This window comes from Teleopsis dalmanni, chromosome 2 (assembly GCF_002237135.1).
Source record: "Teleopsis dalmanni isolate 2A chromosome 2, ASM223713v2, whole genome shotgun sequence".
Lineage (NCBI taxonomy): Eukaryota > Metazoa > Arthropoda > Insecta > Diptera > Diopsidae > Teleopsis > Teleopsis dalmanni.
In genome coordinates, this window is record NC_051847.1 from 26,592,223 (window position 1) to 26,736,401 (window position 144,179).

Genomic DNA, 144,179 nt, shown 5'->3' on the forward strand with positions numbered 1-144,179 from the left:
AAGACTCCGTTAACTAGACATATGTTGTACATGTCCAATAATATTCTTGATCGGTCTTTTGCTAAAATTTTTAGAACTTCAAAAGGAATCCCATCCGGCCCTGGAGCTCTATTATTTTTTAATGAGTTCACTGCTTTTATTAATTCTTGCTCTGTAAATTGCGGTGAGCTTTCCTCTATATGCAACTCTTCATTGTCCTGTAGTGGAACATGTGTCGGAAAGAGTGAATCAACTATATTTTTCATTCTATGTGATTCGAAAATAGGGGGCGGTTGTCTAGACCCCAACTTTTTTAACACGATTTGGTACCCCAGCCCCCAAGGATTATTGTTTATATCATTTCGGAGCTCTTCCCACTTTCGTTTTTTGCTTTTAGCTATTTCCAATTTTAATGTCTTCCTGGCGAGTTTATATTCAGCTGTTTCTGCTTCTGCCAAATTTCTTCTTCGAGTCCTGGAAAGTCTTCGCCTACATTGAAGGCAATTTCTTCTTAATTGAGCAATGTCCTCTGTCCACCAATAGGTAGCTTTTCTGTGAGTTCTCGTTCCAATTTTTGGCATTGATGCGTTGCAAGCTTTTGTTATGATTTGCATAGTTTGCGTTACTCGTGTTCTTGCATCATTTGCGAATTGAGTTTCTAAGGTGCTTCTGTCGAGAGTGGTGAGAAAATTTGTGATATTTAGCTGCTCGAGCTTCCATTTTCGTGTTCCTCGTCGTATATCACTCGATACTTGCGTATTACTAATCTCAAAATCGTATTTTATATATTGATGATCGCTGCCGGTGTATTCTTCAAGTACTTTCCAGTTCTTGATTGCACCTGCAAATCTGTCTGAAACTAAAGTAATATCGGGAATTGTGCCTTCACATCCGGGTCTTCTGAAAGTTGCGGTGTTGCCAGTGTTTGCTATTGCCAGTCCTAATCTAGCTGCCATGTCCAGAACGCGTCTACCTCGAGAGTTTGTCGAAGATGAACCCCATTCTATTGCCCTTGCGTTGAAGTCGCCTGCAATAATTACTGGTCCTTCAAACTCTTTGGCTGTATCCTCAATATTATTGAGTTTTAATTGAAATTCGTCTATGAGGTCGTTTGGCGACAAGTAGCAACTCATTATTGTGCAGTCTTGAGTTTTAATCCACACGTAACTATTTTCGGCACCACTGTTTGTTGTAATAATAGAACCGTTCGGCGGTAGCCAGAGGGCTGCTGTACCAGTGGTATCTTCGAACCAGTTTCCTGTGGGTATTTTTCTGTATTGCTCACTGATAATCACTACTTTTGTATTTTTTTCAAGTACTATTTGCGATAGAAGACCATCTGCCGTTTTACTTCGATGCATGTTTCCTTGAAGAATTGTCATCTTTTATTAATAAGCGATTTCCTAGATTTAACGCATCTTCCTGTTCCTGGTAAGTGATCGAATGTTGTAAGTCCTTCCTTCAAACATAGGCAGCACTTTGGCGGGTTGGTACAATCTCGCATTTTGTGGCCATTTTCTCCGCATCGGATGCAAAGTCCTTTTCTGTCGGGCCCTTTGCAGTTATGCTGAAGGTGTCCAATATCAAAGCATTTGAAACATCTCTTCGTTTCCTCGAGTGGTTTCATTCTACACCTGACAAGACCTACTCGAATACGGTCTTCTTTGAGCAACTTTTTCGCTGATTCCGCAGAGATGGATATGTATGCTCTTCGTTGTTCTCTGGAATTTGCGCCAGATATTCTAACGTTTATTTCCTCCAGAGGACTTTGAAGCTGGTTTCTTACTGCTGTTATGACTTCGTCCTCGCTTGTAAGACTATCCAAGTCACGAATCTCTATTTTCATATATGCTTTTAGTTCAGTAACTGTTACTGCTTCTCCCATTTTCACTTTGATCTCTGTGCAGAAGTCGTCTCTCTTTCCTCCTTTTTCGAGCTCCAGGAGTACCGCTCCACTGTTTGTTTTCCGAACCGATCGAATTGCTATATCGGCGGTTTCCGGCTTAACTTTTGTTCGCAATTCCTTTAAAATATCTGCGTAGGTGTGACCTTCTGTGGGCCGAACAAGAACGGCTTCTCGTTTTAAACGAGGTCTATTTCTGTCTCGCTTTTGTTTCTCCTTATCCATTTGTTTGTTCCCGTTGGAGTCCTGCGTTTTTGCTTTTCTTCTTGAGACTGTCTGCCACTTTTCCGCTTCTATTCTTTTAGAGGCCTCTGGGGTTGGGACCTCCTTTTCTAATAGAAGTTTCTTGCCACTTCTTTTAGCAGCTGGGCTTGTCGCAGTTCGCTTTGGTCGAACTGCAACAAGTGCAGCCGGTTGTATTGTTTCAGCTGTAAGAGCGCCTTGGCTTGTTTTTTCAGCAGTCATGCGTTTTTCCTCTGCGCTCCAGTTGTGACGATAGCTGTCTGCTATCTCTAGTAATTCCCAAAGTTCAGATATGCCGTCTCTGATCTCTAGCGAAATGTTTCGTTGTCTCTGCGCAACTTGTTTCATCCTGTCTATAATGGTTTTGCATTTATTTAACGTCACTGTTTCTTCTGCTCTCATTTTCTGAATGTATTCACACCTAGGTGAGCTGGATGCTATCGCTGGTGCTCTAGATATATCTGGTGTGCCTAAAGTTTTTGAATTGCTCGAGCTTGTGGCAATCTTTTGTATAGGCTTTTCGCAGTTTTGCGAGGTCGCGGGTGATCGCTGTATTTTATTACTCCTCTTAAAACCTGTCGGAGTATCACTTTGTTTCCTTTCTTCTTCGTTTGTTTGTTTATTATTCATTTTATTTTATGGGTCCCCACTTAGAACCGCTATCTTAATGAGTTGTGCAGTTACCTTTTTAATGATTCCATGGTTATCTATGCTATGCAGGGAGGCCATGCGAGGGTTGACTATTGCACCTTATGAATGCAAAAGCCAGAGCCAAATCAGGAGCTGAACAGAGCGTTGCTAGCTGCCCCTGCACGCCAATTTAATGGGACTCAACTAAGAACGTATTCTAAGGCCTGCCAAGGTTTTAACGGGACGGAGGTGACTACGGCATTAGCCTGGAAGCCATTTCCACAAGGTGTCACCCTTGTGTAATCAGGTAACAGAATACCGTAGTCGCCAGCCCATGGCAAAACTTTTCCAACTATAATTTAAAATCATAGTCCATTATTCATTGCGTAGTCCATTTTAACTGTGAATTTTCCGGCAGCCGCCCCTGACATGGGGTACAGACGCTGCCAACTTCTTTCTCCCACGTTGGTGCTGCAGCCGCTCCTAACATGGAGATCAGACGCTAACACTTCTTTGTCCCTCGATGGCGCGTCAGCCGCTACAGCGAAGAAGCACACTGCGCGCTTGTGTCTCCCTCGTTGCCATCCCGGGATGGTGGACGCTTACTTTGAGCCGGCGCCTACTCGGCTCAGCTCAGGGGCTTCATAGGGTTTCTGTGACCTTTTAAGCCACACCCTCCGACGCCTGGCTGGATTTTAGTCGCCTCGTACGACAGGCATGCCTTACCGCGAGAATATTCTAACCCCTATCCCGCAGGGGGGGGATTGTTAACAGATACTTTTCACTAAGACCTTTACCTCTTTCTGTACATATAAGTTGTTCTTATTCTTGTTGTTAGTAACAAACCATAGACCTCTAAGAATTTGACTTTACCTCATTGTTATATTCCGAAAATCCATATAGTACGCAATTTCGTTTTATATAACTTGACTTTATTTACTATACTGAGCTGTAGTTTAGACCTCACTAATGTTTTTTATTCAATGTGTCTGTTTTGCTTTTACATCTTCTTAAATTCCTAAATACATTTTATAAAACATTAATCTTAAGTAATACAATTGCTGGACCTGATTTTCGACATTTCAAACTACAGAACAGAATCAAACATTGAGCATGACGTTGTGTTTTAATTCGATCTGTCAATTAGTGTGTTTTTTGCTAACAGTAAAAATTTTACATTACAAATCATTTTTCAAAAAAATACATATTAGAGTTGGCTGTAGTGTATATATTGGGTCTTCACTTCGAGTACCGAACCATTGCAGTGACTTTCAGGCACAAGTAATGGCAATGCATTGCGCAACAAAATGTGTCCTATACATCAAGATCCCCGATATAAATACCGTAATCTTCTCAGACTGATAAGCTGCTTTCAAATTTCTCGTAAACGCTACAGTTATCCTAAATTGTTCGAGAATGCCGGGTTTCACTTAACGAGCTAGCTAAGCGTGTTATTGTACAACCCACAGGGGTACTTAGATATAGGGACATCTTGAGCAACAGCACCGCAGTTTACCTTTCCAAGGCAGGCAGTCTACTTATAAGAATTAATTTTTCGTATATTGATATTCCGTTTGTAACGAACAATTAATCATATATGTATAAAATGTGTAAGCAGATATTTAAAAGCTTCAAAAAAGCAATATTATATTATTTGTATATTAAAAATAATTTGCTACTTAAATGGCGTTAGGCGACATTGTTCTTTACAGTATCACTAGAAAGATTTTATAGATACAATAAATGGCTATTAAAATTATTAGTAATTATTGAAATTAAAAAAAAAATTTTAAAAAATAATAAATCGATCACCTTTAACCGTAATTATTGAACACATTTCAGTATGAAGTTTATTGTGTATTATGGATTTATTTTCTGCTTTGCTTAATTGAGCATTAAATTTCTTAAAATTACTGTAGTTTGTCATTGGCACGACTGGTTTATTCGCTCATAAGTTTTTTTCAGCTTCATAATTTTTAAAAATGACATCAAACCAGAAAAGATATTGTATGACTTTTACCTTCACCCTGAAAGCAATCAATCATGCTTAACGTGTGCAAAAAAGTGTGTCTGGCAAATATCATTATTAATATTATATATAATATATAGTTGGGATAACTGTTAGTCGATTAAGATAATTAGGTCATTACTTCGCAAAAATTATTCCCTTTATTGATGCATACGAAACTTAAGACTCTGGGAGCTTATATGTATATTTGTTTAGAATTTAACAGTTACTTATTAATTAATTTTTAAAAATTTAATTAATAAAATTATATATGTTATAAAATTTATAGTATTTAAAATTATTAAATATTTTATTTATATTTATTTTAAATATTTTAAAAAATATTAAAACTTATTTAATTTTACTTATTTAACATAAATGATTATTAAAATTTTAGAGATATAAGACTTAAATATTAAAATTAATTCCAAAGATAATAACAGAAATTTTATTTTAATCGAAACGATATATGTATATAAATTATGAAAAATTAATTTAATATGTTTACACATAATATATAAATTATATGTATGTTATAAAATATATATCAACGTTTTTTTAAATCCAAGGACTTTTGACAAGTACCAATTAATGAATTTTTAAATTTTATCTCCACCTTCCCACAGAGACTATATATGGTATAATTTAATTTGACTTTTCCTCCCTTCAATTTATATTTATTTTACATGCAATTCCATTTGCATATCATAACTGAAAGCAAATATATTTCCCTGCCCGCCCTCACAGTCTTGCCTGGTATGAGCTGTCCAGCCTCTTAGCGCGCATTTCGCACTTTCTTTACCGTCGCGCTTGAAGACGCAACTCCGTTATGCATTGCCTTAAACCTGCATTCAACACCGCCGCATTTGCATATGCAACAGACTGCATTCGTTTGAAGCGCCTACGCTTAGTTATTTTCGCTGCGCGACGAAACGAAAGAAACTTTTCACGGAACCCAGCTTTAACTACAAAAGGTGATATATGACCGCTAAGCGCTTTTATGTAAATTAGAAAAATCTATAGAAAATAAATTAAAACATTTGTTTTTCGGTTTTCTGTTTTCTGTTTTTGTGTCGTTAGCGGCGCATTTGAACATTCCTCAGAGCTCGAATGTTTTCATATGAAAACCTAAAAAAGATATTTAAAATTCCGCGAAATACTTTAAATTAAAAATTATAATCAAGTTTAATCAGAAAACAGATCTTACATTAAAAACAAGTGTTCTGTTTTAAAAGATTTATAATTATTTAATATTAAAAACTATATATAAAGAAAGAATTTAGATGATGTAATCAACAGAACTCGCAAGTAGTTACTATCATCAAGTTGTAAGCCTTACAACCTAAAACGCTTCAAAGATTGCATAGCACAATCATAAAATAACCTAATAATTCTTACGGGATTATTGATCGGTCACTGTAGATTAAATAATCACCTATCGAAGTTAGGAATTCAATCCAACTCAGTCTGCAGATACTGTAGAGAAGAGAAAGAAACTGCATACCATGTGCTTGGAGAGTGCTCAGCACTGATGCACAAGCGGAAGAAACACCTAGAAGGATATTTCATGGGTCATAAAGATTCAAGACTAGGAAAGATAAGCCCTATACTGTCTTTCATTAAAGAAATCGGGCTTGGAGAAACACTCTAACTCGAGTAAGGCGCACAATCGATCTTTTAGGTCGCAGTGCACAATCGCTTCTTTTAATAATAATAATAATACTATCATCAAAGATAAGCGGAAGAAACACCTAGGAGAGTATTACATGAATCATAAAGTTTCAAGTCTAGGAAAGGTAGGCTCTATATTGTCTTTCATTAAAGAAATCAGACTTGAAGAAACACTAACCCGAGTAAGGGGCACAATATATCTTTTAGGTCGCACTGCACAATCGCTTCTTTTAATAATAATAATAATAATACTATCATCAAAGATGATTTTTAAACTACTATACTGTAGAACTAACAATGAACTTCACACTAAATCTCTTTATTACTTACTACATCCGTTATTATATTATAATAATAGTAAATTGTCGAACATATTCCAACATTCTGTTCTCTGGGCTTAGAAGAATGGATTCAAAAATTGGTGTGACTTCAATTTTTTACATAATCGACTAGGAGCTTGAAGTAAAATATCTTGGATTAATGATTTTTATGAAACGAGCATATAAGGGAGCAGAGGATTACATGCGATTAATCTTCTCCATAAGTGAGTAAAAACAATTTCGAAGCATTGGTGCTGTAATAACTAAGAACAATATACAATCCGAATGCTTGCTGTCACATCATAACAGTTGCTTTCAAGGGCATGGTAATATAAAACAGATGCGCTATTTGCAACAAAAACATTGCACTCTGCACTTTATTCAAAGCATGTTAATAAAGCTGATTAAATCATGCTCTTAACTGCTGTACGCATACCAAACAAAACATATGTCTATTAAAAATAGATTTAATTGTCATTTAAAAAATAACTTCAAATAAATAAATTTTAATTGAATAAATGTGCATTAATAACTAAATTAAGTTATCTTTTATATCGAAAGATGATTCATATAAATAAATAATTCTTTAATAATCTTATTAAGAATATTGTTTAATACCTTAATATCATATTTGAATTGGGAGTTTTAAAAGTGATAAAAATGATTTATTTGTATTATTACATATATTTTCTTATTAGTATCAGTTTCCTCTAGTGTGGCATAGGACCGCAACGATTCTTACATCTAGAAGCGACGAACTTCACTTTCTGTTAATTAAGATGTGGTGTATTTGGTTTTTCACAGATCCTTTTGGAGAGTTATCTTATGAACTGATTTATGAATAAATAATCTTCCGCCTACAAGAGCATAGCTCAAGAAGTCTCTGCCCATTGTCATTTTGGGTAACAGTTCCAAACTTTCCCATTACTTTTTCAGAACCAACATTATTCACTCCGACTTTGGCGTTCATATCTCTAAGTACAATGACAATATCTTCTTCTTTGGTATCTTTATTTATGGATGCATCGAGTTGACTATAAAATTCATCTTTAACGTCATCTGTTTGCGTTTCAGTTGACTCATAACAGTTAGTAATAATCATTCATCGAGCTCGAGTTTTTAGTTATAGTATTATTAGTCTGTCGCTGATAGGATGCCATTCCAGTATGCACTTGGCAATATTTGACGACATACATATATATATATAATATAATAAATATTAGCTTTTGATAATGTAAATATAAAAGGAAGTTTATAACTGTGTTGTGAATATAATAAACAGTAGAACTTCTACGAATATACATGCATATATATAGCATGAATATTTTTTACTGATGATGTCTGTTTTGACATTGAAGCCGTCTTCTGTGTATCACTGCTTATAATAATTTTATTTAATTTTTTTTTTTTCATAACTTGCATTTTTTAAATACTTCTTTCTTTTGAATTTATCTCAAGATAAAATTCAATATAAATAATTTTTTTTTTAGATTATAATCACCTTTAAAACTCACAACTCAATATGCTATTAAGGTCATGAACCAATACAAAAAAAAAATGCATTCAATTGCATAATAAAAGGGTTCCAAAAATTCGATGAATCAATTCTTGGAAAAAAGTTTTATTTACACAAATAAACTAATTTGTTTAAGTAAACTTTCGCTTTCTCCACACATCATTTACACAATTCATGTGACATTTGTGTAATGCTTGAATAATAAGCTCGAATGTATTAATCATTTACATATGTGTAAACATAAAATTATTAATGTACTTAACACAAAATGAACAATGCATTTATGACAGTTTATAGAATTTTAATTAAACAAAAAAAAAAAACTTGCAGCAGATTAGCAACAGCATAGTTGAAAAAAAAAAAAGAAAAAAAATATATATTCATTCACGCAATCACGTCAGCCGTGGTAAATGTCAACTGTCAAGATATTCACAGAAACAAGATCTTGCGCTGAAGCACTAATCAGTGCCATTGTCATAAAGCTTGAAAAGTAGAAATTCCATGCAGAAATTGGCTTGCATACATTATAACCACAAACGCTTAACATAGTGTGTATTAATTTTTGTTTTCAAGAAAACTGAGGTGAATATCTCGTTCAAATGTTAAGAAAGGTGAATTACTTTGAATGTGAACATAAGAAATATTTATGTTATGATTTCAGCTGAATTGTGAATTGTGTGTCATGCATAAGGGAACATACGTACGTGCAGTATTTTGCGTTTAAATGTTTTGCATCATTTGCGTTGTGCATTTGTTGCACGTAGACAATTTTTTTTTATTCATTTTTTAATTATATATTATATGCATTCTGCTGATATATATGGTTAAAATAATGTTAAAAATGTTAAATATTTTGACCATTACTAAATGGATAACGTCGAGTTATAATTTATGGACATACACCTTGGCTCTAAAACGGTCAGTGTAGCTCGGAGAGATCATTTCACATACCAGATGTAGGTTTAACATATATTAATTTTAATGTGCTGTTTAGTATTACAGTATTTATGATGATTTTAATATCTTAAACTAAAAAAAAACTTAAGTTAATGAGGAATGGTAGGCTATCAATGAACTTGATCAATGTTATTATGCCAACAACTCGCACACGTCATACTAAATTCTTTGAATTGTATTGAGATCGCATTCTCGTAGAGATCGCATTTACGACAGCTTAAAATACCGCAAATGTTAAATATCCAATATTATTTAAACCTGTTCTTTAACTTTTTACCATTTAAACTATTTAAACTTACAGTTTTAAATTACATATGCTAATAATAATTTAAAAAAAAACACTATGAAGTGACTGTTGATCTTAAAAAGTGCAAATATTATGTTTCTAACACGCGATATATCTTATTTAAATTAAACAGAAAATTATATAGTTAAGCAGATGTTCAATTCAAAAAAAAATTAGTTCTATTAGAAATAAGTTCTTTACGGTGTTTAGACAATACTGTTAAGTACTTATCAATAAACTTAAAATTCTAAAATCTTTTAATAAGAAGTTTAAGAATTAATTATACTTTATAAACAAATAAAATAAATTTAAGCTTCTTACATTAATCCACATTAATGTGAATTTATTTAAACGTAAGCTAATAATACATTTTAATATTATAAATAATACTTCATGTATTACGGCAAAAATTATGTGTCGTTAATATATATATTTCTGTACGAGTATATCATATACATAAAGCCATTGTGTGTATTGTTTATTTTTATATGTTAATTAAACAAGTTAATTAAGAATTTGTTAACAAAAACGTTGTGACTGCTTCTGCTTTGGTGACAAGAACGGCCGTTCATTTGTTTGGGACATGATAAGCCACTAAACACGAATGAGCCGCATGAGCTCTTAATTGATTTTCAATTTATTTATGCAAAATTATTTTAAAATAAAAAATTATTGTAATTCATTTTTTTTGTACTCACAAACCAGCTGTTTTATTATAAAATGCGTCTCTGTATTTATTTTAAATAAAATTATTTTAATGGCAGTTTTATGTAATTTAAATATAAGAAATTTGTGCAAGAATATAAAAATAAATTACTTAGAATACCAAATTTTAAAATAATTAAAATTAAAATAATTTTCTGCAGGAAATTGAAAAATATGTCTCAAATTACAAAACTTGTTGCCTATTAAAAAATGTAGTTAATAATAAATACTTTTGAAATATCTTATGTAAAATTGTAAAGTGAAGGCGTATATAAATTAAACTAATAAATATTAGCTGTTAGTAAAATAATTAAAGAGAACTCAATAGCGTAAACCCTATTCATTAACTTCTTCTACACGTTTAGAACAACAGGTCAAATATATCGAAACTAATTGTCTACATAATGAAGTAATATGGCCTTTTGAATGTTGTTTCCATTAATTGCATATGGAGCAACCAGTGTTTAATGTTATTCACTTTAGTTAAACTAATAAAATACTTGATATTCTATATTTTGTCGAAAACTAACAGAAAAAATGAAAGTCCAAGGCTTTAAATTAGTATTTCGCATTTAAAATGACCAGCAAATTACTAGATATGCATGCGGTATAGACGCAGCTCTAAAAAATCCTAATAAATAGTGGCCAATACATGAAATCACAAATGTTTTGTATAGTATAAATACTAGATATGGGTTCTCATTTATATTAAAAAATAATTATCACAGTTTTCTTATATAAAAGTATACTTTTTTGTTACTTATAATGTCAAAAATCGAAAATACACTGTAACTAATAGCGATAGCGAGTACTGAACATCTACACTACTCACTTAAGTGTTGAACGTACTGAAGAGCTTTATATTTTTTAAATTACAATTCATTAGTAATTGTCATACTTATATAGAATGTTTTCTGTATCCAACTTCTATCTAGTTTTATACCGAAATCCACCTTGATCTCGTTTTTACAAGCCTATTAATCTCTACTTCAAGATTGTTATCAATATCGTTAAACATATTTATTAACATTATTTCTATTTATCTCTCAATTGCCTAGATACTCTTTTAATAAGTTTTTGTTCTCTTTTAGACCTAACAAAAGAAGAAGCAAAAGAAAACATTTTATATAACATGTGCATTTTTTAAAATTATTACGATATTCCAATACGGTGCAATGCAAGATCTTCTGGCCCTCAGCATAGACCCACTATTGTTGTAGTATATCCGTGCGTTCTATATAAGTTTTATTTCTGACTAAGAGACAAGGAATTAATGTAGTTATATTTAATATAAAAATATAACACTTTCTATTGAAAACATAATAAGAAATGTATAATATCATGTTTAGTAAATCAAGAAAAAAAAAACATTAATACAAATATATACAAAAAACACCATTTTCGTCATTCATTTGCTGAAATATCCAATTTTAGTCCATAAAACAATGTCTAAATTTGTGGTTTTTCTAAATGGGTTTTAAGTAATTTTGTTTAAATCAAATTTATTTTTATATGATTTATTTTTATTTCGCAGAATTTTCATTATTAAATACCTTAAAAATTTGAATAAATTTAAACAAAAAGTTTTTATAAATCTTTTTATATTTAATAATTAATAATACTTATTAATATAAAAGAAAAAATTTGCTATTGCTATTTTTAAAATTTTAAATCTCCCCTTTTTTAATCTTTCAAAAAACCTTATAAATATATATTTGTTGTTTTATTACATCATATGTCTTATATGTCTATCGTATGTCTTATTATATATATTTTATTTAGCTTTTAACTAAAGTGAAATTTATTTGTTTTTATTCTCGTGTTGTCGATTATTATCAGTTAATAATAATATTTAATTAATGTTTTATTTGTTATAAAAAAAATTCTAATGAATATTCAATTATTTAAGCTTTTATAGTTATTTAAATATTTTCTTCAAAATCAAATACAAGCGTCTAACCCTCGTGCTAATTGTTGTTTACTATTTTATTAGATTTCAAAATTCTATAAGTTGTTGATAATATAAATAAATTTTGGAAATACTTTATTTAATACAATTTCTTAAATCTTTAGTCAGGTGCGTTTTTTTAAACATATATTTATGTGTTTAAAGTTCCTTTTGACGAAAGAAACTAAGTTCTTAATATAAACTATTGTTTCCAATAGACAGCTTCTTATCGAAAAGTAGTGAATTACAACAACAAAAAATTTTTTATTATTTTTAATTAATTGTCATGCATTATATTGTATTTATATTGTAAAGATATAAGCCTAAAGTGTAAACACTATGGATATTAAAGCAAGTCTGAAGATGTTCTTTAATCAAGCTAAAGTAGATTTCAAATAAGTTTTAACTGTTGCTTTGATTTCACAATCCTATAATATGGCCCTTTATTGCTAAATAAACTTTTAAAAGCTAAATTCGTAACAAGATAATATATATTATGTATATATATATCTATATATACCTCCAGCTCAAAAAGTACCCGGATTTTGTAAATAAAACACAAATTTAAATTTTATTCCAAATTTATTTTATCTCCTTCAAAATATGGTTTTTCTGAAGCGATACACATATGCCAACGCTTAACCCAATCTTCCATACACTTTTCGTAGGCCCGTGCAGGTATGGCTTTTAGTTCCTTCGGCGATTTCTCTTATATTATTATATTATATATATCTAATAATATATTATCTTAAATTATATATAAGATATTATATATATATTATTATTATATATTATAACTACAGTTTTTTATTTCCGTCACGAATTAAGAATGAAATGTAATTGTCGTACAAAATTAAATATTTTGTTCTTAAAACTTTTGTGGTAATTCAAAATCACGTAAATTCTATATACATTACTACGTATAATTACGTATAATTTATTATATTACAAGCGTGTGTTTATGAATTAATTTATATACACCTGTAATCATAAATATTGCATCTTTCAAAAGTAGAGTCTTCAACTAAATTGCATCAGAAAAATATTAAGCTTCTGATTATTCAAATAGCTCAGAAATAATATTAGATTTCCATAAATGTTTATAAACAAATATGCATAAATCACCTAATAAAAATTCAATATAAGACTAAACTGTTTTACAATAATAATATTAATTGCAATATTAAAACTATCGCATGCGCCATGAAACAAAAAAAAACTTAAATAAAAAAATAAACACATTTGCATAAATAAATTATTAAATCCCTATTAAAAGCAATTAGCAATAATTTGAGTGTAAACACTTACGGAAAGGAGACTAACTACACTCAGCTGAACAATATTTTTCAAGAATTAGCATTTATTAAATTGAAAGCACTTAAAGATACTTTTGCACTTCAGAAATTCTGTATAGCCAAATTTTAATATAACTTTGTTGAAAAGGTTTTAATTTGCAACAAAGTAGAAATCTTCGTCACTTCACAACAATAAAACAATTATTGAATTTTCGCACGTAATTTTTATCTATAAGTATTCTAAATATTTTTATAATACTTTTCTTTTCTTTACTTTACTGCAATTAAAGCGTTGAATTAAAATTGACATATAAATTTATGAAGTTCCAGCTTTCATTTTATGGTTATTGACGTTTCTGTTATCAGTTTCTTTAATAATTTTAATTAAACGGCTCATTTGATGTCCGCCACTTGCATTGATTTCTTCTTTGCATATGAAATTGTGAATTATCATTTGAAAATTTAGGAGTAGAGACAATGACCGGTACAAATTTGTTAGATAGCTACGTCACTTTTTCTTTCACTCTACTATTTTTTTCTCTCTGTCTCTCTCCCTCTCTCTCTTTGTTCTCAGGTTAATACCCAGTACAGTATTACTTAAGTCAATGTTATTGACTCCTCGGCAAAAAACTTGTCTATAATTGCAATTTTTGTATGTAGGTTGATCATGTGCTGTGATAAGATATCTGTTAAAGATGTCAATAAGTGACTTTGTATTGTTAAACAAATTTGTTGATATATTAATGCCCTGTCTTTAGAAAGATTTTCCTCGTGTCGAAGTAATTGTTACATGTTCTTTGTCACTTCATTATTTAGTGGCAGAGAATTTAATCCTCGCCTGGATTGTAGTATTTACATATAAGAAAACAGTCTCCACCTGTTTTTTTTTAGTTATCTTGCGATTCTTAGATAATGTTTTAATATGTCCCAATGTTATCATTTGGTTAATATTAATATTTTCAATGGCCACACTGTATTTAGAAGTAGTTACTAACTGTCTTTGGTTACTAAATAATGTGCTTTAATATTATTTTGTAAGTTTAAATTTAAAAAAATTTATTTTTTTTATTAAATTAAACTATTTTATTTTACAGATATCATCTCAATAAGCCACAGGTATGTATAAAAATCAATCACATTGTTCTACAATTCGTTTATATACTAATACTATAGTGATGAAATATTCTATAAAAAAAATCATATAATCTTAACACAGTCACAATATATGGTTTTTACAATAGTTTTTCTAAGAAAAGAGTTAGCATTTAACTATATTAGTTTTGGGGTCATATAATATTGGTATTGTATATATGTATATATGATATGATATTGTTTTATGTTTTAAAGCGTTTCTCTCAACTGATAAAAATTGTCCAGATATTATAAATCTGTTTCAGTATATATAATTCCGACTGATCGACTTGTTTTGGACGAACTATTAGCAGTCACAATCATATCACAAGAAACATTGATTTTATTTTCACATATACTATTGGGTGTAAAAAATCTATCAAATGATTAGAAATATACTGAAACATAATCTGTGACATGTAATGATGTTCAAGCAATATTTGAAGATATTTGAACATCATCTAACTAAATTTCTGCATAGTCGCATTGTTGTAGTCCAAATATGAGTTCCTAATTAAATATACAAGACAATAAATTTAATCGATTGAACTATTTCATAGAAGGTGTAGATATTAAACTTAGCTAAAAAATCAATAACAACGATTTTTTAATATAGTGTTTTGAATTTTGATAGTGTTAAAAATAATTTTATTTATTTATTTCACAATATTTTATTGTATCCATATTGGAACTTTAGTCTAAATTCATAATCAAGATTTTTTGAGATCAACGCTATATAGTTTAACAAGGGGTATATTTAATTAAACAAGGGGTCTATAACACAACATATTAATTGTTTCAAAAATATTCCAAAATAATCAAAAATATTGTCGACTGCAATTAAAAAAAAAAAAAAAAGAAAACCATACCTAAATTAGAGATTTAGCCAAGCGGAAATATTCCTATTTTTAAATCTGAGGTAATGATTGTGAAGAAACTTATTTGAAAGGTTGGAGAATACATTATATCTGATTAAGTAAGTGGTTGTTGAAGTTTTAAATCAAATATATCAAAGACAATACAAAAATTAGGGCTGTTTTCGCAACCTTATAAGATTCATATGAGAAATTTGAAGAAATCAATCTGAAAAATTACTTTATATCAGACTTATTAAATTTTCAAAATCTTATTATTTGTTAATTTTCAACATTGTTTTTAATAATGTCATTTTTTTTTTTAGTTCAATTGAACGATTGTCAATATTGGAGACAGCGATTGTCTCTATTAGTGATTACCATTTTCTTGGACACGTATTAAGTATGTGGAAAGCAGTTGTCAAAAACATTGTATCTGAGTTATCAATATATCGTTTCACGAATATATTGAATATATTTAAATTTTTACAAACTATAACTATAATTATTTACTTTAAGTATCGTTAAAATACCATTATAAAATGGTCCATTATTGTACCTGCGCTATGCCCATGCTTTCTGGCTTACATAAGTCTAGTCATATTGGTATTAAGTCCCTCATTCACATCCTGATTCATACCCTAATTACTGGAGTGAAGTTTCCACATTGCTGTGGAAATCGCCATTCATTCCTAAGAGTTAGTTTTAGTGGGTTCAAGTCACACGCTGTGGCTTTCAATCGAAGCCATGTTGCTTTGTGTGCATTTCTGTGAACATTATAGATTTTAGTACTTACTTTAAATCAATAATACTATAAGAAAACGGATCATTGGTGGAGAAATGCTGTTCCAAGTGGTGCATTTTTGGAAACTCTAATTTTTAATATTTATTTCAAGTCATTTAAAAACACTAGAAGAAACCAGGCCGCTAAAAAAAAAAGAAATCAAACCGCAATATTAAATTATTGTTCAATATTGTTTTCTTTTCTCAGCATATCTAACATATATTATGTTATAAATTTTTTATAAGATGTTGTACCAGTTTTTCATATGATATCATAAAACTGCAGATGTGCACAATTTCGTCAGTTAATTTCAGTAATAAAAGCTTTAAGTATATTTAACCACTTTATTTACTTGAAAATTTATTGCTTAATTAATTTTTATTCTTTCTTGAAAAGATGTACTTCACTAAACTGACTCTTACTTCACTAAAAAAAGAGCTATTTCAGTTAATATGCAATCAATTTCGGCAACTCCATGTTCTTTTCTGCAACTATAGCTCAATATCTTATAAACTGCAATAAAAATATAATTTTTTTGTAATTAGGTTGCTTACTCGTATTCAAAAAAAAGGAAAACTGCAAAATTAGCATTTGTGATTGGTAAAGTGATGATAAAACTTCATGTTTTTGCAATAATAAACGAATTATAGTGGATTAAAGTATCGTGCCGGTAACATACGATTGTTGTATCTTTACAAAACACGCTGGTTTTGTATATTTCATATACTACGTACGAGTATCTGACCATATCATATCTTGAACACAAAACTAAAAATACTCATAAAAGCATAAAAACTAAATTGAGGGTATCTACACTTTATCAGTTTACATAGGCTATAGCAGTTGAAAAGTTGTCAACAAATACTAAGGGAAAATCAGAAATTTTAAACCATATTAATCACAAGGGGATCATTTGATGATAAGGCAAGCGGTCAAAAAAAAAAAACAACAAATAAAAACGTGTTAATAATATTATTTAGTCAACATTTTCTTAATAATTGAATAAAACAATAAATAAATATTACAAAAAGTTCATGAATTTTTTTGTTTCTTAACAAAAACTGTTATGAAATAAAATTTTTAAAAATGATTTAATGACCAACAAAAAAGGAATGAATAAGATACAAAAAATGACAAATTGCTGAATAAAGATAAAAATATTTAAAAAAATAATAATCGAAAAAAATAACAACTGCTTGAATTGCAACAAAATAAACAAGTAAAATAAATTTAAACAAAAAATAAAAATATTTACATAAAAAATGCTTTTCCAATTGGCGTCACGGCAACAAATACATCTATGTGCTTTAAGATTAAGTCCAAGCATATAAATCAGCGCACGGATAGATTGTATCCTCAGAGATAATGTAGCGTAAAGCAAATATGTTAGTTTAATACTCGTATAGATAGTATATTAATAACACATAACGGCTTAAGCTGAATTCTGGTTTCGGTGCAAGTCCCTTTCTACTCCTGCTTCTCCTTTTTGCAGACAGACTATCGTTCTTGTAGTGCTAAATACAGTTGCTACCTTAAATTGTGTTTTATGTTGGCTCGTCTTAAGGCTGTTGTGCAGACTGTGGCCACTTTTTCCACTCAACTAACCCTGATAAATTAAATAAAATTGCAGCTGTTGTTCCTTTTCTGCTTTTTTTTTTGTTTTTTTGCAATTTCTTCTCTTACCAAGTCTTCAAACCAGTTAAAAAGTTTTTGTTATTATTTTTTAAATTTACCTTGCGGTCAAAAGTCGGTTAATAACAACTTTTCAAAGAAGAATAATGCATAAAATGTGACTCACATTTATGCTATACAGAACCTAACAATCTTCCACATCTTCCACATAGAATGTTTGCTTTAATTAAAAAATGGTTTGAAAAATATTTTAGAATTTGTTAAGCAAAGCATATGTTTCAAAAACAAAAAATAAATGAAATTGTAAATAAAAAATAATTACAAAAATCCTTATTAGTATCTTCCTAATAATACAAAAACCTCATTTTAAAATTTTAATGACTTTAGTTGGCCTCTTTTCAAGAAAATTAAAATTTGTTGAAATTAACAAAACAGATTAGATTTAATAGCTAATTTTTAAATTATATTTAAGGAACATCTCCATGAATTAATGGGTTCTGGTATTAGTTCCTTAAATAATATAAGCTTTTAACTTAGAATAGTAAAATTAGTTGTGAAGTTAATAAATACAGCACAAAATTAATGCAAGATGGCAACATAAAATACAGAAATATTAAAAACAAGAAAGTTATTTATTTCTTTATTCCTAATCTATTTCATTACCCTTAAAGTACTCCCCTCCCCTTACAATACATTTACCTATATTTGTTTTCTAGAAACAACTATTAAAGTAAGTTTCGAAATAACCTTCAAAACACATAGCTATTCGGCTCGTATCCTTTCAGTCATGTCAAAAGATTACCCAGAGCGACCTCTAGAAGTCTTTAAAGGTTTTAAAAAATAAATTTTTAATTTTTATACAAATAAATCTTTATAGTATTTATAATATATATACTTCAAATGAACAGTTTAAAATCACATTAGGAAATATAAAAACTCAAAGATATTACTTTAGAATACCAAACATGTTAATACTCTTAGAGAAATCAAAAAAATTATATACCTACCCAATAGCACACGTACGTGAGTAAACCTGAATTATGAAATTGACTTGTCCAAAAGTATGTAGTACTGGTACTTAATCCATAATCGTTTAACATATGAATAATGCATTAAGTTGTCGTACCCGGTGTTATTTATCGATCCACTAAAAATCCCATGGTGCTAAGTGAGATGGTTGCAGAATGATATGACTTGAAATTTTAGTAAAATTGTGTGAAAGAACCAATCGTTTCGCAACGGTGTTCACTTTGACACTCCTTGAACGTAAGGAATAGCCAGAAATCACACGTTGCTAAATCAGACGAATACAATGGTTGCGGAGGGTTATAAATTTAATTTTTAGGGAAATGGTCACGAAGAAGCAATCGTGTCCAAACAGTGTTCCCTGTAAAGCCTCTTGAATGTAGGATATAGCCAGAAATCCTACGCTGCGAAATCAGGTGAAATACAATGATTGTGAAAATATATGAGTTGAATGTTTGACGAAATGGTATCGAAGTATGAGTATGGAGTATGAGTATGAAGTATTATCGTGGTGCAAAGAGTCATAATCTTCTACCTATAATTGTTATCATCTTTTGCAAATAATTTCACTTAAACTTTGCTTAACGTTCAAGTAGTATTCGTTGTTAACAATTTAGCTAAATTTTCCACGATCATCAAAGCAAGTTGTAAACATAACCTTAAATTTTAAACGACTTTTACACGATCCTTTTTATCTGAGGCTACCTTTTGCACTATGCTTGGTTGATTAGTCGGTTGTTTTTAGAGAAAATGAACTCAAACCAATCAAGTATTAAAAAGAAATCTATTTTAATAGTTTAAGAAGAGTTTGAGAATTACTAAAACTTGGTCTGATTTGCATTTCTCACAAAATCCATAATTCATATTAAGAATAAGTCGGTGTATGAATAGCATTTTTAAGTTTATGTGAATCATCTTGAAATTATAAAAAATATAATTTAATTTAATTAAATTAATTTATAATAAGTTACATTTTGTAGTATATAAATTAATTTTTTTTTTATGACTTTATTTTATTTATAATTATGGAATTTGAAACTAAATATGGTAAATTTGATAAGAAACAATTTTCATATTTTTATTTTGTTTTCTTTTTTTGTGACTTTGCAAAAATAAATAATTTATTAATACTGCGAGTACTCATATGACAGGAAAAAAATTGAATACATGTGTATTAATGGCTTGGTAAAGGGTCACGTTCGAAGACAAAGTATTTTTTTTTATTTATTTTTTTTTAAATATTTGTATTTTATATATATATTTCGACAAAAGAAAATAATTATTTGAAATTTGATTCATACAGAATAAAATCGATACCAATTATCACGCACATATGGATTGTTTGTAATAATGTATAAAAAAAAAGGAAAAGATTTTCTTAAAAATGAAATAAATATTTGGATTCAGTCTATTAGAATTCCAGCATTTCTATCAATTAAATTTAATTAAAATGTAAATAAAAATTCTTTCAAGATTTGATTCAATAAATGAGGTAGGCAAGTTTAAGCAATTAAAATAAAAATTTTCATTTCTTCAGTATTTCTGTCTTAGAATTGCATATTGCAATTTTGTGCAATTACATTGGAAATGTGCACTTTACCTCTCTTTCTAGAGTATTCGTTTTAACTACTTTATATATAAAATTGTATTGAAATCTGTCGAAAGTCATTATTTTTGCCTCAGTTCTTATACAAACATATATAATCAATTTATAAATAACAAAAAATATTTGTTGTTTTATATTATATGTTATTCTATACTATATGAAGAGCAATTTTCGTTTTGTTGAGACATAAATATAGTAAATTAATGTAAATATCTTAAAAAAATCTTACTCGTCTTATTATATTATAAGATATCAAAAAAGAAAAAGTAGATTTAAATCTGATGATTAAAATTTAATAAAAAAAAGTTTTTTATTAAAAGGAGATATATGTAAATTTAATCCACAAACTGCTAGACAAGCGATCTGATTTCATACAGACAAAACAAACCGTATTATTTCCAATTTCGAGCTAATGGAAAATGACACTCAACTTCAAATCAGTTAATAAATAACAAATTGGTGAACACAAATAAACACATTCATCTGTTTCGTACGTAGGTAGTCAATTGACTTGCATCCAACCAATTTCTCAATATTTCCTTAATTACCGGCAACGTTCGGATATACCGAAAATGGCATGAATGCCTTTATCCGCTACTACCTACGCCCATGAACACATACTGAGCGATACGAGTATATTTCTTTCGAACAATAATTTGCAATAACAAAAAAGGAAGATGAAAGAAACAGATATTATACTTAAGTGAGTGCACTTCCTGTTGACAACAGTATTAAGGATATTTTTATTTGTTCTCGAAATAGCATGAAGTGCTAAAAAATTTTCCATGCTGTTATGACAAATACATAAACATAAGCATCACAAAAATGTGCTTATATAAATATGTTTATATATATATAAGTATATATGAACCATTACACTTATAATCTTGCTTTAGTAAGGAAATTATTAACAACTTAGTTATACATAATTATCTTATTAAATAATTTAGTTTTCTGAAGGTAAGAAGAATTTTTTAATAACTTGATTAAGTTATAAAACACCCACATCGCATCGCAAACAGTAAGATCAAATCATAATCTGTCTTACAACTCACATAACTTTGTTATATATTTAGTGATGAATACCCAATCATCGACATATTCTTTGAATTTTGCATCTCAACACATTTTGTGGTATTCCATTATTATCGTAAGAATATATTAATAATTTCGTCGGAAGTGCTGTTACTTTCCTCAAGATTCCAATGAGTGAAATATAAGCCTTATGTAAAAAGCTTTAAAAAAAAAAATTTTCTAACTTAGAAAAATATAGTCTTTACAGTTCTTATATATTTACTTAGTTAGCCATAACAGATGTGAGTTAACTTTAGCCACGTCGGTTAACCTCCGCTAGCCAGTCGCCTCAATGACTTCCTCTGATCTTTTCTGTAGCTAAATCTTTACAGTATTTATAATAAATTCGTCTTAAATTATATACTTTATATCATTAGTTTAAAGTTACAATTCTAAACATGTTAACTCCCTTAGAAATCAAATAAATAATATACCTACCCATTAGCATATGTGAGTATTTCTGAATTATCAAATTGACCAGCCTAAAAATCTATAATACTTGTTATTCTATAATCTATTTTAAATACCGTCAACTTCTTATTATACATTAAGTTGCCATTGCTGATGCTAGTTGTCGAGACATAGTATATTTAGTAATTCATCATTATAGCCGTTTAATACATGAATAGTCAAGTACAACCTCTTGGACATAGAGCGTAACAACTTAAACCAATCAACCAATGACCTTTTTTTGGTGATTCAATTTTGATTCTTTTTTGCCTATAAAAATATTTATTTCTAACATAAAAAGTGGCTTTTAAACATTTTTTCGCCTATATTACCCAAGTATGGAGTTTGCCATTAGAAATAATGATGATTCCTGTTGATTGCTCATCTTTATTTTAAATAACTCTGAAACCGAAATTTTATTACTCTGATACAGTTTACGATTTCATCGTATAAAAGTCTAAGTAAGTGATTTCGAAGACCGATCACAGAAAAGCAATGGATGATTGAAGGAAACTATCCATAAAATATTATTGCAAGATTCAATAATGTTGAAATACATGATTCAATATAATTACGAAGAGATTTACAAAAAATTAAATTCGGAGCGAGAAGTATATAAGACATCAAATAAAAGCATATTTATTGAACTATAAAATAGTAGATTCCATGCCTATATATATTTTCCCTTTGATACACTATAACTAAATAAAGATTGGGAGGAATCCACGCCAATACCATTTCAAAACTATTAATGTAGCTTAAAATAAAACAATTTATATATAATACTTATATGTACGTATATATCATAATTATTGTAGATATATGATTATAGATATATTATGTTTATATTTAATATGTTATATATATTCTGTAAAAGTAATATATTAAATATAAATAGCTATGAAAATGAGAAGAGAGGAAATCAATGCAGGAACCAAAACAATACTGTATAACTTTATTTCAATTCGTCAAGTAATCTTTTGGATCTTTGTGGTTTTCAATTGGTTATCAGTCTGCTGGATATCTTTACTATAATATACAATTTCAGAGCTTTCTCCCTAACCATCCCGACTATAAATTACAGTTATTTTTATATTGTAAAGAAATTATAATGAAAATATGTATTTTATATTATAGTCCAATCAAAAAATTTAAAGAATCATATGACAAATTATACTCATACCTATTTTTCAAACCGATCTACGAATCTTAAAATCTCTTAACATCTTATTTAAAAATTACGTAGTATATTTAGCTATTTAAAATGTATAGTCAAAAATTAAAATTTTTTTAACGAACTTTTAAAAAAAAAAAACTGATGATAATATGACAATTTCATATAAAAAAATTCGATTTAAATACAATATTAAGCAAATGCATTTGCATGTACACGTAAAAAAACTTAAATTACGATCTCTAAATAACAACACATCGGGAGACATTTGCAGCCGCACCTCAATTGTGGGTGATTTAGAGATACTTATGAACGCTAATTTCCATATGTGTGATCTTGTGACGTTGTGTGTGTTAAGCCCTCAAACTCAAGCATCAAGCTTGGCGGTCCAATCATCTATTAAATTAAAAAACCAATAACATTTCATTAGTGCATACTCAGATACATTTTTTTTTTGTTTTTGATTTTTGATTTTATAACTAAAGTGAAACTGATCTTCAGCTCATGACATTTTCACTGTTGTGCGATCGAAACTCAATACGAAATAAAAGAAAAATGTGACAGCAAAGAAATGAAAATTCGAATATCACCTCAGCACTCTCCTCAGCACCGAAGCAATTCAATATATCATCCATGGCCCAAACGTTGAATTTTCACTGTTCATTAAATTTTAGGAAAGGCGTTGGCTTAAAATTTCCAAGTTTTTGGTACAGAAATAATGATCACTTTTCTGGTTGTGCTTTCTTAACTTAATTCTTAACAGCTACAATTTCGCCTTAGGTTAAGATATTATAGAGAAAACATAATAAAAGAAAAGAAATGAGAATAAAAGACACAAAAAAATTTTACAATGTAATTTTAAACTTTAACTATAAAATAAACACTTATTCCATTATATATAAAATATAATAAAATTGAAGTGGACTCACTGAAACGCGAAACTTAAGGTTTAATTACTACATTCTACAAACAACAATTTTTTTTAAGAATCTATTAACAGTTTAATTAACTAGTTATTCTATGGGACCTTTCCTTTTTTTTTGCGATAAAAATTTTAATGGTCTCTGAACTTAACAGGAAATGCATTCTTTCGTAACAATTGACTCATCCTAATTAAGTTTTAAAAAAATTAGTCTAGGTATCATTTTTATATATACATACAGTTTGACAATTTTAATGGTTCTGACTTTAAAACACCAATTATGCAACAATCTGATATCCAAAATGAAGATCCCAAAGGACATCCACTTTTACGACCAACTATTGCGTATTTGATTGCTTTAATTGATTTTCCTCAATTGCAGTCCAGTAACCTGATAAACAAATTTTTTTATCCATAAAGACAACTTTATTCTTATTTTGAACTCATAAGAAACAGCGGTCCAAATAATCGATGGACTGTTACTAGCAATCGACTGTGAGCAAGCAAATATTTGGCGCTTCATGATCAAGTATTTAAGTGAAATATAACCCACAGTTATTTTGATATTATTCAAATGTTAATGAACTAATATTACCGAACATTATCCAGCTTGAGCATGTGTGTTATAAAAACTGATAGGTTGTATTCTCAATAGAATGTTTCTTCCATATGCAATATCTATATATGAAATGAAGAAGATTTAGCACCTATGTATTTATATTCTTCTAATAGTTCTTCTAATAATTCATACATTTTTATCAAAAATCAAAACCGGAAAGTTAACACAGAGAATAAGATTAGAGGTCTCGTCCATACCCAAGCAATATCGACATTCTATTTCCCTAACAGACTAATCCACTTCTTAAAATTAATAACCCAGACCATGATAATTCGTCAATTCATATATTTTTATCTGAGATTAAAGGCGGAAAATCATCACAGAGAATAAGACTAGAATTCTCGTCCATCCATAAACAGTATCAACATTCTTTTTACCTAAGAGGATCCACTTCTTAAAATTGAACTTCTTCTGATTGCAAACCATCGGCTCGTCAAGTAACCAACCAATAATTTCACCTCTGTTCTTATAAGAATATACACCCTATCGTAATGGTATGGCCGTAAAAGCTTTTTACTCCAGCGGTTACCTGATGTATATGAATGATAACGACAATAACGCCATCTATCGATTTAAAAGCATTTGTATAGTATAGGCGACGTTGTAAATTAACTTATTCCACAATAAGACTTCAGTCTACAAAACTGTAAGCTAGTTATAGTACTTCTGAGATTGTCTGCAGATTCTTTACCATTGGTTCCTATATGATCAACCATTTACCACAGCACTACCCTTCTTTTGCTTGCCAGCAGTGTTCGGTAAAAAAAAGTTGTTAAGATATTGTTTAATTAAAAGCGAATATTAAAAATCGTTTTAAAGTGAATGAGGTTTTGCAAAATATAATTAAAAACAAATATTGAGGTTGAGCTTGATCTCAATATTTATCTAACAAAATAGAAACAGCGGATTAAACAACAAGTTAAAGGAGACTAAAAGCCTTTTTCGCAGTCGTAACCTGAGTCTCAATACTTATATAAATTATCTTAAAGTCATCAACTTTGCAGACTTAATTAAAACTGTATTCAGTTTTGACACTCAAGTTACGACTATGGCCCTTAATGGATTAAGAATCGGTATAATTTTAGCTATTCAAACAAGTTATATTTATTAAATTGATATTTTAAGAATAACTTTTTTATGAGCAAATACTCTTAAATATCCAATATGTTGCTTAAAATAAAAAATAGATATCCTCCGCTTACGATTATTCCTAACTTGAACAAAGTCACCGTAGCTTCAAAATATGGGACACCCTGTATATGTAAAAGAATACAATCTACTGGAACCATTAAATGGTGATACTTTTAACTCCCAAAGATCGTATTAACATTTTTCGCCAGTCGCTTTGAGTATTCATGCGATAAACAAATTTAACTTTAGGAACGCAAATGCTGAAAACGCAAATATCTTCTTATATAAACAGAGCACATAAAAATCTACTTAAAAAAATGACATAAAAATGTATTTAAACTTTTTAACCATTTTTTAGCTCAGTCAATTTGAGTTTTTTACTTTGAAAATGCAAATAAAATTACTATTATTTTTGTCTGTGTTTAGATTCCATCTAAATATGGTTACAAATATAAACAAATACCGATCGCTATTAACAATTCACTTAACGATTTCTATTTAGAAAAAAATTATGTCATTTTTATTAATACGCAGTCTTCATTCACTTCAATCTTTATTTGATTATCCACAAATACTGGGTTTTCTTCTTGAGAAACTGAATTTTGAAAGAAACGCCTCGAAGTACATAATATATCTAATTAAGTAAGCACGTATTGCATGCAAAAATGAACTCAATTATCAATAAAAATGTAGAGCACACAAAAGTCTGATAGTGTCAATAAATTTTTAAATACTATATATATTAATTTACATAAGAAAATCCAAATATTAAATTTAATATTGCAAATACAAACCATATCCAGTGAAAAATAAAAAAGTATATATATATATAATACTCTTGTATATACTTTTTCTGCAGTTATCTTACCGATGCAGTAAAAATATCGAATAGAAAAAGATAAATTAGCAAACAAACTGAATGCGGTCTTTTAATAATATTATTCATTATATATATATACATATAACACATAGGTATAAAGAACAAAAGAATTTAGTTTAATATATTTCAATTGTGTGTTTTGTGGAAATTTTGAATCAATTATATATTCCAAATGACTAATGTGATCGTATCTTCATTAGTCTGGCAATGATAACGAAAATGAACTTATTGAATATCCTTAGTTTTATGTGAAAGCCCACAAGCTTTAAAAAGGTCAATATACGGCCTAGACAATCTTGCGGATATCACAGTAAACAATAGATTTTTCCGATTGAAAGTGTTGATAGCTGTATCAGCAAAAGCCCTCTCAGCCTAATCTTACCTGAAATTTATACTTAAGCTAATATTTCTCTGCAAAAGATTTTTGCCAAAAGACATTTTAATTATTTTATTAAAATTAAATTTTATTAAAAACTAATTTTATTAAAATATTAACAGTAAAAATATCTAAGTTTTGATACACCACAACTCAGCAAAGTTTCCCCATAAGTATCCATAAATAAACTCATTTATTATCATCTTAGCAAAGATTTGGATAAAAAAGCATGCATTGATACAACTATCAACAATTCCACTCAGAAGTATTCACTACCTACCAAAGAAGATACAATAATATACTAGAGAATACTTTTTTTTGTAATATTTTTGAAGTTCACTCAATTATATTTTCAAATGAAGGATATATTCCCTAAAGATCACCACAAAATTAATCGGAAAAACATGTTTCATTAACCGTCGATATCTCGATGTATAAAGTTAGTTAAACTATTTGATCTTTCAGGTCATCAAGCCATTAAGCCGGATAAGAAATTATCTCCAAGACATTAAAATTGCTTTATCTGTAGCTCTGGACGAAAACCTGGAAAGCTCTTATTTTGAATTTAAGTATTATTTGTTAATAGCATCCCATAGACAAGCAACAAAATCCAAATAGATATTATTTTAGATATTTTAGGAATATAAGAAATATAAGGAATATAAGGATAAATAGTAAAGAAAAGTTTACAATTATTTATAGCCGAAATCCTTTTTGTTTCCCATATGCACCTTAAAAACGGAAATACTTTTAAGTAGTCCAGGAATTTTAAACAACACAATATATAAAAATAAATAAAATGAAACCAAGTTATTTATATATATATATAAATATAATTATACTTAATTATCTTTTTTTGGTTACAAAAAAAATTAGCTTACTTAAATAAGTTAAAACTAATTTATTACGGAAACTTGTTAAATAAAATTTTGTCACCTGTTCACATTTATGTAAATATTTAAGTTTATTTATACATATTATATATTTATAAATTATAATAAATTATATCGTTTTGTTTAAATTATAAAAAAAATTTTAAAAATATATTTATTTTATATATTTCAGATTGGAAGCCATATCCAAACACAACAACATTATTTTAGATAAATTTAAGTGAAGGTAAGTCTAAATAACTACGTAGAAATTTTAATAATATAATTATTAACTAGTACTTAAATGTAAACAATTATCATAAATTGCTATTAGAGTTTTTCATTAATGATTAAAACATAATCATAATCATTTCATAAAGTTAATTTTTTTTTTTGCTGAAAGTGACGCGTCTTATGATGAAAAGAAACTATATAAAAGTTAGAAGGGTTCAAATATAAATGAAGAGACAATAACAATCAATCAATCATAAGACCACTAGTACTTGGTAATACAAGAAACAGCATTGTTATGGCAGCTAAATTTCAATAAATTAAGTATAATTTTTGTTATTGTCGTTTTATTTCTACTCGAACCCTTCAAAAACTATTTCATTATTTTAATTTAATTAATTAAAATAGATTATTTTCTTTTTTAACTGAATTATAACGTCTATATTAACTACAACTGCCTTGAGATAACTTGATAACTTGAGATAAATAGAAATCTTATTATTAATTTTATTTTATAATTATTTGTTATTTATTATTTGTTTAGATACTTTTACCAATTTACTTGGATACTTTTACCAAAAGTTAGTTATATTTATAATTTTTACATTAGTGTTAGAACACAGCATTCTTGTTTTAAATTTTTAATCAAATTGTATAGCTAAAATGAAAAAAAAATAATAATAACTTAAGCAGGGAGGGTGCAAAGTATACAGTTTCGCCCTTGTAATAATAAATATAATTAAATTTATTTATTCAAAAATTATTAATAAATATTTATGAACTGCTTTCGGAACATTTTCTATAATAATGCTGATGCAAAATAATAAATTTTCTTCTAATAAAATAGTTAAAATAATTTTAATTACATGTAATTTCTTAGAAATTTATTGCAATGTTTTCATATTTCTTTCTGTTCTAGAAAACCATTTAATAAGCAATATTGCATAGGAAATGAAGTTTTATTTAAAAAAAAAACTAAAGTTCAGTGTATCAAATTGTACATATACTCATTAGTAAACAATAATAATTAATATTTATTAATAAACACGTTCTTTAAGAAATTAATCCGAGCAAGTATTTTCACAAAACATGCCTTGAGCTTACCTCATCGCAGCGAATAGCCGTACTTTACTCCCCACCTAAATTACCATAAGTTCAATAAAGTTTTTCATATCAAACACGCTACAATAAGTAAATATAAATATATACATATGATTATATACGTATGACTTACATACATATAGATTTATATATTAAGAAATAATTGCTCTCCATTTTAATAAATCATCTATGTATCTATCAATCATTGTATATTAAAAATTAATTAAATAATTAATTAATTAATTAATTGATTTAATATTAATATTCTAGTCATATAAAATGTTCTATTCTTAGCTTTGAATCTATGAACATTTTCTATGGTCTTTAAGTTCCTACATTCTGTGCTTTATTATCTGATATTCTAACCTGATCAATACTGACAACTTCATTGACTATAAAAGAATTTAATTTTTCAAAATGTATAAATTTATACAATTTCAATTAATATTTTTAATATTAATTATATTAATTATTTTATTTAATTATATTATTTAAAAGCTTTATGTTTTTTATAATCTAAGATTTATAATCTTTTTTATGATCCACTAAAACCGCTAAGTACTTTTTTATTTAGTTTTTACCCATATTTAATAGACAATAATAAATAATAATATAATTTATTCATTCAGACAATAATAAATTATTTATTGTCTATTGAATATTAATTATAATATAATATAACATTAATTTATTTAATAGATAATAATAAATTGTATTATTGTTCATTCATTCAGACAATATTAAATGATATGTTATATTGTCTATTGAATATTATTTTAAATATTTCTATATAAAATTAATTGTTTTATTCAATAGACAAGAATATATTTTAATATTGTCTGAATGAATGAGCAAATAATACATATAATTTATTATTTTCTGAATAGGAGTTCTGTAATAAATAATCTCTAAAGTATTTGAATATCCTCAATTTTATTCAACTAATCAGTTTATGTGGTTACTCAATCTGTAAAAATATTTAGAACTATAATTTCAAATTTCGTCACCAGTCTATCCAGTTCTTTATTGATATAATTCTTAGTTACAAACATTTTGGATTGAAATCGTTACAATATATCTACATTAGAGTTACTAACTATGCCCTTTAAATATATTCCATAACATACATTCAGTTTATAGTATCTTTGTATAAAAGAACTTTATCATGAAAGCTTAATTTGGATCTTGAACCCACTATCTAGCACATTTTATTTGTTTTAAGATTAAGTTGCTTTTTTAATTGTATTTCTTCTTACCACATTAATCTTCCATTTAAATGCCTGCCGGGTTATTTAGCATTGAAATTCATTGGAGTAATATATGGTATCTGGCAAGACTTACTCTGGAGTTTCTCTCTCACCTTATAGTTAATGTGATATGACTTTAACTGATTACCAATTATATCAAATTTATATAAAATAAAATTCTACTTAAACTAACAAGGAAACAAGAAACAGATGATTGAGCTAGAGAAATGAGTACGGTATCGTCTACGTATGTAGGAACCAAAACGTGTTTGAAGACGAGTATATTGTATATAAGTATAGTGTACACAGCAGCCAATTTTTAGTTACCGATTCAGTTTTAAATAATATATATAAGTTTAATATATTATAAATATAAGTTTTAATATTTTATTTATAAAATTTTAACGAATATAGAATTATTCTTATAAAAGCATGTCGTTTACATGGCAGTTATATACAAAATTGAAACCATCCAAATGTAATTCAACATATCAATCCTCATATCAATTTAATATTTATCTAAATATTGTTGTAAAGGACGGTTTTATTAAAAGTTGGTGTGAATCACCACCTCTAACCGGTTTTATGTGTGGACCTGTGATAAAAATATTTTGATTTCCACAACTCTGTTCGTCATTCCTGTAAATATATGTATTACACATGAAACTAGGCACAAATTTCCATTTTAACGCACCCAGTTGTAGAACCAAGTATGATGTGTAATACCCTCTTAACGGACACCTTAATACCAGTTAATTGAGTTGCAAACATATCATCGCACTTAATATACCCGTTTTGCATTAAATGTGTTGAGGGTACAAAAATATATGAACACATAATCAAGCATTGCAAAAATGATAAATAAAGAATATAATTTTATTATGATAATTTGTTTATTGCATTTTTATATTAAAATCGAATGTAAGCAACTATTGCATATACCGTACACCTACGTAAAATATGCAAATCCGAGACGCCATATCCATTAACGTTCACCGCTTTTGCTTTACACTCAACGCAAATAGTTTTATGGCCTATGCTTATCTTGGTTTGAGTGTTGCGGTATGTCTTCTATCAATGAAAACAGGCTTGAATCTTGCAAGGATTATCAGTTTAATTGAATGAAGCTGACATATTTATATGTTCACTGATAGGTGTATCTGCAGTAGATAGCGCTTTAGGTTTCTCAATTTCGTCCATAGCTGAATTGTGATAGCTACGGCATAGCCAATAAAATAGCAGCGTATATTCATGACAAATAAAAGCAGTTAATTTCATATTGTAATTTTTTTTAATATACGGAAAAATTCTATATATTGGTGACATCCGAGTTCAAACATTCGCAATTTACACTCAATGTTTCTTTGTTAAAATTTTAATGTGATTTACGGTAGTGCAGTAATTTAATTTGCGATATCAAATGTATTAAACAAATATTTAATATAGATTTGCTTGTGCATATAATTTTTTTGCAATATATTTAATAGCATTCCGTCATCACAGATAAATACAAAAATATTAATAATAAAATTTTTTCATAATAATTTGAAATATTTTTTTACCACAAGCAAGTAAATTAGTTGAGTCAATGGTATTTATTACTTGTTAAAAAATTAATAGGCATATATTTTCTAGGAAAATATTGATATTAAATGATACTGGGAAATGCACATAAATGAATGCAATTCTTTACATTTATTTTAAATTTTACTATATCAGGTTACTATATCATTTCTTTGCATTTTAAATATATCAATATTGAATGTTATATGCTTCTCCCACAACAAACTAAAAGCTTCTTGCGGAAGAAGTCTTAAGTGTATATTCACACAGCATTTTTGCTTTCAGTGCTGCTACAATTGCAATGGAAAACGAAATTCAATTATTGGAATTATTTATGGAGCAATGGAATAGTGGAATTATTCGTTGCTTCTCAAACGTATAACGAGAGACAACTAAAGCAATTTCTAATATTGCTGCAATACTACAATATAATTACTGCACAAAATATAAAAGAATGTATATTTACATCAATTCACACTACAAACTTAAATTTCTTGAGAAAAGAGACTAAAATGTCTATCATATGACGTATTGGCCCTCAGATCAAGAAATGAATATGAATAATATAAGGTTTATGTACGGATTTCTTAAAGCTAACGTCTTCAAAATGAAGGGTACAACAAATTGTCACAACATTTTTAATTTGTTGACGTCGGCTCAAGAGAACTTCGAAGGATATTAAAAATTAATATGAATAATATAAGGTTTATGTACCGAATTCTAAAGGCTAACGTCTTCAAAGTGAAGAGAACGATGAATTGTGATGGTTTAAAGAATTTTCGATTTATAGCCATTTGAATTATAGAAGTTCTATTGTAGTTCTCAAATTGAAGAAGGTAGTTCTATTATACCAAGATTTATTTTCTTCTTGTTTGCTATTAACCAAATTCTGCATAATTAACTTAATTATGTTAAAATAATTTCATTAAAGTTAATTATAGTAAATTGAATGGAAGGGTAGAACCGTATGCAAATGTCATAAGAAAACTGCATAATATTGACAACGATATCTGATATTGTTTTTCGTACGTCAACGTTCTACTGAAATAACAGTCACCTCACCCTTTTTATTGAAATGTGGGAGTGTTAGTCAATTTTATTGCAATAAAATGATTTCAGTTGAAATTACTATATTTTTTCGAATTCCAAATAAAGAATTTGTTAGTTTAAATTATGCGTACGACAGCACTATTTAACATATTGTAAATGATACGAGACTACAGAATTGTTACATGTTTAACTTCAAAATTTGCATATGAAAATGTAATTTCAGACTCTCTAGATATTTATATATGTAGGTATCTGTATTGTGTCAGTTGTTAACATTGTTTATGTAGCATATATCCAAAGTTAGTATTGAGCAAAAGATAAACGACGATGACAAATTGCAGTGTTTTTGAAGCGACATAATTATATTGCAGTATTCTTTTTAAAGCTTTTAAAAGGGAAAACTTAGATATTATAAAAAAATATTTTTAAATCACAGAAATTAAAATTTTTTCGATAAATAACATTATACAATGAAATATCTAATTGAATATATATATAGAAACTCGCACATATGAAATATAAAAATGATGAAATGAACAAAATTTCGAAATAATTCATTAAATTTTCTGGAATCGTGTTAAAAAAACTTGGAATTTTATAAATGATATATAATTTTAGTCTTCCATATCTTATCAGTCCAACAATAAAAAGATAGCATAGTAAGCATATAATTTATCTTAGATAAGTGATAGAATTTTATGTTCCTTAAATAACTTGGGGCAGCTAAAATTCGTATACAATGTATTTTGTTTATATTCGTAAATAGAAATAGTACACCTATGTTAATATGAATTAAATAGAACACAACAGTAGTGGCATATACTCATATTTTCTTAATATGGAATATAACGTCAAACCTATAAGATTAGTTTTCTTTGACGCTGGTGATGTCATTTCTGAGATAAGTCCCTCCAATTTCATTACGTTTGCAATTCACGTGAAATCTCTATTGATCTTTCAAATTAACAATATAGATCGAAAAAGCTGAAAATCGTTATATTTGTTAGTGGAGTGAGTAACATGTGTACCTACATATGATTTCAACTGTAAAAATAATTTGAAAGCAAACGCGATTTATATTTTTCCATATAGCGGGGATTTTTATTATAAATTATTTAAAACATTCATTAAATTTAGTATCACCTTTATTCTTAAATAATTACTAAATTATTTTAATTTTAATTGAAATCACGCTATAACTGTCCGTATGTGTAAAGTTGTTAATACTTAATGCTTTAACTTTATCAGTTTAATATAGAGATATATTATAAAATGGAAATCCCTTTTATTAATTAAAAACAAAAATAATGCTAGTTATTTCCTAAATTAATCAGACCCAGTACGTCAATTAAAATTGTCTTTTTAGTCTAACTAAAATTATTAGTTAATTGTTGACTATATTATTTTTTTTTTTTTTGTTTTGAACTTTCAATATGTTACGCCCAGCAAAATCTTTGACCCCTATTAACACTGCCTTTTAATACTTAGCATTATCCCTAAGTTATATTTAAGCTTGCAGCGTGCCTGTCATCAATGGATTTTTGATTTGGTTTTGGTAGATTAGCAATAATTCTTGGTCGATTTCTGAATCTTATTTCGTAGCCTCTTTCGTGACTTTTTCATCTTTTTGACCGATTTCTGAACGCAACCTATTTCGTAGCTGTATAACGAACTACTCATGCTTGTCCTCATTTTTTTATTCAACCCAAAAAACTGACTCTTTTATCTTCTTGATCGATTTCTGAACGCAATCAATTTCGTAGCCACATAACGAACTACTCTTGCTTGTCCTCAATTTTTTATGCAACCCAAAAAACTGACTCTTTTATCTTCTTGACCGATTTCTGGACACAACCTAATTTCGTAGCCACATAACTAACTACTCTTGCCTGTCCTCAGTAGGTTCAATTATATTTGAAGGTAGTTGCTTTACTGGTTTCGAAGTAAACTGGATTCATCAGCTATCATGATGATAAGCCTCTGCCTATACTCAATGGATTTAAATATAATTAGAATTACTGGTTTTACTGAATTAAATGTAAAACATTAAAAAATACCTTTTACATCCCAAAAACTACATCCATCAATTTCTTAGCCCATTTCTATCCACACTACTAGATTCACCGGACTCATTGATCATCATAATAAACCCTTGCACTTTTATTATATCTATCATCAATTGCTGCAATTATAAGCGGTGTCAATTGTTTTATTGGTCTACAATTACATTTTTAGCCGATTTGTGGGCAGAAAGTGATATTACAGCCGAACTCACACTACTCATTAAACATGATTATTCATGCCTGTTATTAGTGGTTGCAATTAAAATTGAAATTAGTTGTTATATAGATTTTGATTACTTTAAAATAGATCATCTGAAGACAAACTCACTTTATAGTCGAATAGCTGGGTTTACACTGCCTTTGCATATTCTGACGTTCTTTACGTGAATCGTTCTTGAAAATTTTACTATCACTTTTAAAGAAACCTGCCAACTAACAAAATATTGTTTTTGAAGGAACAGATACACCTAACATACTATATATAGCATTTTGTTAAGAATTTCTAGTGCTTTTAAGAATTCAATCACCAATTTTTTTGACTGTTTGAAAATACCTTGACACGTCTTATATAAATGAGGTCTCAACAAAGAGAGAGTTGACAGATCGAAATGAAATATTGGCTATGTACTTATGAGAGATGAAATATTAAGATGACCCCGAAATTTAATTTCTGCTATTGACATATAGATGGTGCTATACGTCTTGGATATGTTTTCATTTCATCGTTACGTTACGTATCACTTAACATCTATATTACTTGAAAATGTAATAAATATAATAATGAAACAGCGTTTAACAATTAATTCAAGTTGAGCCAACCAGTTTGGATGAGATTAAAGCACAATTTATGATTTATTTAAATTTTATGCAATTTTAAATTATATAAAAAAGTTGTGAAGCAACATTGTTTTCAGAACACATGAGTGTTTCTAATGAGTTTAGTTGTCAGACGAGGTAGTTTAGCGGTTTCAGTTTATCTTTTGTTTTAGCGTGGGTATCAAAGAGTAACGCTAAGTCGGCTTTTGTCCCACCAATACAGGAAGTAAGTGCGGATGCATGTACGATTTTGGTATGACAATATTTTTAGTTAGATAAGGTTTCGAAAATATTGGTTTAGATATTTGTATTTCATAGAGCGCTTCGGCTTACATTTCCGTAATGAACGAACTACTTCAATAATAATACGATTTATCGCGTCATTTACAATAGTTTATACAATAATTTTATTTAAAATGTTTACATTTTTTTTTCTCTTGTAATTTTAAAATCATAAAAATATTATTGTCAAAAATATTTAAAAAATTTTTTATTATTTAATTTGTAATTAATTGTAATCTATTTAAATATTCTAAACACGTTCATTATTATAATAAATACCATTCTGAATTCATAGAAAAATACATAAAGTTTGAAAACAAATACTCATATTAGCTTTAAGTACAATAAATGATAAGAATATTTACCATATAATAATCACCAAATACTAATAGTAAAATAAGGTAAATAAATAATGTAATAAATTTTGTAATTAAAATGCACGCCTATACTTTCGTTATATGGTATGTTGACACTGTATATAATATAATTTTGCAATATTAAATAAAATATTTACGAATACATATTTTCAAAACTACAAACATGTTTTTAAATAATTTCAATTTTGTTTTTAATCCTTGACAGTTAAATAAAATGGGTCGCCAGCCTAGACTGGTGTTGCTACTACTACTCACGATAGGGGTTTTTCATGTTACCCTTGGTAGCACACCACGCCCAATTCCACAAACGCATGACGATTATGGAAGTGACCAATTGGACTCAGATGAAGAGGGATCAGCTGATATAATAAATTCAAAGCATGATAGCAAAGATATTAAGTTATCTTCAGAAATTCTGAAGGACGTACCAAAAATTAAAGCTAAAACTTCTACTACTTCAGGTCCCGCATCAACAAGTTCGACAACAAAGCCTGTAAGTGATGAAATAATGAAAGATTTACTTGAGGCTTCGAAGCATAGCTCTGTTCTAGCGGATGATTTGAGGTAAATTTTTGTTTAATAAAATATATATATATACTATTTACTTTAAACCACCCCGATTTATTTCTTTATCTTTAGACTTAACAAAATGTTGCCTGATAAATTTTTAAAACAAAATGCAACAACACCAAAGGTAGACAGCGAACAACTTGATGATTATGACGCAAACTATGAATATGGTGATGAGGATTATAATTATGTTGTCGATTTTGATAGTACAGAATCTAATCCCAAAAAAATAACACCAACTAATAAGGACACAGAAGCATCGATTGAAATGAAACCAATTAAGGAAGTCAATGAAGTATAAAATGTTACCATTAGTATTATTAAAAGTATATTTAATGTAATAATTTTTAGTCTACTTCCAAATCTAACAACACTAATACCCATGATGATATCGACAATAACATCGAGCATGAAGACGAAAAAGATAATAAAAATAACGACAATACTGACGAAGACGATTACAGTGATGAAGTTGGTGATGACGGTGAAGAAGACATTGCTGATGAGGAAGATGTTATTTTCTCTGAAAATGTGCCTTGTCCCAGATATTGCGTTTGTGCTCGTAATATTAACAGTTACTTAGTTGCTACCTGTAGCAGGTATATCAAAATTTTTCAATTTTAAAACAACATTCTATTTTATATAAAAACCCATTTCAAATTTTAGATTCGATCCTGGTACCCAGAAATTTGGTTCAGACATCACTGATTTGGTCGTAACAGATATTGGTCCAAAATATCCAATACTTTTGGGCCCAGAGTTTTTCCTGCAAATGGGTTTGAAACGCGTTTCTACTATTAAAATAGCAAATTGTACCATCGAATATTTACATCCAACGGCTTTCCATGGTTTGGAGGAACTCTATTCAGTTAACCTAACTAATGTCGGTTTAAGTCTTATCAATCCTGATACATTTGCTAAAAATAAAAAACTACGCATGTTGACAATTTCTGGTAATGATCTTGGTGTTATGTCCAGTGTACACTATTTAATAAAAGTAAGTCAAATTAAAATTTTTTCTTAACCATTAACTACAAAGTTTTTAATATACATGTAGTCATCGAGCATTGAGGAGTTAGATTTGTCAGGAAACAATTTGATGGAACTTAACCCACACGCTTTTTCACAACTTTCTAATATTGTTTATATAAATTTGTCGCAAAATAATCTACAAACAATACCAGAGAAAGTATTTGATAATGTCGAAACAATAGAAGAATTGGATCTTTCATACAATTCTTTGAAAACCCTACCTCCACTATTGTTTAATCGTACTGCTTTGGCTATTCTGAATCTAAAATATAACTCCATCACTAATGACTTGAAATTTGGTACTAGTGATCTTCAACAATTAGATCTTAGTTTTAATTTAATACACGCTATTCATCATGGTATGTTCGATAAAATGACTGGTCTTACAAACCTGAATCTGAAAGGTAATGGTGTTACAAAGATACAACCTGATTCATTCCTCACTTTGAAAAATTTGCGTCACATTGATTTGTCTATTAATGAATTGGAGCAAGTGTCTAGCATGTTGTTCTACAAAAACTCTGAACTAGATGTGATACGCATGAATGATAATCCTCGTTTAAGTCAGTTACCCACTGATGGCTTCCAAAGCTATAACGGTTACTTCACTGTTTACTTTTTGGATATATCTAACTGCGCAATTGGTTCACTCGGTCATAAAACGTTCTCAACAATGCCACATTTAGCAACTTTAAAACTTGCCTGGAATAATATAAACAATTTGGAGCGCGATACTTTCTCCAGTCTTAACAAATTAATTGAGTTGGATTTGAGCAATAACTTAATTGCTAAATTAGATGAACTTCTATTTATGGACAATAATGATTTAACAAAATTGAATTTAGCCGGTAACCCGATGCGGAAACTGTCGGTTCGACTATTTTTACCAATGACAAAACTACGCGAATTGGACGTTAGCGACTGTGAGTTAAGTTCACTGTTGATTGACAATCGTTACGGTGTGGGTCGTAAATACAAATTCTACGAAACTCTACGCAGCTTCAACGCATCTGCAAATCAAATTAGAAAGATTTCGTCTTTCGATATTCGACATTTTAAGAATCTACGTACTTTGGATATTACAAATAACCCACTTAAATGTAATGAAGGATTCCAAGAATTCATGAACTATGTAACGCTTAATACTTATATTACACCAAACAAAATGCCAACATTCGCAAACATTGAGAGTGATGCCACAAACTTAGACGATTTCCGTCCCAATATCGCAGGCTGGGTACAACTTGCTCAAGAGGTTTGCAAACATCACGAAAGCATGGCAAAATCCACAAATAACAACAAAGTGGAAACACGTATACAGGAGGTTGAAAAGAGTATAAATGAAGACGAAAAAAATCTTTTGGGTATTGTAAAGGGAAGCCACTTGAATAAATTGCAGAAAATACTAAAGGATTCTTCAAAGGATGATGAAAGCTGGGATGATTATGTTGAAGAAGATGACAATGATGATGAGTATGGTGACGATGATAAAAATGATAAAGATAATGCAGAAGATAATGAAGATGAAGAGGATAATACAGATAATGATGAAGAGGAAGATGAAGAAGATGAGGAAGATGAGGATGACTATGATGCTGATGACAATAAGCAAGATGAATTAGATTTATCTAAAATTAAAGACCATGGTGTTAAAGTTGAGGAAATTAATTTAAGTAAGGAAACTAAAGATCCTTTCTTACTTAGTGAGTACAAATTAAATTTTAAGCACATACATATATTTGTTATATTTAATTCTATGTATCTTTGTAGATAAATTCTCCATAAATGGCGAAGAACAAAGTAACGATAATGTTGACGAAGAAATTATCATTGAACGTGGACGCATATATTATGGCGGATACAGGTTCCTTGTTCCAGTTATTGTTACAGTATTGTGTATTGCTGTCGTGCTCTTAATTGTAGTGAAATTGATTGTAATGATGTTACATAAACGTGGTGAACGCTATCGTATGGCATTATTAGCATCGTCGAACAATTCTATAGTATATCAAAAGCTATCCGAAGAGATTAAGCCAAAAATGAAAGAATCGAAGCAACCTAAAGTGCATCGATATGCACCCATCAATCAAGTTTAATTGAACTGGTAAAGTTCATGGCGGGGCAGCTTAAAACGCACTGGGAAATGGCGGATTAATTAAATGTTATAAAGATTACTTAAATAAGATTGTTTTTCTTACTAATCATTAGAAAAACTTGTAATAAGAAAAAATTTGAATGATAATTTAATTTGTAATAATATACAAACTATACATATATACATAAAAATGTTAAAAAGCACAATAGATTGATAAAAAAGAAAAAATAACTAAAATTATATTTATTAACAGAACAAAGTATTTAAGCAGCCAATTGAAATTATATATAAAATAAAACAATATATTCCACTATTTATATTAGTAATTTTAACTAAAATATCAAGTATAAATGTTTTTGTTTTTGTTTCATTCTACTATTTAATGATCGAGAATTGTTTTAAAGGCAACATAAATAATCGAAGTAATTTAAGATTTTGTGCCATCATTGGAATCAATATACAAAAAATAAAATCTAAATTGAAAAAAAAAATCAAATTTAAACTAAATTTAGTCAGTAACAAAAGGTTTATGCCTACATATAAACTTAAAGTGATTTTAATTTACTTCAAATATTTAGTATATATATATACATATATAAATAAGCAATATTTTTTCAATTAATTATTTCACAACTCTTTAAGCACCTCCAGAACTCTATGGGCACATTTTTCTCCATATATGTACTCCCTTATTATAACATAAGTATTTGATCTTACCAGATCTACTCTTTGAAATTCCAAAAATTTTAATGTGTTTTTAATATTGTGTTTTAAAAACTATAAATTATTATTTTTTAATTTTAATGAAAAAATTTTATTGAACCTAAATTAATAATTTTATTTGATTATTAATAAACTTAATATAATATATAAAATAATTCGGAAGTTAATGTTAAGAGCAGATGTTTACTATGTAATAAATCATTTCAATTCATTCGGTAATAAAATCATTAACTTCCACGAAAATAATAAAATCTTGTTTTCTTTGAGGATTTTTGAGGATTATTTTAATTATTTATTTATATTTAAATATAGTATTCCAGTCATTGACGCCAGAGACTTCCAGAGACTTATTTAAGTAGGGTTTTTGAAAACTGTTTTAAAGTTAATACAAATTTAATTAATTAATTTAATTAAGTATAATGTATTCTGCATTATATTAAGTGTAAAATGCTTCAAACCCTAAAAATCTACCTTTCATCACCTCTGCTTTCGATTGCAATATTAGAAACTTATGACTGCTAAAGTGAATTTAACTGATTAGACCATTAACTAGCAAGACCATTTAATGCAGTATAAAAACAGGTCACAATTTTGATTCCTCGGTCACGCCAATTTGACATCCGGGGTTTTAGTAGAACCAGATATTTTAAACAACTACTTTCACTAGGTCATATATGAAACTACATATATTACTTTTCGAGATATCGAACCTCAAACTTTTTATATGAAAACCAATAAATATATGCGCCATCTAGCTACTTGTTATACTGCATTGGCTTATTAAAATGTTTATAACGCAATTCAGGAGACATCAGATAACTAATGAACTACACATAAATTTTTTTAAAATAAATACATATTTTTAACAAATATAATTGTCAAGTATCGCCATTTATAAAAACTATTATCAAAAAATTTGTCGAATTTAATAAGAGTTATCATAAAATCGGTTCCAGAAACATATTCGTTTCTAAAAAGCTCTAATATGTGTAAAGATTTAATCTTTTATATTCTTATACTATATTTAATTAATATAATATTATATTTGATATATTAATTAATATAACGTTTTTCATTAGTTCAATACATATTGACCATTCAGATTATTTTGACTAGTTAACCCAGTTAAATTCGGCTATAGATCTATACTGCAAGAAACATTAAAGTAATTAAAACATACAAATATATATGTAAAATGGAAAGAAGAGCTATTGTTGGAAAAAAGATGGGTGAGATATAATTTCAAGTAACCTGGATGGAATTAGAAAAACGTTCAATAGATTGAAACCAAAGATATTAAACATGGCTAGATTTGATTTATTTCCTACATATAGTAAGTGTTTCTTCCTAATGTGAAAAACTCAAAAAACTAAAAAAATTAAGACTCAATAAGAATAAATATTAGAACAAAAAATATTATCTATGAATAGACTTTGAATCATTTCATAGATGATTCTATTTTAATGAATTATGTTTAATGTCAGTTTGAGAAAGTAGATTGAAATAAGTAATTACTTAGGTAACCGGATAGACCTTAACAGTAACTTAACATCAGTCCACTAAGCATCTAATCCTATTGTGTTACCATACAGAACTTGAAGGTTTTATGACTAGATATAAACATTAACAAAATTTAAGATGTTTTTTAAGGAATGATATTCTAACTGACTGAGATCCTTTTAAAAAAGATATAAAGAATGCGCTAAATAGTGATAAAGCAGGTGTAAAGCATTTTCTATGTAATCCTCACGGCTACGTTAGTAATCAGTGAACAGAAATTTTAATTTCAACCGCTAATTATGCTTCTATACACTAACTTTCAGATTGATATCTCTACAACTATGGAAAAAACCATTACAAGGAAGTTTTCAGTTTGTTAACATGATATCCTAATCGACAATGGCATGTCAACTAAGCAACTATACGACTAATATATTCACAGAGAGTTAGCGCATAACTTTACAATCTGTTATGGATTTATGACTGTAACTCGAGAAATTGTAATTGATCTCGACATATTTTTTAAGAGATAATAATTTAATTGATAACATCCATCACCTAAGAATGCCAATTGATTTAGGAACGGCACTTGATATAGGAAAGTCTATGAATTAGTTTTCTCATACTTCACTTCGAATATCTGATTACAACAAAAATATTCAAACATCTTACAAAATATGTACCATACTTGTATTTTCTTAGTAACCCAATGATGCACTTTATGTAAAGGGTGTAGTTCAACCAGAATAACTCTAGAACAATATAATTTTTTTTTTGAAGATAATCGTAAATAACTGTATGTATTCAATATATTAGAATTATTATTTAGTTAAATCCAAATCAGATATCAGAAATATTAATGGGCTTTTAAGTACTATAAAAACCATTTTAAAATATATTCTTTAAATATCTTAAAGATTAGCCAACTGTCACATTAGTTTATGCAGTTTTATTCATTAGAAAGCGGGATTTTGAGAGAACATGTCTTCTAATTTCAATTAAGGTTTGATTAAATATTATTCGTGGTAACTTTCCTAAATAAGCAAATGAAATATCCCAAATCCTGGTTCCATTTTCGTATTTAATTGTTTGATCTGTAGCTTATTTTATAAGACAAGGTTTAACAATAAACTCTCACTGCAAGGCATAGACAAATACTTAATATCATCAAATATTCTAAGATATATATAAACTTTTAGGAACCTTTTTATAAAGTACACTTATATGTTTAATGTTGTGCACCAAAATCTCTCATTAAATTCCAATAAATGTCACATTAATATTTAATCGATATTTAAGTATGCATTATATTATAAGTATACCTATATAGAACATTTTATTATCACTTTTATAATGTAACCGTAAGTTTGATATATTAGGCCCTATAATATCGCTTCAAATTCATAAGAGTTTTCAAATCAATTTTTTTTTAATTTTCAAAACAACAACAATTTTTTATTATTATCCTTTTAATATATGTATGCAATAATATTTGTTACATAATTTTATGTTAAAAATATATTTAAATAATTTTGTTTTACAAATTAAAATAACTTACGCACATAATTATAAAAATTTTTACATTAATTTTATAAAACTAATATTTTTAAAAAACAATTTTTTATCAACATAAAACCAATATGACTAGAATTTGTTAATGCAATAAATTTTAAAAACAATTTTGGTAATTTATGATCACAAATAGTATATCACTATACTATGATATAGCAATAATATTATAAAGAAATAATATTGTCTTGAACATAATAGTACATTCACACAGTCTCATTTAGGCACTTGCTCATTTATATTAATGTATGAACGTTCACATTATAATGAACTCATTTGTGTTGTTGATAGAACTTTTATTGAAATTATATATCACACAAAAAAATTAAATATTTAATTGATATATTAAATCGTTTATATTTATATTATATATCACATATATTCAATTAATAAAAACAATGATTTGTGAACACTGTGAATGTGCTATAACACTAACTTTTAACAATGAAAAGAACGAAGATATGTATATTATTAAATTTTAACTAACATTCTTTTATATATGATATACACAAAAACTGTTATACAGTAAAGAATTAAAAATATATAATAATTAAACTTAAAAGTCATAACTAAAAAAAATGATATTAAAATACATAATAGATAAATATATACATATAGTACAAATATATGCATAACAATGAACATATTCACATATTAGATATGAAAATACAATTATTAACACAAAGTAATTTATCTGATCCACATAAATTAATTAGATAATTTATACGATTTATATATAAGTTGATATGATAAATATGTCTCAGACACATAGTAGTTGATTGTGATTCTGTTGATCAATTTTGGTCGACAGAAACTATCAGTTAAAATATAATCCACAGCTATTTTTATTATTAATTTTAAATTTATTATTTTTGTTGCTAATTGACCTTTCATCAGAAGATAAATTTAATTTTGAATCGAAAGAATTTGATAGTTCCATATCAAAGTTTTTTTTATGTTCTTCTTGTTCACATTCCTCCCACATACATTCAAAGTCTATAATATCTCCTCTAAAATCGTCAAAACAAGCAATTTGATCAATTGGTGTATCTGAAGTATCCATTTTATCTATAATAAAAGTAAATTATATTTAATAAACTATCAAAATTTGTTTTTATCATAATTGTTTAATTATATATAAGAACTGTTTGACTGTATTAAGCGTATTGTCTCATAAACTAATACTGCTTTCGAAACTTGTAGGGTCAGAGAGACGTAGTCAATTGTTTGCGCAAATTTTGTCTGCGATCAAAGGCTATTTAAGCAGCTGAGTTTTCAACCTTTTAGTAGTGCAGACTCGCAGCTGACGGAATATCTGGCATAATTCTTATCAAATTATTTACTAATCAAGCGTATGAAGTTGATATTTGGAACCGGCCAGTGAAAGAAAAATGACACGCAAAAATGTACTCAATTTAATAAATACAATCGTTGGAAGTTCGTAAGTTTAAGATGCAAAATAAAAATTTTAATAAAAAGTTCCAATTAAATTTATAAACAGTTTTAATTAAAATTAAAGTTGCAAATGCCCGGCACATTCGCAGAATTATGGTTCGGCTACCGCAGCTGCCACGAGACAGACTGGCAAAATGGAATACGCATTTGAGGTGAAAGAAGATGTTCTCAATACCCCCATAAGATATTTTCTAATTAATTTAACCTTGACAGATGTCCGCTTCAACTGTGCGTTTTGGTCCCGGAGTTTCAGCTGAGCTGGGTGCTGATATACGTAACCTGGGTGCGAAATCAGTTTGCGTGGTAACGGATAAGAATGTGGCAAGCTTAACGAGTGTACGTACGGCATTTGATTCCCTTAATCGTAATGGCATAAGCTACGATGTTTATGATGAAACACGCGTAGAGCCGACAGATACAAGTTTCTGGCATGCTGTGAACTATGCACGATCAAAGCAGTTCGATGCGTTTGTGGCCATTGGTGGTGGTTCTGTCATAGATACATGCAAAGTAGCAAATTTATTTGCCTGCGATAAGGAAGCTGAATTTTTGGATTATGTCAATAAACCAATTGGAAAAGGCAAAGAGGTGTTTAGTCATTTAAAATTTTATTTTTCATTGTCACATATGTAATTCATTTTTTAGATAACCGTTAAACTAAAACCAATGTTTGCACTTCCAACAACATCTGGCACAGGTTCGGAAACCACCGGCGTTGCTATTTTTGACTACAAGAAATTACATGCCAAAACGGGTATTTCAAGCAAATACCTTAAACCATTTTTGGGTAATGCAAGATAATTACTCGATAACCTATATCTATTAAAATTGCATATATTTTCAGGCATAATTGATCCACTGCATACATTAACTCAACCAGAACGTGTAACAGCTTATACTGGTTTTGATGTGTTTTGTCATGCACTTGAAAGTTTCACTGCTATTGATTATCGTGAGCGTAGTTTAGCACCCACTGATCCCAGTTTAAGACCACCCTACCAAGGACGGAATCCTGTCTCTGATGTTTGGGCCCGTTTTGCACTTGATATAATTAAAAAAAATTTCATAAATGCTATTTATCAACCAGACAACATAGAAGCTCGTTTAAAGATGCATTTAGCGTCAACTATGGCGGGTGTGGGATTTGGTAATGCTGGTGTACATCTTTGTCATGGTTTATCGTATCCAATTTCTGGCTTGGTACGCCAATTTCAACCAGTTGGTTATGCTACATCACATGCTATCATACCACATGGACTTTCAGTTGTGATTAGTGCACCTGCAGTTTTTGAATTTACTGCAAAAGCATGTCCAGAAAGACACTTGGAAGCAGCTGAAATATTAGGTACTGACATAAGAAACGCTCGAAAAAGTGATGCAGGATCTATTTTAGCTGATACCGTTCGAAAATATATGCAAGATGCCAAAATAGAAAATGGATTAAAATCACTGGGTTTCACAACTGACGATATACCAAGTTTAGTTGACGGTACTTTGCCACAGGAACGAATTACAAAACTGGCGCCGCGGTCACAAAATAGAGAAGATTTGGGAAAACTTTTTGAAAAATCCATGGAAATATACTAAAATATTTATTTATTTTACAAAATAAATCACCTTTTTTAAATTGCACAAAACTACGTCTTTGAAAAATTTTCATTGGCGCTAACGAAATAATTGGCGCGAACTAAAGTCAAGAGCTGACGAAATAGAATTGACATTTTTGTCTATATTCTATAACATTCTTTTAGTATATCGTGAGCTTTGAGAATTAAAAAGCTCTACAATTGTAATAGATCAGAAATATATTTATAAATAAACACAAATTAATTTTTATATTAAAAAAAAATTATATATTTATATTAATAAAAAATTATATTTTTATATTAATAATTATATTTATATTTATATATTAATTATATTTTTATATTAATAAAAAAATACATTTTTATATTAATGAAGAATTATATTTTTATATATATTTCTTTAAATTTTTCCATATATTTCCACAAATAAAATTTAAAAGATATGTTTATATAATAATAAAATAGTAATAATTTTTATATTAAAATTTTTATTTGAGTTTTAATTATGGTATATATGAAATAAATATATTAATAATTACGCTGAAAATATTGCTATTTTTAATTAAATGGTATGTTTATGTGAATTTATGTAGGTTTACATATGAATATATCTTAAATGTGATTTTTATATATCGGCTACACCGTAAGTTGATATTGAAATTCATTACATTACATTACTTAACACATTTTCGGGTTTATCTTTATAATCACGCATGATTTCGTCAAATTTACTTTACAAAATTTATAAAAGGATATAAAAGCAAAACGCGTACTTATTTCCTTAAATCTCTTCCTTAAGTAAATACTTAAATGCCATCTAAAAATGTCAAGCTTTAAACCATTTTTATTATATATATACATATAGATCTAAACACTGAAATTTGCATTACATTAATTCCTTTAATTTCCTGCGTTCACATTGTGAGATTAAAAGTAGACTAAAGCAATAATCAAGATTTAAATATTAATCTAGTTGTTTAACCACAACTTTCCCATATAAAAGTTAATCTAAATAATGATTAATTTTCTGTGCAACTCTGCAAATGTCTTAATATCGTTGATTTTTTTACGTTCTTAGAAGAATTGGAAAAGAAATATTAAAATCTATTTAAAACAATATTGAAAATTTGAAAATGCCGAAGTGAGTGAAGTATTTATTAAATTTATTTAATAATAGTTTTGTACATAATAATAATTAAAATTTGTTAAATTATCGTTATAAAACTATTTATTAAATTTATATTACAATTTTATACTATATTATATTACAAAATTATAATTATGTTCTAAATAAAGAACAGAAATTTGTGAAACGTCCAAAATCTCCACTGTTTAATGTAAACGGTGTAGTTTAGAAATGTAGATTAACTTAATCTCGTTGTCTTAATCTCACAAATTAACTTGATGTATTTAAATGTGTTGCCCCACATATTTTCAGTTATTTCTTCATATAGTTTCATATGTAAAACCATCAATAAGAATATATATAAATATAGAAATATATAATTAAAAATGTTTTAAGGTATGTAAAATTTCTGCTTTGTTTGTTTTAATTACACACATCATACAATACATTATTAACTTCATACTTCTTAAATCATTTATTCATTTAATAAAAATTACGCATTGGCAACGCGGCAATTGACATTGCTGTCATTTTAACTTTTGCTCTCATTCTCTCACATTCGCACGTGTTGTGTTCATTTTCATTGTCAAATACAACTGGCCGGTCAAGTTGTAAATAGAATATTTTAATTCCAAGTATATTAAACTTAATAAAATAAAAATGGTTGTTTTTACTTGTAATCATTGTGGGGATTCAGTCAAAAAACCCGTCGTAGATAAACATTTTAATACAAAATGCCGTGGCATGGTGAAAAATGTTACATGTATGGATTGTCAAAAGGATTTTTTTAACGAAGAATATGTGGCGCACACCCAATGTATCACTGAAGCGGAAAAGTATTCTGGCAAAGATTATGTACCAAAAGAATTTAAAAATAATAAAAAACAAGAAAGTTGGATGGAAATAGTGCGTTCAATATTAAACAATCAAGAGTACAAAATAAGTGCGCCTGCACGTGGTGTATTTGAAAAATTACAATCATTCGATAATGTGCCACGCAAGAAACAGAAGTTTCAGAATTTTATAACCAAGTGTGTACGAGTGCATCAACGACAGGCAGTTGAAGTATGGAATGTGTTAGAAAAAGAATTAGAGAAAATGAAAGCCAGTAAAGCTCCAGAAACTAAGGTCAAAACTGAAGAAGAAGAACTGAAGTCAGCAACATTGCCACATAATGGAGTAAAACGTGAAGTACCAAATGGAAATGGTCTTAATGAACCACCGAAGAAGAAGAGCAAAAAACAGGAGGTAAATGAGCCTGCGACAGTGGCAGCAACTGATCTGAACTCTCAACAAAATGGTAATAGCGAACCAAAAAAGAAAAAAAATAAAAAACAGAAAACTGAAGCTGAAGCTGAAGTTGAAGGAACCACTGCAGGTGCTATCCAAAATGAAGTTGAACAAACTCAATCCAATAAGAAGAAAAGTAAGAAACAAAAATCTGAAAATTCTATTGAATTAACTGAGCCTACTTCTGAAATAGCTGAGGTAGCTCCAAGTGCAATTGAAGCTTCTGAAGAATTCAGATGGCAAGACGTGTTGTCAAAAATTGTTAATAAACAGGCCGAAGGAATTTTATTGGAAAAACTAAAGAAAAAAATTCTTAAAAAATATATGAGCAAATTAGAAGTAACTGAAATGACTGAAAAGGAAGTCCAGAAATTTGAAAAGAAATTTAATAAATACTTGAAAAGATGTGAAGCTGTAAATGTTGATGGAGATTTGGTTAAATCTGCTTAGGGTCCTTTATTAAGTTAAGTTAAAGTTAAGTTTAATTTCTCTTTATCTTTTTGAATTTATTTTATTTCTTTTAATTTTGTTTATTAAGTATTTTCTGTAAAATAACTATTAAGATTTAAGAAGAAATGTGTAAATATTTCTGTACATTTTTACATATAAAATTTGTATATATAAACTTATGTAGAAAGCTTTTTTGTTTAAAAAAAAAATTAATTTTTTAATTGAATTTTAATATTTTATAACTAAAAATTATTTATTCTTATTGAAAGAATTCTTAAATTATCTGCTAATTAAGTAGAGTATCATTATTCTATATTATAAAAAACAAGTAGACAATTCAAAACTGTTATATTTAATGATCTAATCTATATTAATAGTAATAAATAATTATTAATACTTATACTTTCATAAAATACAATTATTAGTACTTGGTAAATTTTATTTTATTCACTTTAAAGTCAATTTTATTATATAAGTTTATTATTAATAGCGAATCTATAATGATTGGACATAAGATCTTTATGGGTTCCAACTTAACAGAATATTGTATTTAATTTAACAAATGAAATATATAATCTATTCAACTAAAGTATATTTCTTAATTGTTGGAAATTTTTTACGTTAAAATAAAATATCCACATTAATTTTAAATAAAATTTGTCATTTAGTAATATTTTACTAATATTTTAAGTAACTTAAAAAAACTATTGAATGAAGTTAAGTAAAACCGCAATATCTATAATTTTATGTTTTTTTTTTTTTTTTTTTAACTGTAAGAAATGACCACAAAAATACCGCTAAAGAATTTTCTATACAGAAATAATTAATATTTATTACCTTGAACTGTATAAGAGCTTCAAGTTTACAATAAATAATTATAGAATATTTACAATATAAAAGTGAATTTTAATTTTGATGACTTCAGTTTGAAGCTTACCTCTGACAACAAACGAAGTTAAACGCCATGAAGTTCTTACTAATTTTTGTCATCATCATCGGAGTTATATCTTGTAGTGAAGCAAAACCTGGACATTTACATCAGTATCATCCTGTTGTGGTTGTGACAAAGCCGGCTGTTGTTGCGAAACCAATTTTAGTCGAAAAGCGTGTAGTGGTTTCTAAGCCCATACTGGTAACTAAACCTATACTGGTTGCAAAACCCATACTGGTAGCAAAATCTATACTTGTAGCCAAACCCGTACTGGTAGCAAAACCTGTATCTACAATAATTATACCGCGTCATCATCATCATTTGTCAGGACACTACCAACACCATCATTTGCACTACTAAATGGAGCCAAGGAAAAGTTTATTTAAAATCATTTCATATATTGTAATAATAATACTATATGTTTATTATAACCAGTAATAAATAAGCATTAATTGTAATCGTTTGAACTTATTTTTTACTATTGGAACTTTGTTAAAAGAATTGTATATCTTATAAATTAAGTATACATAGTTAAAATAATCTAGAGTTCTTTTAATTATTGTACTCTAATTTACATTGATTTTATTTATTTTACTAATATGCAATTATTAATAACAAATCCCTTTAACTTGATAGGCTGAGAGTGATTTTTTTTTGCTGTGGATGCTTTCTGCTTCATCGGTCTTCTCGAAACTGAAAGACGTGATTTAAAACTTCAGTATCCTATGGAAAATTTAACATAATAGAGAATATATATTATTTCTGCACTACGTATTTTGATTCAATTAATCGTTTCAAATACTTGTTTTGCTAATTAATATTAATTTAGTCTCAACTGATTCAAGTCAGACTTTAAGACAGGTTACTACTGAAAAATCTGACCTTAGTATGTGAAAAAATAAAAACAATAGATATAAAACTACGTTGTTTAATGAATCATGATTTATATATATTATTATTATTATTAAAATAGTGAAATAATGAATCCATTTGTTAAATTTAATTCATTACATTATGTAAACATGAGTTTATAAAAAAAAGGTTTATTGAAAACCGTAACAAAGACTGTTTAAAAACAGTTTTTCACTATACGCTTTAAATCTTTTGTAATAAAAATAATAAATTGAACTGAAATTTAATACAAAAACTCTTAAAATTCGCTTATATTCATATTTACGGTCAATCACATATTCAGAATATGTACATAACAAACAATCTTAAAACATTTTTGGTATAAGGGTTCTTATTAAAAACCATTTCAGCAAATTTTATATTTTAAAATGAATCAAATATAGGCTCATAAAACTTATAAACTTATGACTATTTTTCATTATATGCATTGCGATTAATACAAAATTGATACAAAATTTAATTCACTAAGTAAGCCAATTAATTTAAGAAAATATTGAGCATTTTAAAATGTTTAAATTTTTTATGATTTTATTTGTAATATATCTTTATTTTAATTTATTTCTTTTAATTGAAAAATATTTAGTAAAAAACTATTTCAAAGTTCTACTTAAATCAATCATATTCGTAGTACAGTTTGTATAACAGTTACAAAATCTATCCAAAGCAGATAGAGTAATACCAACGTCGTACTAAATTTCCTAGTGACAAAAATTTTTGAATGTAAAATATATTGTACTATAACCATTTCGAGATATAGCTCTCAGTATTTAGTTTTTTGCAATCAAAGATATTTTTGTTATTCCTCCTATTTTTAATTCGATTTACAAGGACGTACAAGAACAAATTTTGAATATCTAAATATGGATAATTATGATGAAGTATTGGATGAATCCAACTGTAAGAATAAAAATGAGCTTGATTTTTAACTATAATTTGTAATGTTAATATTACGCATAAATTTATTTCAGCTCAAAAACCTATCTCAATTAACCCCAATGGTACTGAAACTACTGAGCAAAAGCTTGATTTTAAGTACCCTATTGGTTGGTCAAAAATATGTAAGTTAAACTATTTGTTCCTGAAAACTTAATACAAGTACATATCAATATCAGTATATCGGTATATAAAATAATGATTATTAAGTAAAAAATTTGAGAAGTTTGAAAGTTTGCTTGGAGAGAAACAAAAAGTTATTGTACGAGGAGTTCATTTGGATTAACTAACCGAAATACCGGGCTTTAAGTTAAAACAAAAAAACAATGTACACATAATAACATTTTTACTAAAAATATCATGTCTACAAAGATTTTTAGTACTATTTTTGTCGATTTTTATTGTTTTAGCTAGAACTTTTATTCTTTTTTTAGTGTTGTTAGTTAGCACTTAAACAATTACTTATTTTACTATATGCAAGTACAAATGAGTAAGTTTGTATACGATATATATACAGAAAGGAACTAAAGTGATATGTCATATATTTTAATAAATAAACTGTGTGTATACTCTTACTATAATCAAACTTTAACTTATAATAATCTTCGATTCTTTAACTTCTCATCCGAATCATTTTTAACAGTATATGCAGTTTATTATATTATCAACATGGTTTATATATATAAACATTTATTGAAATATTTTTGGTGAACTGACGCTAAATTACTTTGAAGGATGATTTTATGATTCTGGCTTTTTCACTATAACTAAAAAATGCATAAGATATAGTTGAAGACAAACAAATATTTTAAATTTATTTTATGATCCTGAAATAAATATTAATAATGTTAAATAAATTAGAACTTTATATTAAATTTAATATATCTAATAAGAATGTGCGTACACAATTTATTTAAATATTTAATATCCAAACTTTATATTAAATTTAATATATCTAATAAGAATGCGTACAATTTATAAATATCAAATATAAACTTAATATCAAAAAATAATAAAAAATTTTTTATTGTAGTTAATCAAGAAATTGCGGTTGATACTGTCCCTGAATATAGTCAGCTCAAAAAAGATGAAAATAAAGTTGGATCTACCTCTAAAGAAAGTCAGCCTTCTTTACACAGTAAATTTGAGCAATCTCCGCAAGGCAGTACAGAATACCGAAAGGCAACTCAATATTTCTTGAATGATGGTGTAAATTATTTCAAAAATAAACCTAAAGTAAACGAAAATATTAACCCACCTCGAGTTTCAAGCATGTCCACTCCCGTAAATTATTCCGAAGAAAATTATGGGAAATGCAATTCACCAATTAATGTTCTAGGACATAGTAATATAAATTTTGATTATTTCCAAAAGTCTTTTAATGAGAAAATTCAAAAAGCATCCGCTGCTGATGGTGAAAATAATTCTGTTCCATATTATCTACGCGCTTCTAATGCACAATATTCACCCACCTACAAAACTTCTAATTTAAATGCAACTGCAAAAGAATTTTTTCCATCGATTCCAATAGGTTTCCGGCCTATAAAACCCAATGAACAACATACGTGTCCTGAAGATTCGCCACCGGAGTGTAATTATTAAGAAGAATGGGAAGGATGGATATCGAATAAAGAAAAGTTTTATAAAAAAAATAATTTAATAATAATTAAAAAAAAAATTAATTATTGTTATTCATTATTGTAAATGAGTTTCACAATAGAAAGAATTATTCCAATGGTGATTATTGTGTAGGAGGTCACTATCTTATGAGTTATTGTGCGTGTAGACTAAATACTAATGGTATCAATAGATCACTTAGATAGCGATAACAACACAGCATATTTTATTACTCGTTGTTATGATAATGCCAAAACTTACCAGAGTTCCCGAAATCAGTATAAAACAGTTGATAGTACTCTGAGTAATGCTAGTCACATAAGTATTGCATACTATAATATAATGTAGATTCTATTGTTAACACATTAGTACTCCAATCTGAATGGCTTTTTTAATTAAATAGAGAATATTTAGTTGCTTACAATTTATTAAACAGGTAAATTTGAGCATTTGATGTATTCATTGATTTTTAATATAGTTTTAATTATAATGTGTAAGTACTATCATCTTCAATCTACAAAGTTACTTTAACACATACTATGAATGAGTCATCAAATTAAGGATTGTAATAATAGAATTCTATTTTATGAACTCTGATAAATTAAAATCTGAAAAAATTTCTCAACTCAATAGAGAATGTTTAGATACTTATATGTTTTTTGACAGGACACTCTTTACTGAAGTATCATTATGAAAGTAATATCTATCACTTACAGACTTCTGTCACTTCAGTGAATTCAACTCTATTCCATATTCTCTAAACGGGCACAGCAAAAAATATATGAAGTTGTGAAAATATATTGTTATATGACTATTATTATTATTAAATTATAGGCTCTGAATGCACCCCGACCTACTTTAAAATTTTTTTATTCTTGTCCGCATGACTTTTTTTAACATATCACTTTCATTCCAATAAAACTAAATATGTTTTAAGCTCCGTGGTGAGGAGCATGAAAGAGTAAAGTGTATCGAGTAGTCGAATTAAAAGGTTTTGCACTTGAATATAGAACTGCATTTTACTCAGTTATGTTAATATTGCAAATTAATTAATTAACAATAATGGTATTAAAACAATCGGTGAGTTCGTTCGGTTGGATGCGTTCAGTTTTGTATAATTTAAAAATTGCTATAGAACGGAGCATTATTTGCTTCTCTGGGAAATGCGATGTTAATCAAATTCATGTTAATTACTTGCAAAACAAACTAATTACCTAAACGTTGACCCACCCATCGCTTTGTTATCAGATATTTAATTATACAATTAAAAAAATCTATGAAATCTCAAATCATTAATTTAAACTGATTGATTTTGATAAATAAATATTGTTGACATATTTTCCGATTTTTTTCAGACTATTTCAGATTGACAATACTTAAGTTGAAGATTTATATGAAATTTATCTTAAAGATAGCTATCTTCTAGAAATTTATATCTACAATTATTAAAACATCATAGCTCGAATGCAGCAGAAATCGTATAAAAGTCGGTTCATCATTCGTTAAAATTCACAGTGCAAACTAAACATTCGAAGTAAAAAGTTTCCTACCCACAACAGCTTTCACAACGATGAAGTGGTTCAGTGCCTTCTTATTATTTGGACTCTTGGCATTAATTGGAAACATGGCAGTATTCACAGCTGCTGAACCAAATCCTGATCCACGGGGACGACCAGCTACAACCAAACGTCCCACTGTAAATACTGAAAATAATAATGCTGGGTTCGACGAAAGACGTCGCTAGCAAACCAGGAGTAGAGGAGGTGAAGGGCACCAAGCACAGCAACAACAACAGCAGCAGCAGCAACAAAAGTTGAATTGCACCCCATCATTGCAAAAAAATAATCGTCAAATCGTTGTAAAATGTTTTGGACAAGAAAAATTACAATTTGTAGAAATTTTATTATTATAGCAAAAATATTTAGAATAATAAATATTCTTTAAAAATAGTCAACTAAAATATGCTGTAGTGAAATAATAATATTTAGAATCAATAAAAAATGGAATGAAAGCAACAAAATAATATTACAACTATTTTATAACTTATATGAACTTCTTTCTGAAACGACAGCTCTTCGATCATACTTACACGTTTGATTAAAGACACCTACTACGTTATCGACAGATCATTTCATCGACCTGTCTCTACCTGTCTCACAACTCGATGGTCATGTCAGGGCTTGTTTTAACAATCGTTTGCTTCAACTTCTCAATAGATGAGATTTAATATATTAAATCTAAATATTCAATATTTATTATATAATATACTATATAACTATCATCACATTCTGGTCCTTTATTGTACATATTATCAAGTTCGTGGTGGTATCGCACTTCAATCGTTCAGTAACACTGACCATATAACTTGCGAATTACTTTTTTCATATGCCAATACCTGGTTACTTAAATTTATTTTAATAGTCCATGTCATATAGTACATACCTCATACATATCTCCATACCTCGCGTATGTAAAAATTGTATAGATAAAAAACATATAATATACATCCGGAGTTTTTAATCTTGATAGAGTTTTAGAATTTATAGAGTTTATGAAGATGAAACATAAACCATATCTGTGTTATAGTTTGATTGAAAGAACTACAGAATGTATTTTAACCGAACTTAACTGGTTGTAATATAAGCTGTTGTCTGCTGTCGTCAGTAGTGACGATTGTAGAAAATGCAAGAAATCGTATATCAAAGAAACTTTGGAAACTTTTCTGTGTCTCTCTCTCTCTTTCTCTTTCTAGCTATATTAAATATAATTTGAAGCTATCAGTTTTTATTTTTGATATTGATGTAGCTGAACATCGAAGGAATAAGGAAAAATTGGGCAATGGTGTATATGGGGTTTAACCAAAAGAGAAAGTATTTGCGAGTATGAGTTAAGCAAACACAGTTTTTCAAGTCGAAGTACACGCAATTGAACTATGTATAACCGAATATAAAGAGTAACCTGTCACAAGGAAAAGCATATATATTTTCTCTGACAGCAAATCAGCACTCCTAGTACTACGCTCACCTTTAGTGACCTCAAAACTAGTATGAGAAGGCACAGCGGATTTAAGAGAAACAAGAAAGCCAATAAATTAGCCAGAAAAGAGGCGGCCTCATATTATATTGGGTCACGACCATTCTACGGTCCTTCATGGAGCTTTTTCAAACATAAAATTAATGAGTTGCTAGAAAGAGCAGCTCAGACTGATTGGGATAATACAGACAAGCTAAAGAATCCATGTCGAATCGATCTAAAGCCAGAACTAGGAAGCTACTAACGCTGAACAGATGTGGCATATGAGTTGTCACAGGGTTTCTCATTGCGGAGTAAAAAAACATTTATTAAACCTAAGAATTAAAAGGGAAGATAGCTGCAGACTTTGTTGCGAAGAAGAGGAAACAGCAGAACATATTCTGTGTTAGATTTTGGTACTTATCATATGCCTATGTACTTATAACGGAATTAGGTAAGACCTTTCCGAAGGACATAATGACATTTTTAACTGCTACTTGTCTATGGAACTAAAATGGGTATGTCACAATAGTCCTTAAAGGATGCAGTGACGTGGTGACAAGCTCCCAATCCTTTTAAAATCTAATCTAATCAAAATATTATTTATATTAATATGATTATATTATAATTAGATTATATGATTAAGTTATAATTATAGATTTTTAAATGTATGTAATATTTCTATATATTAAACTTATAACTTACCTTCACATTTGCCTACTTTATATACTTTATACAATAAATTAAATCTTAATAATATATAATTTTTATTTAGTATAATATATTTTATTGCATTTTCTTTAAATGTGTCATATTTTTATCAAAGTGTATATTTAATATAATTAATTTAATATTAGCACAAGGACTGTTATTGACAAATATGTGAATGTTTTTGATAATAGAAAAAAAAATAATATTAAAAAATTAATACATTTTTTACATAAACAGTCGTAGAGTTTATTTTATAAATAAATAAATTATAATTTATTTGTAAATACAATTTAACTTAACTAAGTGAATTTTTAAACAATTATTTTAACTACAGAAATAAAATGAATAATTTTTTATATTTATTTTTTATATTTAAAATATTTTTAGTTTGTTGTTTTTTATTTCTTTTGGTTTTATTATTAAATAATTTCAACTAATCTATGCACACAATTACACTAATTAGCCTTTCATTTCGGGAGTTCTGGATTTGTTGTTCATTTAAGTTTTTTATTTTAATTTAATATAAATTATATTTACAATACACATTATAATTGCAAAAGATTTGGAATATTAATTGTTTAATTATATCATTTATGTAGATATTCATAATCACTAACATATGCACTTCATATTTATAAATAGAGTTTTTAATTCAATAATTTTAACATATTTTTAAATATTTTTGCATTTATTTGTTTAGTAAATATGTTTGACTTAAAGTTATAAATATTTACAGGAATAAATAAAGTTATTATTAAATAATTTAATTTAGTTTGATTGCAATTTTAATATCCAAGGTGGGTAATATAAAAATACATACTTAATGTTTGTTTAAATTTTCTATATTGTAGTTTGATCATCTCTTCCATAATTAATGTGTATTTAAATGCAAATTTACTCATTACTTGCAAAACATATAGAATATTATTTATAAATATATATAAATAAAATATAGTAAATACATTTTAACCTTAAATAATATACAGTGAGAGCTTTGTTCAATGGATGCGTTTATAAGTACAGGCATCTCTTTTAACCATGCAATATTCATAGTATCCAAATTCCAGACTTCTTATAAAATCGGTTTTTTAAAACCACAATTCTCTGAACCGAAGAGAAATGCTGGTCCCATTGACGTTCACTTAAGAGTGCTTTCACTATATAGACTACTCATAATGTTAGGCAGGTTGTGCAGATAAAACTGATTTTTATTGCTTTTATATGGAAATATTTATTTGTTTAATTCATAATCACATAATAAAGTTTTTTAGATCACAAAACAATACTATGTTCTAACATTATTGAGAAGCACTTTACTGTATATATTGAAAAATATTTATGATTTCAGTCATTTACTTAGAAGTTACTTAAATGACTTATAAATGCAAATTGAGGTATATGAGAGTAGTGTATTGAAAGTAACGCTTAACTAAAAAGAATAACTTCAATAAATATCAACTTTCAGATAATTAAAAGCCTACTTTAGCTATGTGACTATTCACAATTGTGAACTTAAATCGCTTTAATAGTACATTGTGTGAGTACTAAAACTATGAGATGTCTGGGCTCAAATCCCACAAGGGTCCCATTAAAAAAAACACGCTTTAAAACAGCATTAAAATATATTTGGAAGGTTCAAATATTCTGTAAATACGTTAAAATGCTGAATATAAAATTTACATAGATGTTTAACGTTATTAAGTAATGCCTAGAGGTTCAACTCTATCTGGTAGTGCCAGATAGAGCAATATTTCTATAGCTAATACCCAGCCAAATTAAGCTAAACTAACTTATAAGCAACAGCATAGTCACAAGAGTCTGTGGTGCAGATGCGGCCCCTGACTTCTCCAATACTAATAAATACTAATGAACTGAAAGTTAAGAATTCTGAAGGATCAATGGAGCAAATCTACACCTGAGTACGTGCTTACTTGTTAGTCTTCCATAATAGCATTATATCTATACGACATCTTATCTACAGATGTGATACTTATTGATTATATTTAATGAAAACGTTGTTCTATATATCAATATTTGTTAGCATTAGCATAAACATATACATATAACTAAAGTAATGAGATAATGTTAGTAAATATGTAATATACTGAACTTACTATAACCAAATTAATGTTGAACTTAAACATAACATTGCACTTAACTATTTAACATATGACTTGTGATATAGGATATCGTAGAAATGAACATTATAATACGATTTGATACGGTGAAGGACTCAGAAATGCATTTTGTCACTAATAAATTGTAATTTGTTGTTAAAAATCAATTATTTGAGGTATTTCTTTTGTATCATAACATATATACGATATTTATCTCATGTTCAAATACATTGTTTACGTACATTAATATGAATTTCATAAATACCATTTGGTTCTTCCTACGTCATATGCATGCTCCACATGAGTTCCATTTATTGCATTGCAAATATTTGTGTACATACTTAAAATATTTAATTATGCATGGTGAACGACTACTATAGGTATGTATGAATTCATCATTTTAAGATACAAATTCACTCATGAAATGCATATTGTAAGCTTAATTGCATACTTGCAAATGAATTTATTGAACGTTTTAATGCCAAGAAAACAGAATGCGTAGCCAAGTAACAAGCAGCATAGCATGAAGCCGTTTCCTTTCACTGTTATACATAATATATTAAATTTTATTTTGTATAAAAATATGTTATGAGTATTCATTTATTTATATTAATAATATGGGAATATTTTTCTTTTTTTCATATATATAAATATAGCACATAGATTATGATAAGCTTTAGAGCTTACATGATAATTGATTCTCATATGGGAGATCCCGAAGAACCAGATGCGCCACCACCCAGACTACCGCTGCTATTCACTGCTGACGCTGTAACACCTATATCACTTATGCTCTTAACGCGACGATGTTGTTCATAGAGGAAATTGGAATCTGCCATTGAATCCATTGTACTGCACTGTACTGGCGGCGCACTTACTCTATGACCTGGTGGACCATAATTTGAGATTGGTGGCGGTGGTGGAGCTGTTGTGGGTGCTGGAAAATGTGTTGGTCCTATAGTGGCGTAAATTCCTCCACCACCTTCTGAACTGCTATACGATGGTGTTGGGGAGGTGGAGTTGCCGAAGGAGTTGCGATCGCCAAGTGAACTACCTGTCCGTGATTTTGTGTTAAAACGGAAGGCTTTAGAGAGAGAACTCTAAAAAAATAATGAAATAGAATGAGATATAAAAAAAAATGTTATTTTCTTATTAAGTTTTTATTTAAAATCTATCAAATTATTATTGTAACTTTACGAATGTTTAATAATCTTTTACAATAATTTAATGTTTTTTTTGTTCTTTTTAATACGGGCTTATTGGTCAACAGCTAAATAATGATCTTTTAAAAAATATTTATTTGTTTTTAAAGATTTTATTTTTACCAATATTTCGACTATAATCTATAGTCATCATCAGGGTACTATAATTTAATGTTGTACTTCAAAAGTTATGAAATATATGGCGCAATAAGTGCTTCTGTTCCCTTTGGAACGGGACTACTTACAGGAAAAACAGTAAAGACAAGATGACAATGATTAATTATCAAATATATGTGAAATATTTTAAAAATTTGGTGGCTAGGACAATGTACGGAACTACTGTAGGGAAAAACCAATGAACATTTCCACTGAAGTAATGTTAATACAATATTTCTATAATAAAATAACAATTCAGTAATATATATAATTCAGTACTAATTCTATAATACTGAAACAAAAAACAGTATTATAGAATTTATACCTTATACAATATCTATAATAATCTCCCTTATGCAGCGCTGACTTGCATCCGACAAGGTGTACGAAATCGTTGTAGGCCTTAAGCAACATGGATAAAGACAATCCTTACTAAAATATGGAAAATATTCGACTAGAGGTGATAGATGTTTTGTGGAGTGTATGGAGCGCAAAATTCCAAGCTATTATATATAATAGCATGACTAACTCACAAACGCTGCTTTAATGCATATGTGCGAATTATTCGACTAGAGGTCATTGATGTTTTCTCTTATCTTTGATATTGGGGCCTGAATAAACCGGCAATATCATGATATTAATTTTTATGAAGCATAGCTTCTTAGACACATAAATTCTTTAAGCAATATCTATAGCTTTTTAAACACGAAGAAGGAACTATGATTATATTCGAAAACTTTTCCGGACCAGATCCACTATATGCTTAAGCCATAATCAAGTAAGGTTTATTTTTTTATAGAGATTAAAAATATGAGCTTATGTATGCTTTTACTAATATGACAATAAGACAGCTTTTTTTTCGAATTAAAACATAAATATATTTTAATACCTATTTCCACTTCTAATTAAAGCTCTTATGTCCTTTGACAAAAAATCTACTTTAAAATAGAAGAAGAAATTTTAAATCCAATTATTTACATAATTTTTAAATTAGCTCACATAACATTTTAACGCAGTCATTATATTTTGTATATCATTATATTTTATATTTGCAATTTAAATATGGAAATAAAAACCTATAATTTGTGTTATTGTAATTTAATTTTTACTTAAAATTTTAATAAAAAATTCATGAAGATTAAAATGTTATCAAAATTAATTTTGCTGCATTTAAGCTTTTAAATGCATTAATTATTTTTGAATTTTTAATTACTTTTATATATCCGTTTGGCACTTACCTGAGATCCTTTCCATGCCGATATCTGTGTGCAAGAGAATACAAAAAATAAATGTAAAAATTATTTGGTTAATTCAAGCAACAAAAAAAAGCATTACAAATACAGCTTTCAGGTAACTGTAACTGTTTAATTATGTATCAAGGTAATTTAATTTTATTAATTTTCTTTTATTTTTTCATTTCAATAAATATTTAATTTTCCATCACAGTACAGTACAGTGTATTGTACTGTACTGTACTGTACTGTATATGTATTACAATGTAGTACACTGTACTGTACTGTAAGAAGCTAATTTTGATAACTATTAAAATTTTTAAATAATTTTTAATTAACAAAAAAAGTTGAAATAAACTAAATTTGTTGAATTATAATCCGTTTTATAAATTTATTTAATATCCTTAATATTTTAATTCATTTCCTAAACTTTTTGAGAAGCACTAAATAAATATTTGTTAATAACTTTTTTATAAAATAATCTGGAATACAATCCGCGAATATACTGAATTTGTCTAAAGCAAACATTAGTATTTAAAATAAAATTTTTTATTTGCAAATAATTATTTTTTTCGTTTATTTTTTTAATTTGAAACAATTGTCATATGGGCATTCCTCCTGCCCTTTTGTACTGTCATCCAATTAAGGTTTTTGTGTGCATTTTGATTGACGTGAAGTTCCTGTTGCCCTGAGGGCAATTACATTATAATTATTGTAATTACAATGTGTTGATTGTGTTTACAATGTGACAATATACTTTAATATTGTAACTCGCAAAATTTTAACATAAAAAAATAATAAATTAAAAAAGAAATTATTTCTCAATAAAATTAATTAGTAAAATCAGCAAATAAAAAAGGTAATATGAAATTTATAGTCAATTTTGTTGACAGCAATTGGCGAACTTTATTTTAATATAATTTTTTAATGTTTGACAATTTTATTATCTTTAATATATAATTGAATTTTATGTTACATATTACATATAATAAATATTTTTACTTACTATATAATTGAATGCGTATTTTTTAAATATTTTTTTTTAATGTATTTCAAGCATTTTACATGGATTCTTTAATTATGTATAATATTTTTTGTATAATAGTTAAATTTGCAATTCTACAAAATTTTTTTACATTTATTTTATAGTTTTAAATTTATGACAAAAAAATAAAATCACATAATACAAAATTATGAAATATTTTATAAATTATAATATTTAATATTATATCTCATTTATTAAATATTTAATTAATTAACGTTTATATGTGTTCTTACTTTTTTATTTCACAGTATATTAATATTTATATAATTAATTAAAATTTTATTTTTAACATATTCAAAATTATTTAATGTTTATATATATTAGAAAAGCTAATAAAATATTGTAAAATTAGAAATAATATCTTTTATTGATTATTATATATTCTTGATCTTGTAAAATTAATTTTATACTTCGTAGTTTATTTTATTTCTATTAAAATGTACGTCAGTGGATGTTTTGTTATTTTTTAATATTTATTGTTTAATATTTATCTTAGCAAATATTTTAGATATATTTGTTTAAAAATTGTTATATGAATATAAATTCACTGTAAAGAAATTTTTATATGTAATTCTATGGCGATTTCTATTAATTTTACGAGTGTATTGTATACTACTACTGATCTATTGTATTATAATCGTGGGTTTCTGCCAATCAACCAGTGTTGAAGAAGAAAGGAAGAGAAATTGTTGGATAAAATTTTGAAACTCACAGGATAGACGATAAGTTTTGAAGAAAAGATTTACAGAATAAAGAAAATATAATAAATTTCATTATGAGTAGATTTATTAGATGAGTTGATGTTGAACAATTTAACATTCTATAGAAATGATAAAAAATATATAGTTTTGTCAGTATTTCAATCGAAAATACTAATTAATACATACTGACCTAATAGATCAATTAATCAAAGCAACAAGTAATTGTTTTTAAAAGGTATTTTTGATTATCGAATATAACTATCGAACATGACTATCAACGATAACTGTCGAAGATGGCCATTTAAGATAGCTATTGAAGATGCCTATAGAAACTAGCTGTAGAAACTAAGATTACTTTCAAAGATACCTATGGAAAAAATTTATGACTATCAAAGATAACTGACTATCAAAAATGACAATAAGATGATTATTGAAAATGGCTGTCAAAGATTTCTTTCGAAAAGGACTACGGAAAATTACTATTAATGATTATCAACGTGATTATCAAATGTAACTATTCAAGATGACTATCAAAGATGACTTTTGAAACTGACTATCTAAGGTGATTTTTGTAGAAGACCATCTAAGACGATTATCGAGTATGATCATAGAAGATGACTAAAAAAAAGTGATTATCGAAAATAACTTTTGAAGATGATTATCAAATATGACTTTAGAAAATAACTATCAAAGTGATTAAGATGACTATCTAAGGTGACTATTGAATGAGACCATCGAAGAAGATTATCGAAGATGTGTATGAAAAATGATGATCGAAAATAACTCTTGAAGATGACTATCAAAAATGACTTTCAAATATAACTATCAAAGATGACTATTAAAGACAATTACTTAACATGACTATCGAAGATGACCATCGAAGTTATTTATATTTTATGCTTCACCCTGGAGTACGACTATCGAAGATGAGTAGCGAAGATTACTATCAAAAATGTCTATCGAATATAATAATTAAAGATGACTGTCATAGATGGCTTTGGAATATAACTATCGAATACGCCCATCAATGCTGACTATTAAATATAACTATTGAAATTGATTATCGAAGTTAATTATTGACACTGACTTTCGAATATGACTATCAGGGTGACTATCGAAGAGTACTATCAAAAATGACTATCGAAGATCCCTAACGAAAATGACAACAAACGATGAGTTAATTATGGAAAATTTATTGTAAAAAGTAACTATAGATTATTGACGTCATTTCATAATTAATATATCATTCTCAACATAAAAAATCGGCATGTCAAACTATCTCTTAAAAAATCTGTTAAAATTTGTCTTCAGCATTGAATAGAGTAGATATAGCAATGCAAATCTAGCAGAGTCCATTAAATTATTTTCTCAATTAAAAAAAGGTTGCAGAAGATGTCAGATAGAAATTAAACGAACTTGGTAACCAGTGTGCATATAGCAGAGAGGTATAAAAATTACATTTGTAATTTTTATTCTGTAAGTGTGTAAATTCAATTTGGAGCTATTATTCTAATATTTGGACTGCGCTCACCATACTAAATGAAAATTTGACAGACATGAGAAATGCAATGATTAAATGGTTCATTTATAGTATTGATCTATTAATTCTTTGTTTTTGTAACCAGAATGTTACAACTGTTTTCGCCCGTTCGGATAAGTATTAGTCCTTGATTTTCGTTACCAGAATGCTGGATCAATTTTTTACCTATTCACATATATGTTGATCTATTGATCCCTGGTTGTTATAACCAGAATGCCAGATCTAATTTTTAACCATTCACAGAAATAAATATTTAAATATATAAAATTTAAGTATTTCTGGAATTAAGTATTAATTTTAGTTGAAAAGTTGCTTTCTTATTATTTTAAGCAAGACAAAATTTGCATAAGGGATTTGATCATTTCTTTAAGATATATAATAGTATTAGTTATTCAAACGATGTATATTTAAGGTAACTTAAATAGATTATTCTCACATTAATAGTACCGTCTGATGGTTACATATGCATTGTGATTTAAAGGAGTTGATAACAATTGGCACCTTTATATAGGCTCGTCTCATTTGACTCAAACTGGTAATATCTAGCAATCTACATCGTTTTTATGGTAACACCTCTTTTTGCTTGAAGTATCAATGAGCGAGTATTGTGAAAGTTTCCCTCCGCTGCTATAATTTTTCAAACTGATCTAAAGAACTGTTAGGATGACTTTCTAATTTTGGGCTCCTGGGAATGTATATTCTTACGGAAGACGCAATAAAACTCTGTAAAGTAGGTTTTATACTACTTTTTATTGACATAACAGAGCTTAGAGAACTGCTCTAAAACCAGAAGGGGGCACAATAGACCCGACGGTCGCAGTGCCATATTTCTTAACAATAATAATAATTCTATTTTACTGATAAGTTTGGTTGCTCTAAAACCTTTATCTACATAGTAATGATTTCAATAAAAAGATTTTCATGAGTTTCTGACATACAACAGTATTTTGAATCTCTTCCTTGAAGTAATTGCAGTTCCTCATGAGCGGATTTAGTTGCCTTACTAAAGCGACACAACCATACAAAGCAGACAGTCTGATGACTTGCTTATATGAGAACATTGTTGAAGGTGGGTTTGTCGTGGGTAGATATTGTCAAATAATGCCTCATTAAATAATAGTGATATATAATTATTAATAATATTAATAATAACAATTATATTTATACCAAGGTCAGTCCAAAATCACGACCCTATTGATTGTTTAGTTTAATTATTTTAATGTGGTTTATTCGACATCCTTTTTGGGATTCAATTAAAAATAAATTTATAACATTTAACAGCAAAAGAATGAGAAATCTTTTGAGGTTCATTTGCAAGTTTCAAGTACTTTCTGAAAGGAAGATATGTTCTTCAAAAGTTTGAGACATATATATATACATGTTTGTTGAATAAACCAGACATATCTTTAAAATTAAAATTCTTTTGTATTGTCGTTTTTCTTTTTGCAATCCTTATGAATTTAAACGTTGCAATATGGATATGTTTCTGAACAATTTCAGATGTACACATATATTTTATATATATCCCCTAATCAGCTTTCCTGAAAAGTTCATCAGCCTTATTTCATTTCTTTTAAATATACTTCTGAATTCAAAGTGTATTCTGTTATTAAGATATATTTCATATATATTCCTTGAATAGCTTTCTCTAAAAGTTCTTGAATATTCTAACACTTTTTTGGTTGTACATTTAAACATGAAGCTATTTCGTTTAAAATGATGTGTCTCGTATAAAGTTGTATATATTCTTTGAGAGAAACAGCTTCCTCCAAAAACTTTTTCAATATTCTTATATCTAAATTCATCCTTTGATTTTAAGTTTATTTTGTTTATAAAAATTTAATAAGAAATAATTACTTCTTTTTTTCACAACAATTTTCCATACACTCTAAACCGTACTCAACCCTTTTTACTTCAATTGTTTACTTTCGTCAAGTTACTTTTAATGTTAATTTGTTTATTTAGGTTTAAATGTAAGTAGACGGAATTATTAAAATTTTTTAACCACTTATGAAATTCAGTAATTAAATTTTTATTGATTATAAATATTTTTGTTTGAAAGTAGAAAACTTCATCTAATCGACTTACCGCCATTCATCAAAAGTGATTTTTTTCTAATAACATATTATTTAATTTAAGAACTCTGCTATATCTTTAGTCTGAATGCTAACTATGAGATATTTATTAACATACATGTTTTCTATTAACATTCTATTTTTATTATGTTCAGACACAACTTAATTTCGCAAAAATCTTAATTTAATCTTCGTTTAGCAAAATTAAGTTGTTTTTCCATACAAAATTCAATTTTAAGATTAGAACGAAATTAAGAAAAGTGGCTATAATTTCGTTGAAACGATGATTTCCTTAATTTGGGTTAGTATGAACACTTTCGAAATTAACTTAATTTCATTTTTACGAAATTAAGATAATTTGGCTATTCAATTTAAAAAGTTCTGCTATATCTTTTGTTTGAATGTAAGCTATGAAGTATTAACAGTACAAGAGTAAAGTATCTCAAAACATAATCTTTAATTTTAAAGTTTTTGTTGTTTAATTTGACCTACAAAACGATTACTTTCCCTTTCTGTGTGAAATTGAAATACTTTTCCAACAATAAATTTGAAATATAACACATTTATTAAGAGAGACATACATATATAAAGACACTAATCTACTTAAGAGTTAAACATTATATGAATAGTACATGCAATTTTGCGATTATTCGTGTAGTTTTAGTTCAAAAATAAATAAAATTATCATTACATTGAAATATGCCAACATAAAAGATATATACGAGTAAGTTATTAAATCGTGTACATTCTAATAACAATTCATTATTAAGAAGTACATACATATTTATAAAATTAATGTAAAAACATTTAGCAGTGCATTAAGTTTAGACATCGAGTTTCGTTTATAAACAATTAACAATTTAGTTATATATTTGTTAAGAAAATAGTTCAGTTCTTATATGTTAAAGACAACAAAAGCTTCACGACAATACAGGCTAGGAAAGAGACAGTACAAGTATATAAAATATGCTCTCAGTTATATCATTTCAATTATAGTTTAGTTGATTTTACGATTTTAATTTTAATTAATATTAATTTTGAGAAAATAAAACTAATACATAAAATTGTATATCTAATAGACAATAGCATAGTCGAAAGAAAAGATATAGAAAAAGACTTACCCTTAAACTGCCGCTTGAACGTCGATCGGCCGTGGCATAGTGCTGTAGGCCACCGGGTCCAGTAATAGGAACTATGCCACAACCCGAACGTATGCCTTGACCCAAAGTTGCTCTAAGCACAATTCAACAACATTTCAGCAAATATGTCCAAATCAGCAATACAACATTTATTGTTTTTATTGTAACGAGTGTTTGTTTGTTAATTTGTTTGTTTGTTAATAATGTTTTGTCAAATTTGTGGTTATTGTTTATAATTGATTTTATATTTTGTTATTGTTTAAAAAGCATGAATACGCACACACACACAATGCCAGGCAGAGCAAGCGAATATGTAATTTGTTGCCATAAATGTTGAGTTGTTGAGTTATTGTTGTAATTTTGTATTAGTTCATGGTGATGTGGTGAGTAGTTAAAGTAATGAAGATGTCGAGGTGAATTTAATAAGTGTACGATTAGCAGTAACAAAATAAAATAGAGACAGCAAAAATTAATACGTTAATATATTTTTTTAAATTGAATAAAAACAAGCAATTCAAATAAAACAAGACAAAATTTATAATATAAAAGGTAATATTGGTTTTAAAAATATAAAAGATAAAAAATCGAAAAAGAACCTATAAAGACTAATAAGCAGAAGCATCGAAAATATATATAAGCAACTACAAAATGTTTGGAGAAATACTTAAACTATATGGTATATTGAAATATAATATATTATATGAAAATTACTACACACTACTGATTTAACAATAAATTCAACAATACTTTATTAGTAAAAATAAAATTAATTATATTGCTAAAAACTAAATTTTAATTATATTTTTGTTAAACTTTTTTAAACTTAAGTTCAGTAAGTTTACTAATATGAAGTAGACAATTTTTAGTATCATTTATTTAAATTGGTATTTTTGATAGCACAAAAATCTTTTTATCCGCTAACACAACTTTAGCTACTCCGGCTCAATAAATACGGCTTATTTAGACCATTTATTTATTTAGACTTATTTAGACAATAATTACGGCTTATTTTTATTGGATTCTTTGATCAGTCTTCTCCACGTACGGACGTGTTTTATAGTGCTCTTGCAAAGTTTTACTAGTTAGCGGGTGTTTAGCGCGATAACTACATACAAAGTTCAAGATAAACGAAGTTATTGAGTGCTGAATCGCAGTATATATGCAAAAACTATTGAAATAGTGAATAAATGTTCAAATCAATTGTTCGTATTTATATTGTGATAGCATAAAGATTTTGGCGCTCTTGTAATAATTCGCCTTATTTTGGAACGTAAATTTAATTTAAATTAAACAAATCTGACAGAGACAGATAGTTACACTAGTGTCTGGTTTTTCTATACACAAACACATAAAAGCTGATAGAGACAGCAAATAAAAGCTTTTAAACTTAAAATAATAAACTAAAATAAGTGTTGCAAAACGCTAAAACGAATTTTGGATAAAATTAATTATCCATAAATTTAATACGTGTTATTTTGTGAAAAATTTGGAACACTTATATTAATATTTAATATTTATTTTATTAAAATAATAAAAAATTTATTTATATTAATATTTGAATATTTATTTGCATTTAAAATACAACTTAAACAAAATCAAATGTGATATATGGTACATTTTTATACTAATTAACATTTTAATTTAACCGATTCTTTTTTTTTTTTAAAAATAATTTAATCTTATTAAAATAATTTCTACTCAAAAATCACTTGTTCTGCTGCATGGGCGATACGCTAATTTATGCGAACGCTCCAGTGCATAGCAAAATAAGATCAACGAAAACCAAACATTAACTAACACAATTTCAAATAATGAGTGTTCAACGAAGTCCCTTAGCAACACGAAGCCAAAAACAGCTACAGGCCGAAAACAATTCAAACTCAATTGAAAAAAACTACGACACTTGTTTAAACCAAAAACTAGGTAATATATCTCACTCTTGGAGTGAACAATGCCGTACCCCACTGATAAGCTCACCTCATACGCTCACGGTGGGACTCTCCCCATCAAATCTAATAGCACATTCCTGCTCAACATCTACATGTACTACAAATAGCGTCACAGTATGCACTGCAAACTCGATAACTAACACCTTGAGTTCTACATCAACTCAGATATCCGTTTCGTCTACTCATGCCTTATCTTTACTTCCAACAACTTCGGTAAGTTCAATCGCTAATATATCAAACAATATACTGAACGAAATACCTACTACATCAAATTGCGCTATGTTCTCGACACCTGTGCACAAAGAGCAGAACAGCCAAAAAACTTTCAAAGTACATACTCAATCGAAGGGAAACTCAAGAGAAAACTCATTAAGCAACTCTTCAATACAAAAAATTAATCTTCCAAAAGAAAGTCAGAAAAGAACTCGTTCAAGTCCTGAAATTCGTCGTTCAAAAAATGCTGAACAAACTAAAAAACAAGCTAAATTAGATAGTTACTGGCTAGACAATCCAAGCCGTTCCGCAAATAGATTTTCAGTACTAGAAACAGAAGAGGAAGAAGTTGAAGAAGTGACACAACATGCCGAAAAGCAGCCCAAACCTCCACCAATATTCGTAGATAGGGTGAATAACATAAATCCTCTCATAAATCTTTTGTCCTCACAAGTAGAAAACAATTTTGAGCTAAAAGTTTTAAACAACGAAAAGGTAAAAATCCAAGCAAAAACAACTGAGTCTTATGTTACAATAGTAAAGCAACTAGAATCGAAAAAAACCGAATTTTATACCTACAAGCCTAAAGATGAACGAAATTTTAAAGCTATCCTGAGAAATATGCATTCGTCTGTCAATACCGAGGACATTAAAACAGCTCTGGCGGAAATAGGTCATAAAGCTCTAAACGTGTTCAATATGAAACACAGAGAATCGAAAAAACCACTTCCTCTCTTCATTGTAGAACTTGAGCCTCAACAAAATAACAAGGAGATCTACAGCATAAAGAATTTGATGCATAGTCGAGTCACGTTTGAGCCTCCTCGTCCTAAACGAGACATCCCTCAGTGTAGTAACTGCCAAGACTATGGCCACACGAAAAGTTATTGTCGAAGACATCCGAGGTGCATCAAATGTGCAAAAAACCATTCTTCGTCTCAATGTCCAATCCAAGGAAGAAGTACTGAAGTCAAATGCGTATTATGTGAAGGAAACCATCCTGCAAATTATAAAGGCTGTTCGATTTATAAGCAGCTACAAACTGCGAAATTTCCAACACTAAAACCTAAACCAACAACAACTACAAACAAAGAAACTGACGAAGAAAAAGACAAAGTTTCTATCCCAAGGGATCCCAAAAGAAGTTATGCTAGTGTGCTAGTGGAACAATCACCTAAATCTCATACTATTCCTAAATCTCCAGATACCATGAGCGAAGTTCTAATAGTAGTTAAGCAAATGTTAGAACAAATCACTACGTTAATGAATGTTCTTGTCACGCTGACGACTAAATTATGTCCGACAGTGAATTAAATATAGTGCTCTGGAATGCGAATGGGCTGTCAAAACATTGTTTAGAGCTACAAGAATTTTTAAAAGATCAAAAAGTAGACATCATGCTAATATCCGAAACACGTTTTACTTCAAAACATTATTTTAAAGTACCAGGCTATGACTTTTACCACACTATGCATCCCGATGGAACGGCTCATGGGGGAAGTGGCATTTTAGTTAAAACAAATATATTACACTTTGAAATGCAACAATACCGCACTGAAGAGATTCAAGCAACCAGCATATCAGTAAAAGATTGGTGTGGCTCAATCACAATAACATCAGTATACTGTCCACCAAAACACGCAACTAAGACGGCAACATATAAAAAATTCTTTAGAACCTTAGGTAACAGATTTATTGCGGGGGGAGATTTTAATGCTAAACACGTTGAATGGGGCTCTCGGCTTTCAACACCCAAAGGACGACAGATGCTTGCGGCTATAAGAAGCGAAAACCTTTCAACTATCTCGTCTGGAGAACCAACTTATTGGCCCACGGATCCCAAAAAAATGCCAGACTTGTTAGACTTTTGTGTTACTAAAGGAGTGCGACAAAACGACACTTTCTGTAAATCTAGCTTTGATCTTTCATCAGATCACTCGCCAGTATTATTACGGATAAAATCGAATATACAACTTAAAGTTCAAAAATGTTATCTGCACAACAAATTAACCAACTGGGATGCCTTTAGGCATACACTTAAGGCATTACTTGATGAAAAATGGCGCTTAAAACAGACGAAGAAATTGCGCTTGCAACTGAACATCTTATAAGGAGTATTCAACAATCAGCCTGGAGATCCACGCCTTCAAACATGCAACAATTCCCCACACCATTATGTAGTACGACTCAAGAACTTATAAGAGCCAAAAGAGCAGCCAGAAGGCGCTGGCAACAAACCAAATCTCCGAAAGATAAAAAACTTTTTAATGTGCTGATCAAAAATCTAAAAGAACATCTGAAAACAACCAGAAATTTGGAAATACAAAGAAATCTCCAAAGACTAGACGCAACTACTTCCACCAACTACTCTCTCTGGCGAGCAATCAAGAAACAGACAACAACGCACAATGCACCAGTAAAAAACGAACTTGGGCAATGGGCCCGAACAGATACAGAAAAATGCAAAGTATTTAAGGACCATCTGTCTTCAGTTTTTGTTCCAAACATTAATGAAGCCCCAAATAGTATATCTGAAGAGATTAGAGAGGTTTTACTGCAAACGCACCAACTGGACCTTCCAATACAAAAATTCTCCATTTTCGACATAAAATTTGAAATCAAGAAACTAAAAATAAATAAAGCACCCGGCTATGACCTAATTACTTCAAAAATATTAAAGGAGTTACCGGATGAAGCAATAGTACTGCTGCGAAACATTTTTAATTCTATTGTCACAAAAGGCTTTATCCCTCCTCAATTCAAGGTGGCTCAAATCACCATGATACTCAAACCTGGGAAAACGGCAAAAGATGTTAAGTCATATAGACCAATTAGTCTTCTACCGGTTATGTCAAAGTTGTTGGAAAATTTATTTCTTACCAGATTAATGCCCATTGTCAATAGAAGGAGACTAATTCCGGAATATCAATTTGGTTTTAGAAAAAAACACAGTACAATAGAGCAAGTACACAGAGTGGTTAATGTCATACATACAGCATTTGACAAAAAGAAGTACTGCACAGCAGCATTTCTGGACATATCCCAGGCATTTGATAAAGTTTGGCATAACGGCCTATTGTTTAAGCTTAAAAAGATGCTCCCAATTAATTACTATATTTTCTTAAAATCTTACATCGAATCACGATATTTCTTTGTAAAACAGGGGGATGAAATGTCAACTTTGCAGCTAATTCAGGCTGGAGTGCCACAAGGCAGTGTCTTGGGACCAGTGTTATACTTACTCTTCACTAACGACTTGCCTACCACCGTTGGTACTGAGATTGGAACTTTTGCCGATGATACTGTGGTAATTGCTACAGACGAAAATCACCAGTTAGCATCAAACAAACTCCAGCGAGCGCTAGATAACATTTCCCAGTGGCTTAAAACCTGGAGAATAAAAGCAAATGAGACTAAGTCTTCACAAATAACCTTTACAATGAGAAGGAAAAATTGCCCTCCGGTACGACTTAACGATATCTTAATCCCTCAATCTACCCAAGTGAAATATTTAGGAATACACTTTGACACAAAACTAACTTGGAAGCACCATATTTTTACCAAAAGAAAAGCACTTGGCATCAGAATGCGGGAGCTCTACTGGATACTAAACAAAAGTTCAAAGCTTTCCGTGGAAAATAAACTTCTTATCTACAAAGCGATACTCAAACCAATCTGGACATATGGCATTGAACTCTGGGGAACTGCTGCATCTTCAAATATTGAGATTATTCAACGTTTTCAATCAAAAACCCTTAGATTAATCTTAGATGCTCCTAGATATATAACAAATGAATGTATACATCGCGATCTCAACGTTCCGGTAGTTAAGGATGTCATAAAAAGCCAAGCCAGTAAACACAAAAAACGTATGTTAAATCATCCCAACCTCTTTATGAGCAGAATTATAGCAGAAGGAAGAACGTTCACACGCCTCCGCAAACAAACGCCATTGGAACTTTAATGTGCCCGACTTCAACAGACGGATGTGCTACTGAGCTCAGTCCATTCAAGCTCAAAATGGTCTTTTAAGTATTTAGTCACTTTTAAATATTGTTTATTGTCTACTCTGAATTGACAGATCGCAATAAAAGAAAATAAAATTAAAAAAAAAAAAAAATTTAGACCCTAAGAAGTACATATTTATTGTATAGTACAGTAAATTTCAATAAAGAATGGCAGTTATACAGTAGATGCGATTCATTTAAGCTTTAAAAAGCAGGTTTTTTTAGTGTATGGTGAGTTCCAATAAAAAAAGAAAGTTTCACTGTACATGCAGACTCACTTAAACCCTAAAAAGTAAACATTTAGTGCACAGTTGATTGCAGTCAAGAAAGATAGTCTCACAGTACATGCAGTTTACTACGGTTCTAAGTAGTAGGTATTTAGTGTAAAATGAATTTCAGTAAAGAAAGCTAGTTTCACTCAGTATCTTACTGCGGCTCGGTAAGATAGTAATAAGTAGATATTTAGTGTATAGTGAATTTAGTAAAGAAAGTCAGTGAACCAAAAATGAAATACATATTTAAACCAGTTTTATTTGTTTTTTATTATCTAATTTATATACTAACCAAACACTTATAGACAATTCGGTTATTGATCAACCACGAAAACTAGTTCAACAATGCAACATTAATGGTAAGCAAACTTAATTGATAGCTAAGTTATTAAAAAAGTTGCAACAGTCAATCTCAAATATCGTGGCATCTATATTTTGGTATATACATGATGTTCATATTTATCTATTACATTGAAAAGGAAACAACCAGTAACAACGAAAATTATATAGTCTTAATAGTGCTAACAAGCGGTTCCAAATAGCAAGGTGGAAGAGGTCTTCATCACTACAATGCACAGTCTGAGAGAAGTTATTTATAACAATGGCTAAATAATAAGAATCCTACTTCTGCCCTATATACTTTACAGATTAGTCTCTTTGGAAACCGCAAAAGAATGTTTCGGGGAAAACACAAAATTGTGTCGAATGAAGAAAAAAATGACTGAACAAAAGTCTTTTTTAAACATTTTGATAAAACATTTATAAGATATAGCTTCTAATACTAATATTATATATCCATATAATTAATGTGAAAGTTTCATATGTATACTAGGTGTCACCAGATAGTTTGTCCACTTTTTGTCACACCAATATCTGAAGAAGAAAGCTATATCGACATATATTGTTAAGAAAATAATTACTCGAAATAGCTGATTTAATCAAAATCTGTTGTCAAATCGCTATACCTAGGAGTAGATATAGCATTTAAAAAACAAAAAAGTTATATAAATTAATTGGTTAACACAATGAGTACAATACATATTTTGGGAAATGATAAAATAGTTTTTAAAACCTATATATGTAATCAGAAAAATAATTTGGTTGATTTAATCAGATTGTAACTAAATCTCAGGTCAAAATATTTTTACTCGACGCAACCATACTGTATTTTGGTTTCCATTTCTAATGAAATGATGAGGTCAGTAGAACTAGTATGTGGTTAGAGTATATTTTTCCTAGTGTGGTGTAAAAAATATGTTTATTATTATAATAAATTGGAGTTTGTGTAACATCACAGAGATATATAAAAATTAAATTTTTGTGATGTTAAGATTTTAACAAAAACATAAAAAAATTTCTATGTTTTTGATTTTATAGTAGTTTTCAATGGAATACAGTAACTTAAAAATTATTATTGAACTATCAAATCGGATGACTAACATAAGTGTTATAAAATATAACATATGTAAACATATTATAAATATAATTTTAGAGAAGACAAATATTGAAAGATATACCTATTTCAGTTATTTTTCAAGAGGTGACAGTGATAGGAAGACAATAAAGCATCATATAATTTTTTATATATTATTTAGAAGAAGTATTCAAAGTTTCAAGGTATATTGAGAATAGCCCTAAAACATTTATAAAGTATTGTAAAAAGATTTATCGCATTTTCGAGAAATATTGTATTTCAATATTTTAATAAGAACATTCTATTTTATTTTTATTAAATATCATGTTTTTTTTTTTAACATTAATTATTTGGATTTACTCTCCATAATGGAAATTTTAATAACTTTTACTGAATATGTTTACATTTAAATATATTATTAGTAATACCTAGGAAACATTTAAAAGCAAAGCTTATATTTTATGACTATATATAAAAAATATATATGTTTGTATATACAAAATAAAAAAAAATTGACGCACTAATACAAATACACGTACTAATAGAAATGCAAATAAAATTGGCAGTAAACTACACAATTTACAAAAAATAATTTGCAACAAATCTATTTTGCTTAATAATAGTAATATTATTTTTTTTTATTTAATGGCTACACAATAAAACCGCCTAAAGCGCTCTAACAATTTTAATAAAAATCTCTCGCAACTTTGTAGATATGTTTTGTTGTTGTTTTCGAATTGCTCAATTGTTATTATTGTTTTCTGTTTTGGTTTTTGTTTTGGTTTTTATTTTTGTTACGATATTTAAAAATGGCTCTTATAATTTGGTGTTGAGTTTCGTACACTGCAGTGTTGTGTGGTGAATATTGAATTGAAATTTAAAATTTAAAGTTTAAAAAATATGAAATGTGGAATGTGAAATGTGATATGTGAAGTATTTCGACTGCAATTTAAAATGGAGTGTCTGCTTTGTAACAACTTTTTCCCTTTAAGTTTAAATTTAAATTTATTTTTTTTATTGTATATTCATTTTTTTTTCTGTGTTATTTGTACATTTAATAAAATAAAGTAAATATTGGTGCTCAAATTTTTTAAATTGTAAAACGTTTTTTGGTTTGTTTTTCTGATTTTTGTGAAAAAAAAACAATAGTGTAATTTCCCTATTTTCATGTAATATCATCGAAGTCTTTATTTTGATTTTAAGTAATTTTGCTGAAAATTATCTATTTCTATTTTATTTAAAATTTAGATTCTTTTATTTTGATTTTTAAATATTTAAATCCTTTGGCTAATAAGTTTAATTTACTACTTTGTTTCCCTCGCTTATTAACGTGTATATGTGTATATATATACTCGTATGTATATTATTAAAACTATCTAAAATATTCAAATTTAAATGCAATCAATTCATGATTTCTTTCTTAATTTAAATGCATATAAAGCTTAAATATTGAGCTAAAATTGAAACAAGTAAACATTATTAAAATGTTGACAAAAACTTAACAAGAACTAAATCTTAGTAATATTTATATTATAATTATTATTATTATTATTATATATTTTGTTTTAAACTGTAATCACACTTTTCTTTTAAATTTTTAAGTAAGTTTTTTTTTCAAAATTATTTTCTTTTATAAATACTGTTAATTATTTATAGCATTAACATATAATATCTTCTTAATTATTGTACGTTTTTTATTTGTTTGTTATTTATTTATATCATATATCTGAAATAAATCTTTAAGTATTTTAAACTTTCAATTCGTTATCTGTTTTAGATTGAGTCTCTTTATCTTCCTAGTGGTTTTTGATTCATTGCTAATTGTCTTGCGGTTTCCACCTGAAATTCTTCCATTTGACAGTACACAAGATATCTGTCGTTGGGGTTTGCATGATGGTGAGAAAGTATATCGAGAGATAAAGACAGAAATTGCGAAACCTTAATTATTTGAGTTCAGTTCGAGTAAAAATAAATTTTGCAATTTGAATTTACACAAACATTAAAATACGCTATGCAGAGTAAAGTTTAAAACTTGGAAAGATTTCACAAACACTTCAAAACACAGACATTGACAGACAAAATGTAATGATGATGCAAATGAATTAATGGCAAATAAAAATTCATTGAAGCAGAATGATTACGATGAGTTAAAGAGAAGACCAAACTTAAAGCTATTTGAAATGGTTATGAAATCCTAAAATGTTAATAAATGAAAATTTTACTTAAACATTTTTTTAGTAACTAGTTTATATATATACCTAATTACAAAAAAAAAAAAACAATTTACATAGATACCAGTAATATATATTGCATATGTTTGTTCTAATGATTATATTGTAGCAGATAAAAGGAATTGCATATCTAAATAATAATAGCTTAATGTACTCAAAATATATAAATATATATAGGCAGAGAAAAACAACACCTACATGTAATTATAACGGATGGAAATAGAACATTACTACTGTCTTCGATTTGTACGGGTTTACAAATAAGCTAACATCTTATCTTTAAAGTTAAAATAAATTTAGATTTTCTGCTACCTTTCTACCCTTGATTACTGATATGGGGTTTCAGTCATTAAACCGTCGAGCTCAGTGGTTGTAATCTTTCACATTCCCAAGAAGGGGTTTTAATCGACTAAAATTACACACCATCGATGCTTTCCATTTGATACTAAAAAAAACCATAAGTATTTAGTTTTGGACTCTTAAATCTGGATAAACATCGGCGAACATGACGCGGACATAATTACTACGGTACTCCCTATCTGCTGTCGAAACCAAAACTAAGAAAAGCAATGGTAACGCATGAGAAAAAGGAGAATATTATAAAATAATATTAACCCAAAAAAATTACTTTATAACCTTATACCTGAGTGTAACTGTAATAAAACGGGCTTAATAGGTAATTATTTCTTAACTTGAATATGGTGCTCTTTTATATCGGTCGCTCTTTATGCCACTACTATTATTATTAGAAAAGAAATAGTACACTGCGAACCAAAAAGATCTTTTGTGCGCTTAGTCAAATTAGAGTTCATCTCCAAGTCCGTTGTCTTTATTCAAAAACAGTAGGGTACCTAGTATGAAATACCCTCCAAGGTATTTCTTCCACTTGTGCATTAGTACCTAGCATTCCCCTAGCACATGGCATGCGGTTTCTTCTCTTCTCAACATTATCTGCAGTCTGAGTTGGATTGGATGCCAAACTTTGTTAGGTGTTCATTCAATCTACAATGACCGGTTTGTATACCCGTAAGAATTCTAAGTTATACTTTGTTTGTGCTATGCAATAAATGAAGCTTTTTACGTTGTAAGTCCCTAAGAGGATTTTAGATTGTGATGTTCTTGGTAAACCTGCCTAATATAGTTGGGAAGCTAATAACTACAGTAGCTAATTTTCAACTGCTGATTTATGGGATAATTGTTAGTGGATATATATATTTATTATATATTTGTGTATAGCTTATATTTTAATTTTTTTTTTTAAATGTCAAAAAATTAAGATTATCTTATCTGCTTATCTGCAACAAGACAGCAGATGGCGTTGTAGTGCCAAATTAATAATAATTTTTAATGTGTTTAGTGTTTAATTTTAATTTCTATTTTATTTATATTTAAGGACACCTTTTATATTAAAATTAACTTATTTATTCAGTTAGTATAAGTAAGGACGTATAAATAAATACATATACATACAATATAAAACTTTTTTTTCTTCACTATAATGTATATTCCCATATTTTATTTTGTTTATTAATACTTTTCAGAACCTCGAACTAATTTTAAAGAATTTATTTACTTTAAAATCATTTATAATTTTTTGACATATAAATATAAATTAATGATTTATGTTACACATGGGATGATTATGATTGGTGTTGATTAACTATGAATGATTAAATTATATTTTAACTACAGTAACATACAAATTATTTAATTACATCAGCAAATTAATAACAAACTACAAAATTTCTGGAGAATACAAATAATAAAATGTACTAATGATGATTGATGCTGTGGTGATTGAATTGCAAATATGTAACACATAAATTCCATATCAAATATTATCTCAGTTGAAGTAATCGAAAAACGCAATAAATATTTCTTATACGTATATTTGCATTGGATCAAATGAAAATGTTATTGCAATATTCGGAAAAAATTAAAAAGAAAAACTAAATAATTAATTAAACAAGATGATGTGATATAATGGAAATTTAAGCGCAACAATTCAATAAAAACAATATCAAAGTAAAGTAAACTGAATTAATGAAGGATAACAATTACTACAATGCAGCAGAGTGATGGAAATTGAGGCTTCATACGACTGAACACCATACAAAGCAAAAGTTGTGAATACTACTCACCTAGCGGGTAAAATTAAAGCATCGAACTCTGTGGAAAGATGACGACGAATTATATTTTTCGACGGTGGTACGCCCAGCGCAGTTGCCATGGTGTCACCTGAAAATGATGGCTCAAGCACAACCAAGCCACCATGCACTCCGCTGTCTGTAAGTGTAATTAAACGAAGTTAAATGGCGCCGAACAAACGGATATGCTTTAATAAATATTTTATACGAAAAATTGTTTTTATTACTTTTAACGCAAATGTTCCACAATTAATTTAAAATATGGTAAAAATCAAAGAGATTTTGAAATAAGTATTAATTTTAAATTATATTCATTAACTTACCTTTTAAATTGTCAGCATATTCGCTTAGATCAATGGATCTGGCCCAACGTATGAAACGTTGATTAGTCCAGACAATTGGATCTGTGTCAACAGTTTCTGATTGTACTCTTCGCATAGCCAAAGTTTGACGATCATATTTTACAATACGTAACACATGTATGCCTAACATAATAAATTTATATCGGTGAAAATTAATATATTCATAATATTTCTTCCTCCATAAGAATATAATATATAAAAATTTAGCTTCACTTACCATGTACAATACTGGCTTGATGGAATTTTCTTGTGACACCCAAAAATTTCTCGAGTTCTTTCTTAGACAAAGTATCTAACATACGTGCATCGACCAACGAGTGTATGAAAGACTCGGCATACTGCGGTAAACCTATATCTGGTAACCATTCTGAAGCTACCCAGGTATGACCCAGCTGTGTAATCATTGGATAACGTACTAGTTCTGGGCGTCGCTGCTCTTCAATTGCTAAACGTAACTTTTTACGGTGCATTGGATGTGTTAAACCTAAACCTGCTTCCAATTCTGCGTCATTTAATTCCAATAATACTTTACCACTTTTCACATTTTCAGCACAACGTGTGCTATATTGCGGCATACCAAGTGCCACTTCCAGCCAAGCCAAAACTTGGGTGGCACGCCAACGTTCCATAGGCATTTGTGATGCTTCACGTAATAAACGCAATTTTTCTGCATAACCTTCTTCAGTTAAAGCACTCCAAGAGTAATCATTATCTACAATTAATAACGTGGTTAACAATAATAATAAAAAAATAATTAAAATGATTTTCAATTACATTCCATCGCTCCATCTGCGGAAAGTGCTTTATTTTTATTTCTTGATCTGGCAAAAACTCGTGATATGCTACCCCATGTACCTCCACGACCATTACGTGCACTTATAGTACCAGTTTTTGGTGCAAATTTACGGACTACTGCACCAGGACCATCAGATTCAACAGGTGAGCCAAGTTGCTCAACAGAACTGAAAGTAATTTCAAAAGGACTAAAATATGTTCTCTTAATTCAAAAAAATTTTTAAGTAATTTACCGAGAGTAAGCTGCAGTATTTAATGGTGATAATGTTGGACTACGTTCCTTTGGTGTGCCATCTATGGAATAAACCAATTTTTCTAACTTTTTTGTCTTTCATTAATACATGTAGTATACACTTACATTGATACATATTCTGACTAGAAACTAAAGAAATGCTGTCTGGATCTACGGTTATGCATGGTCCATTATCGCAAGTGCCATCACTGAAATTTAAATCACCACCTGTACTTTCACGATCACTGCTATTACGAATACCAGAATCATTTGAACAAGAATTTCGATCACCAGCCGTAGCACCAGAACCACCACTTAAACTGCTACTGAAAGCAGATAATGAATTCGAATTACCGCGTCCACTGTCATCTCCACGTAAATTACTATTAACACCACTAGCACCTGTCATTTGATTAACTAAACCTGAAGCGGCTGATGGTGGTGTAAGTGGTGCAAATGATAACAGACTTTCTTGATCCGACAGGCAACCGGAAAGTTGTCGTCGTGCTTCCTGCAATTGATCCTGTAATCTCTGCAATTGCATATCGCGTTGATTTAATTGTTGTGCAAGCGCTAATGAACGTTCAGCCTCATCTCGTGCTTGCTTGAGTAACTGCCAACGTTCACGCTCTCTATCTCCTGTTAGTTTAGCATTATTTGATTCACTTTCACGAACGCGATCTTGAAAATTGCGTATAAAATCACGTAATTCCTGTTCTTTATCTTGTAATGATGAACATAACTGCTTTACTTGTCCCAACAAATCACTTTTATCTGAACGTAGTTTCTTTCGTTCAATACGCAATGACATTATTTGACTTTTCGCAGAACGTAATTCGGCTTCCAACCGATCAACACGTTGTTGTGGTGTGCCACCACTGCCATCAGTTGATTGTGCATCACCCGAATCAGATAAATCTATTCCACCTACGGCGCCATCTGTGGAGTTTTCTAGCAATTTGCGCAGCCTTGAAATTTCAGTATTCAGTCGCTCATTTTCTTCACGCAGCTTTGTTGGTGAATCTATAATGGGAAAGAGTAACACGATTTATATATTAAATATTGTTTTAATTATTATTATTTTATATAAAAATGTTTCAAATTACAATACCGTAAATAATAAAGAACTTATGTTATATAGCTATATAAGTTACAAAGAGGTAGTATGAGTGTAGCCTAGCTCGTTTTGTATCAAGGGTTTAGGATTTATTATATTATATTAATTATTATTAATATATTAAATATATATCAAATTAAAAAAATTGTTATGTTTTTGTAGTGTTTGTGTAGTGCACTAATTTTTATTATTCTGTATTATATTTTCGTCTTTATCCTTCTCACTAAATCCGCCACTGGATGATAATAATTTTTGTTGTAACAGATTTCATTTTAATGGCGTTTTCGTTTGATAAATCTGGATTTAATCTAGATTTACTCTCGATTTGTTAAATTTTGTTGCCTTATCGAATATTTTTAGAGCAATCTGACACTTTTGTAGTAGTATTAGTTTTTATATTTTCATATAAAGATATATCGTCATATAAAACTCTGGCAAAATATCTAAAGTATAATAATTTAATCTCAATTATTATGTATTTTATCACAGTTTTACAATCGGAAATGAAAATTGCACTAAAAGTGTATTAAAGGAGCATCTCGATGAAAAAAACTACCCCAATTAACAATTGATAACGCCATAAGTCCATACATCCATACATTTTTCACATTAAACTTCTAACGATTTCTGTTTTGTAATCGGCGGAGCTTCATCGCAATTACACTGGTAATTAAATTTGTAATTAAAATTACAATTATATGTAAAGAAGCATTAGTAATTTGCAGTACATTCCAAATGTAATCGAATAATTCAATTATTCTTACAATTCCTTTAATAACGAATGTAAATTTCTGTTCCAAATTACAATTATCTGTAGAAACCCCCCAGCTAAGAAAGAGTAAAAGTGCACAGTTGCACTGACTCAGAAAAATCTCGACATAAGATAAATTACAATTACTTACTACTAATAATAAGTAGTTAATTCAATTACAAAAGTAATCAATACTTTGCAGTTCTGTCCATAAATACAATTATTAGTGTGTTATGGTGATATATTTCTATTGTATCGTATATACCATAATTTATATATTTACTAGCTCTTCAATAGATTATTGTTTCATTTAATTTTTATTATAAAATAATTAATTAATCATTTTTTAATTACTTATAACTCAGAATATGATTCATGCAATAAACAAAATGAAAAGAAACCCTTAATGCTAAGAAGTATATTAAGTAAGAGTGCAGGCAGCTTATCACAAACTTAAATAAAAGTAATTAAACTCGTAACTTAACAACCAGACAACAACTGTTCCAGGCAAAATCACAAAATCAAACGAGTCCTTTCAGCAGAGTTGCTGCTACTTTGGAAATAAAATAAAATGGAGCTCAAGGAAATCAAGCGAAAATGATGATTTGATTCGGGTTAATAAGAGTAAGAATGTTGAAGGGAAATAAATACAAATATGAAAATAGAAATAAAAATAAAAATCAAAATCAAAATATGAATAAAAGTAAAAACGAAAGTAACTGGAAGACTTAAGACTTACCTGGATGTAAATTGAACTTTGACTCGTCATTACGATTTCCATCACAACTGTTGCTATTGTAGTTGTTGGCAGTGGAAGGAGCTATTGGCATCATTGCGGTTATTATTGATCCCGACGAGGATGTTGCTCCTAAATCCATTAATTTAACAATCGAGCAGACATCGTTCGCATTTTTCTTATCAACTTTTTTATGTGTTTTTTTTTGGATTCGTTCGTGATTTTTTTTTTATTTAGATAAAATCAATTTTAAGTTCAATTCAGTGCAGTTCGATGGAGTTGAGATGCGATTTTAGTAATATAAATGATGTATACGGCAATACAGAATAGTAGGAGACGGGAATACGAATACGAATATTGTTACGAGTACATAGAGGATGATACACATTCAGTAGGCAAGCATTTGAATTACAACAATAATAACATCAATGAAATAACATAACATAAGTAATAATAACAAATTGCTATAATTATGGATTTGTAAAAGGATACCTCAAATTTGATTGATACTATTTTGAGATGATAGATGGTAAATATGTATACTATGTAGCGATTTAAGTAGAAATATGTATTATTATTTGAGTAAGCTGAGTGTATGTAATATGTAGGATTGTAAATTAATTGGTTTTGGTTTTTGTAGATTACATCAAAAATTGACGAACCCTTTTATGGTGTTGTGATTTTTAATGTATTTTGAAATTTGTTTAAATTTCTTGAAAATAAATATATTATAAAATAACAACATATATAAAAAATAAATAAAAAAATGATATCAAAAAATATTTACTAAAAGTAATTCAATATTTTAATTTAATAATAATTTTGGCTGTATTCAATTAATTAAAATAATATAAAATGAATTTATGTTGTTGTAGTTCACTACTGTTCGAAAAAACCTCTTTATTTAATAATAAACAAAATAATAATAAACAAAAATTAAAGAAAATAATTTAAATTTAAATTTTTGGTTTTCAGTCTCACTGGATTTTGTTTGATTATTTAATAAACAAATCTAATGAACTTATTTTATTTTATATTATTTTTAGCTATAAAACTGCAATAATGACAACGAAAGATGGGCACATTTTTAAATTAATTATAATTTTAGCTACCTGAAAAAGACTCTTAAAGGAGATCAAAATATGGGTTATATTTATATGTACACATAACAAGTTTGTATTCATATAATAAGGATGCTTACATATCAGGCCTAAGAACATAACAAAATTTCATAGTAACTCAGTTGTTCAGCCCAATGCTGTGAGTAACTAATTAGTTATTATTATATTATTATGTTTGTTGGATTTGCTTTAACCCTATTTCAGGATCTAAAGAATTTCCCCAAATCCATACCTTCCTATATAAACTGTTGTATGATCATCTAGTAAGCAGTCCAGCCAAATTCTGTGAGTAACTCATTAGTTATTATTATATTATGTTTGATGAATTTGCTTTAGGCCCTATTTCAGGATCTAAAGAATTTCCCCAAATCCACAACTTCCTATATAAACTACTGTATTGATCAGCTAGTGATTATTAGCTAAGCAGTCCAGCCCAATGCTGTGAATAACTCATAAGTTATTATTATATTATTAATTTGGTTTAGGCCCCCTTAAAGAATCTAAAGAATTTCCCCAAATCCACGCTTTCCTATATAAACTCTTGTATTGATCAACTAGTAATTATTAGCTAAGCAGTGCAGCCTATTATTATTATTATTATTAAGTTTGATGACTTTACTTTGAGAAGCCTTTAAGTACCTAAAGCATTTTTTCAAATCCATCTTTCTTCATAAACTGTAGTGTTGAATCTACATTATAAATGATTATTTCTTCGCAAGATACAACTACCTTTACCACCTAGGTACTTCTTTCGTTTGTACATAGTGCCGGGCAAGCTCCTAACACGTGCTTCATTTGGTTCCCTAAAAAACCTACAAGTTTCGTTAGAGTTAGTTTCTAGTTTTGTGAGGAGTTAGAATATTAACTTAGTGTGAGGATTCCTTTAATGATTTTTAAATTATTTCTACTTAATTGCAAACAATCCTTGAACCGTTTGAAGCTGAAAGTCCCCATGTGTGGTATCGATTCTAATATCCCTGATAGATTATACCATTCTAGCTTTCTTTGTTGCTCCTCTTCTTTCTGAATGGTTAAAATTTATATTTTTTTCCAACTACAAATTATATAATTTTAATTTGTGCATTAAAATTAAATCAACAAATTTAGCTTCTAACTAAGACTTTTGTTTAAACTTTAAATGCAAGTTCCAAAAAAATATACAAACGATTTAATTGCTTAAAATCCAATTCTTACAAAAAATTTCCATGGAATTTATAATATTTTAATAAGATTTTTGTTTTTCAGAAAAACCCTCTGGAATTCAGTGCTATTCCAAACAACGAGCATTCTGTATGGCATTAAGAAAATCTGTTTAACGTTTCCAAATCTCGACATAATTAATATAAATGGTGCGCAGAGGGAATAATTTTCATATGGTGACGTTTCAGTCAAAACATCAACAATTTTCATGTGAATTAATAAGTTTTGGTATGCAAGAATTTTGACGTCTTTGAGCTGAGAGTAAAATTTATAATCTCGTATGATGTTCACGTCTCAGCAAAGTTATTAAAAAGAAAAATTTAATTAATTTTCTCCTTCATTATTATAAGACAGATTGGATTCAGAATAAATTATATTTTAATTTTAAATCTTATATAAACAATTTTATTTCTAATTGATGTATTAAATATAAAATTTTTTTTATTAAAAAATACGTTTGAAGTCTAATGCAAATAAGTAATCCCAGTTCAGTTGTTTAGGTGCGTTTTTACAAATGATATACAATATTAAAACTAAATTTATATTTTAAAAAAATTATAATAAAAATAAAAAACTATTAGAATTGGTTTTACTAAAGCTCAATATCAATGAGAAAGAAGAAAAGAATGAGAATATATATAGAGGTAGAGGTAAACATTATTTTCGCCGAAGAGGAGAGCCACGTCTGGTCGAAATCCGATAACTGGTTGTTATGTTCAATTAAGTAAATAAGTTTGGATCAAAATATTTTGTATGGCTTTTAGTTTATTTCTAATTGATGTATTAAATATAAAATTTTTTATATTAAAAAATACATTGAAGTCTAATTGCAAATAAGAAATCATACTTCAGTTGTTTAGGTGCGTTTTTACAAATGATATACAATATTAAAACTAAATTTATATTTTAAAAAAATTATAATAAAAATAAAAAACTATTAGAATTGGTTTTACTAAAGCTCAATATCAATGAGAAAGAAGAAAAGAATGAGAATATATATAGAGGTAGAGGTAAACATTATTTTCGCCGAAGAGGAGAGCCACGTCTGGTCGAAATCCGATAACTGGTTGTTATGTTCAATTAAGTAAATAAGTTTGGATCAAAATATTTTGTATGGCTTTTAGTTTATTTCTAATTGATGTATTAAATATAAAATTTTTTATATTAAAAAATACATTGAAGTCTAATTGCAAATAAGAAATCATACTTCAGTTGTTTAGGTGTATTTTTACAAATGATATACAATATTAAAACTAAATTTATATTTTAAAAAAATTATAATAAAAATAAAAAACTATTAGAATTGGTTTTGCTAAAGCTCAATATCAATGAGAAAGAAGAAAAGAATGAGAATATATATAGAGGTAGAGGTAAACATTATTTTCGCCGAAGAGGAGAGCCACGTCTGGTCGAAATCCGATAACTGGTTGTTATGTTCAATTAAGTAAATAAGTTTGGATCAAAATATTTTGTATGGCTTTTAGTTTATTTCTAATTGATGTATTAAATATAAAATTTTTTATATTAAAAAATACATTGAAGTCTAATTGCAAATAAGAAATCATACTTCAGTTGTTTAGGTGCATTTTTATAAATGATATACAATATTAATACTACATTTATATTTTAAAAGAATTATAATAAGAATAAAAAACTATTAGAAATGTCTTTATTAAAGCTTCAATATGATTTTCAGGTATAAGAATATATATAAGGGTAGAGGTAGACACTATCTTCGGCGAAATGATCAAGTTTAGCGAGTATTAACCGCGTTTTATATATAAGACTGGAAAAGGCACGTGAGCAGCAGCAGCCCCTGGAGAGGAGAGTTATCGGATCTGAAATCCGATAACTGGTTTGTTATGTCCAATTAAGTAAATAAGTTTGAATCAAAATATTTTGTATGGCTTTTAGTTTTAACGGGACTGTGCTGCATGATAATAGAAGAGAATATAAAAGAAATGATAGAATAGAATAAAAAATAAATAACACCGATAAACAAATATTTCGACTCACTGGTGTATGCGTCTTAGTTAACAGAGATTTCAGCTTTAACAACTATTAAAATACAGTTTAAGGCATTATATACTTGAAACAATGGGGAAACAGAGCTCTGAGATGAATTTACTAATACGCTTTTGTAAAAACCAGTCGATCGAAATCTTTACTCATTAACGTCAAATAAGTAGTATTCGCTAAATATGCTTATATTTTGTTTGCTTCCTATGTCTTATTTATGCTACTACTACTGTTGTCTACTTCCCCCAGTGGGGCATAAGGCCTTAATAATTCTTTTAAGTCTGACACTATTTTGTGCTCACTTCCGACCATTCTTCTGACATTTTCGCTGGCGCACTAGGTCTTCTGTTGTGGATTACATGGCAACGTTTGCCTCGCTATGTTATCTCTTAGTTGCCTAGGCGTATGGCCTATTAACTTCTTTCTCATATTTGTCTCAATTAATGCTACTTTTTGAGTCATTTGGTTCAGCAGAAGTTTATTTGATATTCCATCTGGTCACCATACAAACACTTTCATCTTTATCTCTATACATCTGGAGTGCTTCCCTATTTTATAGCCGTGGTACAAGAGAGATTTCACATTAGTGTTAAAGTTTGGTTTGCTTTCTGAGTTTACTGGATCGTCATAGCTATCTTGTTAAGTTGCTAAACGCGACTTTCGCTCTTTAACAACTTCGCTCTTATTTGTCACAATGCTACCCAGGTAGGAAGAAGACCAATCCCTTATGTATAATTTATAAGCACCCTATATATAACAATCTTACATTAAACCATTCTGACATGAAGCAAATTTTCAAGTTAGTAATATTGATTGAATACAGTTCTCTCATCAACTCAGAAGGTAAGATTACTGCATTTACTGTTAAAAGTATAAAATTTTGAAAACCTATAAATTTATCAAGATTAAATTGAATCAAATATTCCTTAGATTTTTAAATAAAATTTGTGCCTCGATGAAAGTATCATAAATTCTATTTTAATTAAAACGTCAATTTCTAACTGAAGTATGAAGATATTTATTTTCGTTTTTAGGGCATTCACTGAGTGTTATAATTCAATCTGCATTGAAATCCGCTTTAGGTCTGCCCCTGTCACATAAACAAATCTGCATAAACCAAATATAAAGAGCGTAAGACACATGCTTTGCTGATCATTTGCAAATACCAGCTCCTCCATTTAGATTAAATTTTCCATGCATGAAGGCATAGCATGGTATAGTCTTACATTGATGCAGAATCCTACTATAGCATTTAAAGAAAACATTGTTTCATGTTGTATGGAGGACACCTATAGTTTGTCATATAAAGGAGCCACTTGCTGCTGGCTGCTGATAAATGAAGCTCTAATAAACATGTACCATGCATACCGGATTACTTTATCATATGAGCTCATATTGCCTGCGTTCTATTTTTTCGTTTCACAAATTTTAAGCAATGTTTGTAAATGAATGGTCAAAGTAAGGCAACGTTATCATCAACACGGAATCATATTAATGGTGCACACTCTAAGCAGGCATATGCAAATTCATTGTAGGGACCCACACATTTGTATGGCCTAAACAAGCATCGGATATGCGTGTCCATTAAACTCCCACTCCCACTCGCACTCATAGAGCTACCATTCCGTTTGTGGTCTATATATGTGGCATTGCAGTGCCCATTGGAAGCTAGCAATCATTTCAATGCTATTCAAATGAATTACACTACAATATTGTCGAAAATGCACTTTGCAAGAAACTCATTACAGTGCTGGTTCATGTTGAGTGAGTGGGCGCTATTCACGTTTCAATGCATTTTGCATTTACTGTGGTGCTGCTTTTTTTTTATAAGTGCAAACTTTAACATTTTTAAAATAGTTTTCCATCGGTCAAGTAAGATTCCATACTACGGACTCATATACATACACAGTTACATGCAAATTTCATATGTGGTTAAAAATACATACAAATGGAAATAAAACCAGTAACAAGTTAATATAACTAACTTGTCTCTAGCAGTTTTACAATTTATAGTATATCTAGAAAATTTGATGCATTTTAGTAGATAAAATGTAACCTTAATTTTTTTTTTCTTTTTTTTTTGTAAATAAGTGTATTAGCAAAAGTGATGTTGAGTAACACCAATTTTTAAAGGGTTCTGATTATCTTAAAAATAATTACATATGGTTTCTTATCAAGACTTTCTAAATATTTAAACAGTGAAGTGTAAAAATGGGTTGATTTCAGAGATAATAATAATCTATTGCAGTGGGTTAATGACTTTTTAAATACAATTACATATACCTTCTGCTCAAAAAGTACTCGGATTTTGTAAATAAAACACAAATTTAAATTTTATTCCAAATTAATTTTATCTCCTACAAAATATGCTCCTTCTGAAGCGATACACATATGCCAACGCTTAACCCAATCTTACATACACTTTTCGTAGGCCCGTTAAGGTATGGCTTTTAGTTCCTTCAGCGAATTCTCTTTTACCGATTCAATCGACTCAAAAAGCTTACCACGAAGGGGCAATTTGAGTTTCGGGAACAGAAAAATGTCGCACGGATCCAGATCTGGCGAATATGGCGCCTGAGCGATGACAGTTGTGCCGTGTTTGGTCCAAAAATCACATAGAACAAGAATTTTTCATAGCAAAAATCGCTAAATGCACTTGAGGTAGACTCACATTAACAGCTGCTGTAAACAAACTAATTGACAGATGGCGCTCAAATTTGTACCATATGTCAAGAAAGTGTATAAAAAGGATTAAGAAAGCATTAAAAATATTTTTTTTCTAATAATTAGATTGTTAAAATTGTTAAAAAATTGTTAATAGTAAATCAAAAAAAATTTACAAAGTCGAAGCTTCCATATGTAATATAGTATTCTTGCAAAAATTGTAGAAATTATTATATATTATAGAAATGTCACACAGTTGTTTGATTTTTGAAGCAGTTTCAACTGATTTTAATAAGATGATTTTATAGCGTGTTTTTTTAGCTGCATAAGAACTATCGATATCGATAATTAAGGTTTGACAGCTGAGGGTGACATTTCTGTTCAGTAAGGTTTGACAATTCATCATGAATCGTCTAACGCTAGAAGAATGCTTTTAATTTGGAGAAATTTCCTTTGAAAAAAATAAATCCGATCACGAAGTTAATAAAGCTCTTCGTCGAAAAATTGTGTTAAGTGGCGAAGCTCATTTCTGGTTAAATGGCTACGTCAATAAGAAAAATTGCTACATATGATGTAAAGATAATCCTCAAGCCGTTAACGAATAACCATTATGTTGTTTGGTGCAGTTAGCACGCTGTCGGGTTCATCGCTCCTAACTTCTTTCAAAATGAGAAAACAGCTAGGAGCAGCCGTTACGTTGAATGGTGAGCACTATCGAGCCATGCTGACTGAATTTTTATTTTTAAAAATTAATCAGTTAAAAATAAACGACATTTGGTTCTAACAAGATGGTACAACTAGTCATTCCGCGCTATACAGCTTAACAATCGATATATTGCGAAATCAATTTGGTAATAACTTTATTTCCAGAACTGATCCTGTTAACTAGCCTCCTCGTTAGTGCGAATTAACGCCTCGCATTTACGTTTTATGGGCTTATGTTAAGTCATTAGTTTATGTTGAACCAGCAACTCTTGAAGCATTAAAAACCAGTATTTATGTCTACATTGACGACACATTTATTGCAAAAAAAAACTTAAAAATTGAACTAATCGAATGGACGATGTAACTCGTAGCAGCGGTGGACATATGTCGGAAATTATATTTAAAAAAATGACGAAATTATTTACCTGTTTATAATAAAATAAATTTCATTCCAATAATATTTCTGTCTTGTGTTATCATTTTAAGTTCTCAAGCAGCTAATAATACAGTCTATATTTTATTAATAATGTACTAATCATAAGTCAACCATATTATAATTTTATATTGAAAATCATTAATATCACAGCTTAAGTTTGTTCTTCGACATTCTTTTAAAAAGTGGAAGCTGAACCCATAACTTCTGTAAGTTATTTTCAGCGCAAGAGTTTATAATGTTCATACATTATCTTAAAATCTTTGTAGTTTTATCTCGACTAAAAAGGTATAATATTTACAAATTAAAAACGAAACCTTAAAAAAAGACAGAAAAACTGTGATGGTAAGCAGTAACTATATTATAGTTAAGATCTGTTGTTTTAGAGTAACTAACAATAAGATTAAGAACTTATGAAGACAAAATATATCTGTAAATGCTTCAATAAATACATACCTTATGCATATATGAATAACAACACCCAATATATCCTGTATTTCTCATTAAAAGAATAAAGATCAAAACGTGCACAACTTCTATATATCAATTTTAAACTTAAATAAATTTTGAATCTATTTTATTTCATATTTTAAATTAGTTTGATATTTGAAATGAGCAGAAAATTGAATGGACTATAATTTTCCGAAAAATTACTCATACGCAACGGGTGCCCACAATCAATTGCACATATTTTATTGGTAATTAAATGGAATAAATGTTTATTTTATAAGGGTACCATAGATAATATAGCTATTGAGTGAGATTTAAAATATGCAAAAAAAAATTGAATATACAGTGAAAATGGAATTCTTATGGAATTACGAATATTTTCAGTTTTGAAATATTTTCATAACGCATAATTTAATAGAAGTTATGAAAACCTCTGCGGCCTATAAACCGAAAATAGAAATAAAAATAAAAAATTAAAATATTATAACGAAAATTATTAGTTATGATAGTAAATGGATGGATAAACACAAAACCAAAACTACTCGAAAGTGTAGTACGAATATAATGGAAAGGGATTGAAATTTACCATTATCTCAAAAGTATCAAATTTTATACTTATGTATATAGTAATTGCTATATAGTAAAAGTAGATCTTTAAACAAACAAGCAAACGGTATAAATATACAAATAAACTAAGTAATTTTACACATATAATTAAGCGAAAAAACACTTAGATAATTACAAAAAAGTCTCACATACCTGCAGTGGTGTGCGCTAAAAGGTGATTCGCTGCAATTGTGTTTGAGTTATTTGAATTCAATGCACCACTTCCGTTTCCTGTACTACCATTTATCATATGCAAAGTTGATTGTGGTCCATTTGTCTGTTGTTGTTGTGTCATTAGTTGGCCAGGCGTGTCGCTTTTACTAAGGAAGCTTAAACGCTGTTGGTGTTGTTGTTGTTGTTGCTGTTGCTGTTGCAACTGATTATCAATCGTCATTGGAGAGGTGAGAGTGTGATTACTGCCATTCGAACTTAATGGGGAGCTACTATCACCACCCGCTGTTATATCGTTACGTTTATTAAAGATAGCTACCGATGGTGAATTCGGGTTAACAGCAGTAACAGTAGCCGTAACTGTGGTGCCTGTGGCTGTTTGTATAATATTGTTATCGAGTGATAAAATTGGTTTTAAGGGTTTATTGTTGTTCACAGTTTTGTCATTTATCGCAACAGTGCTCGAGTCTAATGATTTTATGGCTTTCTGAAACAATAATTAAAACAAATTTCAGTTAAATGATATGTCAAAAATTTAATTGTTTTTTTATTTTTTTGGTGTGTTTTCGTAATTAAAATATTCACAACAATATACGAGTATGTTATGAAGAATTTCAAGTCAAAAATATCGAAAGTGTGTCTGATAGGATTTAAAATCAACATAAAATAAAAACTGTGTAAAAAAAGCATAAAAGGACATGTAGTGCTACATAAGCGGATTAACGTTGTCATCGATTATTTTCTGCAATTGCGAAGCAAATGTGCACATTTGCTTCCAAGTAATAACTTTATTTTTATCTGAAAGTACACACTGTAATGGAAGCATACAATTCATTTGTCCTTATTTTCCGATATTTAAAAATATGTTTTAAGAAGGTTTACTACAGAATATTAATTTTTTAAATATCTTCGTTTTGATTGCACTTTCTCATTTCATATTACAGAGAATTATGTTAAGCCCTCGCAATTTATTTAAACAGAAAAATTTATTCATCGCTGATTTTATTGATAGAACTGTCCATTAAATAGCTTAAAGTGTGCAAGGCTATTAAAATATTAAGTTTCTGTTTATTTATTATTTTCAATAATTTCTTTTGAAATGATAAGCAAATATTTAAGTATTTTATGAATTTATTCCCTACAGAAGAGGAAATTCAATTTACATGTATGACGTCTTATTACTTTCAAGAAGTCAACATTTGCAAATATTTGTGAATTTTATATCTTTGTGAATATATCTATGTGAATATATCTTAAAATGCAGTACTACCCATATATACTCATATATATAGGTAAGGTATATAGATATAAGGTATATAGGTATGTATAGTATAGGTATATAAGTTTCTTACGTGGCCATACAAAAGACATTAAAAATTTGTGATTATTGCGTAAAGAATATATTTGTTTATATATCAAGTATACAATATAGAACAAAATATATACAAAATAAAATCAGAACACTGCCGGTATAAGAGTATCTTACGACTTTTACAAGTACTTATATAACACTAGTAGTTAATACTGCTTTCGATTCCTAAAGAGTGATAATAAAATATAATAGTCTGTAGTAAATTTAATGAAAAAGTCATTTAATTTTATTTGACATCGAATTTATTTGCACTATATATGGGGTATATAATTACTTATGTATCAAATGGAATACGCTAACAATTAGACCTCTACCTCCATAACAATATCTGCGAACATTTCTGCAATAGATGAACTCGTGATAACTGAACTTTTAATCAAGTTAACTAATCGTTAACTGAGATTCCAGTAAAAGCTTGCAAAATTTTTTCTGTTATAGTGTAATTATATATATCAAAAAAATACGAAAAGGTTACTTTACTGAAAGTACTCTTAAACTCCTACTAAATATTCAACTTTCTAAATGCATGGAATTGTGGATCTCTTTTATAAATTAAACTTAAGTCTAAAAAAATAAAATAATACACGACATAACAGTTTTGTCACGTCATTAAGAAAAAAGAAACCAACAGTTTTGAAACTTCTTCTAACCAATGATGGGTGCTAATACATGAGGTTGAATACAAAGTTTATCTCATCTACAGAGCCACAACCACGACAAAAGTCATGAGATGATAGACCAAATCTTATTGCATACCTTTGAAGTATGCAGTGGAGTGTCAGCATCGATATCGTAGTGCTGACTTGAATACGTTTTAGTTTAAGCAACTTAATAGATCGAATCTAGTCTAATGTGAACTATGGGAATATTTGATCCGCCATGAGAAAGCCATGTGACAATAATCCAATTTACTCAAGTTTTGAAGAAGAGATGTTGGATTTATTTAAAGTTTAGATGTCCCATGGAGACTGTTACGCAAAAAATCGTCTATAGTGTGCTCTGTATTACTTTAACTAATCAATGAAAGTGCATGTCTTATTAAATCCACAGACAAATTAAACGAACAAAGATTTAAAAAAACGTTTCCTATAATATGTTTTAAATAATTTTTACAAATGAAATCGAAGTTTTGCCTTATGAAAAACATGCTACAATAACTACACACATAAGAACGATTTCATGGAATAAATAGAATAAAGAAGATGAAACTATGATGTTAGCAGGAAAGATGTAATGACAACGGTTTATTGGGATTCATATGATATAATTTATATCCATTACCTAATAAAATTAACGACAGGTAATAAAAATGGTATTACTGGATAATTGCAACAGCATTTTAAGGAAAGAAACATTTTTATTTTTCAGAAACAAAGAATCTATCCATCAAGAAAATAAATGGATGGAAATATGTGTAACCGAGATATGGCGAAATTTTATATATTTCACTGCAAATTGTTCCAGAATTCAAAACATTCACTCTATATTGTCACAAAAATTACTGAATTATAAAAGCTAGATTTAGATCTCATGTCAAAATATTTCTACTCGGTGCATCATATTGGTTCAACCATACCACATGAGTCACCTTTTTAATGATATGGTTTATCATCGATTGACTATTTATTGGGAAAGTATTTGAAGTTATTAATCTAGACAGACAAATCAACAATTATTGCAACTTTAAAAGCAACGAGTTTATTATTTGTGAGACACAACTTCCAACAATCCAAAAGTTTTGTAAAATTGTAGCTTTAAGGTGTTCATACTTTCTGACGCGTCTCCATAATGGCCATTATTGTCATTAATGCTATAAAATTGTATATCAATTAAAAAAAATATTTAATACTTTCATTAAATTATATTGGTTTTTTTAAGTTTAAATGCTTCTCACCTTTTTGTTCTATAAAAATTATATTTGTTAGTTTAGGTTTAAGACTTGGCCTTCCCTGTGGAAGGCTCCAGGACGGCATGGAGCTAGACTTGGCCTTCCCTGTGGTACCTCATGTAGTGCGTGTTTGGTAGACAAGAAGAAGAAATAACACCAGAACACCTGATGTGTTTTTGTCCAGGTCTGGCCAGAACTAGATTTGAGTTTCTAGGGGTCCCTTTCTTCAACTCACTTAGCGATATCTCCAGTATCAGCATTAGCCAGATTCTTACCTTTGTTAATGCCTCTGGTTGGTTCTAGTTTGACCCTCTATCTACTACCCACTATTACGAGGTTTTTGTGGATTCAAAACGGCTTTCATCCTTAGCTATTTGAGGAGGATTCGTCCTCTCTCCACCACAACTAACTAACTAACTAACTTAGGTTTAAGATAGTGGCGTATACCGAGAAATGAAGGAATAAATCCCTCTCCTCCCCTAAACAATATAATCTACAGAAAATACTTATTATAATTAAATTTAATGGATACTTAATGGATATAAATGGATATTAATACTGCCAAAAAAATAATATCTAGTACGTCTTTCTTGGTACAATCTAGGGTAAGCTACTGGTTCAATAATTAGTATTTCAATTTCTGACTGAGGTTTTCTTAATTACATATAAAAGTTAGTAAAATAATAGTATTAAGTTTATTAAAAATATTGAAAAAAAGTATTTGTTCAACTGATATATTTATGTTGATAACTTTTAAGCACTTATATTGTACTAAAATATCTGATTTATAAAACTGTATTTCTATAATTAATTGTTAAAAAAAATATTTGCACATATACATTTAATTTTAAATTCAAAACCTGAGTCGATTTACTTAATATATTTGCTTAATTAAAAAAAATTTTTATAATTTTCTACATATTTACCATATGTATTTTTCTTTTCTTTATTATTTTATTTACTAATAAAAACAACTACAGTTCATTTTTTAGCTTTTCAAGCAGACTAAAAACATTGATTTAATGCATTTTATTTTATATTTGTTGCAAAAAGGAAAATTTATTTCATTTAATATATATCAAAAATATTAAATTAAAGTAGAAATAAATAATTTTATTAAAAAATTTATTAGCAAGAACAGATGAAATCAATTCTTAAATGTGCGTGTAATGAATTGAGGTTAAATATTAAAATGTACAGTACATATAAAAATGTTATACTATATTTATTATGCAAATAACCTTCATTTTTGCAATGTTTAAAATTTAAATAAAAAATTATTTAAAATACGAGGTCATATTTCAATGACTCTTATATATAAAAATATATGTAGAGTTTTAAGTATTTAAGTGGCATTTTATTAATGATAAAGAGGGGAATATAATTTAAGTTAATTTTATATTCAGAACTTTTTTAATATTTAAACATGCATTCAATTTATTCAGAGATAAAATTTAAAGGAGAAACTTTTATTATCCTAATGCCAATTATCAATTATTAAGGAAAATGTTTATTATGTTTTTATGTATGTAAATAAAGTTAAACTTTATGTTGTGTGAAGAAACAAAATCATACATAAATTTTGAAATTTGGTTATAAAATAAATTTTTGTTCAAAGTTAAAATTTGGTTATGAAAAGATGAGGTGGTGGATGTAAGAGCCAATTCATGCATATTTTTTTTTTATTAGGAATGATTAAGTTTGGTGATTGAAAATTTTAATAAAACTCTATGCACCAATTAACATATTTGGACTACTTACGGATTCGCCGAGTTTATGTAGTGAAGCATTTATGCGATCCGGATTTCTTGGTGGTGGTTCTGGAGGCTCTGAAGCAGCCATTGTAGGTCCGGAAGATGTTCCGTTTATTTGCATAATTTATAAAGAAAATTTCTTGGCTAAGTAGCAGAAAATGAAAAATTCCGCTTAATTTTATTAAACTCGATTTTTTATAGAAAAAAACTTCGGAAATAATCTATTTTTATGGCTTTCTTTCTTTTCTGTTGTGAATCTTTAGAAATAAAATGAAAGTGGTTGAAGAGATTTTCGAAGCTGCAATTAATTCTGATATGAACAAAAAGTCGATATTTACTAGTGTTCCTTTTGTTTTATATCTTTTATTTTATTTCTATATGTTTTAGTATTTCTTTCTATAAAATTTTCTCTAGTTTGTTTTACAGCTGAAAGATTGGTAATAGTTGATTTATTTTATTTTATTTTATTTTTAAGTTTGCTTTTCTAGAGTTTGCAGTTCGAATTTTTCGTTTAATTAATTTTAAGAATATTATTCAACTGTTTTCAATTGATTAAATAATATTGATTTGATTTGAATTGCAGTTTTTACTTTTACTATTATTTTTTGCGAAACTTAAGTGCTACTCTGGCTTTCATTTTTGTACGCATTGTTTCGTTTTAAGCTTTAGTTACTCCACTTATCACATCTGCAAATAAATGAAAAATTTTGCATAAACAATCTTTTCCAACACTAAAAATATGTATATAATTTATTCTTATTTTGTATTTAATATGAATTTAGGTTTGAAAATATTTTATAAAATAATATTCAAAATTACAGGAAGAATTGGTGGAAAAATGGAAACAATCTTATTAATTTTCTTCTATTTATGCATATTTTATTGTAGCTTTTCTTGTTTATATGTATCACAACTACAGTACACTTAAAAAAATTCTCCATATTTCTTGGCTAAGGAAGTGATTTACTGAAAAAATTTCTCTTTTTTTATTTATTATTTTTTATTTATTCACATTTATATTTATAATAAATTTTCTTGCTTTTTGCCATAAAATTGTGTTCTCAACTGTAACAGTTGGGAACCATTTTTTTTTTCAAATACTTAAAAAAAGAATTTTCTTTACATTCTACAATTTAGATTATTATTACATTTTTCCCTCCATATATTTTCTATATTTTTTTTTTTGGAATTTAACATTATTATTAAAATTTGGGTTATTTGTACTTTTGTTATTGAAGTTTAAACATTTTTTATATCCTGCATTCTTTATGCAACTCTGGCACGAATGCGGTTTTGCTCGCTTCATGAGCGCACATACATGAATCGCTGCTTGCTTATAACTTTTTATGCTCGCCTGCACAATAGCGAGTAATGCAATTTATTTTTGTGCCATCAGCGAGTTTAGCACATGTTGACACGAGAATTTTGCACTTTATTTGGCAATGTTCTCGATTCTATGGCAAACCGAGAAGTTGACAACTTTAAGTGAGTTATTATTTTCATATTCGTACTTTGGCAAATTTATTGTTAATAAACTTTTTCCTTTACATTCGATGTACTCAATGTAAAAATCCACTTCTATAATAATGCTATACTTAAACTATTGTACTTAACTCGACGTTTACGTCAGCAATATGTGCCATTTTTCTAACAATATCCATACAACATCCATACAAAAATATGCTAAAGAAGTTTGATCAGTCTGTCTTTACTATACCAGTAAACATAGTATAAGATATTTCTTGTTTATATGTTTGTAAAATGTTAAATAAAAAAAACTCGGTATAAATTCTCCAAAAAGTTCCTGAAGCGAAGTTCCCTTAAAAAGTTTAAAAAACTATACTTAAACTATTTTAAAAACTCAACATATATTTCAGCAATATGTAATAAAAAACATTGTGCAGTGATGTCTTTTTAAAAGTAGAGTCTATACGTGCAGTTTAGATCAAATTAAGACCTCGTTTTAATCTGGACTCTGTACTGATACACGTAAAGTAATTACCTGCCGTTAAGGCTTAAAACCACGGTGATTTTAATACCATATAACACACGTTTTGGTATATGTGTTGGTGTATACAACCCTTAGAAATTCCAACATATTTCATCGGAACTAATTGAAACTATACGTTTGGGTGTAGTTTTCGTCTTGATGGAGACCGAAGTCTGTCTAACATCTCTGCAGTACTTTGGGTTACAGCAACCCGCTGGAAAATGTAACACGTCATCGAATAAAAACAAATTAATGCAGTTATTCTGCTCGTATATATTTAGTTTATTTAGTTTATTATCATAGTCATCAAGACATTCTCTATATGGAACTATCCTCTATTGGCCAAGACAGCTGCGGACCTTAGCTCCCGTGGTAGCAGACCTGCAACTCCAGTCCGAACCGCAAATAAAACTCTCTTATGACAAGCATGCCTTACTTTGGGAATATTTAATTTTTCTAATTAATTTAATTAGAAATTTAATTTTTCTAAGCCTGTCACTTGTCGTCCAACACTTATAAAACCAACTAGTAACATATTTCACTGAGATCACTGATGATCAGTATTTGGTAATATTCAAACCAGCTGAATAAACATAAAATTATTTTTTTTTTAGTTCAGTATTATACAAAAAACTCGTTTACAATAACAATGTTTAAAACAAACAAATAATAATATTTGTTATTAGTTATACTGACCGGTTTTGGGTCAGTTGGCTAATGAACACTAACTCTGAGCTTCAAATTTGGTAGCGTTTATATAGTTTATTTAGAAATAATTGAATATAAAAAATAATTTCAAAGCCAATGATGATAAGTATTAGGCAATACTCGGAACAGCAGTGTTTAATAAAAAATAAATAAAATTTTTGTTGTTACAATTCACTACTGTTCGAAACCTCTCTATTAAGTGCAAAAGTTTCTATTAAGTAGAATAGTGACTACCGTCATAACTGATATTAAAATGAAATTTAATAAACAAAAAAAAAAAACAAATTAAATTAAAAATTGTGAATAAATCATTTTTTTTTTTCATTCTTTTTAATTACTTGGAATATTGAAAATATTTAAATTTTTTGACGAAGTCTCAGTAATTAAAATCGTGATAAGACCAAAAAACTTCATAAATTTTTTAATTGAAATATTTTAATACAAAACTTAAGGTCTGAAGAAAATAACATCGAATAGAAAGAAATCTTAATATCACGCGTAGGACACTCATAAGTCGGAAAAATATAAATTCATCACGTTTACAGCATTTGCCATAATCGTAGTAAATACTTCAGGTATTGTCATTTAAAAATTTTTCAAAGATAAAGTTTTTTGTAAGGTTTTCTAATAAAATAGTTTAAATAATCATAAACACAGCCATAAAATATTTTCTAACTGGGTACAAGTTATATCTTCTTCTTCCCAAAAAGAACATAATACATTATGTATTTGTAAAATTTTTCTCATTTCCTTTGTTTAGAGTTAGAAAAGTTTAAAAGTGTAAATAAAAATAATAATCTAAGCAATAATTTACAGAAGTTGCACTTAATTGCATATTTTCAATACTGTGTTTTATCTGTGGAAAATCTCAATAGGAGTCAAACAAAGCTATCAGAAAGCAACTTTAGTTAAGGAAGCAAACTGAGGCAATGGCTATACTGTATGCAAACAAATTCCAAACTGTGCAATCGATTGCTTGGTTTACTATCTTCTCTAATGAAAAGGTTGGTTTCCCATTGGGTTTCATTGTGCGCATTTCACAGCAACTCAACTTCCAATAGAATTCAGATATGATATTTTTATTTTATGCAAACAACTTTTGAGATAAGAAGTATAGAATGTTAATGTCCTTTGATATAGAATTTGAGTTTAAACAAATGAAATAATTTTTTCAAACTTTTCTGATATCAGTTTATGTGCACTGAGTTTAAGCTGTAGAACAATTTAATTTTAATTAGTCTTAAGTTTCGAATGTTCGTTATTTTCCTTACGATATTACATTTAATAAATACAAAATTTTATTTGAAGTTTTTTTTTTAAAACAATAGTTTTATTTTTCTAACATCAACTTTAAACTTTATGGGTCTGCAAGAGAATATATGCTCATGAGCCAAATTGGAGGTAATGAAGCCAAAAGCCGTCAATACAACACTTTTCATACTGAATACAATCATTAAGGCAGCTCTAACTTATAAAATAGATATAGGTTATAGAATATCTTATAGATCGAATATCTTATATCTATAAAATAGCCATGAGAAGATCAGCATAAAATAGTACTATTATGATACAGTAAACAAATTTTATAAATCAACGTTTCCATTACCTTAGATAAGAATTAAAAGCTGTGTAGGGCACATTAAGGAAAGATCAAATAATAAACACTGAGGTTGTACCCCTAAAATTTAAAGTGGCCTAATGTGCCGGTCATGACTTGGAGGAGAATAAAGGAACGATGCAAATTATACCGGTTCGCCACAGCAGAAATGATTGAAACTAATAACTGAAAATCGAACTAATATACCTAAGGCAATAGAATTACGTATATAAAAACATATCCTCACAGGAGCGCATAACGAATGCCTGGTACCAGTGTTTTCCATACTATATAGTTACTTCGACCCGCCAAAGTAATTTAGTTGTTCTTATTGTGTCTTATGGCATTTTTTTTATTTTTTGTTGGAATTCAGACATTTGTGGTCAACAATTTTATTGTTTTTGTTACGATCCTTTTCTTTTTCATAATTACAGATTTTGGATTATACCCAATACTACATGGACTTGACTGACAGCAAATGCAGTAGGTGAACCGATTTGGGTGCCGGAATACAATCTTACGCATTACTATGCACTCAGTGATGTATCGGCGATTGCCTTTCACAATTTTGTGGATTGTTTTACAAGCAACGATATATCCTGGTTTTTCAATTAAGTGTTATATATTTTATTGATCTTCTTCTTCTTTCTATTAAAGTTTTTAAGCAATTCTCTAATTGCAAAACTGAGTACAACAGTCAAACTATTGCAAAACTGAGATTAAATTAACTAATTTAAACAAAATATCTCGCAGTAGTGCAGGTAACAATTGTAAATTTAATAAAATTTTATCTACAAAATAAACATTTTTAATTCAAAAACTTAAAACTTTTAATGCAATATATGAGAGCGTACAGAATAATTCGTAGAAATTACTATAAGTTTTCTCTACTTCATGAATGCATTTGTTGCATTTACTATTTTTACACAAGTTTTTGTTATTTATACAGCATGATTGGAGTAATACCATACCTGTTTTTGCAATATTTTATTAATTTAAATATGTTTCAATTGCCCCAATAGTGCTTTTCATTTTCATCTACACAAAAAGTTCTTTAAACCAACAAATACTATTAAACGTGTCCTTAAAAAAGTTTCAAGCATTTGTATTTTAGCAGTCATTTTAAACCTCCAGTTATGCAGATTTGTAAAAGTAAGAGTAGTGGATTATAGTTTTTTTATCCAAACCTTTAAACCTTCACGTATTCTATGATGTATTCAATTAACCCACATCTGTTTTAGTGAAATATATGTTTTCATTTTTAAGTTGTAGTAATATTTTCCGTAAAAAAGAATAAAATAGAAAAAGTACATATATAGTACTACCTATATATATCGAATATAGTTGGGCTTATAATTTACAATTGGCATTTATCAAAACACATTCATTACATTGTTTCAAAATATTAAACTTTATAACATACTATATATAGCAAAATATTGGCAAATTATACTAATATTATAAATAAATAGCGTCGCAAAAAAAGAATATATTTCCATGTTCCAAAGTACGATCTAAACCTCATATCATATGTATCTGAACAGTTGAGAATACAGTAGTTGACATGAAAATGTCTTTTGACATTTTTAAAACAATGATTTGAAACCATTTTCAAACGATAATATAATCATGTTCTCTGAAAGCAATAGTTCATACAAAAGTACACCTTGATAAGTTTTACAGGAAATTTATCCAAGTATAATAAATCATTTTTAGAGCAATAAATAAGTATGTTAATAATATAGTACAATATATTTATATGTATTATAGTTTTGAATTGTATAAACATCGTATACACCTATACAACTATAAGCATTTGATATCAATTTGTCATAACACATAGCTGGAGGTCTTGTTAGTCAGAGCTATATCTATACATGTTAGTATTAGTTTTATAAACTAAACTATCATTATAAATAATTAAATTAATTAAATAATAAATCATAGTCTATTTTTAAACTGTACTTAAAGAAAATCAAGCAGACGTAAATGGTACCTATATAGTTAATATAGGTTAATATTAAATAAAATTCTTTCGAATGGCCAACAGTTCATATAACAAAATATAACTGATATTATAAACATTTTAAAAGAATATCTATGTATCGACGCTTGATTTAAAATAACAAAGCAATAACATTGACGTTTCTGAAAACATTTAGATATATAGTAATGTAATAAGGTGAAGGTCTAAGAAGTAATAAGCTTGGCAGACATAGACTTTCCAGAAATAATATTCTTTAACAACCAAATTGAACAAAAGCCAAAACTAAGGAGCTACTGATGCTGTACAAAAAAGGGATCTAACTTGTCACAGGGTTTCTCACTGGATCTTACATAGTCAAAAAATATCTATCGAAACTAGGTATTACAAGGGACGATAGTTGCAGACTTTGTCACAAAGAAGAAGAAACAGCAGAATATATACTATGTCATTGTTATAGTCTCGCCAGACTCAGATTTCGGTATCTATCAACTGCCTATTCATTTATAACGGAAGTAGGCACAATCTCTACAGGAGACATACTGGTATTTTTAACTCTGCTACGCACTTGTGGAATTAAACTAAGTTTATCACAAAAATCCTCAAAGCATGCAGAGATCTGGTGACATAGTTCCCAACCCTTTCCTGTATGTAACATAATTTGTTCTTATAATTCAACGAACTTTGTGCTTCATTCTGAATAACTGTGTTCAGCAGGGGGAAAGGGAGGAATATTGGAATCATTCAATTGAAGAATTTAATTGAATTGAATAAATTATTTGTCGATTTATAATTATAGTTTCTCAAATGATATATAAGAATAGAATTATTTTTAATAATGAAATTGTAGACCCAATAGTTGAAATAATATTTCATATAGAATAAGCATCAGGATAATCTGAACAGAACAGATACTTTTTTTAAATAAATCAGTTTAAATAAATATGTAAAATTATTAAATAATAACTTCAACTAACTGGATAAGGAGTTTGAAATAATTCATAAAAAATTGCAAACAGATGTACATTAAAAATCCATTATTGTATTTCAAAAGGATTTGTTATGTGCACTCATATATCTAAAACTTTATACATAAATCTATATACAAATAATTAGAAGATAAATATTTTTTAAAACAATTTTCTATTCAAGTTGAAAATTTTTTATTAAAAATACATACATAATTCCTACATTCTTATAAGGATTAAAAAAGCATTTCACTTGAAGGAAGGGCAGATTGAGTGCACAGGAAAACAAATTCAGGTCAAGTATGCAAATTTAACTTAAGCACTTAATCGTTATTATATAAATGCATGCATATCCGCACATACACGTATACATGCCTGCAAAAATGTAATGTAAACAATACTCGTACATTTTAGTGAAGGAATAACTTTTGCAGATGTTCACAATGCGATTGTCATAGTTCAAACGATAGAAGCAAAAACGTCGTTCATTTGCATGTGGAACACCGGGCAACGAACGACTGACCATACCTATGTACGTATGTACGTCCAAACCTAAGTACTCGCATTTGTTCAATGAATTTTATATTTGCGAATTACGGATATTCGGATATTTGAAATAAGCTTTTCCATGTACTCACTTATGTAGAGTAAAATAGCAAATTCCAATCCTATGCATTATTAAGCACACTACAAATATCCTCTTCACATTCAAGCGTTCCAGGATGAAGTGAGTGCTTGTTAAATAGCATATGAAAAATATAGTAAAATGCCAATTGAACTTTACTACTAACAATTTTTCAATAGACTTTAGTTGTTAACTTCCGTGCTCACTCATTTAGCAGTGAATTAAATATGCTAATAATTCAACTTATTGAAAGTAGACAAATTTTTTGCATTTCTTCTGTGCAACATCTGTGAATAATTGAATTTCAAATTAATTTTTAATCCATTCTAAGGCATTCAGATGGTTGTGGCTTTTCTGTTATATGCTTTTGTAATAAGTCAATGACATTTTAAATATTGAGAATTATAGATATCCGGGTGAGAACTGCATTCAAGTGTAGAGAGTTTTTATTGAGTCAACTAATTGATTAATATCCGTAATCAGAATATGCCAAAAGCGATAACTAAAAGTTTAAATATAATAGAGATACAAATAAGGATTCTAGTATTAGTTTTGCAATATTATATGAAATTACTTTAGTAAATAAGACGTATTACCATTGCAAAGTATTTTGGGTTTAAAAACCTTCGAGCAATAAAAATGAACCTTCGTTCTCATTAATTTGACATATCATTTGATATAGTTTACATAAATTTCTCTTTATCAAATATTTAATAAAATTTAGGATGCTAAATAATCATATATTTTTTATGAGAATTACTAACCATTTTAATATATTAAACAAAATGAAGTTAAACGTAATTGAAATGGGAAGGAGATTAAACCTCAATGTAAGATAATTCACATGCCGTAAATAAAAGATATAATCATAAAACCTAAAGCCATAAGTGGGTGCACGTATTTACATACAAAGACCGAGGTGCTTATGCAAATGTGGTTAAATTATAACCATAAAATATGTTTATCTCCTTAGTTATTTGTGCTCTGGAGTGAAATTCAATTTAGGTCTACATTGCATTTCAAAAGTGCAACCACAGAAAACTAATTTAATTTTATTTTTTTTTTTTTGATTCGTAAAGATGTTTGAGTTTATTACAGAAAAAATAATTTGCGTAGCTCAACTAGTAAACAAAACACAATCATAGTAATAAGTTATAATATATATACATATATGTATATATATGTATTTATATATCTATACATATGTATATTACATTACTTATTTTCAGTATGATTAAGCAGCTTTGTTTGACAGAATGAACTGGCTTTTTAGGGAGATATTTTATAGTCAGTTTGTAGAATTGCTTCTCAGTTGGAGCAGAAGATACTTTATAGGAAGATAGGAAGATAGAAGATATGTTTAAGTTATAGGATAGCGAACTAGCGTTATCTATACAGATTTTTTCTGAATGATATCGTATTGAAACTGCAAATAATTGCTAATTATGAGAAGCAAAAAGAAAATTATTGAGTAGCCTCTAGATCCAATCAACCAACCATGAAGACAATTGACAGGTAATCACAGGTAATATCATTAAAAATTCATTTCACGTATAACACTAAAACAACAAAATGCTTCGTATAAAATACTGTTTATAAATTAACGAAATTTCTCGAACAGTCAAAGACAAACGACCTCAAGTACTGATCGGACTTTTCACACGGTATCAAATAAATGAGCATCAAATATCCTCTATAGATCATCTCGTAGTTCTAACAAGTCAATAATTTCTTGAATAAGTGAACAACACAGTCACCTTATTCAAGTTATTCTATTCCATTAACTGACTTAGAATTTTAGTTTTATTTTTCAGTACTTGCAAGAAATAGATTGAGATTGTTGGGTTATGATGCCTTGAGCTTGAATTATGTTAATGTTCCGTCTGTTTCTTTCTCTCTCTCTCTCTCTCCCTCTCTCACACATACTCTGTCGCTCCCACTCGACTTGAATTTCTTAGATCTATTAAGGAAAATAAAAAATTTGAGTTACAGTATCCTAATCTATAAAATAACTGAGTACTTTAGTTTTATTCGGCACTACATTGGAAAAAAAATTATAAAATAAGTGAAAAATGAACGCATTGTCGATGCAATATAATAACTTTGATGACAAAACTCTGTATTATTCTGTATTATTTTGGAGGTTAAACTACTGCCTCAATTTTGAAGTACCTTACCTGAGTCCCTTTTGCTTAATGACATTCCGGCGCTTCATTAAAACTATTAATTAACCATTAAAGGGTTAATCAGTTTTGCATCGATGTATATGTATATATTAATTCAAATATCTATTTTAGCTAAGTTTGCATAGCAATATACTAATGTAATGTGCGTTGCATACATATATATGTATTCGAGGAATATAGTCTAAGAGGAAATAAAACTTTAAAAAATTTTTTAATAAAAAAAGTATAAGAAAAGGAAGAAAACTATTAACTTTTAGTAACCAAAGAATTTTTTTTCTTGTTTTTTAGTAAACCAGAGACATTTTTCAATTAGTTTTCTTTTCATGTTCTTTGGTCCTGTCCCAAATGTAAATTTTGACAATAAGTTTGCTACCTTTTGTGGCTTTCATGTAAATTCACTAGATTTAAATATGATTTATTTTAATCCTTTATTAGTTGGGTACACAAAGTTTTCTTAAGGGAATTGAACTATACGTTAAAAGAAAGAGAACTAATTATTCAATTTTGTCCGTTGTTGCGATTTTTCTAAAGCAAACTTTAGCTTTATGTAAAATTTTTTTAACTTTTCTTAAAAACTATAATAAAAACAAAAAATAAAGAAGATTCCTTCATGCTTGCCGTGTTTTGTAAAACACAGTATTTTCTAAAGATTACCTGCATAATCCGCTCGACTCATAAATATGGAAAAAGTTTAGCAGCACTTCTGCTGCAACGGATCAACACCACCTCTGTAAGGTTGGCAAAATTCTAATTTTTATTTTGCGCTGTTTAAAAAAAAAATGTAAAAAGAGGAAAAATATAAAATAAACTATTGTTACCCTACTTTATAAAGAAAGGTATATTAAGTTTACACATATTTACAAGATACATAATAAAATGTATGAGTGTTTGAGTAGAAGTTATTTTATTAAAACCGTATATCGTGACATCGGTTAAAACAGCAATACCTACTAATTCCACAGATTAGTTCTTGTATTTCAAATAAGGTTAAGTCCTACAAAAAGAATGGTATCCATGAAACATTTTTAACGTTTAATCCTTACACTTAATACAAAGTTAAGTTCTGCAACATGAAATATCTTATAAAAAAATGAAGTCTTTCATAGAATACTTATTAAGTACTTATTAAGTACTGCTTCTAGTATAGGCAATAGCTTTAGTATCATTACTCTAGATATGATTTTCATTGATTTAGAGCCAAGAAAATCAATTGAAACTATAGAAATATATGTGTATAAAAACAACAAGTAACAGAATAGGTTCCTGTAGGATATAAAGACATTGTTAAGGACTGGCTATTTTATATTATATTTCCTACTGTTGTCCTTAAACTTAGAACTTTATTTTGTGCATTAAGCAAATTTTTTTTGTATTTTTATGATTTTCTCGCTGAAGCTTATGTTTACATTATATAGAGAAAACAAAGAAAATCCTAAGAAATGTCGAAAGGATATGCAAACAAACATTTTCACAAATGTCGCTATTATCGCCGAAACATGTTCATAAGCTGCAGCAAAAAATGGATGAAATAAAAATCAAGAATGCATGCAACTGACATTGAAATCCCTTCCCTACAAGCGAATGGTGCAACGTGATAATAGTTTTAGGAAAATGGCAAATCCTTGTAACAAAAATATCGAATAAACGCACTAATATAAAAATACTACATAAGTGTGAATGCAGATTTTCAAAATCTGTTTTATTTTTTGTTATGTTTACAATACAAAAACTTTTCTAAAAATATTCATACAGAAGTTGGAAAGCTTCAATATGTAAATAAATTTATTTGATAAATTTTTATAAGTCTGTGTCAGTTACGAGATTGAAATTTATTTTAAGGAATTTTTTTGACAGAGAAATTTTAGTTTTAATATTGTTTCGAACAAGATTCTGTAAATATAGATATATTTCAATCTTAACAGTAGATTTAATTTTATTTTAATCTTATATTGATTTATTTTATAGTTTATATTAAAATGAGTTTAACTTACTCTTACTGTTTATTTCGCATAGAATTTGAAAAGGGTTCCTTAGGGTCTCATTGGATTATTAGAAGTTCTGCAAAGAAAAATAAATTTATTAATTTTAAATTAATTCACTTACAGTTTAAAAAAAAAAAAAATAGCAATTTAAATTCAACAAGACTTAAAAAGCAGTTTAATAATATTAACTCATAACATTTTAAAACATTAACAGCTTTTATTAGCTATACAGTATTCCCCCTACAACGCGGTTGATTTTTTCTGCGTTATAGGAAAACTCGTTATAGAGGTATTACCGTATACCCCGTACACACATGTACAAAGGTATGCGACGCTAATTATGAACTGTACAAATCCCCGCGTTGTATGGGGGAATGCCCGTGTTATACGGAGGATTGAAATCGTGTAATATGAAAACGCGTTATAAGGATACCGCGTTATAAGGGGAATTACTGTATACATAATATAATATTTAATATATATAATATATAATAATATATATCTAATATATATATATATATATAATATATAATATATATATATTATATATATATAATATATATATAATATATATATATATTATATATAGTATATATATATATATATTATATAATATATATATATATATATTGTAGAATTGGTTCTCAGTAGGAACAGAAGTCTATTGTGTTACCCAAATTTAATGGCATGTAGTAGGAAAAAGGGGATTTGTAGTTTAAATCCTACTGCAATATTCCAGACAATTCTACTCATATACAAGGAATTTTTTTTCAACTAAATGATTTTATATCATTTTTGAATCAATTTTTATTTTTTATTACTAAATAATATTGAGAATTTTTAGGACACTGTATACCAGCAGTGAAGTATTTAGGTGCATAAACTGCGCAAAATTTCGTCCATTATATCGGTACATACTAATGCTATTGTAACTGCAATTATTATGACCACATTTTGTTTGCATAACATTACCACTAATTAAGTATGTCTTATTTTATTATACTAAATACATCATACACACATATTTACTACAATAATGGCATTATAAAAATTAATTATTCAATTTAAGCAATTATCATTTTATAATTACCAAAAAAATTAGAAAAAAACTGCGAGTACGAGTATTATTTTGTAATAAATTATTAATTGATAGTAAATTAAATTCTAAATAAAGTTTTAATAGTTTTAGATTGTTTTTAAACGCCAATGCGAGTTGGAAAAGCTTTGTTGCCATTATTATAAATTGATTGTTTTCACACTGTTTGGTTCCAAATGCTGAGAGGATTCTGACGAAATGCAGAAAAATAACCGAATATTTGCGCACTAAACAAACTGCAATTATTAATTAAAAATTTTTCCAAAATAAATTTATAAATTGCAAAACAACAATTTTCTGTATTTTATAATCAAGTAAATTTTATTTATTTATTTTAATATTTGATATTAGTTTATGAATTTTGGCTCCTGGACCTAGAAAAATTTCGTTGCAATTATTATTATAAAATTAACTATTAAATTGTATTCAAATTAATTTAAAATTTATCAAAAATACGTAAAAATTAATTGAAAATTTAATTTAATTTTACTGCAATTTAAATTTTTTAATTTATTATATAAAATAAATTAATTATTTTAATAAATAACTAAATCATGCAACAAATAATGCCACTACAAACAGAACAATATTGAAATTTAACAATTAAAAATAAAAATATAATTAATTAATTCAATTCTTTTACAGCTGATTTATGATTTTGTTTTAATATAAACACAACAAGTTAATCTGTTAATAAAACTTTCACAGTAAATTAACAAAATGTCCAAACATAAAAGTCAAGTACGGCTTTTGGGTCAGTTGGTTAAGGAGCGCTGACTCTTAGCTACAAATTTGGCAGAGCACGAGTGCAATTTCTGTTACTTGCAGTCTCAAAAAATTATTTACCAATAATTAAATACAAGAATTATTTCCAACACCACTGTTGATGGGTATTTGGCAATACTCTAAACAGCTGTATGGTCAGGTAAAAATATATTGATGATTTATATACTGTTTCTTATGTATAGAACCTAATCTAAGAACGTAAGATGGTCGTGCTAATGTTACTCCATGAATCGCACGGACGACACCAATATTTTGTAAATATATAAGTATATTTCATAAAGTGGTTTTTCGAAAAGTAGTGAACTACAACAACAAAAATTCGTTTTATATTATCTTAATTAATTGAATTTTTAGCTGACCATATAGCTGTTTCAAATATTGTCAAATACCCATAATAAATTTTTACTAAAAAAAATGCCAAATAATTCTTTAACACATATAAAATATGCATGTATGTAATAGATACTATTAGAGGGGGATTTCAGTCGATAATTGGGTAAAAATCATCTGCTCTATATTTAAATTTTTAGAAGCAATTTTTTGATTTCATAGTGAAGCAGAGACAAATTGCTTTTAGGTTTTCTGATTTACATTATTGACCAATTTTAATTGCAAAATATGTTATGCAGTGAATTTGCACATAAACACAAATGAATTTATCTGCGTTGATTGTGTTTGGTGGGGCATTTCAGATTTCCGGATGAGATCTAATTTCACTTCATCAACATACTCATTACCCCTACATAGTCGTGACATTTTTCAAGTAACTTTATATGTACAGAGGCAGTAGTGTATGGTAAGCAAATTTCATTGTAGTGCTGGCGATATAAATAGTTTGCATTTTGTGGAAAATTCATCGAAATTACATAAAATCCTGATATTGATTTTATGGATTATTTTTTATCAGAAATGCGCAAAAATTTTATATTTACTAAAATTACAGTTTTAGAGATAATCAGATTTAGACTAAATTAATAATAGATAAATTTTGTTTAGAAAAAAATAAAATTAACTTTTTTATTTAGTTTTAATATTTATAATCTATTAAAATTCAATGAATTCTTGCAACTTCTTTTCCCTTTTATCGATCCTTTTTCCCTTTTACGTACCATATATTCGTTTTTATTTGAGAGTATTTATATGAATTTATCAAATATTTTTAAACTAGTCTGTTTTGTTAGAAATATGTGCTATATTTTCTGATTTTTAATGAAACAAAGGTTTGAGTTATCTAATCTTTATAAAATGGTTGACAATTTATTCTTCTTTTATTTTATGTTCAACATAAATCCTATATGTTTGTTTGCTTATTAGTTCTACTAAATTTGTAAGCCATTGTTACTCACCCATTTAAGCTATCTGGTAGCTCACATGAAGCCGATTAAAAGCATTGTTTTCATTTTTAATTGTTTTGCTGGTATATGAAATACCATTTCTAACAATTCTTGTTGAAATATTTTGCAAAATGTTGATAACACTTTTTCCTACTAATAAGTGGTTGCATCTATATAGTTTTTTTTTATTTTTGTTATCCATACCATAGCTTAAATTACTTTGAAATACAAGAGTTTACCAATTTAGTTTTGCATATAAATTGGTAAAATTTATTTCATTTCTTTTAATTGTCCACAAAAATTTTTTTTTTGTTTCTTTGCTTTAATTTCTTCAAACCAGGAAAGTTTCAGAAACTGCATTTTCTCGATTTTTTTCTTTAAATAATACCAGAGTACGATTTCATAATACAATGAATTTTCCAAAATAAAGCAGACATTTCTGTTCAGAGTGAACAATGGCATCGGCTTGGCTGGATTAATCCCATTAATTACTACAGAGCAATTCAATGCATGTCGAGTTTGAGTAGTCTGCAGGTAATTTTATGTTTCTTAAGTGTATTGCAGGTAATTTTTTTAAACATACAGTTTAAATTTTGTTTATACTATTATACAAAAATTAAACAAAAATTTTCTTAATTATAAAACATTTTATAAAAACATTTTATTAAAGAGAACGCTTTAGTGAATGAAAAAATAAACCTCCATTGACGTGAAGAGTTCGTAATAATCATTCTTAATTTACAACTCGACAAATATGGCTAATACTATTAAATACTATATTAATATCTGCTGTGTAGTGTATAGCATAGTCATTTGAATGATTAAGTAAGTCTGCAGTTTTATAAAGTCTTACTGCAGTCAGTGACTACATCTAATAAGGACGTAGCCCAGAAATCATTACTCTAAATCATACTGAGAATTATGTTTTGATATGAAGAGTACTATACTATATTCAGACACACCTTAATTTCGTCGAAATCTTAATTTCATCTACGTTTCAGCGAAATTAAGTTCTTTTTTTCATACAAAATTCAGCTTTGAGGTTAGAACGAAATGAAGCAAAATGGCCTTAATTTTGTTGAAACGAAGGCTGAAATTAAGGGACACATTAAATGCAACTATGCGTGAGATAAATTTTAAGCAAACGCTTAAGTTAAGATAACGAAAAAGTGACATTTTTTTTAAATAAATGTCAATGACAATTCATTTTAATAAAACTGGGAAATATATTGAAAGTAGTGCAAATTTTTAAATTTGAATATAGAGAAAAAACTAATTGTTATTCATTTTAAATATAGTAAAAAGTAATAATTCACCTGAAATTCATAAAACTTAATACAACTACTGAATACCATCCTTTATAGTTCTAATAGTCAACTACTCAGATACAAATGGTATTTGGAACATGTCATTTTTTAAAATTCGATTTGTAAATAAGAAACATATGATTTTCTTAATTTAGGGCTGTATGAACACTTTCGAAATTAACTTAATTTCATTTTCACGAAATTAAGATAATTTAATACTAAGCACTTTTAATCAAAATTAATTAAATAAAATTGTTGTTTCTTGTTTCTTGTTTTTCAAAAAGAAACTTGCTAAGTCCATTTGTTCCAGCTTTAAAACTGTAGAAATGTAAATGTTAAGAAACTTCAATAGCTTTTTAAATTGACATCTTTACAAATCAAAATTATTTTTATACTCTCTATAAGAGTTTCCAATGAAAAGCTATAAACATTTGTACAAACCAAAAAATAAATTAAAAAAAAAAATAAACATAATGTACTGCAAAATTTTAATCCTTTTCTCCACTTGGTCATGTAATGTTCATTTCCTGTCAGTTTAGTGCTATTTTAAGTGAAATGCCAGAAACTGTCAACTGTCATTTTTGCTGCTATAGCTGTTGCTGTTGTTATTGTTGTTGTTGATATTATTATTGATGTTGTTGTTGTTGTTTATTTTGTTGTATATTTTATTTTAATAGTACGATAAAAATGTCAAATGTATGTAATAAAATTATACACGTACATAAGTAAGCAGTGTCAGGATTAAGTTAAAAATCATTTTATTGTCGTATGTAGAGTGTTATCTGCAATTTATGTACACATTTACATAAGATATGATTACTATGCATGTTAAATGCATATCAACTGAAAGCTTTATTTGAAAATGTACAATTATATAGTATTTAGCTTAAATATATTACGTAGACACTTAACTAATAGATTATAATGGTATATATAGTATTTTTTCAAATCTTTAGTATTTTACTTAACTGGCTTCCAGGATATTTATTTGTTTAAGTTCAATTATCCTGTTTTATGCCCGATGTTGCTGACAGCTGCCAATACTTATGATGTATGTTACTTTAACTAGAAAACTTAAGGAAAATGTGTTGATTTAGCACAAAAAATAACAAATACTTCAACATACTTTTCCCATAGCAAACACATGTGTGCCTTTCCGTTTGGCGGATGTATAATTTACTAAGCAGCGAAAATATCCTTTTCCGCACACATACAAGTACACTTAGCTTAGCGTATTTCGCTTAAAATGAAATACTTGTTAACTTCAATTCAATTCTGTTCTGCACTAAGTGCCGCTTATTGAGCGGTGAGCCTAAATGTATGCTTTTCCCTTTCGAGTTAATTTATTTAATTATCATCCGTTAAGTGCTTTCTGAGCCAAATTTATCTCATTAATTTGATCAGATTCTGAAATGTGTGTGGTGTTCTTAATGAACAATTTTGAAATAATACGTTAATGACTTAGATTTCAAGAAATTAAAGATGAGTACATATATATATTTATATTTTTTTTTTAATAAAAACAAAAAAAAAAGATACTAATTTTAAATACCTAAAGCAAAATGACAAAATGGATTTGCCTCAAGCATTATCTCACCTCTTCACAGACTAAAGTTAATTTTTAAATGAAAACTTTTCATATCGTTTGTCTCGGGGCGTTTACGCGTATAAACACTAAAATTTTCACTTAATTCAATTGCTATATTTTATAGCCAAAGGCAACTTTTCTATTTTCGTTTATAATATCATTTTTGCTTTGATTTCAACTAAAATGTAACAAAAATGGTTTGAACGAGTACTGCTATGAAATTATGTGATATATTTTTTTATAAAATTTTTCAAATATTCTGCAAATACTACAAAAATAGTGTAAATATCTTTTAGCAAATAATTTAAAATTGATAAAATGTATTTTTAAGTGTTTATAAGTACATATAAAATTTCACTTCCATTACGTACATAAATAATTGACAACTCCAAAATAAACACATATATATAAATTCAATATTTAATTTATGTACTACAATTCAGTTTCTAAGTAAAATGACGACAGCTTTTAAGAGTCTATTTTGAACAGTCAATCCAATACGCGTCTCACTTAAACTATATGACTATATGGAAGTTGTATAAGAAACATTTTGGAATAGTCAATCGCGTACTTTACACCCTTCAATGTTGCACTGTACAAATGTGCATGAGTTTGGAATGAGTACTGAAAATACGTGTTTGCATAAGCTATGAACTTGCAGACTTGACAACTTGTAGTAGCGCACAAATACATACAGATAAGTAAGATACACATCTACATTAGTATATGGTAGAGCATTTTAATATGTTATATACATTTAAGTTTTGTGCATTACAAAACTTTATACAAAAATACATTTGTTATTGTGAAGTAGTTACTAAAAATCTTGTATTTTCTTCAATATTTCAACTAAAATAAGCCAATGCGTTGCAAATATTGTCAACGTAATAAGTTCAATTTATCAAGATTTTGTTGACATATTCAGAAAACAAAATATTGGACACGCACAGAGACCATTTTGAAAGTTTTGTCGACTAAGCGTAAATATTTTGTATATTAAATAAGCATGCAGACTAATAAATGAATGACTGTATGACTGATTGAATGACTATCTGAATGACTGACTGAATAACTGATGGCATGACTAACTGAATGACTGACTGAATAACTGACTGAATGTCTGACTACAACACAGACTGAATAAATAAATATTTGTATAATAATATTGAATTTCTAATGAACCTTCACAGGAAACACTCTTAAACACTCCTACTTCGCAATAATAACTATTTTCTGTCGCTTCCTCATAATTTTTTATTTAATAAGTTTCCGAAGTGCCATTTAAAGATGTTATCAGAATTGATAGCAATAATAAACAAATTTATTTGTCTTGTGTTGAGCTGAGTTGTTAAGTTTACTTTTGGTCTTGATTGGTTTGCTCTCTCCATCATCATCTTTTGCAATTAATTAAAAATGAAACAAATCAAATTTGTTATTTACAAGCAATTTGCCAAGAAAATTCAACCAAATTATTCCTGCCACATTGATTAGTTCAACTAATTATATTTATAAAAACAACATTTACGGTAATATTGGTTTGTGTACAATTACAACAAGAATTTATGCCTTCATTGAACAAAAGATAATATTACAAATATATTTTCTCTTAGTTATGTAGGCAGGATTGTGGAAAGGATGATTTATGTACTAGAAAATATTGGAAGTTTATTTGTAGTTCACTAGTAGCAATTTAATTTAGATACTCAAGAATACTATATGCTTATGAATATGTTTTTTTAAGAAAGTTGAATTCTAATTGTTGTAATTTTTAATAATTGTTGTTCTTTGTTGTTTATAGAAAATACACTTTAATTAAAACTAAGTAACTATTAGATCTGATTTTCTTCTATCTTACCCGATTAGTTTTTATGAATGGTTTTAGACGTTCTGTTTCAAAAATTGTTAATTAAAAATCAGTACTGATTATTTAAAATATTATTATATAAATTAACTAAGCCTATTAAAACCAGCCCAATAATTTAAACTGAAAGATATAATGTTTCCATTTTAAACTTTTCTCCAAGTATAAGTAATAAAAAATTATAAAATACACAGTTTCCTGACTTTAGATTAAAGTCGGAATATCGATGAAATAAAAATTACTTTAAAATAAATCGTGATTTAAAGGACAACTTGCTCTCGTAATAGCACTTCTCGAATACTCGAAAGAGCTGTGAAGTAAACCAAAAATTCAATTAATTAAAAATAAATAAAAAAATTTTGGTTATTGCAATTTCATACTGTTTGAAACCTCTCAACCAATATGCAATAAAATTTGCCAAAAAATGGAAAGTGGAGACGCTACATAAACTATTCAATTTTACAGTATAGATATATAATTTGTTAATAACTTAATTATATTAAAAAATTTGGTTAGAAAAATATCACGTACTAAAATTAACACATACATTTGATAGTAGTCATCATTAACGAAACAAGAATAAAATATATGAAAGAACTAGTATAATATTAGTGCTTGATAATGTCTTCTTGCTTTATATCTAATACTATGTTCAGACAGCTGAATTTCCTTAATTTCGTAAAAATGAAATTAAGTTAATTTCGAAAGACATACAATACATACAGCCCCAAATTAAGGAAATCATATGTTTTTTGTAATATGATTTTTTGTTACAAATCGAATGTTAAAAATTACATGCTCAAAATATTTAACATATTCAAAAAAAATGTCAATATGTCGTTATTCCTTAATTTTGATTTGATATGTCCCTTAATTTCAGCCTTCGTTTCAACGAAATTGAAGCCCTTTTTCTTAATTTCGTTCTAACCTTAAAACTGAATTTTGTATGAAAAAAACAAATTAATTTCACTAAAACGAAGATGAAATTAAGATTTTTGTGAAACTAAGGTGTGTCTAAATATAGTATAAGATAATATATAGTAAGGAAACTGATGTATTAGTAATATACATACTTATATATATGAACTATATATACTGCAGAATAATAAGTTTAAGTAATAAGTAAATAATATTTTAATAAACGAGTAAAAATTTAAAAAACATTAAAAAATTCAAAGAATTTACATTATTTATTTAACAACATTTACAAAGAGTTTATATTAATAAATAAATCAATATAATTATAAAATTTATTCCTTATAATCCGTATAATCACTACAAATTCCATTGTAAATGTTGAAAAAGGTTCACAAATTTTTCATGTAATAATTCTGTAATTTTATAAAGTTTATACAAATACCTTTCTGCATACTTCTATTCCAATTTATTCAACCTACTTAACTTTTGCCTTTTGATATGAAAAAAGAAAAAAAGAATATGCAATTTATATTAATGGAAATTAAAAGCAGTTTCCTCTATAGTAGAAATATCTAAATTCCTCAACTTCGTTCTTATTGTACCGCCTTGCTCTACTATTATAAAAGGCGTTTACAAGTTTCCCAATTAAAATTAAATTAAACTTTTTGACCTGAATTGCTTATTCGTTACGAACTACACGTAATTCCCTCAAATCACCACCTGCTTTTTGCAATCCACAACACAAAAAAGATAACTCCGTTGAATGGGAAATTCCTCCACTGCCTTTTCATTGAATCAAAATGAAAAATATTTACAGAAGTTATTTAAATGTAAGTAAATTATTTGCGGTTAGGGGTTCTTAGCTCTTTATTGAAAATGTAAATCATAGTAAGAGAAATACTTATTTAAGTAAATATGTCTAACAGCAAAGGATATATCTTTAATTGCATAGGATGGAATAACTGTTGAGTATCATTATATCAAAGCTAAATAGAATAAATTATTGATCTCAACAGTATTCACATACATTTATACAAATCAGATATTAAGTAGTTTGTTAAGTCTTGCAAAAAAATGAATTAAATACCTATAAATGAGATTTAAATAAATGCAATGATATATTGATTGATAGCTCCAATTTTTGAAAAATATACATAATACTGCATCATCATTACATATGACTTACTGCTTCATCATATCTTAATCATTGTCAACGTCGCAGAGACTGTTCATATCTTGACATTTTTTAATGCCTAGTGATTTGTGTTTCATCAAATGGCTTTGTACAAATATTGAGCTACGATGCTAAAGCACTGATGAGACTGATGGGAAAATAGTATAGTAAACTTATTTCTACAGGGACTTACTGTCATGGTTTTTCGGTATATTTTAGATCTTTACCTAAATACAAAACTTAATATGATATAAAAAAATATATGTGTGTTGTTATGTATGATGTTATTGTTTCATAAAGCCAGCTAGATATATTAATATATTATGTATATATTAAACTATAATATTACATATTCGGTTTATATATTAAACCAAAAAATTTAATTATTATTTCTAATTTTATTTAAAAATTTTTTGGTTTTCCCTTAAAGTTTCTAAATCGCTAATAGCACTGATAGCAAAGAATGGAAAAAATTAATATTAATTTATTTTTATTATTTAAAAAATTAATATTTTTAATAATATATCTATAATTTATTATTAAATAATAAATACATTATTCCTTTTATTTAATTTTATTTATATTTATTAAATAATATATAATTATTAAATAATAAATACATTATTCTTTTTCTTTATTTTTATTTATTATTATTATATAATAATATATTTTATAATAAAATTATTAAATAATAAATAATACATTATGCTTCTTATTTATTTTTAGTTATTATTATTATTAAATAATATGTTTTATAATATAATTATAAAGAGGTTTTTAGAACAGTAATGAACTACAACAACAAAAATTTATTTTATATTATTTTAATTAATTCATTTTTTGACTGGCCATACAGCTGTTTAGAGTATTGCCAAATACCCATCATCAGTGGTGTTGGAAATAATTCTTGTATTTAATTATTCATTAATTATTTTTTGAGACTATAAGTACTAGGAATCGAACTGGTGCCCTGTCAAATATGAAGCTAAGAGTCAGCGCACTTAACCAACTGACCCAAAGCCGTACTTGACTTTTATGTTCGCACATTTTTCTGGAGTTTTGTTAATTTTTTGGAAAATTTTAACAAATTTACTTGTTATGTTTGCATTAGAACGAAATCATAAATAATAATTGAATTAATAAATTATATTTTATTTTTAATTGTTTAATTTTAATACTATACTGTTTGTGTATAAAACTTAATCTAGGAACGTAATACCGATTAAATTAATACCGATATTAAATAAATATATTTAAATAAATTATTATTTGATGTATTATAAAATTTAAAAATTAGAATTTGATTTTAATAAATTGTGCATTTCTCAATTTATTTTTTTACTTAACTTAAGTTCATACAACTTTTTTACTGGTGTTCAAATTTAACCTTTATAAGAATATATTATAAATTGCTTATAAATTATCATAAATACATTGTAATGATTGCGTGAAATGGAAAGTGTGTCTTTCTTTTTGAAGCTACTAAAAATTATAGAAATATAATATATATATATTATTTTTCAACGAAATGTTTAACATTTTTAGGCAACAGAATGTCTGCCTACTCGGCGTACAAATCTAATTCGCATATGTGCACAACTGGGTCGAAGCCAGCATTTTTTATTGTTACTTCACTCTAAACATACACGTACCAAATTTTTTCTTTAGTGATTCACACCAAGCTTCATAGTTCATAACGACATTCGACCTTAGAGTATCTGCAAGTACCAGCGCGCTTGAATTCTCTGTACTTCTTAACTACGTCCTTTGGGCATAAGATAAGTTTATGAGCTGTCATTTTAAAAACACAGCACATAAATATTTACAAAAAATCGTAGCCTACATTTGGGCTGTTCTGACATTTTCTACAAAATGCTGAGAAACGTACAAAAAATGTTACACATTTTGTTTACATATACTTTGAGTTAAGAAAATAAAACTCTAGCAAAATAAAAACAAAAAAAAAAACATTTTATAACGAATTACATTATATGTGTTATAGTTGTTGCTTTTTTCTTTTGTGCATTTTATTTAAAACATGTCAAGTATACTTGTATTTGCAAATGAACACATCTCTTTCTCCGTGTCTCTTTCTATGAGGAGTGCATTGTATATCATGGGAGGAACATATTTTAGCCTGAAGTTGCTGACAGTACCATACACAACCGAAAACCAAGTGATAGTTACATTTTGACATTGACTTATAGGCAAATTTCACATTCACACAACCGAATGTACACATCCACATATATAATAAAGCCCAGTAAATTCACAATGCTTTCTATTTATATACAGCGAATAGACTGGCATATATATATTTATTCATAAACTAAACAGACATACATTTATGAATATTTCAGAACCATCAAAAATAAAAACAAAAATAAGCCAAGCTGAAAATACCTTAAGCTCTTTTCCATTTACATTCGAAAATTTCATATTTTTTCCGTTTCGTTCGGTTATGTTTTGTTTTAAAATTTATAACCGAAATGCTCAACGGGGCGTATGCCCAGTGATATTTGCAATGAGTACATTGAATATCATAAAGTGTACAACTCGACATATTCGCCGCAATATCTCAAACACATCCCATCCGCTGCATATTTCTTCTATTGCGCCACACTTCAATCTATTTTATCGTAATGTGTAGTGTCGGTGTACATTAAAATTTCGTTAATATTTTTCCTGTTACTTTTGGCACTGCTATAGCACTTTCCGTAGTTATCCTTGTTATTGTTGTTGTTGTTGTCGTCGTCGTTGTTATTGTTGTTATTGTTATCACTATTATTTTGTTGTTTCTGTTATAAAATTTTGATGATGTTATGTTTTCCAAGCGTGACGTAGATTTTAAGTGCGTTGGTTCCATTACGTTGGCTTCATCTGTAAATGGCACACATCATGGGGTCCTCCACAAAGCAAACGCAAAATTTACATGAGGTTTAAGGACGTTCGAAATTTTACAATACATTCTGCTTAATTCATTTGTTTTCTTGGTAAATGTTTGCGTTTTTTAAGTGAAACCTCAATATGGATTTTGGTACGTTGGTAAAAAGTTTTCCACAATTATTTGTACTGAAAAGTGTAATGCAAATATGTTAACCACGACATGTAAACGTTAAGTCACTCCTACTTGGGTTAGGTTAATTTTTTTTTGAAAATCAGATGTTTTGAAGGCGGAAATATAAATATAAAGGCGATTGGTGTGTAAGTGCTTTTTAAAGAATGATGAAATATTACTTAAGGTAGAGTTATTTTTTGACAATCGGATACTTTGAAGGCGGAAAAGTAAATATAAAGATGGTATTGGTATTCAAAGGTGTCTTGAAAGGAAATAAAAATATTATTTTATTAAAGTGTTTTAAAGTAAACTAAGTTAACTTTTAAAAACAAACAATGACTAGGGTGCTAAGGTATATTTACAAACTTTAGTTAAGCTAAGTATCCAAATGAATTTATCTGCAATCTTATACTCTATCTGGTAATGATAATAAGAATCAATATAATTATATATTCTTGAGCTTTATTCACAATTCTCCTTACTGAGCAACAATTTAATAGTGTGATGTATGTATGTAGTTTTCTTTTTTGTTTGATAAAACGCAAATTAGAATCTGAAGCGAGACCACGTGTGTATGTCACTGTAAGAAGAGCTTTAATGAATTATAATAATGAGATATTCAGTTGTTTTATAGATGTCTTGTTTGAAGCCCAATATATTGTACTGATGTAATAAATATGTCGTTTCTTTCAAGAGAGTCCAGTTCTAAACGGTTACGAACATCGACAGAATCAAACAACTTTAGCGTTCTATCTTATGTACTTTAGTATACTTTAATGTACACTTTTAACTCTAAAGTTTTTGTTAAAATCCTTATTTCTGATATGCTATCAAGCTTTCAAAATACGCCCAATACAATATTGGGCGTATAGATAGGTGCTCAGTGCTCAGTGCACCTGAGCACTTTTACTCTCTATTAACTGCGAGGTTTCTTCAAAACCCCTCTTTGCGCCTTGACTGGATTATTGTTTATCACTTCTTCAGACTAAGCAATAATTAACCTCAGATCTGCATACCTCCCGAAGGAGCCTGTAACCATTCTGAGATTTGATAACGCGGTGTTAGTAAGTCTGTCAGATATCGCAAATAATTTCAGGGCTCTATCCTTTATGTATTTTTTGATGGGATCAATTTTGAGGTCCCTAAGGATGCCATTCGTCCTAATGTACCAAGGAACTTTGAAAAGTCTTCTCAGAGCCTGGCTTTGTGCAATTTCTAATTGGTGAATAGTAGTGTTTGAAGCTTTGCTAAACGCTACACAACCATATAGACGAACAAATTATTTGGTTATATATCAGTTCCCTGTTCTTAGCATTGAGGTTTTCTTTTCTAAGTAGCGGTTGGAGGTCATGAAGAATTTTGGTACAGCTAGTTCTTTTCAGTTGAACATGTTTAAGCCATGTGAATCGTTTGTCCAACGTGATAGTTATAATATGTGTAGGAAAAAGAGTAAGACTTTTTTTCTGAAAGTATGAGAATAATTGCAGAAGTTAAACTTGGAGAATTAGTCTGAAACCATAGAAGGAGCAGAATAGATTGGTAGGTCGCAGCAAAAAAGCCCCCAATATAAAGTATATTTATATTTAAAGAAAGTTTTTATATTTTTTTGAATATATTTTATTTCAAACGGTTAGATATGGCAAACATGTAAAATGAATAAAGAAATGTGCAAAAGTCATATGAAAATATTAATTTAAAAAATATCTGTAAGTTAAAAATTTCGTTAACCCAACTGTTTAAATAATAAATTTTTGTTTTCGTAGTTAAATGTTTAATTTACGGAACATTGGTATTGTTTGAATATCGTTAGCTTTAAAGCCCATATTCTTAAAGACAAAGTATATCATTTTTGTTTTATTTCTTCTCTAAGTTTTTAAAACTCCAAAATGAATTAGTTTTTGTTGGATTTGCAGAAAATGGAATATGATTCATTTCAAGGTCCTGTAAGTCATCCAACATTTTTGCTTTTAAGTCTCGTTTCTCAGCATAAATCTTCGTTGCAGCATACATTTTATTAACAAATTCCGGTACTTGCTTTTCTGTTATTGCAGTCTTAATCCTTTCAGGTAGAGAAACAACAGGATCATCAAAGTATGTTAAAACGAAATGAACACCCGGCTCGTCGCATCTTCTAAAAGGCATCAGTATCATAAGACTCCAATAGTTATTCACACGTACTATACTTTTTGTTTCTGGATGGCGAGGATCTGTAGTGCTACGATTACATATCATCATTATATTTGAATGAGGATCATGAAAGTATCGTCGAGTAAACACATAATCACGATTGGAAAAGAATCGTGGCCACCCCATCTCCCAGTATATAAGATTAGAAGTATGTTCTTCGGGATCCTCTTCAATAACTTTCAATTTAACAACAGTGTTGTCCCATTCTTTTCTATATTCAAGATCAGTTTGTACATGAAAGAGATCAATTGCGGATATATCGCTAAAACTGGAATAAATCTTATAAATGTATTTATTTTCTCTTTCTTCTTTTCTCCAAATAGATATACCGCCCTTACATAAATATGGTTCCCATAAGGACTCCTCATTCATTTGGATCATAGCAATGCCATCTTCCATTTCTGATTCTAAATACAAGGACTTTGAGAAATTTATTCGACTGAACTCTCCATTACCAAGTGACAGACATTTTTCATTTTCTATTTTTTCATTTCCTATTCCACAGTAGCAATACTGCATATTCTTTTTTAAACATTTCGGACACAAAGTATTGAAGCATAAATTTCGCATAAATTCGATATCAGTATAGAACCTATCAAAATTTCTTAAACTGATTCTCTCCTTCTTCCAATCAACATTATACGACGTGGCTGCAGCATTTAAACCAACCATACTCATAAGTATACCCTTGGAAGTAGTTGCCTTTAAGTCTAATTGTTGCTCTGCCATTTTTTGTCTCAATTTTCGGGGACTGTAGATTCTTCTGTAATTTGCAAATAAGTTCTTGATACGTAGAGTTTGTTGAATGATTGGTTTAAATTGATAATACGAAAAGCTTTTATAAATGTGATTTATATATTTTAAAGCCACATTACCAATGACCATGATTTCCCTAAATAGAGAATCTAAAATATTCATAGGTTTAAATAATAATCAACATATTTACTGGCAGGAGGAGTAGGGCGCTTGTGTTCACTCCTCGTACTGTTAGTATACTCCGAACTTTGCTATTACATTTATATCTTTTCCGAAAGTCCGTACGTCTGAGCACCCATCAGTTTCATTTTCAAAACAATACCATTAATTTTGGGATATAATTTTCAAAAATATTTTTGTGATTTAAAACAGATCGAAGCCAACTTAATTAATTTTTTTAATATAAGTAACTGTCAAAGTGACTGCAAAACTTTTAAATTATATTAATTGCTTAGTTTCATTTATTGCTACTCAGAAAGTCACAAATTTCTCACATATGGCCATAATATGCAGACAGTCATATGATAAGTGGTCCCGTCAGTCTTTCGTACATTAAGGCATGTTATGCAGTGAGTCAAATCACAATTCTTGATTTTCTTCGGTAACTTAATACTTTAGGCAATATTTTAATCAATTTTTGCTTATGTTTAATTAAAATGGTAAAATTTTTATAAATGTTTTTTTAAAAGTCAAAAATTTGACTTTTAATGGTGATTTGACCATTGGGACGTGACATAGAAAGTCTCGACCAAATCTTAATCGAAATATTTATCTTGCACTCATTCTCAGATTGCTAATTTGCATTGAAAACATGTTCCATAGAAAATGGGTTGGAAGTTCTCTCTAGATATACTTATTAAATGTGTTAGTTCTGAACGGAAAAATGTCTACATACAATTTTGATTATTTATTTTATATATCGGATACAGTGAAATCTTATTTATCAATTCGATTTTTTTTGTGTGATGGTTGCACTGTTGTGCGTGTTAATTAACAGACAGCTGCTGTGTTTAGTTTTGTTTGCCGATAAAATAAATACGACACAGATTAGTATGTGTTGGCGATTTATTGCGTGTCAAAAAGTTTTTCTAAAATTTTATATTTAAAGTTAAAATACATAAAATAAAGTAAAGCAATAAAGCATTGAAAGTTAAAAAATGTCTTTTAAAAAGACACCACATCACGTTGATGACTGGTACAAATGGTACTATTCTTATAAATGATACAATAGTTCGGGAAGACGTGGAAGATGGCTCAAAGTATTAGCTATCATACTTTGTACTGACCAATTTTACTATAATAAAACTTTAAAAATTAAATAAATAAATAATAAATAACTGAATAAATGAAAATGTCTCACAAATTGTAAGAAGTGGTATTTATGAATATTTTGTAATGAAAACTAATACTTTTTTCAGAGCAAGTTTGTTCATCTAATATGAATATCTCTCTGATATAGCAACCATTAATGTGACCCTGTAATTTTTATATTTCGCAAACTTAAAGTGACATTACACAGATGAAATAAAGATAAAACACTGCGTAGGTATCAATATTATACTTAAAAACGTGTTCCAGTAATTTTTTTGGAAATGAAACGTTACGGTCGTAAATGTTCTGAAGACTTCTCTGAAGAAGATAGAATAAACACTGAAAAATAAATAAATAATTTTTTTTAAAAAATGGACATTAGGATTACTACGTTGGCAAATAAATTGTGGACTTTCTTAAGAAGACAGTATACGGATTCATGAGTAAATAAAATTTTTTTTTAAAAATTAAGAATGCTTTTTGATTTAGAAAGACTGAACTGCAAATAAAATGAGGTATTTTTTTATGAAAATATAATAAGTATTGATGATTAAATACAGATTTTTAAAAACTTGTAAATTATCGTTATCGACTGTTCTGATCACACCTCGTATTTGCAGTTTATATCGGTACAGTATTATATTTTTTATTGTTATAAAAATTTCAAATAATATTCAAAAATATAAAATCAAATATATTCTTATAATAATAAACAAAACTCTTCATTTAAAATTGAATTATTTTCCACACCAAAACTGTATAATTTAAATAATAAAAAACAGAACTAAAATACCATATTTATGCGTTCTTTTGAAAATGAATATTTTTAAAATTAATATACCCTCCCGATAAAATAATTTTCTCCTGTTGTTGCAAGTAAGACCTTTATATATAAAATTAATAATATAAATCTATATTTATGGAGCTAATAAATACAAATATATTTTTAGGCGTATAAACACACAGTGCCCACTTACGAAAATATTTACGAGTTTTATATAAAAACACACAAAATTGCCTTTATTATGAGGCACATTTACTTACGTTTGTAAGTCTTTGTTTGTAAATTGTATATTTCTATTTCTGTTATCCTTTTTTACTTTTCTGAGTATCCTTCACATTTCCTTCCGTACAAATATTGACCGAATTTATTGTATTCACTTTGAGTGCAGCCACTAAAAAAATATTTTTCGTTTCTTTAAATTCGTTATGGGTTCCTTTTTTTATTTTATTTTATTTTTATTTGTTTTGTTTGTTATTGCTTATTTGTTGTGTTTTCTTTGCTTTTTCCTTTTTTCGCTGTTTTTGTTTTTTTTTTTTATTTTTTTGTTATATTTACACCATTTTGCTCATACAAACAAAGTTGCAATATACACACGCCTACAAGCCAAACATGGACCGAAACATAACAATCAACGCACCTTCATTATTTTACAACGGAATTAAGTACACTGATACACTGATACACACACAAACAGGGATACAAACACCGACGTGTAAGCAACAATGACACAAAATGGCGAAAACGTAGACAACAAAATATTTAAAGCGTAACAAAATTACAAAACCAACGAAATCGCCGCAAAGAATACACGTGCAATGCTAAAGGATTTTCTTCTTTACGTTTTGTATTCGTTTTTGTTTTTGTTTTCTATTTTATTTATTTTGCTTTTCATGCTTTTTATGTCGTCATTTCTGTTTTTTCTTTTGCTTTTCACTTCGTTTTAGTTTTTTTATATGTTGTTTGTTTTTCTAAAAGTTAAAGAAATTTGAATTGAAAAAAATTTAATCAACAAGCGATTTTACCGACAAAAGGACTCTCTCGATGCACATCCCGCTAAATACTGATGTTAATTTTTGCCTATAGCAATGTGAGTCCTTGGCATTAACGTGAATTGTTCTTTGACGTCACCAAAAGCTTTTCCACTCCAGCTTTTGAGAATGCGAGAAAAATTTTATTAGAGAATTTCGCGTGGGAGAATAACGTCTCAGTAAAAAGTGAGTGTGCTCACACACTCTCACTCTCGCACACTCTCATGTTCACTTTGCTCTACGTGGACATTGTTTACATTTTTGCTGTTGTTTTTTGTTGCATATGCGGCAGGCGCATGTTTACTATATTATTTTGAATCCGCTTTAGGGTTTGTTGCTTTATTTCCGTCTAAAAGTAATACTACTTCTGTTTGCCATACTTGTGTTTGGTTTAAAATTAACTTGACATTCTGCACCGCGTGGGCTTAATTAAATTTCACGTGTATTCCACTTAGTCGCTCTTAATATTTTAGTTTATGAAAGTAAATAATTTTTAAATAGAATTTATTATAAATAAATAAGCTTATTTATATTAATTTTTTTTATTATATTATTTAAATTGTTATTAATCAATATATTTATTAAAATCATTCCATTTACTATAAAAGAACATAAAAATTTAAATTATTGTGATTATTTGGTAAATAAACTAAATAAAAGATTTTGCCAAATTGATATTCGAAAACCAATTTTTTACATTTAAAGTCCATAATATATGCTAGTTTCGAACATTCAGTTTAATTTTAATTAAACCTATTTAGAATCGCTATGCTTCAGAAGAAAAGAAAAATGGAAATAAAATAAACCCATATCTTTTTTACAAAAAATATGTCATCAAAATGAAGTAATTACTTTTGGTTATCCTTCTTAATCTGATTTTGTTATAGGAATAAACAACAAAGTCATTCAATTACCATTCTGGTTTTCGTCTCACATTGCACTGTTGTCATCCGAATCATGGTAGTGCCTTGAAGATGTGATGGTGGTTAGTGATAATCAGAGCCTCCTGGGTTCCACCGTAATAGCTCTCTAGCTATATTGTTGCCAGGTAATTATTCGCTTTTCTATTTCCTCTGTACTATAATACTATAATATAATACTGTACTATAAGTTTAAGACCATAGATAGTACTAAGTGTAAGAATATAATTGTCGCTTACATTTATACATCTATACATTGTAATTGAATGAAAGGAAATTAGTCCACAGCTTACAGATTAAGGAGATTTCAAACAGTAAGTATAGATTACTTTATACCAAGCCACTTACCTTATTGAAACAGATAAACATAGCATCTGTATCTTTTTCGACGGTATCTATTATTATAATATTGTCGAATACATTTTAGCTCTTCGTTTTGGTACCAAATGAAAAATACACATGTAAATCATATCTAAAGCTTATGATATGAGATATTAAAATACAGAGTATCCCAGAGTTAAACGTAGTTTTTGGCATAGTAGAACCTCAGAGCCTTACATTTATATTGATGTCTATTATCAATAACAAAATCCGCAACTATTTCGTAAGTTCTGATGATAGTTTTTTTTAATCAAAATTAATTTTTTTTCTTGAGTTGAGGACAAGATAGCACACAGCCAGTTACCAATTGTGCCAAAAGAGAATAGGTTCCTCTATTCAAACCAAACGAAATTAGAAATAACCATAACAAAACAGGTTATTCTAACATTAATCTCTTAGTTGCCATACTAAATATTATAAGATTGGAAAGCAAAAGAGCATAAATATTGCTCATAGCTAGGACGTCACAATGCAATAATCTTGCTCGAGTTTCAAAAATTTCTAGATAATGAAGAAGGATAAACGTAGTATATATATACCCTAGATATAAAGATGTTACTCGCTTAAAAATTTAATAAATACAATGAAACTAAATTGAAAATATCAATTAATTAAGCAGCTAAAGATAGAATCAATAAAACAGATATAAGACTTGACTAATTGTACATTATAATAAATTAATTTTCCAAAAATTTAATTTAATTTCAAATTTATTATTGAGCATAAGACTAATACTCTAAAACAAAAAAATAAAAAAGAGAAGACAGCAATTTGTAGGACAATACACTATACTCACTTCAAGTTGCATTTAGTAAGCGTCACTCAAATCTATTAAATACTCTGACTTCGTGGTTCTGTTGCTTTGTTGTTACTTAAAATATAAAACAATATAAGATAAACCGAAGTATCTAGCAGTTTAATTTTCAAAGCACATGGGCACCAAAACTTTCATAAATCCAAACAACAACATATAATGCACTTATGAGTTGTAGCGCATAAATGCACCTGCACCATATGACGACAATGGGAAAAGTTTTATTACCCATTGCATTTCGAATTGCTGGGAGTGAAAAGCAGAAAAACAAAGATAGTCGAAAATTGCGAAAATATAAATGAAATGCACAAGTCAAAATGCCGGAAGAAGTTGGTAAAGTTTCGACAGTGTTTCACAAAATACACAAAAAAAAAAACGAATAAATACAGGGAATATTAAACAGAAAATATGGATTGCATGGGTGCAAGTGCCTAAAAGATTTCGCCAGCAGAAATGCAAACTACAACTTCAAATAGTAGAAAATATTTTCTAAAAAGCATGGAATATATATATATATACACATATACATACCAAAATCTTTTCATTTCAAAATTTTTCACATTTTTATTAAAATGATAAATAAAAAATTTTTTCCTTTATGCTCCTTGTAAAGGTAAATGTACAGGTAGCGTAAAAGTTTTAAAACAAATTTTTGATTAGATTAACAATAATTTAATTATATATATCGTATATATTCCTTTCTAAGTTAAACTTAAAAATTTGCAAAATACTACTCAATTTTATACTTATTATCTCATAGTAGATTTATAAAGTATGAAAGAAGGAGGAAATAGTAAAAACCGCGACTTAAACTTCAACAACGATGTCAATCATTTAAATCCTGTGAGTTGGACAAGTAAAAAGGAGGAAAAAGAACTAACGTTAACGTTAGCGGAAAGGATATGTGCTCACTGAGAGACTCGACAACATTTCACATACTGCACACATAAAGTCACATTAGTTTCCGCTTAAGTCGGAAGCCTCGTTGAAAGCTGCTTGGTTCTACATTTAGATTGTTTCCTTTAACAGTTTTTTTTGCCACATGGGAATAATTCTAAATAAAGGCCTTTTTTAATGTAAGAACTTTATAGTGCAGTATTGCAAATTTCACTTTAATGTAATTGAGTTTTTTTTTAAAAAGTTAAAGAAATTTTATTATGCACATCTATACCCTAAACACAATTGTGTATTTTTTTAAATTTAAAATTAAATTTGTTGATATTCTTGTAACATTTGTAAGTTTTACAGCAAACTTACATATCCGAAAGTATTTTTATTCAAATATTTATATATTGTAGGTATACTAGGCAATAAGACTATACCTCCAAAACCATTGCAGTAGTCAATCTTATTTAATTTTAAACTTAAAGAGAACCTAAGACAAATGATTAAACTATGTGGATTGCAATAAACTGTATATTTTTCGAATATATTCCATTTAATTTCGGGTGATCTATTCAGTATTCTCCACAATACTCCAAACAAGAAAGAATTGTATAAATAAATTAAAATCATATATAGTAAAAAATTGCTTACTTATAAAAGCAAGAAAAAAGAATCTAAATGCTAAAACAAAAAATTGTAATACTGTAAAATTTATGTAATCATAATTACTAATTGAGAAATAAACATTAATGGACAAATATTAATTAACTTTTATTTACAGTACATTGACGTGTTAAAGGACTTTTTCGAAAGCATTGTTTTCTTCGAAGCTTGCTTCGCAACACCTAGTCTGACATGTTGTACCGAACAGAAAACTAAAGACCGGGTAGTGTTGTAGATATTTTGTCGTATGAGAATTAATGGTTATTAGTCTGGAGATAGTATCGCAAAAATTGGATCAGCCATTCAAAATTATAAACCGAAAACTTATGGAATGACTTTTCAAGACGCTGAACAACTGCAACAGAACAATGGATTATAATTGATTGAGATTGCTATCTCCGAATATCCGTTAAAATAAAAAATTTCTTTATCCTTACAACAGCTGTAACCAGTCCCTCTTCTGTTAACTAAAGCTGAGACTGCTGGCAGGTTAACCAGCAAGCCGCCGTAATTTACTCTACCATTTTTGCAGTTATAAAGATATCAAATTTCCAATAGATGAATCAGTATAGTTTAGAAAACTTACATTAGAAAATTTACTTTTACGAATAAAATCTCTTGTAGAATAGTTTTAACCTTACAGCTATGTTAGTAATCGAAGAATAAACCACTCTCTCATAATCCATGTTTTTTAAACGTCCAACTGAAATCTATCTGAGATCCTCCTCAAAACTATTACTCCTATTAATTATTATTGTGGTGTATTTCTAATGAGTAGCGGTGCTAAGAGTAGGCTCGGTGGGGCGATTTTCAAGAGTGACAGAAATTATGTGGTAAAGAAACTAATGAATATTTCGATCTTACAAGTATTCCATTCAGTCATTTAGCTTCCAGTTGCACTAAAACTGTAAAACTTATTTAATACTTACTTTTTAATGTACGTTCACAATAACTTACAAAATTACTAGTTATATTAAATAATAATAAACCGTACACAATAATCAGTGACACCAATGCAATATATTGTTTCTTCCGCTTATACCACATTTCCACTAGTCTCATTTAGGCAGTTTTGCTCATAAAAGCCGCTAATGACGATAATTTACCATACAAAAAGCTTTCATATACATGAGCTGATTATAAATAAATCAACTCATTTAAGGCGAAAAATGTCGAGAGGTAATCCTTAAAAATTATTTTCCCACAAGGAAATTTACAAAATTTTAAATATTCGTCACATGTCTTATGTGCAAAATGAAAACAAGCCAGCTATTTCACATGCATAAATTAGCTCATTTCATTTCATTAATATAAGTAGTGTTAGCTGCAGTGGAAACATGCAAAAGCCTAATTAGCTTTATATGTGAACGCCAAAATACGAGTATTCATATTGATTTTTATTAATAACACATCCCAACAGTAAAATAAATAACTTTTTTAAAATTTCATTTTAAATATTAATGGCAGTTAATTAAATTTGTTTGAGACTTTATAACATGAATTCAGTTCCCAATATTTAAAATATTACGTGACCCTTAAAGCTATTGCCCTTTATAACAATTTAAATTATTAAAATAGTTGTTAAAACCTACAAAAAACACTTAATTGAGGTTGATTACTTTGGTGCAATATTTCTACTTTTACTTATAACCGCTCTACTATATAAAAGTGCACCAATGGGTAAATTGAATAAATAAAGTATATCCCTCAAAATGAACAAAAAATTGTATTCCGGGTGAAGTTTGCTATGAAAAATTGTGGCAAAATCTTTATGAATTCCCCATAGAGCTTTTATCGATATTTTTAAATAATTTTTTAGTTTATTTTGATGACTTCCATTGGTTAATTTGCATGTACTGCTCTTTATGACATGTAGAATGTAAGGGCCACAGAATAGCTGAATGACAATACATCGTTATATTTATGTATATATTTTCATATATCCATAAATACACAGAAACATGTATTCACTTATATCACATGTGTCTATATATGAAAATTTAAAAAAGTAACTTTAAAAAGCTGTAGAGCATTTATGAGTGTATAAAAATGTAAGTTTATTAACTATTTGTTTTATAAAAAATGTTGATGAAAATAAACAAATATGTAAATTTAAATTCAAATAGAAAAATAAATAAAATATTTTATGTTTGCTTGAGACATTGTGTTAATTATAACTATGTGCATACGAGTATAGTACATGGCATAAATAATTTGCTCAAAAATTGTAAATATACAAACGTTTTTACGACAATTAACTTTGCTATGAGGTTACTATAGTCACTTTATGTACATTAGCTTTAAAAAATCTTATGTATAAATACATTTTACTTACATATATTTATATATATCTGATATTAGATAGGATGAACAGTTGTAGACCTTTATTATTTAAATTGCTTTTTATTAAAAATATTTTTTATTTGCATTCTTGTATAAAATTGTTTACCTGATAAGCTTAATTTAATGCAATTTTAACATTTGTAAGAAACATTTGAATAAAATTTCATAATAAAATATTTCCTGTAATTGATTGTGAAAGAAGCTGAAAAACATGGAAAATATCAAAGAAATTTTTTAGCTATCATAAATTTTTGGAAATATTTCCATTGAGTTATTTTCTTGTTTCATTCTAAAAATATATAACAAATACTGGGCTCTTTTATATAACTGTTGAATTTAACGTATATTCAAATTAAAATTTCTGTCACGCTCATAAATTTTGTAAATAAATTTATTTCCTCGTACTATAAGCCCTCCTTAATCTACCCTCAAATATTCCACACCAAAACTAAAATCAGTATTCCCTTGTGTGTCTTTTATATCTATTTTATTTATTATAGTTAATACTAATGTTCCTTAATATAAAAACTTCAGAATAATATAAGCAGTATTTCATATTAGAAATAAATTACTGTATGAGAAACATAAGCCACAGCGAATAAAATATTTCTGGACTTTTTGCTCGTATGTTTAATATACTATTGATAATATGATATTACAGTTAAAATTTATAGATAAAAGACATATGCTTATATATATATTTTATTTAATATATACAAGATAGTAGTAATTCATTTCCAAGTGTAACAATGTTATTTAATCATAAAAATGATAATAGTAATAACAAATAATAAATAATATATAAAAATAATAAATAATTGTACAAAGAGGTTTTGGAGAAGTAGTGAACTACAACAATAACAGTTCTTTTTTAAACTATTTCTATTAATTCCATTTTTGGCTGAACATACAACTGTTTCGATATTGCCAAATACCCATCAGTGGTCTTGGAAATAATTTTTGTATTTAATTATTTGTAAATAAGTTTTCGAGATTGCAAGTAACAGGAATCCAACTCGTGCCCTGCTAAATTTGGAGCACAGAGTCAGCGCTGCTTAACCAACTGACCCAAAGCTGTACTTAACATTTTTGTTCGCACATTTTTCTAGAGTTTTGTTATTTGCTGTAAAAGTTTTATTAACAAATTCAATTGATGTGTCTATATTAAAACAAATTGTTAAATTTCAATACTTTTCTGTTTGTAGAGTCAATTTTTGTTGTAATAATAATAAGTAGTGCAATGCACTTTACGTAACTTTTATTGAGTCCATAAATATATTTTAATACAATAGTTTCAAAATCTTTTAGAAGTTATTTCAATACTAAAGTAACGTACACTCTTATCAGTGACGTAAAAAAGTACAAAAAGATTATAGTCGACAGGAAAGTCCATCTTAGTGCATTAGCGGCAAGATTCCTAAGAAGGAGCTAAATTTGTAGCAGTTATGCTAAGACCTAGATATCAACAAAACACAAGTTCTGTAGAAAATTGCTACTGTAGTGAAAGTGTTAAAGAAGAACAACATTTTGGCATATTTTGAAAATAATTTTATATTTTTATCCTTATAAACTTCAGTTAACACTAGAATTAAACTCAGCCAATCATGCAATAAGAGAAAATACGGTGCCCTAACAACAGCGGTAAGTAAAGGATTGTGCGCAAGAAAGTCCCAAAAAAACTGTCGGAAGACCATTTTATTCATAGAGCTCACTCTATGATGTGACAGCGATTTTTCAGTACAGCTTTTAAATGCCTGTATTTAAGTATAAAATAATCTAGTATAGCACTGTTATATTTTGAGTTTACGTTTTTTTCTGTCTAATAACAATCAAAATCATATTATCGATACTAAATAAAACAATAAATTTAAATATTTGTTAATTAAATTGCAAACAAATATTTTTAAAAATGTTTATTCAATGAATCCGTTTACAAATTCCAATGAATCAGCAATCAATCAAAATAAAAATATTAAAACAACATATAGCATTATTGTAATTTATTAAGTTAAACAAACAATATTTTGGTGGGAAAAAAATAGCAATCTGGTTCAACAATTTACCGCAATACACAAAGAAATTCCATTAAGCCCAAATGAGTAGAAAAATTGTTTTTAAATGCAACCAAAACTGCATTTCACTGCCACAAAATAAATACATTCGAAAAAAAAAAGAAAAATTCATTCTATCAACACTGCAGTTCTTATACTCAACTAAATAAAATCAATTCCAATTATTTTGCATTGAATGGCAGCGAATGAATTGAAAATGTCAGTTCCAATAGATTGAAATATACTGTGCCTATTGTAATATATCGGAGTTCGAATATACATAAAACAGCTGCGCCGCTACTCTGAGGTTAACCATTTTGCTGCCACCATTGTTTATGTATTTTTGGCATTAAGTTACTCCGGTTATGGATTTCACATTCGCCAATGATCATTATTCATAGTTGCACTTATATCAATATTGGTTTTACACTCACAATCTTTTCGTATATATTTAATGAGCTATTTTATTGTTGACATATTTGAATAAGTATATTTATGTATTTTACAGCAAATTAATATTTGTACTCAAAGGTTACATTGCCAACTATTCGGTTATGTTACTTTAGATTGACATCTGTCATAGTGCAAAATTCAATTTCATTAGCAATAAATCATGTCAATGAAAATAAATACAAAAATATCATCAAACTAAAATATAATGTTCCGTTTGCAATAAGTTTCACATCACATTTCTATTATCAATTCAAATATAAAGTAGTTAGTGCGGTGTTAACTATACTATAGTATCAAGTATAATTATAAAAACATTTGAATTTTACAAACCCTTTTTGTAATTAAGATAGATTGTTTTTAATATGCTGTTGTAATTAAGTAAATATATTTTGCTTATCTTGCAACTTCAAATTGTACAACATGGCGTATGAGTTACAATATTCAGCCTAAGAAATATTATGGCGTTTTCGGTCTATGGCAAATCTAGGGTAATTTTTTCAATTGAGATGCTCTTTTAATGCAGGTTTTATGCAATTTTCATTTTCTATTGGTTAATCTAAGGCAAAATGCATAACACGAGATTAATTTATAACACGCTAGATATCTTGCCTGAGTAGCAAGATGAAACAGCCCTGAAATTAACAGCTGTTTTACACGATTTGACAAATAAACTATAGTTTGATAATATTTTTGATCATTTCCATCTACCGGACCAAAAAAAAAATAATCAGTTTAGTTTTTGACAAGCCGTCGAAGAGTTATATTATTCAATTCACAATTATATAAAAGAAGAGTAGAAAAACTAATAGAGTCATTAATAGAGTCACTAATAGAGTAATAGAGTCATTTTCAAATTGTAGAACAATATATCTTTGAATATAACTGGAAATTGCAATAACGATAATTACATTCAAATTTCCACTTACCTCTAATGTAAATAGTTTTTGTGTTTGTTGTGATATCTACAATTAAAAATCTATTTTATGAATACAGTTTTGGTGTTTGTTGAGATATCCAAACTTTAGACTAAAGCTCCGTAACATCTACGTCCTGGGTGTTTAGATCATGTTGTTTGTTATGATATCAACGCTCTGAAGATAAGAGTTTCACGCATCCTAAGAGTAAAATTTTGTTGTGTCTTGTGATACCTAAATCTGTTGTCTGCAGTTTCTCTAAGTCCAAAAATCTGAAGACTTTAAATCATGATATTAAGTTCGATATCTACGCTCTAAAGATTCGAGATGCATGCACTGTAAGAGTAAAGTCTTTAGTTTCTAACTCCTAAAATCTGAAGGATTTGAACCGTGGTGTGCGACACGATATCCACGATTGAAGTTCTCTTAAAACTAACAAGTGTTCAAATTCAAATTATACTAATCTTATATTCTATTTTATTTAGATTTTACGGAATTTTTATAAAGCACAGAATTCCAAATTTATGTAATTAAAGAATTACAAAATTAATCGTTGAAATAAATTGATTTTTTAAAGCATCATTGAAAGCGGTAACCTGTGTTAACTATAAACTTGAGAATACTCTTTACAAAATCTAATATTTATTAGCATAAATATATCAGCAAAAAGTTCTGGTATATAAATAGTGAAGCATTGATTAGTTTCTTATTTGTGTTCTTACATAAAAAATAAAAAAAAAATATTTATTAGTTAATTTAATTAGAAATTAAAAAATTTCCATAACAAAACAGTAGTACACATTACGGTTAAAGAATATACCATAACACTGATTTACTAAGTACAAGTTTATAGTTTCCTTTTGAAATTGTTAATCCTTAGTGTGACACGCATATTATTTTGGTTAATACAATGAATGACTTTGTTAATAACAATTATAAATGATCCAATAAATATCACTAATTTGACATTTATCTTCACAAATTCATTTAATTGTGTCAAATAAATGTCAACCTTTAGACCAACACAATCAACAATAAAAGTTTCCCAAATACGATTAACACGCATAAACATTATATAAGAATAAAAGAATAATAATAATAATAATAATAACGTGAGGAAGAAGAAAAAATACAACACAAGGGCAAAGGCCTCAATAACACACCCATGAAGATATTCCACAGAAGAAGTTTGCTTTTCTGCTTATTCTCTAGAAATTCGTTTTGGTTTTATCAATGACATCATCAAGATTAAAATGAAGTGATAAAAAAAAAAGAATCAAACTTTCTTGTATAAAATAAAATAAAAATCAAAAAATAAACTCAAAAAAAAAAACAAAAAACAGACCGGAAATAAGCAAAAGCAAAATAGTTTTGTGCATACAAATGAATGACCACAAAATGTGTTCATTCACACAGATACGCACACACACACACACTCACGCTCAAACATAATAATTCATTGCTTCATAAAAAGGTTATTCATCCTATGCAAAACATATACAAATGTAGTTGTTATTGTAACTCAATTTACTAGCAGAATTGTTAGTTTGCATAGTTTTTGACAGCAGGAAGAAATGTTTTCGAGATAGATACGTTTTTCACTCCACACATTTCACATTTCACGCTTCGAACATATTTTCACACCGGCTTTTCTCTCAAGTCGCTAGTTTTTCAATTTTACTTTGAATGTTAGTATTGATATGAGAATTGTCCCTCTACTTCTGTACACCAAAGGTGTACAACTTTATCACAACAAAACTTGGAAAAAATTTTTCATATTAGTTTATATAAAACTAGTATATAGGAGTAACTAATATTCAGGGGATACTAGATAAGTTTAAAATGCAGTCAATGAGTATAGACTTTCTTTCTTTAAAATAATAAATGGTAAGCTTTTTTAAATTATTTAATATATAAATACTATAAGATTTATATAAAAAAGATCAAATTTATCACCACCAAGTTCTTCCATCATCCGTCTCTACAATCCAGCTTTGGCGATTCCACTTATAGAGGCCATAAGTAACCTGTTAAGCGCAGACATTTAATTGTCGTCATTTTTAATTATTTTCCATGCTCTCTGACTTGGTCAAACTCAATTTTTGAAATACTAAGTCTATTCACTCCCTAACGTTTTACCCTTTTAATTTACTTATCTTCCTTAATTATTATCCAAGTCTACTCATCTCCTCACCTGCACCTCCTTGATTAACCTGTCTTCTCCCTTAGTTATTGTCCAAGCTTTCTGACTTAGATGAACTCACTTTTCTATGTACTAAGTCTAATTACCTATTGACTCTTCCTTGATTATTGAAATGAGAATTCCAGGACCATAACTTTTACGTTTAATAGCTGACACATGACACATAATGGCTGACACATGTGATGCTACAGAATTTAGCCAAGTTTATGGTGTTGTCAGGTTTGTTTTTTTTTCCCTTTCGAGATCAGCGTTGCACCCATTCGGCTCTACTCGTACGCTGATTTGTAGCATGCGTGATACTACAATGGGTTATTATTTGAGCTCATCTAGGTTTTGGGCACAGAACCATCACTCCAACCTAACCTAACGTAATAATTATGTTAGGACATTACTCAAATTAATTTTGTTTTTTTTTTTTTTGAATATAATACTTTTAAACAGAAGTAACATGTTCTTCAATAATTCATATTTTTCCGAAATTAATGATCTACTAAATTATATCTACTTTATATCAAGATTCTATTAGAATTAAAATAAAATTTGCTACTCCCTCGTAAGTATCTGTAAGTAATTGGCTCAGTAAATTGTAACCATTTCAATAAGATATACCAGAGGTAACTTCTGGAGTCTATGTATGTGCAAACAAATATATTTGAATTACATTTGTTAGAAACTTTTTGCGTCACATTTCACACTTTTTTAAACTCACCAAATGGATGTTTGTCGCAATTCTTAGCAACTTAGTACATTCTTCAAAATGAAAAAACTTTCTTCTACTTCCACTTTTCCCAAGTTTTTAATCCCAAATGAAAGACTGCGATTTCAATGCATTTATGACTGCAACTTTAAAATGTTCTAGTGTTGAAAATAGAGCTTTGTTCATTGAAAATGATTTTAAGTGAATTTTAGTAGAAAGTATCTATTGACTTTGTTGAGTTTGACTAGCTTTTGAAAGGTTTTTTTTTCAAATTTTAAGTTAATACTCGTATATTAGATTTTGAAAGCAACAATAGCATTAAAGCCATAAGTTCTTTACATTCAAGAACTAATATATTATATTGATGATTTCTTATACATACTTATTTTAAAATTAAAATTTAAATACGAAAACCTTTAATGAATCCTCAAAACAGAAATATGTATTATTATAAATAATTTAATGCATAAGTGTTATGAACCTCTACTCATCTAGTAGTGATTAATATACCTACTTCTATAACTGAGAATACAAAATTTGTATGAAATTGGTTGATATTTTGCTGTGAGCAATTATT

At 28.2% G+C, this 144,179-nt stretch overlaps 7 protein-coding genes across 11 annotated transcripts; 5 read left to right on the top strand and 2 right to left on the bottom strand.

Moving 5' to 3' along the window:
• Positions 1-14,549: 14,549 nt before the first annotated feature.
• On the top strand, positions 14,550-40,617 carry LOC119676636 (protein PFC0760c). 2 transcript variants are annotated; one of them, XM_038087885.1, is made up of 8 exons: positions 14,550-14,577; positions 28,186-28,239; positions 36,928-37,286; positions 37,362-37,587; positions 37,644-37,891; positions 37,959-38,289; positions 38,350-40,027; positions 40,095-40,617. In XM_038087885.1, exons 3-8 carry the CDS (start codon positions 36,937-36,939, stop codon positions 40,418-40,420), a joined length of 3,159 nt encoding a protein of 1,052 aa, XP_037943813.1. In that variant the 5' UTR covers positions 14,550-14,577; positions 28,186-28,239; positions 36,928-36,936; the 3' UTR covers positions 40,421-40,617. The 2 variants fall into 2 exon arrangements, with proteins under 2 accessions (XP_037943813.1, XP_037943814.1); XM_038087886.1 differs by lacking the exons at positions 14,550-14,577; positions 28,186-28,239 and adding an exon at positions 36,653-36,746.
• Positions 40,618-45,431: 4,814 nt separating this feature from the next.
• On the top strand, positions 45,432-47,276 carry LOC119683698 (probable hydroxyacid-oxoacid transhydrogenase, mitochondrial). Of its 2 annotated transcripts, none has more exons than XM_038097503.1 (5): positions 45,432-45,652; positions 45,713-45,818; positions 45,880-46,254; positions 46,312-46,453; positions 46,511-47,276. In XM_038097503.1, the coding sequence occupies exons 2-5, from the start codon at positions 45,801-45,803 to the stop codon at positions 47,251-47,253; spliced, it is 1,278 nt and encodes a 425-aa protein (XP_037953431.1). In that variant the 5' UTR covers positions 45,432-45,652; positions 45,713-45,800; the 3' UTR covers positions 47,254-47,276. The 2 variants fall into 2 exon arrangements, with proteins under 2 accessions (XP_037953431.1, XP_037953430.1); XM_038097502.1 differs by having other exon boundaries at positions 45,731-45,818.
• Positions 47,277-48,951: 1,675 nt separating this feature from the next.
• Positions 48,952-50,154, top strand: LOC119680117 (cell growth-regulating nucleolar protein). The gene has a single exon (XM_038092793.1). It carries the CDS (start codon positions 49,039-49,041, stop codon positions 50,116-50,118), a length of 1,080 nt encoding a protein of 359 aa, XP_037948721.1. The 5' UTR covers positions 48,952-49,038; the 3' UTR covers positions 50,119-50,154.
• Positions 50,155-52,510: 2,356 nt separating this feature from the next.
• Positions 52,511-54,522, top strand: LOC119682684. The gene is made up of 3 exons (XM_038096177.1): positions 52,511-52,858; positions 52,930-53,019; positions 53,928-54,522. The coding sequence occupies exons 1-3, from the start codon at positions 52,822-52,824 to the stop codon at positions 54,494-54,496; spliced, it is 696 nt and encodes a 231-aa protein (XP_037952105.1). The 5' UTR covers positions 52,511-52,821; the 3' UTR covers positions 54,497-54,522.
• A 1,494-nt stretch (positions 54,523-56,016) lies between these two features.
• LOC119686088 lies at positions 56,017-56,363 on the top strand. Its single transcript, XM_038100553.1, has one exon. The coding sequence runs from the start codon at positions 56,082-56,084 to the stop codon at positions 56,253-56,255; it is 174 nt and encodes a 57-aa protein (XP_037956481.1). The 5' UTR covers positions 56,017-56,081; the 3' UTR covers positions 56,256-56,363.
• Positions 56,364-60,961: 4,598 nt separating this feature from the next.
• Positions 60,962-100,211, bottom strand: LOC119677448 (kazrin). 3 transcript variants are annotated; one of them, XM_038088791.1, is made up of 11 exons: positions 100,058-100,211; positions 95,019-95,523; positions 83,190-84,086; positions 83,065-83,125; positions 82,811-82,998; positions 82,254-82,748; positions 81,998-82,159; positions 81,669-81,813; positions 69,424-69,535; positions 62,948-62,971; positions 60,962-61,451 (listed from the first exon to the last, which is right to left on the bottom strand). In XM_038088791.1, the coding sequence occupies exons 1-11, from the start codon at positions 100,169-100,171 to the stop codon at positions 61,053-61,055; spliced, it is 3,102 nt and encodes a 1,033-aa protein (XP_037944719.1). In that variant the 5' UTR covers positions 100,172-100,211; the 3' UTR covers positions 60,962-61,052. The 3 variants fall into 3 exon arrangements, with proteins under 3 accessions (XP_037944719.1, XP_037944721.1, XP_037944720.1); XM_038088793.1 differs by lacking the exons at positions 95,019-95,523; positions 100,058-100,211 and adding an exon at positions 85,671-85,847; XM_038088792.1 differs by lacking the exons at positions 60,962-61,451; positions 62,948-62,971; positions 69,424-69,535 and adding an exon at positions 79,058-79,169.
• Positions 100,212-126,922: 26,711 nt separating this feature from the next.
• Positions 126,923-128,406, bottom strand: LOC119677449 (stAR-related lipid transfer protein 7, mitochondrial-like). The gene is made up of 3 exons (XM_038088794.1): positions 128,346-128,406; positions 128,275-128,291; positions 126,923-128,212 (listed from the first exon to the last, which is right to left on the bottom strand). The coding sequence occupies exon 3, from the start codon at positions 128,126-128,128 to the stop codon at positions 127,067-127,069; it is 1,062 nt and encodes a 353-aa protein (XP_037944722.1). The 5' UTR covers positions 128,129-128,212; positions 128,275-128,291; positions 128,346-128,406; the 3' UTR covers positions 126,923-127,066.
• Between the last annotated feature and the right edge of the window lie 15,773 nt (positions 128,407-144,179).

Bases quoted from the DNA above. Each gene is read 5' to 3' on its own strand.
- LOC119676636 (XM_038087885.1), top strand. From the start codon at position 36,937: ATGGGTCGCCAGCCTAGACTGGTGTTGCTACTACTACTCACGATAGGG. The intron at 37,892-37,958 runs GTATATCAAAAT...TTCAAATTTTAG, and splicing joins TTAGTTGCTACCTGTAGCAG to ATTCGATCCTGGTACCCAGA. The intron at 40,028-40,094 runs GTGAGTACAAAT...GTATCTTTGTAG, and splicing joins TAAAGATCCTTTCTTACTTA to ATAAATTCTCCATAAATGGC.
- LOC119683698 (XM_038097502.1), top strand. From the start codon at position 45,603: ATGACACGCAAAAATGTACTCAATTTAATAAATACAATCGTTGGAAGT. The intron at 45,653-45,730 runs GTAAGTTTAAGA...TTAAAATTAAAG, and splicing joins AATACAATCGTTGGAAGTTC to TTGCAAATGCCCGGCACATT. The intron at 46,454-46,510 runs GTAATGCAAGAT...ATATATTTTCAG, and splicing joins ATACCTTAAACCATTTTTGG to GCATAATTGATCCACTGCAT.
- LOC119680117 (XM_038092793.1), top strand. From the start codon at position 49,039: ATGGTTGTTTTTACTTGTAATCATTGTGGGGATTCAGTCAAAAAACCC.
- LOC119682684 (XM_038096177.1), top strand. From the start codon at position 52,822: ATGGATAATTATGATGAAGTATTGGATGAATCCAACT. The intron at 52,859-52,929 runs GTAAGAATAAAA...AATTTATTTCAG, and splicing joins AGTATTGGATGAATCCAACT to CTCAAAAACCTATCTCAATT. The intron at 53,020-53,927 runs GTAAGTTAAACT...TTTTTATTGTAG, and splicing joins TATTGGTTGGTCAAAAATAT to TTAATCAAGAAATTGCGGTT.
- LOC119686088 (XM_038100553.1), top strand. From the start codon at position 56,082: ATGAAGTGGTTCAGTGCCTTCTTATTATTTGGACTCTTGGCATTAATT.
- LOC119677448 (XM_038088791.1), bottom strand. From the start codon at position 100,171: ATGCAAATAAACGGAACATCTTCCGGACCTACAATGGCTGCTTCAGAG. The intron at 81,814-81,997 runs GTAAGTTAATGA...TTACACTTACAG, and splicing joins ATATGCTGACAATTTAAAAG to ACAGCGGAGTGCATGGTGGC. The intron at 61,452-62,947 runs GTAAGTGCCAAA...TTATTTTTTTAG, and splicing joins CGGCATGGAAAGGATCTCAG to AGTTCTCTCTCTAAAGCCTT.
- LOC119677449 (XM_038088794.1), bottom strand. From the start codon at position 128,128: ATGGCAGAGCAACAATTAGACTTAAAGGCAACTACTTCCAAGGGTATA.